This window comes from Ursus maritimus, unplaced genomic scaffold (genome assembly GCF_017311325.1).
Source record: "Ursus maritimus isolate PB19 unplaced genomic scaffold, ASM1731132v1 scaffold_3, whole genome shotgun sequence".
NCBI lineage: Eukaryota > Metazoa > Chordata > Mammalia > Carnivora > Ursidae > Ursus > Ursus maritimus.
In genome coordinates, this window is record NW_024425563.1 from 85,889,524 (window position 1) to 85,998,994 (window position 109,471).

The following is a 109,471-nucleotide window of genomic DNA, read 5'->3' on the forward strand; positions in this document are numbered from 1 at the left end:
TCCTGCTGCGGGGCTGGGCTGGGCAAGGCACGGCTGGGTATACAGATGAGAGGAAGGCAGAATTGAGGCTGCAGGTAGGAGTGGTGCTGGGTAAGGGGCTGGCTAGCTTAGAAGGAGGTTGGCAAACATTCGGTCAACAGGGCTGGGAATTAAGACTGAGGACTGGACTGAGGGTAGGTTAGGGGTCCCGGCAGCAACACAGTCGGGACGAGGGGAGAAGCATGCAAGCAAAGCTAGGCTGAAAGAGGTCTGAGATGGAGCTGAAGCTGGCTAAGTAAGTACACAGCAGGTAAGCTGAGGTGGCAGTAGGAGGCGGTGGGGTGCCATGGTCAAGAGCATGGGTTTTTCATTACATGGAAGACTTGAGCTTAATCCTGTCCTGCCAGTTACTAGCAATGTGATTTGGGTCAACTTACTTAAATCTGTCCCAGTTAAATCATCTCTAAAATTAGAATAATAATACATATCCTGCTGGTGATTTTAAGAATTAGAAATAATGCAGGGCGCCTGAGTGGCTCGGTTGTTTAAGCATCCGACTCTTGATTTTGGTTCAGGTCATGATCTCAGGGTTGTGCAATGGGGCCCCATGTCAGGCTCTGCACTGGGTGTGGAGCCTGCTTGGGATTCTCTCTCTTCTTCTCCCTCTGTCCCTCCCACCCCCTCTCCTCCTCTCTTAAAAAAAAAAATTAGAAATAATGCATATGAAGCCCCTTACACACTATTTCTTCAACTGGGTTCATGGTTGTACTTTTAGGAGTCCAAATGTTCTCTACAAAATTTTTGTTCTCTGTTCTTAGCTTATTTTTTAAACACAGACTTTATTTTTTAGGGGACTTTTCAGTTCATAGCAAAATTGAGCAGAAAACAGAGTTCCTATATACCCCTACCCCACACATGCACGGCTTCCCCCAAAATCAACACCCCCCAGCACATTTGTTACAGTCAATGAACCTACACTGACACATCAATATCATCCAAAGTCCCTAGTTTCCATAAGGGCTCACTCTTGGCGGTGGCGCGCATTCTGTGGGTTTGGACAAGCGCACCATGACGTGTATCCACCACTGAAGTATCACACATAGTCGTTACACTCCCCCAAAATCCGCTGTGCTCTTCCTATCCCCCTTCCTCCCCCCAACCCCTGGCAACCACTGATCTTTTTACTGCTCCTATAGTTTTGCCTTTTGCAGAATGTCATATAGTTGGAATCATATAGTATCTAGTCTTTTCGGATTGGCCTCTTTTTACTTAGTAACATGCATTTAACATTCCTCCATGTCTTTTTGTGTCTTGATAGCTCATTTCGTTTTCAAACTGAATACTATTCAGCAGAATACTATTCTGCTGTCTGGCTGTATTTAGCCACTCACTACCCAGTGCTTTGCAAACAAGCAATCTATGGATCTCTGTCTGGGATGAGTGTGGATTCTTGAGGCCTCAAGAGTTTAGAATTTGAGAAACACGAGCCTGGCATATAGTAGGTACTCCATAAATGTAAATAATTAACAGCAGGATTATTACTCCTATAAGAGAAGCTAAAGGTATAGTGAAGCAGGGCTGGGCCGAGACCTGCGTTCATAAGATCTAGCCTGGCAAGGAGAGTCTTGTCAACTGGGTTTGTAGGCAGACCTGCTTTTTTGTGTGCAGGGCGGGTTTGGGCTTCCCTGGACAGCTGCCTCAGGCTGCCCAGTCTTCAAGGGGCCCATCCCCGGGGCACATGCGGGACACTGCCATGACCTGACGGTTGCTGACAGCCCTTGCTTTGAAACTTGGAGCATTTTTTTCCTCCTGGGTTTTCTGGCCATGTTCCCTCAGTCCATGATTTTCAGAGATTACAGTGTGATTCCTCAATTACCCCTGCGAGGTCTTCCTGTTCCCTGGACTGTAATTCATGAGGCCTGAAAACCTGAGCTCATTTAGAGCTGCTCGGGGCTGCCTCTCCGTGTCCCCATCCATCTTCAGCTGCCGGTCCCTCTTCGCCGCCTGTGTTCTCTTTCACTGGTGCTGTACATTCTGCTTCCAGATGGCAGGGGACAGAAGGACAAGCGTGCCTGGGCAGATCCGTCATCTGTTCCTCATCTACTCCAAGCCCTCGTCTTTCTTGTTCATCTTCTTGTCCCAAACACCATGTTACAAGGTCCATTTTTTGCTCTCTGGGTGTTTCAAGGAGCTGTCAAGCCCACAGCCTCTTCCGCCCCGTCCTCCTTCTGTACCCCTCTCCCCACCCCCTCACCGAAACATCCCCTGCACTGACACAGGGGGTTTTAAGGTATCTCCTTAATGCTCATTTGGATTATGCCGTGTTATATTTCCAGAATTTCATTTTTTAGAGCCCTCTATATTTCGAGTCGTATTTCCTCTTAGTGCTGGTGTTCTCGACCTTGGCTGTACATGGGAAGGATTCAAGCAACCTTTCAAAAGCACCGATGCTTGGTCCCAATCCAGACCAATTGAACCAGATCTCTCGTGCCCGGGCATGGGTATTTTTACTTTAAGTTTGCCCAGACGATCACAAAAGAAAAAAAAAAAAGGTAAAAATGGACTTCGTCAAAATTAAAAACTTCTACTCATCAAAAAGACTGTTAAGAAGGTATAAGTCACAGACTGGTTGAAAATATTTACCACACATATATCTGAGAAACAACTTGTATCCAGCATATCGTAGCAATTCCTATAATTCAGTAACAAGACAACCAGCGGCCAAAAAGCTTGAATAGGCACTTCACAAAGGAAAATATATAAGTGGCCAATCAGCATGTGAAAATGTGTTCAGCACCACTGGGCATCAGAGAAGGGCAAAGTAAAACCAAAATCAAAAGCCCACTAACAGTTAAAGTAAAAGACAAACCTGACAACATGAGGATGGAAAGTGCTAGACCCCTCACAGGCTTCTGCTAGGGGACCAGAATGGTGTGACCATGTTGGTCTGGCAGTTCCTCACAGAGTGAAACACACACCCACCTCAGGACAGAAACACAACATCTGTTTTTATCCAAGAGAAACCAAAACACACGTACACTCAAAGACTTCACAGCCACATTAATAACAGCCCCAAATTGGAAACAATCCAGATGTCCCTCAACTGGAGACAGAAGGAGCAAACTGTGGTCTGTCCCCACTGTTACAGAGAAGAGGTCCCGATTCATGTGACAACATGGATGGACCAGGGAAACATGAGGCCGAGTGAAGAAGCCACACACAAAAGATGACCTACTCTGTGATTCCGTTTATATGAAGTTCAAGAACCATCATAACCAAGATACAGAGAAAGGAACAGAACGGACGTTGCCTGTAGGAAGGCACAGCCCATTTGTGACCAGGAAGGGAGTGAGGGATTTTTCTGGGGTGACAGACATATCCTATATCTTGATAGCAGGATGGGTGACAAGCATATGCATTCATCTAAGCTCATATGCAGTGTGGGGTCTTAAAGATTGTACATTTAGTTTATTTAAATTTTACCTCAACCAGGGAAATTCGATGAATAAATATTCCCCACATGATTTTGCTGCTCAGGAAGGGTTGAGAGTCACTGCTAGGCCTCAGTTTTCCCTACAGTGTGAAAACCTTCTTTCTCCAGGCCCCTTGTTTGCCAGCACCCTGCATTCCAATCTCTTGTGCTGGGGAACCCCGGACCACCATGAGCATCAGACAGGAGAGGTCTCTCATTTCCAACACATCAACTACACTTCGTTGTTGGTCAAAATGAAATGGAAAATGGGGTCTCCTTGCTGAGAGAGGGAACTGTCAGTAAGACAACAGGAAAGGTGACCACCTGCTCTTCATGTGGGTCACCGAGACTTTAACAGATGTCTGGGGAGTCGAGGCCCTCTGGCCTCTTTATGCAAAGTTTCGTATTATGTTTTAGGAAAACATCTTTCATTCACTTCATCAGATGAGCATTTTTTCCCTCCTAGACTTACTGATTTTTCTGAACGTGTTCTTATTTAAAGTTCTGTGTCTCTTTTTGTTAGGTGCACTTCTCTAGAATAAAACGTGCTTTTAAAAATGACCATTTCCATTCGTGATTCTTTCCCACCAAGATCCCGGGGTGTCCGAGAGGATGTTTTTACCATGGTGTGCTATATTTTCGGGCTACTTAATGCCCAGCTCCTAGGTCTTGCCATATTTTCTGATCTCTGGAAAATGCTGAGATCTGATTTAGGATCTTTTTTGATCTTTTATCAAACAGCTGTGAGCAATACAGAAGTAATACATCATCTACTCAACAGCCTTAACCGCCCAGGATTCAGCTAATAACTAAAAAGTAAACCACAACGAGGCTTTGAAGACGCAAAATAGGTGGCACAAATTCCATACACTGTACTCAGAGGTGAGCCCCTTGGATTCTCATGGCCAATTGACTCTTACCTGAGACACAGGTGTAACAATCTTCACAGCCGGGTTAGAAGCGCCAAGTCAGAAGCAGAACAGAGGTACACTGATGGCTGTAAAAAGCTACAGCTGATGGGAAAGAAGATTGTCTTCCACTTTCATCTTATCCTGTTAAAAAAGAACAATCTAGTGACCATCTGGCTTAGGAGCACACATGTAAAATAATTCCCAAATCTCTGGAGGCATGACCACATTTGAGTTCAACCCAAAATTGTCTCTAATGACCTTTAAGTCATCAGGAAAAGGCTAAATGTACCTTGCATTTCTCTCCTGAAAGAGGCAGAGGAGTGTTTCTAACAAATTGGTTGGAAATAAACGTTTTGACAGTTCTCGTGAACCAATTTCAGGATCCCAAACCTTGCCTGTACCGCGCGGCACCCTCCCTGGCAGCTCTGGCCTGATGACGTCACACCGCCCTAGTGGCGAGAGCAGAGGCCAGACGGGTTGACCCTGTTCTCCTCCATAACCAGCCCTTCCCCCACTCTGGACATCAGCTAGGGACCTCCCCTTCCTGCGACTGCAGCCCCCAAGTATGGCTCTGAGCCTCTAATCTGCCATTCTCAATGGTTACTCAACACCTGCTGCCTTTCTTCCTTGCAGCCTCCCCAACTGCCCTCCCCTGTCTCCTTGTACCTCCAAATCCGTGAGATTATCTCTTGTTGTCTCTGGGTGGACTCTTCACTCTACAAATCCATCTGAGGCTCCTGTTAATCCCCTGAATCTGAAAGAAAAATATGTGATGTACACAGAAATTTTACAAATGAAATGATGATGCATGGATTTTTTTTTATTAAGTTTTAAATTTTAACTCTAGGATAGTTAACATACAGTGGCATATCAGTTTCAGGTGTACAATATAGTGATTCAACAATTTGATACATTACTCCGTGTCCATCATGGTGAGTGTTGGAATTTGTTTTTAAATAATCCATCAGGAGTGGGGGAAGGAAAGGCATAGATAAGACAAGATAGTTATTGAAACAGCCGGAGGTGGATGTCATGGGAGCATGTCATATCATGTGCTCTCTTAGTGTATATTAGGAAAGGCCCATCAAAAAAGTTGCAAAAGAAAATATGTGATGTCATATAACCTAATTTAAAGTTCTTGTTCTCATTTTCATGTGAGGCCAGAGAGGGAGCATATATTGACTTTACCATTAGCCCAAGATCACCCAAAATTGTTTCCCCGAGGACTTCGTCCAGGAAGCAAAATATTAGAATTATTTTTATTTTAAAAAGAATCTCATCATAATTATAACAATTTTTAAAAGTTTAATTATGGACACTTTCAAACATATAAATGTCTGTCTAATATAAGGAACCCTTAGCCTCAATGGATGTTCACATGTGACCAGGCTCCCTTTATCTGTCCCCCCCAACTCCACATTACATTAAAACAAGTTTAAGGCATCATATTGTTTCATCTGTAAATAAGTCAGTAGTATCTCTAAGAGATAAGATCTGCCTTTCCTTTTTTAAACATAATCACAATACCATTATCACATCTAAAAACATAAAACATTAATTTGTTAAAATAAAATATCCAGGAAGTGCTCAAATTTCCCTGATTATCTCGTGATTTCTTTTTATTCTTAGTTTGCTTGAGTCAGGATCCAAATAAGATCCACACTTTGTATCCAGTTGAAATGTCTTGTCTTTCAAATATATAGGCTTTCTTGACCTCGTTTTCCCCCCTTTTGGTATTTATTTATTTATTTATTTATTTATAGATTTTATTTATTTATTTATTTGAGAGAGAGAGAGCACAGAAGGAGGGGCAGAAGGAGAGGGAGAGAAAGACTCCTAAGCAGACTCTGCTTTGAGTATGCAGGACTCTATCTCAGACCCTGAGATCATGACCTGAGCCGAAATCAAGAGTTGGACACCCAAGTGACTGAGCCACCCAGCTGCCCCTACTTTGGTATTTATTTATTGAAGAAACTGGGCTATTTGTCTTGTGGAATTTTCAACATTCTGGATTTTGTGACTGCATCCCCATGGTATTGTTTATCATGTTCCTCTATTACCTGTAATTCCTGTAAACTGATAGCTATACCTGGAGACTTGTCATCATTATTGGCAATATCAAAAACTTCACTTCCAAGACTGACAATTTCCATGAAATGTCAATTGTATGACATCTCACCACAGTGAGTAAGGTAGGTTCTAAACTCTCCTGAGGCAACAGAAAAGTGGGTAAGTCTCTTGCAGTAAGGTCAAGTCTAATCCCCGTTGCCTTAATGAAACACATCTGGCCAGAATCCATCATTAGCTCTAGGGCGACTGTCAACTAGAACATGTTGGGCCTCTGTTCTATGTATTTGAGTGAACACACACAGGTGGAGAGAATGTGAACTTGGGAGTCAGCCCTAGGTTTGAATTCTGGCTTTACCTTTCATTAAGTACATGCCTTTTCTAGTTACTTAATATTTCTTAGTCTCAGATTCCTTCCATATGAGGATAATGTCTATCTTACCAGGCCACTGAGATGCACTTGTTGTGTAGTATGTGTTCAATAATTGCTTGTTTCTTTTCCAATGTAGGTTAAAAATGAGAATTTGTGTTGAAAACTACAATTCTATAGAGTTTGTTTAGATCCAAATGCAAATATGGCATTTACCAGCTTCATAAATTATAGAGGCTTTCAAGTAAACCTTAAGAAAGGACATGCAGAAAGAGGAAGGGATATGAGAACAAGAAATATTGCTCTCTTCCCTCCTTCTCGTACTCAGAAAATTCAGGAAATTCTTCCCAAAGAAAGCATGACCTATTTCAGCCTAAAACTTTGCTATTCTCTGGACTGTGCTGGCTTGAGAACATATTTCTTTTACCAAAAGATGAGTTCACAGTAAATGACTCAGAAACATATGGATGAAATTTCCCTTAAGCCACTCAGGGGATTTGGAATTAAGGGAAAGAGTACTTGGCAGAATGCGTTTGGGGTTTTGCCAGACCCAAACCAACTGAGAAACAGTTAAGACACAAGGCAGATCTCGAATGCTGCCAAGTTTACCCATCTTAGCAGGACAGGGATTTATAATCAGAGCTGCTCAGAAAAGCACTGCCTCACGGGTGGCAAAGGACAGAAAAGCCTTTGTCCTCAACGTCTCAACGTGGGTGCTATTTCCCAGACAGATCCTCTGCGATGCACACACCCTCTTAATCATCAGGATCCTCAAAGCCCCCTGGAGGCCACAGGTTCCTCTTGCACACCAAGCCCCTGACTTCTCTCCAGGCCGCTTTTGTTTCCAGGACAGCCTGGATGTTTCTCACTGTGAATTCCTGAAGGAGAGAGAACAGCTCTTGAGGAGCGTTCTGTAATCACGGTGAAGGGCTGAAAGGGGAAAATGTGACAAAGCACTTTCCTTCTCTAACATATACTTTTTTGTCTTCATCTCTTACCTTTGTCACCTTTCCACATTTCTTTGCTTTCCGTGGGGTTCTTTGTCTGTAAAATGAAGGGACCGGATGAGCTGTTTTCACACTGTGCTGCCTTGAACCTTTTAAAGTCTTGCCAGGGCCCAGGGGTTGGGGTGAGGAGGTAGAGAAAGGGGCTCTCTTCATGACGGTGGAGGGTCTCCAGCTTAATTAAGATCCAGTGACCCAAGGGCTCTGGGAAAACAGTTGGAGAACCGTGACACCAGTCAGTGTTGTATGCAGTACTTCTCAGCCTCCACGCACTGCATCAAATATCACCATAGATGGGCACCAGTTTTTCTCTCCAGCATTTGTCAGAGGACTCCTGTGAGCCAGGCATGGTGCTAGGCACTGGGCATTTAGCAGTGAACAAAACAGACCGGGTCCCCACGCTCATGGAGCCAACAGACTAGTTGGGGAGATTGGCATCAAGGAAACAAATGAGTATGTACATCTAAATCAAGATATATCCACCCCGAAAGATAAGGTCATGGTTGACGTTTGAGCAGGCCTGGGGTTTGAGAGAAACTACAGAAAGCTTCCTGATCAAAGCAGCTCCCCCACCAGCCTGGCTTGCCACTTGCCCCTCGGCAGAGTCGCTAATCATTGTGAAGTCATTGAGGGTTTCTGTTAAAAATATGCCTCTTCTACCTGACAGGGGAGGTCAAGGAACACAGACTACAGTGTCGCTGATGGATGTAACTAGCTGTTACTGCAGAAAGTCAGGGGGATGAACTTGAGAGAACAGACCGGGGGCTTTCCGTGGGCGAGGCTGGGAGGGTTTACAGCTTGGTGGGCCTGGAGGGGTATGAGAGGTTCAGAAAGGAAGTGACCCAGAGTGCAAGGTTCAGGCCATGCTATGACTCCCCTTCATGCAGTTCACTGTTGTATATAGAACTCTCCTTAATTTCTTTTCCCCATTCCTCACAGAGTTCAATATGTTCTACACAGTAAATGTTAACTCTGGCCTAAATCTTAATTCTGTTACTGTTCTTGCTGTATCTAGCTCTTTCTCTTTGTGCATTTTGTAAAGAGAAAAGGGATTAAAAAACTTCTGGAGACACTTCCATAATTCCTCCTGTAGGTAAGGGGACTGTGCTCACCAGTCCTGGCCTGCGGTGTGTCTGACCTCTGGTCTGGGAGAGGGGGGATGAAGCTGGGGGAGGCTGGTTTGTTGTCTCAAAGAGTGAAGACTCCTATGGGGCACTAGATGGCAACATTTCTCCAAATCTAAACTCAGCAAAGGCGAGGACCTGTTGACAGAAGGTCAACCCTGCACAGCTGTCAATCCCAACACATTCGATGAAACCAGAACTTCTGGAGATGAGAGGACTGAAGCCAGATTTGGTGGAGGGGGAAGCCTCCACAGCGTGTCTCTCAGGGCTGGTCCATAGAGGGGTTTAGAGGTGTATGCTCTTCTTTCTACTACTACCTCTCTAACCACCACCACCTGCACCAACACTGTCATTGTCTCCACATGGAGCACCCCCAGCTTCACCTCCTCTGCCTCCACTCCCGGACCTCAAACTCCCCCTCACCACCACCTGTACCTCTTCTACCACCTCCACCCCCTCCTCCACCTCCACTACCTCCTCTACCTCTGCTACCACTTCCACCCCACCACCTCCTCTGCCTCCTCCACCATCACCACCTCCTCCACCATCATCACCACCTCTTCTGCCTCTTCCACCTCCACCACCTCCTCCACCATCATCACCACCCCCGCCACCACCTCCACCACCTCCTCTGCCTCCTCCACCTTCACCACCTCCTCCACCATCATCACCACCCCCGCCACCACCTCCTCTGCCTCCTCCACCTCCACCACCTCTTCCACCATCACCACTACTGAGTCACACAGGTTGCTATTGTTTCTGTAGGTGCTGAAAAATGAAAACTTCACATAAACCAATTCTGGGAGGAGAGATTTAATTAGAGATACATTTCTTTTTCTTTTTCTGCATATCTATGCTACAAGTATATTAGCAAAGTGCTGAATGGTTTAGAAATGGAGGAGAATTGCTTTAATGAAGAATGATTTGTACTTGACACACTCGTTTTTTGGTAAATAGGTAGTTGCTTCTTATCTAATTAAGCAATATTTGAAAACAGAGTGTCCTTCTATGTGGACTTAAAACATCCTCTGGAGTTTTGTTTGCTTTATCAATTTATTTAGCGTACTCTTTCTGCTTAGCAGTCACCCCCACTCGCCAGGCCTTGTCCTTTTAATTAGCAACCTGTCACTATATTTCAGTGTTTCTGTTGAGAAACACCAACTAACCCATGAAGAATCAAAACATACCCCTTGACATAAAACAACATCTACTGAAGTTCTCATGCAATTGGACTGGTCAGATGAACTATTTCCTGGGGCCCAGAAATTGAACCTTCTTTATGTGGAAGACCAAGGATCAAGATGCTTAAAAGGGTGAGAATGGCAAAGGTGAGGGTGGTAAAGCAGGGTTACAGACCAAAAGTTGACAGCTGACCACTTGTTTTTAAAGTATCTCTTTTGTGCCTTAAAACCCCAGTGTCCCATAGCTGCCACCTGACAGGTGTAGATCTTCTGCATAGGTCCGTTCATATATTCGATCAACACATAATGATTAACTTCTAACATAGGCCCAGTATGGCTCCATGCTCTAAGGACAAAGCTGTGAGCAAGGCATATAGCCTACTGATGCTCACATACTGACAGAGGAGGAAAACAAACCAAATAAAAAATTGCTAAATATCATTCAGGTTTGATAAGTGCCATTAAGAATAATGAAGCAGGATTTGGACATAGTGACAGATAATGGCGTATGTGTGTACTCATGTGTGCGTATGCCCAATGGCTAATGTAGTTAGATTCACCAGGGAAGGCTGCTCAGAAGGGATGACATTTGAACAGTAAGACCTGAATGAAATGAAGTGGTGAGTCATGGGAGAGTCTCTGAGCTAAAATGAAGCTACACATCACTGTCATTATGAACTGACCTACGTCAACTTGGTCATGATGCCCTTAGGTTCTTGGTAGTGATGACAGCTATTAAAGGAGATCGAGGTAAATAAAGGTGAACTGCTCCCCTATAACTTTGCTCCCAGTTTGTAAAGAGACCAAATCTTCTACCAAATTTGGTCATGCATAAGAAATGTATCAAATGCTTTTTTATTAACAGGTTCAAATAGTTTACACAAACTATTTGGTAAACTCAATGGAGACTCAACACTCGGTTCTTTTAAGAGCTCTTACCACCGCCTTGCATGAGAGGGTCATTCGAAGTGGGGGAACAATACCCCAGAGGCAGGATTCTGTTACGCTGGGACTCAGCAACAGGTGGCCAGAGCTCCCCTGAACCAATGCACAGACACTGAGCCATACTGGAGCAAGCCTCAGGGGCCATCTGTCAGGGCACACATTTGTGATGGTTAATTTTATGTGTCAACTTGGTTAGGCTATGGTGCCCAGTTGTTCAGTCAAACACCAGTCTAGATGTTACTGTGAAGACATTTTTTTTTAGATGTGATTAACACTTAGATTAGAAAACTTTGAGTAAAGTTTGAGTTAAGTAGATTACCCTCCATAATGTAGCTGGGCCTCATCCAAACAGTTGAAGGCTTTAAGAGCAAAGACTGAGATGCCCCAAAGAGGAAGAAATTCTAACTCCCGACTGCAAATAGAGATACGGCTTGAGTTTCCAGGCTTCAGACTCATCAGTTGACTCAAGAGTTGCAACAATAACTCTTACTTGAATTACCAGCCCCCAGCTTGCCCTTTGAATTTTAGATTTGCTACCCCCACAACCATGTGAGCCAATTTCTTAAAATAAATCTCAATCTCTCTATATCTAGATCTTTATCTCCTATTGGTTCTATTTCTTTGGAGAACACTGACGAATACTGGGAAGTGGGCCGCAGGTGTAACAAATCCCTTAAAATGTGAAAGTGGCTTTGGAATGGGGTAAGGGTAGGGAAATGGACAAATTTAAAGCACAGGACAGAAAAAGCCTAGATTGCCTTGAAGAGATCATTTGTGGAAATATGGGTGTGAAAGTGGTTTGGGTGAGAGCTCAGGAGGGAAAGAGCTGGAGAGCAGTTTCTATTGTCTTGGAGCATACACATACCATCATGAACAGAATGCTGCTCGGAATAGGAATGTTAATGGTGCTTCTGGTGAGATCTCAGACAGAATTTTGGACACAGACATAGACACGCATAGAAGGAAGATGTCATGGAGACACAGGGAGGAGACAGCCATCAACAAACCACGGAGAGAGGCCCGGGACAGATGCTTTCCCTACAGTCCTTGGAAGGAACCAACCCTGCCAACATCTTCATTTGGGATGAGCTGTGTGACAGTTACTATCTGTTGTTGAAGCCACCCAGTCTCTGGTGCTTTGTCATGGCAGCCTGAGCGCGCTAATACAGGGCTGTAAGCCTCAGTGGTGCCCTACACCATTTGTCACCATTCAAGCTCTCTGTGATCAGGTGCTGAGACAGAGTTTGGGGTGGAAAATATTTGTTAGGGATTAAATCCCATAAAAGAAAGGGGGGAAAGAACCATCATCAAAAACAGAATGGAACTGACATGAAATGAATTAACATACAGGGCTGGCTTGTTTGGCTTTTTAAAAAAAGCTCAAAATTGAATATCGCAGAGTATTGATTATACTTACTGCATGTGTTTTCCCCTCCTAGTTTATGAAGAATATGATGTAATCTATTTTCATATTGATGGAGCTTTATAATCCACAAGTTGAACAGCATTATTAATGTCAATAACTTAATATAGTATGAATGCTAAAAAATAATAGTTATTATTTACTAGTTAATAATAACTGCTTTATTTGAAGCTACTTCAGTTAGAAGGATTTCAATTCAATACAATTTAAGGTAAATTTTTTTAGAATGGAGGGTGAAAGAATAGAGACTGAGCAGAGGGAAAATATGAACATATGTACACCGGAGGAGGGATCAAGCAACCCAGTGTTGAGCTCTGGACTGAAGGCTGCCCATCAGGGTTGTCTTGCCTTCTGTCAAAATGGCTGGGACTTTATCCCTACCAGGGTCAATCAATCCACTGGATAAGGGCTGCCCCAGGAGGGTGGACTCCTGCAAGGAGGCTCTCTACAACTGAAGCTGACCCTGAGGGAGTGGCTGGAGATGTCTGCCGACTGCACTCCTTGCAGCAAGCCCTTCCTGGGAGGGGGACCCTGGGCACACATCTCCATGTCTACTGTGCTGCTCATGGAACAGTGAAGGATGGTACAGGACTAAAATATTTCAGCCAATCCACCTATCTTGAATACCTTAATTTCACCAACGAGAGTTCATTTCTAATATTCATCGTACCTATTAACAATGTACTAATTTAAACAATAAAACTCCATTTCTGACATTCACTATGCTAATTAACAAAGCCTCAGGTATTCAGTGAGACATTGATCACAGAAGCACTTGAAGTGGCTGCTTCTGGAGTGTGGCTTTTCTGATAAAATACTAGCTGACTGCCCTAGAGTGGAATTTTCCATTAGAGCAACTGACGGCCCTTAGAGAAAAAGCTCAAAGCTTAAATGAACCGGCACACGTGTTGTATGACTGACTCTACCTTGCCAAAATCACAGACATCCTAATGATCCCCATATAGGTACGCTTGTCTTTGTGGTCTTGGACACCTATCCTCTCATTTTGTCCAATCATACTGCTTTAGGGATTATTTTGTTGCAAGAAACAGAAACTACTCAAACTGGTTTGAGTTTAAGGGGGGCTAAAGGTTTGACACTGAGATTAGCAATGAAGGCTCTTTGGATCACTCGGAGTGGACCTGGGGTGTTGAGATCTCAAGCTTCCCCTGCCTCTCTCACAAGTCCACAGACTCTTCTCTTCTCTGCTTTCATCTGAGTGTCTGCTTCTGTCTCCTGCTTCTCTTTCCTTTTCTACTTACTTAACAGCCCACTTCCCCAATCTTTTCTTGAGATTTTATTGTTAAGGGGCGCCTGGGTGGCTCATTTGGTTGAGCACCGGACTCTTGGTTTCAGCTGTAGTCGTAGTCTCAGGGTCATAGGATCGAGCCCCGGGTAGGGCTCCATGCTCAGCAGGGAGTCTGCTTGGGGTTCTCTCTCCCTCTCCCTTCCGCTCTGCCCCTCCCCTTGCTTGTGCTCACTCGTACATGCATGCACACCCTCTCTCTCTCTCAAATACATACATACATGCATACATAAATTCCTTTAAAAATTTTTATTTTTAAGTAATCTCTATGTCCAACATGGGGCTCGAACTTGCAACCCTGAGATCAAGAGCCACATGCTCTACCAGCTGAGCCAGCCAGGTACCTCACACTTCCCCTATCTTGATTCTACATAACTACCATCGTTTGACCATGTCCATGTCTCTTAGGTCAACGTCTTGAAAGGAAAAAAACGAAAGAGCAAATATGACTGGCACAGCCCTGTCTATGGCCTGGGGTCCTTTGAGTTGGTTGAGCACTGTGCTCCAATCATCTGTGGCTATGGGTGGTATGAGCAGGGTAAATGAGGCTTCTCCTTCTGTGGATCATGGGAGGCCAAATTCCCCAAGAAGATGAAGATGGGAAGGCCGTGACCAGCATCTCTCCCATGCCCATCCCAATCCTACTGACCGGTAGTGTAGTATCTTGCCAAAAAATTCCCTTGTATGCATACTGTGTGTGTGTGTGTGTGTGTGTGTGCGCGCGCGCACACAGGTACATGCACACATACCACATATAGTTGATTAAGCCGATCCAGGAGTTACTGCCAAAGGCCATGTATTCAAATTAAGATATTCAAACATACACATACTGTGTCTTCTTGAATCAGTTCATGAAGAAATGTCTTCTTGTTATCATTTTCTGAAACCTCACCTGCTACAAATATCACCTTCTTGGAGCACCTGGGTGGCTCACCTGGTTAAGCGTCTGCCTCTTGATCTCAGCTCAGCTCTTGATCTCAGGGTTGTGAGTTCAGGCCCCTGCACTGGGCTCCACACTGGGTGGAGAGGCTACTTAAAAACAACCACCACAAGCATCACCTTCTCAGCTGCAACCCAAGGAGGTCTGAATTGGTTCCTCGTCAGTGATGGTTACTGCCACCACCTCTGGGTGCCGCCATGGCTAGAATGGCGCTGTCTCTCCCTCACAGACCACACATTGTCAAGGCTGTGAGTCATAGAACCTGGTTCTACGGTGGACTCTCCAAGGAAACTCTGGCCTCCATCTCGGCTCTAACAATTAGACCTCAGCATAAGTTAGCAACCCACGGATTTGATTCACGAAAGCAGAGCTGTCCTCCAGGCTGGGTACATAGAAACCCCAGATCGTTCTCAGTTTTCTTTCATGCTTGCTTGCATTGACTTCTTGGAGTTTCCCAGGGACACTGGTATGTCAACTAATGTATCAGCCAGGCGCCCTTAAGCAGACACAGTGATGAAGCGAAGAGAGCCCTGTGTCCAGCTTACTGCAGCTGCTCACTTCTGCCTAGGGCAGACTCTCTCATTCCCCATGCCCTTTCCCCCTCGCCTGGTACCCCTTTAACAGAGGCAGAGGAAATGCAGAGAAAGTGGGAGACATCTCAGGCAGAAAGGACCTTGCTGAATCAAAGACCTCAGAAACACTTAAAGAGAATAGGCTTACGGTTCCTTCCCAGTCCTCCCTTGTTAGGGTAGGAATAGGGGAAATCTGAGTAAAAACCTCTATTTGCCTGATACCACTTCCCCCTACTCCCCTCCAGTTCATATGCCTGGAGAACTTATTGACTCCCATGAACAATTACGTAAGTGTTTATTAGAATATTCTCTCCTGAAAGCCTGTTGGAGAAGTGTCCCAAACTGAGGGCACTGAATAAAAACTTTCTTTTCAGTTTTGCCTCAATCCAGCTGCTCTGATGAGTACTGTCAAGTGCCAAGGGTTAGGCTGGTGTACTGTCCCTTGCCACACGGCCAGGAGCCCTCCACCTGCCATGGAGCAGGGCCATGGGGCTCTCTGGCTGCTGCCTAGGTGTATGGCTGATTCCACTGCCCACTTGGCCATAGTGCCACTCACTTGTAAAGGGGTCCCATGGCTCTCAGATCAGCCATTGCCCTGAAGGGTCCCCTCAAAGCAGAGGCACTGACCTGGCTGACTCCATACCTGCTTTCACAGCCTCCTATCCAGGCCTTTGCCTCGGAGACCCCCAGGAGTTGGGGCTCTTCTTATCTCCGCAGACAAAGCCCACAAAAGGCATTCATTCATCTTGCCCCTTTTTCCCAGGGTCAACCTGGATGATTCATCGATAAGTGCCAAGTGGCCCATTCAGGAGGCCCGTGAGCTTAAAATACCAAAGAGCCTATCCCCTCAGTCTGAGAGTCAGGAAAACCCAGACCTCAGAAACCCCTTCCGTTCTTTCCTGACGACCAAACCGCTCCACACCCCACCTGCTCAGTGATTGGCAGGGGAACTTCTTGTTAGAGCAGCAAACAACAAAGAAAGAACAAACCCAACCTAAACCAGATTTAATCTTGGTTCTTTAGGCTCTTCCCCTATACCCTGCCGCCCCCCCCCCGCCCACAGACGCCCTCCGAGTTACTTTTCTTTCCAAGGGATATGGGGGCAGGATTGAGGAAGAGGTGGTAGGAGAGGGAGGCACCATTCTATTTTAGAGGACCCATGTGCTATTTACATATGTGGTGGTTCTGTGGAGTTCAATAATTGGGACACACAGGCTGTCAAAAGAGTGCTCTGAAACCCAGACGCTAGCGCCAAACTGCTCAGGTTTGAATCCTGGCTCTATCACTTCCTAGATTTGTAACCTTGGGCTGGTTACTGAACTTCCTGTGGCTTGCTTTCCCCATCTAGCAAAATGTCGGGATAGCATTTGTACAACTGTCTCACAGTGTAGAATTCATATCAATTTTTGACGCACAATAGAGGTTGTAAACAGTGAGCCTGACTTTAATTCAAACACTAAGTGATTATGTTTGACAAAGAAATGTAAACAGGGCTTTAATTGATCCTTTGCTTACAACTGGTGGTTCATTTATTACTGTCTTTGTGAGAGCGACTGTCCGTGATCTAGGGCCTGGGTGGCTACACAGTCTTGCCCCTGGCTTGAGCTCAGGTCCAAGGCTCCTCTGTGGACTGACTCATTTGGTTAACAAGTTAATGGTGCTGTGACTCACACTGGGGTACAGTCGTGAATGAAGCAGATGTGGGCCCTTCTTCATGGCGCTCACAGTCTGATGGGCTGTTGGCAAATGACCTCAGGAAGAAATACACAGTGAAGGGGCGCCTGGGTGGCTTTGTTGGTTAAATGTCAGACTCTTGGTTTTGGCTCAGGTCATGATCTCAGGGTCGTGAGATTGAGCTCTATTGTCAGGCTCTGCACTGGATGTGGAGCCTGCTTAAGATTCTCTCTCTCCCTCTCCCACTGCCCCTCTCCTGCCCCCCACCCTGGCTCCGCTCATGTGCACGCATGCACACACTCTTTCTCTCTCTAAGAAAGGATACACAGCAAAGTGTGGTAAGAACCATGAATGAAAGGACCCAGGGTGCTTGGAGGGAGAGTGATTAAGGAAGCTGTCTTTGAAGAGAGACATTTTATCAGAGATCTGCAAGTTGAAAGTGGAGGGGAAAGTTCCAAACAGAGAAAGCAGCATATGCAAAGGCCCTGGGCCAGGAAGAGCTTGTATCTTGAGCCGATACAAAGCCAGTGTGGCCGGAGGGAATGGAGGAAGGGGGCGAGCTGTTTGAGATGGGGTAGTTAACAGGAAATACAGGGATAATAGAAGCATTTTAAACAATACAATAAACAATACATTTTAAACAGTACTGAGGCTGGGTGGCTCAGTCATTAAGCGTCTGCCTTTGGCTCAGGTCATGATCCCAGGGTTCTGGGATTGAGCCCTGCATCGGGCTCCCTGCTCGGTGGGGAGCCTGTTTCTCCCTCTCTCTCTGCCTGCTGCTCCCCCTATTTGTGCTCTCTCTCTCTCTCTCTCTCAAATAAATCTTAAAAAAGAAAAAGAAAAACAAACAAACAAAAAAACCCAATACCTGTGAATATAATCATTAAAATAGAAACTGAGGGAATACCCACAGGAAAAATGACCTAGTTTGACAAATGACAAATAATTTACAAGAGGAAAAATGGTAGAAAAAGGTAGAGGGGAACCTATAGATTAAGAGAGTTAAGATGATATGCCATGGATGTGGAGAAGTTGGAACCCGCACACATTGCTGGTGGGACTGACCAAATAGCTAGTGACTGACCAAATGGTGTTGTTGATGGTGACAACAGTCCTGGAGTATGGGACGTGCATAGCGTTAGTGGAAATGCCTGCCCCCTCATTGTCACACACACCATTCACTTGTACCTTGAATGCTTATGGATTGAATTCTCCCCCCAATAAAGATATGTTGAAGTTCTTACCCCCCCAAACCCCGTACCTCAGACTATAATTATATGAATACTAGTCAGTTTCTTCAGAGAAACAGAACTGATAGATATCTGTCTTTCTATCTGTATCTCTCTCTATCTATGGAGAGAGAGAGGTGAAATTGATTGATTTTAAGGACTTGGCTCATGTGGTTGTGAAGGCTTGGCAAGTCCCAAATCTGCAAAGGAGGCTGGCAGGCTGGGGACCCAAGGAGGAGTCATGGTTTGAGTCCAAAGGCAGGTTGCTGCCATATTTCTTCTTGCCTGGGGAAGGTCAGTCTCTTCCATGAAGGCCTTCAGATGATTGGACGCACCTCCGACACACGCATCATGGAGAGTCATCTGCTTTACTCAAAGCCTACTGATGTAAACATGAATCTCCAGTTAAAAAAAAACCAAACAAACCTTCGGAGAAACATCTAGCCTAATGTTTGACCAAATATCTGGATTCCATGGTCTAGTTAAGACATAAAATGAACTGTCACAGTGACCTTATTTGCAGATGTAATTAAATTAAAAGGGTCCTAATCCATTACAATCGGTGTCCTTATAAAAGAGGAAATTTGGACACAAAGACAGACATGCACACAGGGAGGAAGCCACATGAGGATGAAGGCAGAGATGGGGGTGGTGCCAGCAAATCCCCAGAAGCTAGGAGCGGGGCAAAGAACAGATTCAACCTCACAGCCTTCGAGAGGAGCCAACCCAGCTGACAACTTTGATCTCCTAGACTTCCAGCCTCCAGAACTGGAGGATAATAAAATGCCACCCAGTCTGTGGTACGTGGTTACATCAGCCTTTGCTTCCCATAATCCAAACTGCAGAAATCGAGAACAAAGCCTCAGAAGGCCTTCTCCAGACATAGACAGAAGGAAAATCTGAAAGATGTGAGCAGAGAGCACCCATTTTTTCCCTGCCTTCTCTTTACTCACATCCTCCCTACTTCAGAGGCAATGGGTGAAACCCTTACCCTGAGTGGGGAAGGGAGAGCTGAAGGGGAAATAAGACAATTGGATGCAGTGTGGAAGTTGCGCCCCCTCCCAGTGCCCCCACGCTAGCCACCTTGTGGATGTGGGTGTGTCTGGTGGAGGCACACAGGGAGCTCCTATTGAGTTTGGACATCTGAGACTGGAGAGGACCTGTGCCCTGTCCAGAGAGATGGTAATCGGATCCATTGTTGTGGATCAGCCGTAGGGTAGAAATGGCAGCACGACATACAGGGCCAGAAGCTAGCCTGAGCTTCCTGTATTTCTGAAAGTGTGTGGATGGCTGTGGAATATGCCCAAGGCTCCTGAGTAAGACATGAAAGATATCTGGGAGGGAGCAAGCCCATGGAGCCGTGAGCCCAGAAGGAGGGAACACTATGTCAGAAAGCTGTAGCCCATGGACAGGACTGCAAAGCACCAAGAAATAGGTGCCCAGCCACCACCTCTCTCTCAAGCCCTCACCGCCATGTTGGCAAAAGTGAAAGTAGTTGGATATTAGTGTCAGCCTCAGGGATAAGGAGAAAGAGGGAGAAGAAAATCATGATTATGACTCGGTTATGAAACCAGAATGGCTAGGAAGTCACTGAAGTTGGGTAGATTTACCAGAAAATAGCTAGATAAGGTTTTCTATATGAGTTCAAATGGGAATTCAAGATGAAAAGTATCATTTCATGGCAATACCTTCACACACGAGCTCGTTCATGCATATACATTTGAAGGGACCTTTTAAATACCTGTTAGCAGAGCCTTCTCTTCCTTCTTGACCATTGTCTTCTGGGTCCAAGCTCTCCAAATCTGGGAACCTCAGGTAAGCCACCCATATGCCATGCCCTGGGGAGTTGTTGATGCTGGTGATGATAATGTCCAAACAGCTAGTGACTGACCATCCATTCTCACTCCTCAGGCCCTTCCTCAGAACCCTGTTCAGCCGTGGTTCTTTGCCTACTAGGCAGCCACTGTTCTGCAAGCCAGATTTCTGTGGCACAATATCTATATTCTCACATTATCTGTTGAGGGAGACAGCCAGTAGCTTGAAACACTTAACTGGCAAATTCAAAGCATTGGTCAATGAAGTAGTCATAGCAGAAGGCATTATCTGCCCATAAAAGTGCTTTCTATGATGTAACACACACACATCATTTACTGCTGCTGGCGTGCTCTTCCTACTATTATCAACAACATTTTTAGAATGGGAGAAAGGCAGCAGGGAGAAGAACACAGAGGCCAGGCATCCGTCCATTCCTGGACCTCTACTAGCTACTTTGTGAGTTCGGGTAAGGCATTTAAACTGTTCTCCTAACCAGAAAATGCAAAGCTTATACAGTACCCAACTAGAAGATCTATGTGGCCCTTTCAGCCTCTAAGATTCTATAGTTCTAACACAGTTTTTACATTTTCTAGTCGTTTGAGGAAACTTCATGAATATAATCAGCTAAATGTCCAGAAAACTTAACAAGGGACAGATCTTAGCAGCTCAGAGGCAAAGGGTTTTCTTGTTTTTAATATAGTCAAGGCTTTAAATGCAGGTTATGGAGGGCCCACAGAGGCACAGAGGGCTGTTTATAGCCCAGCTGCTTGAATTGGAACTTATTTTTGAATGTGGGTTTATCCACCACACAAACACAATCACTCACATGCATGACATACGTACACAAAAGAATCTCATATTAAGAAATAATATGTTTCTTAAAAGATGCATATGAAGCTAAATTTTCGTAAATTGAAATATTTAGACTGCACAAAGAAAGTATACTCATGTTTTTAAAAGGGTAGAAAATCCTAATAAGTCCTCAAAGTTAAGCAAAAACAAACCAAACTGGACCAATACAACTCTAAATTGGTCTTGTAAGAACGCTTAGTATTATTTATCTTTTTGAAAATTCAGATTTTTTTTTTCCTTTGGAGATCAGTTTTCTTCATGAGACATACCTATACATGAGTATCATGAAACAATGATTTTCATATGCTATTTGCAAATTGTGCTATTTTAAAGTTGGGTTTCATATGTAGTAAGTGAGGTTACCTGACATTAAGCAGGAGTCTTGATTTATAGCCACTTCTATCAGATCTATTTAAGTGCTTTTGAAAAGACAACATAATGAGAAACTCTTTGATAATAATACTATCTGACTCAATGAATATCTTTTTCACTTGACAGTAGACCATTTGAGCTTTCAAAACAGTTTTCAGCCTGTTAGGTTTTCAAAACCAGGAAGTGGTAATGCATCTTCGAGAGCAGCTAAGCTTGTAGTCTCACAACAAAATTAGAATTTTGTAATTGCAGGACATGGAGGGTAACATGAAAACCTTAAAAGTCACTGGAAAGAAAAGACAGATTCCTCAAAACAAAACGCAGAACACCATTAGATTAACAAAAAACTACTATGGGTAGGACCTGATGGCAGAAGACAAGGGAGAGAGATCCTCAAGGAGAGGAGGAAGAGTAACTGTGAAGCTAGACTTCTATACCCACCTAAACTATTATTTACACGTGAGGATGAAATAAACAATATTTCCAGAAATACAGAGCACTTATTGCTTACCGAGTCAGGCAGAACAAACTGCTAAAGTATTAAGTACGAAGAAAAATGAATCTAGAAAAAAAGCATTGAGATGCAAGAAGCAAAAATGTGAAAGGAATCTGCAGATTATGTGGGTAAATGTAAATACTGACAATATTGATGGTTAAAAATCATTTAGAAACAAGGAGAAACTTAACTTTAAATAACATAAAAAACAGACAAGATGGGAGAGGAAGTTTTAGAGAAGAGCTAAAAGAGCTAAAAGTAGCTAAGGTCTTTGTTCTGAGAGGAGGAAGATAAAAATAAGAATGATCTTCAGCTTTTGGGGAAAAATATAAAGTTATGTGTTCTATTAAAGTAAGCAAATCACCAAGTTAATGGGGTGGAGGAGAGGAAAAGAGATCTGTCAGGGGAAAAAAAAAAACCAGAAAAATCTTGATTAATAATAAAAGGAAGAGTAGGAATGAAAATTGTCCTAATTAATGACAATAAATGTAAATGAAATTATTTGTTAGAAGAAAGGGATTTTACGTTGAATTTTTAAAAACAAGATATAACTGGGGCGCCTGGGTGGCACAGCGGTTAAGCATCTGCCTTTGGCTCAGGGCGTGATCCCAGCGTTCTGGGATCGAGCCCCACATCAGGCTCCTCCGCTATGAGCCTGCTTCTTTCTCTCCCACTCCCCCTGCTTGTGTTCCCTCTCTCGCTGGCTGTCTCTATCTCTGTCGAATAAATAAATAAAATCTTAAAAAAAAAAAAAAACCAAGATATAACTTACTAATCAGAAATCATGTCTAGGAGCGCCTGGCTGGCTCAGTCAGTGGAACATGTAACTCTTGATCTCAGGGTTGTGGGATCGAGCCCTACATTGCGTGTAGGGATTACTTAAAAAAATAAAAATCTTTTTTTAAAAAAAGAATCATGTCTAAAATTTACACAGAAAGTTTGAGAATAAAGAGATAGGAAAAGACATACCAGGGGCACCTGGGTGGCTCAATCGGTTAAGCATCTGCCTTCAACTCGGGTCATGATCCTGGGGTCCTGGGATTGAGCCCCGCATCAGGCTCCCTGCTCAGTGGGGAGCCTGCTTCTTCTTCTCCCTCTGCCTGCTGCTCCCCCTGCTTCTACTCTCTCTGTCAAATAAATATATAAAATCTTAAAAAAAAAAAAAAAGACATACCAGAAAAACACTCATGAAAGCGTATTTGTTTCATTGCTCAAATAGCAAAATATCAGCCTTCGAGCTAGTTTGTTAGCTTCTTAAGGGCTTTTTTCATTCGTGCACTTCCCCTAATTAGCACAGGGCCTTACACATAGTAGGTATTCAATAAATGCTCACAGAGGGGTTGATAGGAAAGATTGGGAGAGTATTCGAAATGGCCTAGTCCCACCACTTAATTTTACATGTAAAGTGATTATGGGGCGGGAAGTAGTTGACTTTCCCCAAGGTCCTCGGGTATTCCTACCGCTCCCAGTAAATAAACACCCTGTGCTTTACAGTTTACAGTGCACTCTTAAAATGTTTGTTTAGGTGTATTTATGTAAAATGGACTGTGTGCATTCAAAGTGTACAACTTGATGAGTTTTGACAACTGTATCCCATGAAAGCACCACCACGGTCAAGATACAAAACATTTTTATTACCTCCAGGCGAGCGTTCCTGCCCCTTTGCAGTTTACCCCCCTCTTCACCTCCAGCCCTGTGCGATCACTGATCTGTCTTTTGACACTGTAGGTTGGTTTTCATTTTCTGGAATTTTATATAAATGAAATCAAACAGTGCATACTCTTCTGTGTTTCACTTCTTTTGCTGCACATGATTTTGAGATGTATCCATGTTGATTGTATCAGTAATTCATTCCTTTTTTTTTTTTTTTCCTGAACTGTATTCTGTTTGTGGAATTGTGATGTACCACAAATGTTTATGCATTTGCCAGCTAATGAACATTTGGGTTGTTTCTAACTTGTGGTTGCTATGAATAAAGCTGCTATGAGCATTTATGTGCAAGTCTTTGGGTGGACATACGTTCTCGTTTCCTTTGGGTAAATACTTAGAAATGGAATGGCTGCATTGTATAGTGGGTTTATTTTTTAACAGCTTTATTAAGATGTAATTCACATACCATACCATTTGTCCATTTAAAGTGTGTAATTCAGTGGCTTTTAATGTATTCACAGAGTTATGCAACCAACATCACAATCGATTTTAGAACACTTTACCACCTCAAAAAGAAGCCCTCTGAGCTGTTATCCCTCCATCCCCTCAACCCCCATATTCCCGGCCCTAAGCAACCACTGGTCTACTTTACAGCTCTAAAGATTTCCTTATTCTAGAGTTTCATACGAATGGAGTTGTATAATATGTGATCTTTTGTAACTGGCTTATTTCACTCACCACAATGTTTTCATTGCTTCATTCATGTTATAGCATGTATTTTCATTCTTTTCATTTTAAGACTTATTTTTTATTTTTCTAATTTTCATTTTTTTAAAAGTAGACTCCATGCCCAGCATGGAGCCCAACATGGGGCTCGAACTCATGACCATGAGATCAAGACCTGAGCTGAGATCAAGAGTTGGACACTTAACCGACTGAGCCCCTTAAGACTTATTTTTTAGAGCAATTTTTGGTTCACAGCAAAATTGAAAGGAAGAGATTTCCCATATGTCTCCCAGCCCCACATATTTTCACCCCCATTATCACCATTTTTCACCAGAGTAGTACATTTGTTATAATTCATGAGTCTACACTGACCCATCATGACCACCCAAAGTCCATAGTTTACCTTAGGATTCACTTTTGGTGTTTCTTTGGCCAAATAATCTTCCACTGTGTGTGCATACCACATTTGTCTATCCACTTATCAGTTGATGAACATTTGGATAGTAGGTTTATTTCTAAGAAACTGCTGAACTCTTTTCCAAAGTGGTTGTACCATTCTATATTCCCACCAGCAGTGTACGAGCTTTCCAGCTGCCCCACATCCTCGTCAACACTTGTTATTTTCAGCCATTCCTGATGTTGTGAAGGGGTTCATGGCCGGAATCCTAACTTGAGGGCCGTGGGTCCTCAGCCGGAGGTCAGGCTCTCTCTGTTCTTGCGGCCTGGGGGCAGGTAAGTGGAGGAAGGACATGACTTCCAGCTGAGGCAAAGGTAGAGAGAGGGCCAGAGAACACTGAGTACCTCAGCCCGAAGATTTAGACTCAAGGGAGAGTTATGGACACTGATGGCCCAGTTCCCTATCTATTCAGCCCAATGCTTTGCATAGGATAGGATTGCTATGTACAAAGCTGAGGTGCCCAGAGCTTCCAGTCACCCACACTCATGCAAATGAAGGGAGAGAGGCCAGGAAAAGCAAGTAATGGCTTGATTCTTTCCTGCAGGGAGAAAGTCTCAGCTCTTTCAAGATCGACCCGTTCTGGGCTGGGGGAATCTCTCCCCTTCTTTTCTTCCAGGCATAGTGCGGAGCAGACTAGAGGCACATTCCCTCAGCTAAATAGTTCTATCTTAAGCATAGCCACTCTTTGTATATGAAGAAAAAGGCATTCCAGTGTTCTTAAGTCTTTCAGCAGATCAGGAGGGTTCTGGCTAAGCTGCTTAAAGAGAACTCTGAGGCACCTGCTGGAAAGAGAAGATCCCTCTGGATCCTAACTCACACCTGAAGGAATTAGTCCAAAGAAAGCAGAGGCCTGCATTTGAAAATAAAAATGATAAAAGTATGTTTTAGTCTATTCAGGCTGCTATAACAAAAAATACCACAGACTGGGGGGCTTATAAACAACAAAAATTTACTTCTCACAGTTCTGGACACCAGAGGTCTGAGATCAGAGTGCCAGCATGCTGGGTGAAAGCCTCTTCTTGTTGTACTCTCATTTGGTGGAAAGGGGAGATAGCTCTCTGGGGCCTCTGTGGGGTGTCTTTCATGAGGGCACTAATTCCTTACATGTAGGACCCCACCCTCATGACCCAATCACTCCCCAAGGCCCTGGCTCCTAACACCATCATAAAACCTAGAAGCCACAGAACACAAGATGGTAAATTTGACTATGTAAAAACCTGAAAATTTTACATGGCAGGAATTCCTATAAACAAAGTCAAAAAATAAAATGGTTAGCTGGGACAATATTTGTAATGCACATTACAGAGTGCTAATTTCCTTAACCTACCAAGCCTTTCTAGAAGCCAGAAGGAAATATAAAAACAACCCAGTAGAAAAGTGGTAGAAGTTAACAAGTAATTCACAGAAAAGGAAACACTATTGATCCTTAAATATCAGAAAAAATGTTCAACTTCACTCATGAGAAGGGAAATGCAAATTGAAATGAGACACTGTTTTTTTACTCAACAGATTGGCAAAAAGGAAAATGTCCGATAACACTGTGTTGGCAAGGGTTTGGGGGACTCTCCCACACACTCTCCATGTTGGTAGGAGCACAAAACGAAACAACCTTTTGGAGGAATATTTTGGCAACATCTATCAAAAGGTAAAAACCACATTTTCTTCAATTCAGCAATTCTGTTTTTTTGGAATTTACTGATATAGTCTCACAGGTGTGCTATTAGGTATGTTTAAGGATATTTATTGCAGCATGATTTGTAGTAGAAAAGGATTGGAAACAAAGCAAATATCCATCAAAAGGGACTGGACAAATGATATATGCCAGATCCATGCAATGGACTACTATGCACTTATCAAAAAGAATGAGACTTCTCTACATGCATTGATATGTTAGAATTTCCCAGATACAGTAAGACAAAAAAAGTAGGCAAAGTCCAGAGTAGACAGTATGCTTTCACTTGTACTAAAACAAAGATAATGCAGATGAGTATATGTTTGTATATGCACAGACTGTCTCTAGAAGGACCACAAGACTCTGACAACAATGATTGCCTCTGAGGAGGGAAACAGTTTCTGGGGAACAGGGTGGTCAGGAAGATTTACTTTTCATTTATTATTCTTTTGAGCACTTGGAGTTTAGTACTGCATGCATGTATTACCTACCCCAAAAGAATTTGTTCTTCTTAAAAGTTGATCTCCTCCTGGGAGCTAGCACAATCTCATGGGGGGAGTCATGCTATTTCATATCTCTACACTGTTTATTCCCTTTGCCTGGAATCGCCTTTCCCCTTCATTTCTCCAGTTCACACCTGCTCTTGGAAAACTTGTAGCAGCCTCCCTCCCATTCTGAATTTGATTCCATTTCTCCCGTGCTGCCATGCCTCCAGGGCCCCATGCATGCCTCCAGCATAGTACTTGGTCCACCTGATTGTAAAGGGGACTTACCAGTTTGTCTTTGCACTAGGTTTAAGCATCTCGTTGGGAGACCCATGTCATATCAGACCTTGCAGTCCTAGCGCCCAGCACAGTGCCTGGCGCAGAGTAGGCTTCTAGAGGAGTGGTGGCTGATTGGATGGAAGGAAGGAGTGGTGCTTCTAGAGTGTCAGTTCCTTATGTACAGGGATTTGGGTCTGTTTTACTCTGTGCTATAATCTTAGCTTGCACAAAAGGCTCTGTCTCCCAGTAGCTATTCGGTATTTGCTGAATGAACACAGGAATGCCACCTAGAGGGAGGAGGGGGAAGAAGGGAGCAGCTGGAGGGATGCTCAAGCACGGTGGCAGAGAAGTTAGGTAGGAGGAGGACTACAGCTTCAGAAAGGGGCTCTAGAATTCTGCCCCCACTCAGCCCCCACACTGACCACGGCATCATGATCAACTAAGCCATCCAGGGCCCCTCTGAGATGATGGCAATGTGCCCCACATGCCAGCCACCCTAGGATCCCCCGGGGTCCAAGCTTGGAGAGGATGAAGAGACTATGAGCACCTCTGTTGACAGGAAGAGGGCCCCCTTCCCTGTCAGCGGCCCCTATAAACATGTAAAAACCAACCACAGGAAAAAAAAAAAAAGAGAGACAATGATGTGGCAGAGTTACCATATGACCCAGTAATTATACTCCTGGGTATATATTGAAGAGCAATGAGGACATATGTCCCTGCAAAAATTTAGACAGGAATGTTCATAGCATTTTTCATAAGAGCCAAAAAGTAGAAAAAAACCCCAAATGTCCATCGCTGATGAATGGACAAATTACATGTGGGATATCCGAACCATGGAATATGATTCAGCAATCATAAGAAGTAAAGATTCCTGCTACAACAGGGATGAATCTTGAAAACATTTTGCAAAGTGAAAGAAGTCTGTCAGAAAGGCTACATATCATATCATCCCATTGATATGAAATGTCCAGAATAAGAAAGTCTATAGAGGCAGAACGTGGATGAGTGGTTGCTGGAGTGGTGGAAGGGAGCTGGTGAAACATGGAGAGTGAGAGCTAAGGGGTGTGGGGTGATGGAAGTGTCCTCAAATTCATGATGGCGATGGTCGCACAACTCTGTGAATATACTTAAAAACAACTGAATTGTACATATTAAGTGGGTGCACCATATGGCATGTGAATTATATCTCAGTAACGCTGTTATAGAAAACAAGAATGATCTGGAGTATCTTGCGGGTGAGAGCTGAGCCCAGGCCCATGTTGAGCTCCCTTGGAGCCAGGTAGGGCTAAGCTAAGGGAAGTCAAGCTCATTCACTCCTCCAGCCCTGGAGCCAGGCCTGCAGGGTGACAGACTATGTCACCCCAAAATATGACTGTAGAAGTTCAGGACCCGCGACCCCAAGAAATGCAGCTTTGGCATATTGATCATTTTGAGCTGAGCTTGAAAAACAGCAAATACGGGGAGAGGCTTTCTTTGAATTCTCCTCATCTGCCTGAAGACAGATTCTCCAAAGAAACTCAATTGTCATAAATCCTCTCCCTGGGAGTTCCACCAACCATGGAAGATTGCTCATATCACAGGAGAGGAGTCTGAAGTCAACCCCACACCAGAAAAAGTAGGTCACATACCTCTCATCTGTTCTTTTAAGGGCCCATTCATCTTGCTGAAAAATCAATTTCCTTCCCCTAAGATCATGAACATCCCCCTTCCCCTTTTCCTATTAAAATGGTATTTAATCCTGAATTCTGAGCCCCCTTGGGGAATTATCCATTGTTCCCCAGAAATCTCCCGTGTATCCAAGAAGTATATACATTAATAAACTTCTATTTGTTTTTCTCTTGTCAATCTGTCTTTTATTACTGGGGTCTCAGCCAAGGGCTCAGAAGGGTAGAGGGAAATTCTTTCTCCCCTTCTGCAGGGCCTCCGCCTCAGAGGAGCCCCTCCCATGCCGTTCACGGCCAGGAGTGAGTGCTGCTGGGGTTCTAGAAGTGAGAAGGGCTGCGGCACTGTTTTCCTTCTTTCCTCTGAAAGGCTTTCCCTGGATAGATGTTTGGGGGGGGGGGGAGGATGGCACAGGGCAAGGGAGTATAAAGCAATTTGGGGAATTTCACAACTTCTTTGGCACGTGCACCTGGCACGGGGTGACATGCAAACCAATTGGGAAGCAATGAAGTAGAAGAGCTTCTCTGGCCTGGAAAAGCTTGTGGGGACTGGCTGGACACTGCCAGTGAGAGAATTGAGGGAGTGTGGTCAGAAAGAGGGTGTGCCTGCTGGTACGCTGACCTGCACGGAAGACCTGGGAAGGTGGGTGTCCACTCCTACAAGGAGCTGCAGGCCATCAGCATGGCTACCGTCGCTGGGAGTGTGGGGTTGGCCTCGAGGATTCTCTTCCTAAGGGGGATCCACCATGCAGAGGTGCTGGAACAGTGAAGCCTGGGTGCCGTGTCCCTAAGTTTGGATCCCAGAAGCCCAGAGTTCCAGGACTGGATAAATGAGAGTTGTGGACAGAACTTGCCCAGTGATATAAAGGTGACCGGGGTCCCTGACTGGCCCCCAGTGCCCACGGAAGTGCTGAGGGGGCTCAACGTTTAAAAATCACAGCAGTGCTTCTCTGCTGCCTCTCAAGTCTATCATGTTTCCAGTGCATCATAGCTTACGCAAGGGTTTCTGGGCTGTGAACAATTAATCTGTAGGAAAGCATGTTCCAAATTCTAAGTCAACAAATCTTTGGAGCACAACTTCCTTGCTGGCAAATCAGACATTTGCAGTAGCTGGATCCCAGAAAAGTTGCTTTAAATACTCGAAGGACCTGAACCACTGCTGGGCCAGGCACAATGTAGGAGAAGGCTCCCAGGTCTTTCATGGGAAGCTGGACGGGTGCCTGCCCCAAAGGTTCCAGCCCCCTTCAAGTTCCTCTCGTTTATCTCAACTGGCTACGACCCTGGTGGGACTGGGAGGACTCAGCATGGCCACAGTCAGGAGCAGGAGAGCCAGGGGACTCAGGGTCCCGCCTCCACGTGACTCTGGTCCAGCTGGGTCCCTGGTGCCAGGACCACGTGCTTAGAGAAGAAGACAGGAGCTGACGCACGGACCACAGAACATCATAATGGCAGAAACAACCTCAGCGCTAAAAACAGAAGCTGTAATTACAGGAGAACAAACCCACAACAAATTCTGAAATGTGACCCTTACGATCCCCGGACCAGAAAGGGGGAAGTTAAGTGGAGGTTCTCTGTATCCTGGTGAAAACAGCAGCATGAAGAATGCTGTGCAGTCAGGCTGAAAATTAAACAGATGTGAGTTCCTTTAATTCAAAGGCTTAATTATTCCGACGTTTTCCATAACTTAATCTGAGCCATCACTTCAACTTTAATTATGCATAATGAAATGGATTATTTACAGTAACTAATATGACAGGAAAAACTGAGAGGTGAGAATTGGTAACTTGGCAACTATTTATTCTTATGTTTTCAGCCTGTGTTTATGGAGTACCTACTAGGTTTTCCCCTTTGCCGTGGTCCTAGAGATGTCCTATTAGGAAAAAACAGTATTGTCGAGCATATCCAAGGGCCAGTTTCTACCTCTTCACTATCTTATGTGCCACTTGCAAGAATACTGCAAGACAGGCATAATCCTCCCTGATTTATAGAAGTCAAACTGAGATTCTGGAAGGTTAGGTAATTTGCTTAAGGTCACACAGCAAAACCAAGGGTTTTGTTTGTTTGTTTGTTTGTTGCCATCTACCTATTTCAGACAGAAACTTACAGGCTGACATTCGAATCTTCCTGCCTTACCCAGGAAAAGTCATCTTTTCCTAAGAGAAAGTTTGCTTGCTATTTTAAGCGGGAGAGTGAGTGACCAAAATTGTACTTCTGGGAAATGAACCTGAGGGTTTCCTCTAGGGTGCACCGGATGCTAGTGAGACAGTCCAGGTCAGAGGCCGGGACCTTAAGCCAGACTGGTGGCGGCAAAATTGGGAAAAGGGGCTGCAGGCAGACGGTGCTGGAGGGGGCTTGATGAAGGTTTGGATGCAGTGGCGAGGAAGGAGGCCGGCCTTGGTGCCCTAGGTTTGGGACATAGGAGACTCGAGTGCCAGCTTGGCCACGGACTGGCAGCTTGACCAGGGGCAGGCCACTCAGCCCTCTGAGTCCTTGCCCCCTTGTGCCTGGAAAGGGCTGTACCAGCTTAGTTAGCGGTCTCAGGTCGGGGGCAGATGAACTGAGATGGCCTACTGGCCTCCATGAAATCTCCCTTAAGATCTTACTTCCCAGTGGCTTCTAACTATTTATAGTCCATCATACTTCTATTTCCATCTCAGACTGGACCGAAGTCTCATTTCAAGGCAGGTGCAGCGTGAGCTGGGACTCCGAAGAGACTGGGGCCTGGACGTGGGGTATGGTCAGGCTTCCTGCGTTTGCTTGGGGGCAGAAGGACGGGGAGGAGGCAGAGGGGAAGCCCTCATTGCTCTCTCTCTCGACTGGCCTTCCTCTGGCTCAGACTGACTAACTGGACAGTGGGGACCTCTGAGTGGCCAAATGCTGGTTCACTGGTGGGGCGCCCCCACTCCTGCCACCAGCCTTGGGCTCCTGGGCCCCCATCCAGCAGTGGGCAGTTCTTGCGGGTGAGGAGCAGGAGGGAGGGTCCAAGTCTGGCTTCCTTCCCATGTCAGCTTCTATTCTTACGGCACCACGTTGAGGGGTTGGGCCTCTTCACCCCCACCCTCCCTCTGCGCTGCCATTGCTTCTTCTCTGAGTGGAGGCTGGACTCCAGCCCAGTTGTGTTTCGCTCACAAGGACTTGCGGCCCCGTCTGGGGCCACATCACTCCCCAGTGGGCAGAAGCCTCACAACCCCAATCATCTTCCTCCACAGACTTCACTGGAGGCTAGAGGGCCGGTGGTGATGGGTGGGGGTCTATCACAGCCAGTTGGCCTTGAGGAGGGTTCTGGTCCCAATTCTGAGCCCTGCTCCTCAATTCAGGGCAGCAGAAAAATTTCCACTCCCCACCCCTGCCTCTGGGAGTGACGAGATACCTGGGTCCAGGTCCGTGGAGACCATCATGGATGTTGATGTCCTGCTTTTACCACCATCTCCAGGCCTCTGTTTTCTTTGCTCTTGTGGACTGTTAAGATAGACTCTGTGAGCCCACCAGGGCTGGCTGGTTGGACTCTTGGGCACCATGAGGTCACAGAAGCAGGTAATCAAAGAACAAACAGTCCTGTGGTGTTTGGAATCTCCCTGAGTTACCAGCAAAGCCTCTGTTTGATTTCTCACATGGCAACAAAACCAGGAGCTGAAGATGAGTGGCATCTGGAATAAACTTTGGGTGTGGGGCGGGACTCAGCTACTGGGTAGTATGCTGGAGGTGCGTACAGAGGTGAACTCTCCAAGATGCAGGGAGCAGTTTTTCTCCTGGTTCTCCTGGGTGCCATGTCAGGTAGGGAATCCATGTTGCCACCTTGTGATAACGTCCCCAAAGAGGAAATCGCCTTTGGGAGGTCTTCTTCAACTGTGAGCTAGTAGGCACTGGTGAATGAGATGATGCGGCAACTGGGAGCCCTTGGAGGCTGGGCGGGGGTGCTCTGGAGAAGAGGAGTGCCAAAGGAAGCCACAGTCTAGTCTCTGGTCTCTGTACAGACTTCACTTTCTCTCCTTGCTAACTGGGGGTCTAGGTTGGGAAAATGAGTTTCACAGCAGAGTTTGTGTGAATATCAAGTCAGTCTTTGTGGAGTTCTGGCTTTTCTCTGGAGCCTTCTGAGGGCAACGGGAAGTTGGCAAGTCATCCTAAGGGAAAACCGAGGTATCAAGGGGCTATTGTCTTAGTCTTGAACAAAGAAAACACCTTTTGATTGAAGAACCGGATTCAACCTAGTGCATCTTATACTTGCTCTTCCTTACCCAAGAGCTTGGAGAATCTTGGGTGAACCTTTTAATGTCGTCAGCTTGGATTATGGAAATTGTGCTTTTTAAATTCAATCTTATTTTTGAATAGGTAGTATATGCATAATGTATGGAATTGAATCATGTGAAATTTGCAGATTAATTTAGGGATAATTTACATATTTGATGAGTTATATAGTAACATACTTGGAAGAATATCTGGTACATGGTAAATGCTTAGCAAATGTTAGTGATTATTACGTAGGACGTTGAGCCTTTCTGTTCAACAGTTCTAGATACTTGTTCAAGTCTCTGTTTTCTTCCGGAGTATTTTAAGATTTCCTTCACAGAGATCTTGCACATTGTGATTATGTTTATTTCTAGTTCTTTCTTTTCCTTTTTCTTTTTCCATATTTGTGAATAGCATCTTTTCTTCCCTTGTCTGTTTTAATTGATTGTCATACAATGGATGGAAGTCTACTAATGACTTATCTTATTATTTGTCATGGTTTTCCAGGTGACTCTCACACATTTTCCAAGTTTCCAAATGTTGAAAATAACCAACATTTACACTTTTCCTTGACTGTTTCTCTTTTTTCTTTTTCTTTTTTTTAATAATAATTTTTGTATTATGTCATGTTAGTCACCATACAGTACATCCTTAGTTTTTGATGTAGTGTTCCATGATTCATTATTTGTGTATAACACCCAGTGCACCACGCAATATGTGCCCTCCTTAATACCCATCACCAGCCTATCCCAGTCTTCCCCCCCCCCCGAAGCCCTCAGTTTGTTTGCCAGAGTCCATAGTCTCTCGTGGTTCATTCCCCTCTCTGTAAACTTGGCTCAAAAAAATCCAATCTCAAGAATGTAGATTACAGGAGATTACTGACTCAATGAAACATTACAAAGTCAGAATCATCGGCAATCCCGGAGGGGGTGGAGAAAGAGAGAGGTCTACAAGAGATATTTGAACAAATTGTAGCTGAGAACTTCCCTAATCTGGCAAAGGAAACAAGCATTCGTGTCCAAGAGGCAGAGAGGACCCCTCCCAAGATCGATGAGAACAGGCCTACACCACGTCACGTCATAGTGCAATTCGCAAATATCAGATCCAAGGATACAATATTGAAAGCAGCCAGGGGGAAGAAAATCCTTACCTACAGAGGGAAAAAATATTAGAATAACGTCAGACCTGTCTACAGAGACCTGGCAGGCTAGGAAGGGTTCGCAGGGTATTTTTAAAGCTCTATCTGAGAAGAACAGGCAGCCAAGGATCCTTTATCCAACAAGGCTGTCATTCAGAATTGATGGAGAGATAAGGACCTTCCAAGATAGGCAGAAACTGAAGGAATTTGTAACCACCAACCCAGCCCTACGTGAGATATTAAGGGGGGTTCTATAAAAGTAAAAAGGCCCCAAGAGTGATATAGAACAGAAAGTTACAATCTATAGAAACAAAGACTTTACAGGCAACATGACATCATTAAAATCATATTTCTCAATAATCACTCTCAATGTGAATGGCCTAAATGCTCCCATAAATGCCACAGGGTGGCAGATTGGATAAAAAGACATGACCCATCCATTTGCTGTCTACAAGAGACTCATTTTGAACCTGAAGATACATCCAGACTGAAAGTGAAGGGGTGGAAAACCATTTTTCATGCCAATGGACCTCAAAAGAAAGCTGGGGTAGCAATTCTCATAACAGACAGATTAGATTTTAAACTAAAGACTGTAGTTAGAGATACAGAAGGACACTATATTATTCTTAAAGGATGTATCCAACAAGTGGATATGACAATTATATCTATGCCCCCAACAGGGGAGCAGCTAGATACATAAGCCAACTCTTAACCAGAATAAAGAGACATATAGATAATAATACGTTAATAGTAGGGGACCTCAACACTCTGCTCTCAGCAATAGACAGATCACCTAAGCAGAAAATCAACAAAGAAACAAGAGCTTTGAATGACATACTGAACCAGATGGACCTCATAGAACACTACACCCCAGAACAACAGTATACTCATTCTTTTCAAATGCACATGGAACTTTCTCCAGAATAGACCATATACTGGGTCACAAAACAGGTCTCAACCGATACCAAAAGACTGAGATTATTCCTTGCCTGTTTTTCTATCTTGTATTTCCTTCTCTTATCTAATTACCAGGCCCGTACCTTCAGGCTGTTGTTGAACAATGATAAGAATGTACACTCTTGTCTTATTCCCCGTTAAGCACGATGTTAACTTTTGGTGTGAAACAGAAATGTTTTATATGTTAAGGAGATAACTTTTATTTTTTTTCAGGTATTTCTTTCTGAATCACAGTGGATTTTTAAATCAAATGTTTTTTTCAGATTTATGGAAATGACCACTTAATTTTCCCCTTTGATCTGTTAAGAACATAAATAAATGACTGGGTTTCCTAATACTGAACCCTCTTTAATCTTGGGGTCTTCTACCTGGCAGAGGGTGAGAGGAGCTGGTAATGTGAGGCCGGTCTTGAGCAGCTCAGACTCTCCCTTGAAGTAAACATTTCAGATTTTCCCAGAATTATAGGCTTTTTGGACCACAATCATTTAAGAGGTGATATTTGTTGCCACTGGAGGAAGAGTGAAGTTAGGAAGAACCCAGTGTCTCATGCTGAACATTATCATTTGGAACTTTATCATCAGATGTGTGTGTGTGTAAGGGACAGATCACAATGGTTTGCAAGAAATATTTGAAATTCTCTGTCAAATCCACACTCATATCCCTCCATCTCCAAAAGACCATGCACTGTACCCTGCTTTTGCTTCCATGGGGCAAATCCTGGTTTCCTGAAGGTCTGCTGTGATGCAGACTGTTTCCCTCTCACCTTCTCTTGGAGTCTGAGAACCTGATTCTTATCCTGGCTCTCCAACACCAGAGTCACAGGGCATGAAGGGCAGGGGTGGGCAATGACACTAGTAGCTGCCTTCAGGCTGTTGGAAGCAGGCATCACCGTAATAATTTCAAACAAAGTAACATGCTCCAGTATCCTCTTTCCTCTCATCTGGTCTAAGTCCTCTCCATCCTTTAACACCCAAGTCAAGTGCCACCTCCCCCACGGAGCCTGCCTGGATTGCCCCAACTCCTGGTGGGTGTTCTACCCACTGCACCCTGGAGCTCCTCTTGTCCACATGCGGAATGTATGCCCAGGTTTGATTACAGTGCCCTACACAAAATAAGCGCTTAACAACAGGTAGCATCAGTTATTCTGTAATTCAACTGCTACGTGTCTGTCATGTTTCCTCAAGGGGAATGTCAGCCCTGCAGTCACGGGTTTGGTTTCTCTTCCTGCTCTGTGGTCCCTGCATGCCACACATATATATATGGGAGCTGATAAATATTTGTTGTTTTCATTGATCATCATCCCTTTTGGGATCTTTTTTTTCATATTTACTGATACCCCTCCAAATGCAGAAATTGAGATCTCATGTCTGCTTAGATTGGCATTTAAATGAGCTTCTGTCCTTCCCACCACCTAGTAAGAGGAGAGAAATGAAACCATTTCTCTTCGGGATGCTCCGGATGCCACAGTGTCCCATTCCCACAACGGCTTACCCAGGAAGACCCCAGCAGAACACAAACTAGACAGACTGCCCAAGCTCACTGGTGGAGGAGTGGAGATAAAACAGTCTTCTGGTTTCCTCCGTACTGAAGGACCACGCATCGTTCCTGAACCTGGAGGACTTAGCAAGGACCCCTGGGTATATTTAAATCCACTACATACTGGAGTCGTCTACATTTTGAGAAAGTTCCTCCAGGGAACTAACTTTGGTATTACTCTCTTAGAAATGAGAAATGCCAAGGAGTTTAATGCAAGAAGGGTTCCTTGATAGCTGGAAGATCCACATGAGCCTGAAAAAGGTACCAGCCCCACTGGCCTGAGTTTTCTCTGCCAAGCACCAGACAGGAGGCTAACTCATGTCTCTGTAGGAAGATAGCCCTCCCCCAAGCCTGCCATCGCACCTGACCCTCTGCAAGGCAATGTCAGGAAATCAAAAAGAGGCCCAAGGCTCAGTGTCTCAGGCTCCTCGAGGAACTAGGTACAACCCTTCCTTATCCAGGCTCTCATCATTTGAAAAGGCAGGAAGACAGAGTCCATCTCCAGAAAGTCTTTCAGTTGGCTGATTAATCCTATATAGGGAGTCCAACACACATTGCAAAAGGTTTCTACTTTTCCTATAACGTCAATTTCCTGTTCAGAGTCGACGTCAGAAAAGCAAAAGGTGTCCCTCCTCTCAGTTCTCTTCCCACCCCCTTTCCCGTGGCAATCTGGCTGTCTTCCTCTCTCCAGCACCACTCTCCAAGCACCCAGTCTCTGGAGCCCATCTGTGTTTCCACAGAAGAAGTGGAAGAGGTTTGCAAGAAACCATCCCTTTTCAGGCCAACACCAGGATGCTGCTCCAAGACAAACACATCTTTCTCCTGCTACCTATGACCTAGTGTAATGTACAGAATTGCAAGTCGAGTCACCTTTTCTTCTGTGTCCTCCTAAGGGCTCCCTCCCATTAGCCTTCCCTGGCATGGATCGCCCCCCCGCCCCGTCCCAGACTGTGGGTGAGCATCCCATCCAGGGAAGTATACATCATGTAAATTAAAGGTATAGGAAGACACTGCAAGTAATGAAACCGCATTCTATAATGTTTTATGGTTTATTGAGTATATGCAGGTTTAGTATATGGTATCCATCCTGTGAGAGTGAATTCTAGTAAGCCCGGAATTACCCTGAGTTGCTTCGCTGAAGTTTCTGCACAGAACTGACTTCTGGTCAAGGCAAGAAGCACGCCAATGAACAGTGGTGCTTTGGAGCCAGGGGTCCGGGGAGTTTCGGAATGGTTTGTGTGGGCCTGTAAGCATTGTTCGTGGATGACAGTGACATTGATGATTTGCACCTGGCTTGGAAGGCTCTGCTGCTGAGGCTGGTTACATAACAAGGTGGTGCCGACATGACCAGCAAAATATAAAAACGTCCAGCAGAGACTCTATTCTGGGTTCCCAGTTGTGAGGCTACATCGGTGGTTTCTGATCTGAGCGAGTGCATTCTGATATGGCCCCTAGAGAAAAGAGGATGATGGAAACTGACCCCCAGCCCCTCTGGCCCTCAAGCTAGGAGGCAGTCTTCAGCTGTGGTGCAATCTGTAATATTGCTGTCAACCTGTCCCCTTTTTCTGTAATAAATCATAGATTTTTAAGCTTTCCCTTCGGGTCCTAGGCACCTTCTTTAGCAATTGAATTCTGTTCAACGGCCACTGGTAGTGTGGCACCACAGCCCTGAATGGCAGGGCCCCAGAGAGGCTAAGGGACCAGCCCAAGGTCACACAGTCAAGTGGTGGCAGAGCTCAAACCTAAAGCAAAAGCTCTGATTGCAAATCCTGTGCTCTTTTCACAATACTCCCCGATCTCTCTCACTACCATTTTTATTAGTTACTGGAGAGAATGAAAAGGTATTTATTGTGGGACAGTCTTGGGCGAGGACTGCCCTGTGTATTGAAGTCACACTTTACAGCATGAGAGCAACTGCATCCCTAGAGGGAGAAGGTCGCATCCCCCACACTTTCTGAAGCACATCACCACTTTGGTGTGGGAGGCTTAGGCTGGCCAGCTTCTTCCCCCCCAGCTGAGGCCGCAGAGGCCTTAATTATGCCAACACAGGCTCCCAGGAGGAGGCCTTGTTGGTCCATATCTGGCAAGGCGGTGATTTTGCCCGTTTTGAAACAAGCGAGCCCATCATGCATCCAGATCTCCACCGCAAGCAAGATGTTTCAGTGGGCTCGGTGACTGATAATAAATCTTCTGCATGCTTTCTTTTTCAAAGCGTACGCTTCAAGCAATTCTAATCTGATTCTTAATTAAGATGCATGTGTAAGTCAAACGCCATTAAAGCCTCCTTCTTGGTCTCCAGCACTCGGACCACTGGAGAAAGTTCGGAAGACCAGCATCGGAAGGCAAGTGTGTAGGGTCTTAGAGCCATTCCCTGGCTTCTAACCTTCCCTCTGCCACTGACTAGCTGAGTACCTTTGGGCACATCCCTTAAACTGATCTGTATAATGAATTTTGTGTCTTATTAAATGCTCTATTTTTAGGGTATGGACCCTAGCCATCAGTTATTATTATTACTATGGCTATTAATATTGCTATTACTACTTTTTTAATAGCAAAAGAGCTGGAAGAACTGGTTGTTGAACTGAGTTGGGAGATCCCAGCTTGACTACCTTTCTTACCAGTGTCCCTGGAGTATCTGCCACAGAGTTTTTAGGATTCAGTGGCACACCCCTGGTGCACGTGACCTTGCCTTGGGAACAGAGGCCACTGAATAAAGCACAAAACATCCCCAGCAAGAATGTCAGCAGAGGGCTGCTCGGTGGCTCAGTCGGTTATGCGTCTCTCGATCTCAGCACAGGCCTTGACCTCAGGGTTGTAAGTTCAAGCCCCCAAGTGTACTTAAAAAAGAGAGAGAGAGAGAATAATGCTGGCAGGAAGGACCTATCCAAGGACACAGCCTGGCCTTAGCCATACACAAAACAGGCAGTTCCTAGCACAAATTGCTTGAGAAGCACTAAATATATCCACTTCTGTCTCCAACATATCTCCCTCACTGCCATGCAAAATATGACCATTCAAGGAGGACTATGAAAAGGTCTATAAATACAAGGAGGAAAAAGTCTATAAATGTCTGGAGTGGTGCAAGGAGCCCTGGCCTTGGAGTCAGATGCCTTGGATTGGAAGGCTGGTTCTTTCATGGAATCAGTTTCTGGAACCCAGGGCTTACCAAAGTTAAAATGAGCACAACAAGATCAAAGGACACACTCCCTGCAGAGCAAACTAGGAGCTATTAGCGGGGGTGTTTGAAGAGCACGGCTTGGCTAGCCTGCTCGGTTCCTCGAAGGAGACACACCCAGGTTGGTGGCCCTGGGAAGATGCCTGTTCAGGGCGAGGCTGCAGAAAGCCTCTCACACCCGAGCCCACATCAAGCTAATACTGAGGTGTGATTCCTTATCTTGTTCCCCCAAACAGCCTCTCACAGATTGTATCACCATGACCTAACACCTGGGTGGAGGGGCCGATGTCTTACCAGACCCCAGCACCATCTGGCTACCATCTTAGAATAACCATGAGGCATTACGTGTGCGTGGTCACCTGAGAGGCACGCGACACACTGTCTGTAGTAGGTACATACACCTGTTAGCTAGGTCTAACAGGCCTACCACGGCATCTCGCTGAGTGTGCAGCCTCGGGTGTGTGACATGGTGACGGGGACAGCTCTACCACAGGGCTGTGTTCAGAAGGGCTGAGAGCAGGCAGGAGAGCCGCACAACGCCTGGTGAGTAGGAGCTCAGTCAATGCAAGTGGTGACTCGTTTGGGTCTGTTCGTTTGGGCTGGGCACGTACCTAACCGCAGGCGATTGAGAAAAACCGAGTAAGTTCTGTCTTTGCTTAAATATGAGCAGAGGCTTCCTTGCTTCCTTCCTCCTTGACTGGGGGTGGGGGACGAGTCACGGGGGTGAGTGGGAGAGGGCAAGAGAAGGTGAGGGTTTCCTTGAAATTGCTGAACAGAGAGGAAGCCGTCTGGTGAACAGCTCAGGGGGGCCCTGATGACTTCCGGTTGTGGGAAAAGAGGGCGTGAGGGAATGATGCCTAAAAAAAACCCAAGCACCAAAGCAACTGATTGATTTGCTCATTTTAAAAAACTATTTTGGGGGACTTTTTTTTTTTTTTTTTTGCCTCTAAATAGCTTACTATTTGGCTCCTAATTTTTATCAAGAGGATGCTATAATATTAAAGTCAATTTTACTAGATTAAAAAAAATCTATTCATATCCATGTCACCCTAAACCTCCGCTGTTTTGTTATTTCTGAGCCCTTGCTCCGTCTGTGTCCACAAAACTGGAAAATTCTGGGAGCAAAAATAACTTATGCATAATGAACTTTAGTCTCTAAACTAAATAAGATGATTTTAGATTTATGAAAGCTTGTACAAATGTGTTTGTATTTCAGTTTTTTCTACATTTGCACCCGCTTCTCTGCATCCCCTCCCCCAAATCTGAAATAAAAACATTCTCTTACAAAAGCCAGCACTTCCCCATGGCTTGTTTGTTTCCAGAAGTTCTACACCTTTTGGTAGGACACATCCTTTTCCTGTCCCCTGTACCTCCCTCCCATTCCAAGTGGCTTGTCCCCAGGAAGCTGGCTGAGAAGTAGGACTTCAGTGTAAATTTTGGTTTTGTTACTTACTATTATTCAGGTCTGTTGCCTCATCTGTAAAATGGTGCCACTAATACCTATCTGAGAGGATCGTTTTGGGGGAGTAAATGAGAGAAAGGATTTTACATTGTGCACTTACTTGGAACATGGTATAAATGGTCATTGCATTGACTTCCCAGAGCTCCCATAATAAACTCCCACAAACTGGATGGCTGTAAGCAACAGAAATGTATTCTCTCATAGTTCAGGAGATCCGAGGTATGAAGTCAAGGTGTTGACAGGGTTGGTTCCTTCTAGAAACTCTGAGGGAGATCTGTTCTCCATGGACTTCCTAGCTTTTGGAGGTTGCTTGCTGTTCCTTGGCTCTAGCTGCACCAGTTCAACTTCTGTCTCTATCGTAACACAGCTTTCTTCCTCCTCTGTGTCTCTGTGTCCAGTCCTCCTCTTAGAAGGACACCATTTGGTGGATTAGGGTCCACCCCAATCCAGAATGACCTCCTCTTAACCAATTAATCTGCAAAGACTCTATTTCCAAATAAGGTACATTCTGAGGTTCTGAGTGAACATGGATTTTATTTTGCAGGGGAACACTTTTCACCCCCCTAGAGTAACCATCACTATGGAAGCGTGAAAGAACATGACCTGCTGCTCTCCTCTGTACCGGCAAAATCTTGCAGAGAATCAAGGAGACCGTAGAATGTCCCAAGGCTTTCTTGGAAGAAACACCCTTTCTCTTAAATTGTAAAACACCCCGTCTGAGATGCAGCCCAAGGCAATGGGCATGCCCTCCCTGAGTCTCTTGTTTCCTTCCCTGTGAAATGGGAGTTAATCTATCAATGAAGATGTACTGATGGACCCTCTACATGACACCCCCCCCCCGCATCCCATAATGACAAACAACTGTCCTTGAGATCACTTACAGATGCGGGGAGATCTACCATGATTTTGGAGCGTGGAGATCATGCACACTCATTTTTTGGTGAATCGCTGAATCAAACGCTGACACAGACAAGGAAAATAAACTCCTGTAAATTCCTCAGTCTTGTGAGACAGGATGTCATCGCCGGACTTGGTCCTTCAAGTGGATGTCTGTCCCCTGAGGCATCACGTTCATCTTTCCCTAGCTCTTCACAAAGGCTTCGAGAAAAGAGAAGGGGTGCAGGGAGACAGGAGAAAAGCAGCAGCTTTATTTACAGAATGACAGAAGCAGATTTCATGGTTGTTGGGTGGTGGTTGTTTTCTTGGCTCCCAGATGATCTATTTCCATTTCCAGTCCTTGGCAAGGGTATTTGTTCTTGGGGAGTGACCAGGTTCCATCAGCACTCCAAGCTACGGGTTGAAGCCACAGACCAAGCTGTTAAGTCCTTGTTCCCAGCACAAGGCTTTATGTTCATGGCATTTTGCATCCTTCTTAAACCCACAGGGAGAGAAGCGCTACGCCTAATCCACTTGCCTGCTACCAGCACCGTGGCCGAGAATTCTCCACCTGAGACTCCAGTGCACAAGTTTTCCGTGAACTTATCAGCCTCGCTGTCGCCTGTGATCCCAGGGTTGCCCCTGATTATCAACACAAGCCCCCTCACTGACGGCTTCAGGGTGAACTGGCTGTCAGGCATCGACTTCGAGGCAAGCCCATCTCCTTGCGAGTTGTTCACCGAGGGGGTTCCTGAAGATGAGGGTGGATGGGATTCTAGATCGGTGACCATTTCCTCCCCTTTCCCTGGTCCACTCACCCCTCTAGTAAGACCCAGAAGGCCCGTCTGGGGCATCCGAGAGCCCTCTGTGCGAGAGGCTCCTAAACACTTTGGACCTTCTTTCTCCACTTAATCCAGTGCGATGAGTAATATGCTCCAATTGTTACAAATCAAAGTCCTGTTTCTTATTGCCACCCGTGGTCACGTGACGTCAGGTGTCAGGTGTGCACTGACAGTATCGAAACCCTTTGGGTGGCATAGTATGGGTATTCATCTCCTCAAAAGCCAGGCCCTGATGAATTTGTGTCTGGTGATTCTGCTTTTCTCGAATTCTGTGATTTTCCAGACGGAAATCTGAGGAGACTTCTTTCATATGGAAGAACACACCCTTCATAAAAATGCAAGCCTGAATGTCCAGCCACGCTGCGTGAATGTTTCTTCTTGGATAATTCAGACCCAGTCATTCACATTGAGGAGCCCTGCCACCTCCGCTCTTTTTTCTAGTTTGTCACTTGAGTCTTTTCCAAAGCGGGCATTCCTCCTTGGGTAGGACAGACTTACCTGCGTGTTTTCCACTGTACCTTCGAGGCCGTTCCAGGGATGTCTTTAGGATCCAGGTGTTTGAACCACCTCCCCCCCACCCCTGCCCTTCCCTCGATCGGCTTAGGAACCTCTGGTGGTTATCATTAGCCCTGACTCGGGTCCTCCCTGCCATTGCCCTAGGGATCTGATGGGACCCCACGGGCTCAGCCTGCTTGGTCGAGGCTCGGTTGCCTCCTTGAGGTACACACTAGGTGTTCCTAAACACAGCTGATCATGAGAGTCCCAAGGGGAGCTCTTAAAAAGTGTGCATGTCTGGGCCCCAGAGCAGACCTGGAGAACCCAGGAGGTGCAGGCAGAGCTCAGGAAGGCAGTATTCTCAGCACCACTGGGGGCAGGTTTTTCGGTGCATACGGAGCACACATTAGGACAGGCTTCACCTCAGCATCCAGTGTAGAGTCCCCGGCCCCTGGGGCCGGGTCTGCGACTCATCTGCCCTATCTCCCTGGCCCCAGACATCTGGCTTGTCTTCCACAGCTGCTGCTCATCTGGTCCTAGAAGCCCTGCCAACGGCTTGCACGTGTACAGCATGGAGTATATGCTGGATGCCGTGGAACACGCGTCATGTGTGTCTCCTCTTGTAATATTTAAACAATCTGATGATTCTATTTCTATTTCTATCCCCTTTTTACAGGTGGAGCAAACTGAAGCAAAATTTGTTAAATATCTTGCCCTGGGTTGCGCAGCTCTTTGGGGGCTGAGCTGAACCTGGAACCCAGGCAGTCTGACTTCAGACCTCTGCCTATTTTTGGAAACAATGTAATTCATACAGCACACAATTCACACCTTGAAAATGTACAATTCAATGGTTTTTACTGCATTCACAGACCATCACCACCATCTAATTTTAGAACACTGTCCCTATTTTCCCCCAGTGCCTGGCACCCACTGATCTCCTTTCTGCCTTAATAGATTTGCCTATCCTGGGCATCGTCTATGAATGGATTCACATTGGACGTGGTCTTTAGTGACTGGCTAGTTTCCTTTAAGCCTGGATCAACACTTCCTTCCTTTTCATGGCTGAGTCATATTCCACTGTATGGACAGACCACGTTTGTCTATCGTTCAGCAATTATCAGACATCAGGGTTGCTCCCCATTGAGAGCTCTCACCCTCAGCCTCTAGGGTCTACTGCCTTTGATGAGGAGGATGGTGACCATGTGGCATCTGGTGTGTGGAGGTCCCATTGCACATTCACATCCTGACCTCTGGATTGTCACTACCGACACTGACACTACCATCACTGAAAGGCTTTATTCCTATTTTCGAACTAAGATCACAGAGAGACAGCAAGGTTAGCTGGTGTGTCCGAGATCACGTAGCCATAGCAGATGAAATAAGAACTTAACTCAGGTCTTCTGATGGCCAGTCCTAGGCTCTTTCTCCCACATTGCCCTGTGCATCTGTTGCTGGTTTGGTGAGTCCCCAAATCAGGTGGAAGAAGCTAGCCTTTCCACATTTGATGTGATTCAAACAGGGCTGACAGTCAAGGATGAATTCCATCCTGTGTCTGACCTCTAGGAACGGTGACTTTCTTAGCACCTCAGCTGACATAGGCTCCAGTGTTCGGTGTACTGTCCCAGGCCTGGTGCCCTCCTGGACGCTGTGTCGCTACTAGGATGGGCCACACGTTCATGGGTCCTGAAGCATTGGTTACTTCTCCCCAGAAACCACCGAATACCATCAACTATCCCCTCCAAAAAGATCCTATTCTCCAACCCAAAATGCTCGCAAGAGCTGCTTCTGCTGCCTACAGAACAGGTCAGTGCCATACCCGTGGCAGAACCTGACTCCTCCTTGGGCTGACTTGACAATCTGCAGGATAAAGCTAGCGATGAGGTTTTTGGGTCTCTGGCCCAGCGGTCTGGTCACTGTTGGCCTTGGGACTCAGTTGTACAAGGCTTTCTGAGGGTAACCTCTGAATCATGCCAGGGACCAGGCCTCTCTGGTTTCAAACACAGCTTCTGGGACTTCTGGGGGCCCTGGGAAGGTAAGGATGGTGAACAATAATGATGCTAATGATAACAACTCCTATTTATGGTGCATTGATCATATACCAGGAATCCCCCTAAATATGTTGTGAATTCATTTATTTAATCCCCATAACAGCGCCACGAAGTGGTGTACTACTATTAAATACATGTTAGAAGTGGGGAACCGAGGCATGGAGAGGTCTCACCTGCCACATGCCAAGCATGGAGACAGGTCATCTCCACATATGTGGGTGCCAGGCTGACCCTGCCCACAGGTAGAGACGAGACTACCTCATTTCCTCTCTCAACCCTCCTCCACACTTTCTCCGTCCACTGCATGCACTCATTCCCATCTGTGGCTGTCTTCTCGCAACTGGTGGAGAGCTTGCAAAGCCTCCTCCATGAAGCCTTCCCTGACTACACACAGCTCACAATGAACTTTGTCCCTGATTCCACAGTACCCTGATCTACTGTTTTGTTATAGTACCCTGTATTATGCTTCATCTGTTTAACTAGGTCAAGGAGTATTTACCTAATTATAATCATGTGGAAACAAAATCAGGGAAAGGTAAAGGACTTTCCCAAGGTCACACCAAAGTTCAGCTATGACAGTGTGACTGGAGCTAAGCACTCTCACCATGAGAGACTGAATGCCGCCTGGCCCCAGTCATATTTATAAACAAAAAGTTCCATTAGCATAATTAAGACACTTATGAAATTTAGTCCTTGAGGTCCCAAAGGGCTCTGGGCGCTCCGTGGTCTAAGCTGGTGGCAGGAGTTGCATGTAGGCATGCGAGGTCACAGGTTGGCCTCCAGTTAGCCTCAGCAGGACCCTCCCATCGTGGACCAGCCAGGTTCCCACTGATTCCGGTGATGTTTCTCTGGCCCTGGTTCTTGATGTCTCTCCCACATCTCCAAAACACTTATAGTGCAGGGGACAAGTTTCCACCAGTGGGAGAATGTGTGGAAATGCACAAAAACACTGAACCGGCTGTTGATGTAAGTATATATTGTTCCTTATTTCTGCAGATGTATCCTTCCCTTGTTTATTCACAGACGTGGCCTTGGGAAAATTACCATGGAGCACCAAGTCAAGACAGCAATCCCAGGAAAGTGCAGTGGCTTCTTCTTAAAGCCCAGAAAGTCCAACTATCTTCAGGGTTGCTAAGGAACTTGTCTAGGTGCCTCCCCCAAGTAGCGATAGGGTTTTAATTCCCGGCTTTCCATCTCCGGTCGTTGGAAACAGAATGTTGCCTAAATATTTTTCTTTCCTCTGAAAAGCAGCATCACGTGCAGGAGTCCCTTTGGTGAAATGTCATGGGGCTTATGTTGGAAGAACTAAGGCAAAACAACCGGTTCCTCTGACGGTGAGGGAAAGATGGTTTCCAGGATTCTGGCTGCTTCCTTCCTAGTAACATCCCTTTGCAAAATGCACGCATACAAAACAGATCTCCTTTCACATGGTTACTAAGAATTCTGCCTTTGCTCTTAGGTTGTCACCACTGGCAAGGAACAACTAGACTTTGAAACTGGACCAAACATATTTGATTTGCAGATTTATGTTAAGGATGACGTCGGTGTCACTGACCTACAGATCCTGACTGTCCAGGTAACAGATGTGAACGAGCCGCCTCAGTTTCAAGGCAACTTGGCAAAAGGTAAGATGCACTGGACTGTGCAGTGCAGCCCAGACAGTGGCATGAGGGGGGGTACACTGGGGGACAGAGGAAACCAGCAGCTGTTTGCCTGGAAAAGGCAGCTGCTTAATGAGCAGGGAATAAACGAAATGTCCTCCAGCACAGGACTCCCCAAAATGATGCCCAACAATTTACAAAGCCCCTCACCTCCGTGGTTTCTCTTGGACCCCTCTCGGTCCTGGGGAGGAAAATGAGGTTCAGGGACCTTGAGTGGGTCATTCTGGAGGAAGCCAAGCCGAGCCCATCAGAGGTTCATCCCTGTGTGCTGTGGTCATTGACTGACCTGTTCATTCTCACCATGGACCCCTGGAGGGCAGTGTGTGACTGGGGTCTACTGCAGAGCAGGGACAGTATAAAGGACTGGAGCATAGGGTGACTTCCTGCATGATCTCTCCCGGGCTCCTGACTTTGACCGCTATCCATACTGACAACGTCCAACTCTGTCATTTTAGTCCACCTTCTCCTCTGAGCTCCTGATTCAAATATCCAGCCGTCTTATCCCACAACTCTGTCTGCTATGTCTAATAGGCATCTGGGATGTGGTGAGGTGACTTTTGGAATGCCCTCAGGTCGCCTAAGTGTGAGGGTTGGTTGCCAGTGGAGCCAACCATGTAAATAGAAGGTTGGAACTTTCAGTCCCCCACTCAGCCTCACCCCCACCTCTGTGGAGGGGAAGAGGGTAGAGATGGAGCTCAATTGCTGATGGCCAATGATGTAATCAATCGTGCCTATGTAATCAAGCCTCCATGAAAACACCAAAGGATGGGGTTTGGAGAGCTTCCAGGCTGGTGAACCACCTCGCCCTTCCAGGAGAGTAGTGTGCCCAGAGAGCATGGAAGCTCTGTGTTCCTTTCCCTTCATATCATGCCCTATGCCTCCCTTACATCTCTCTGCTCCTGAGTTATCCTTTTGCAATAAACCTGTAATCTAGTAAGCAAAGTATTTCCCTGAGTTTTGAGATCCCCTCTAGCAAATTCATTGAACCCAAAGAGGGGATGGTGGGAAACTCGGATTTATAGCTCATGGGTCAGAAGCATGGGTGACAACCTGAACTTGAAATTGGTATTTGAAGTGGGGGTTGGGGGTGTCTCGTGGCAGTGAGTCCTTGGTCTGTGGAATTTGAAGGCTGTCTCTGGGTAGATAGTATCAGAATTGAGTTGAATTGCAGAACCCCCAGCTGGTGTCGGAGGATTGCTTGATGGTGTAGGAAAATCCCCCACACATTGGAATTGGTGTCAGAACATGACATCTCAAACTTAACATGCATGTTAAGATCAAACTCTTGACTTCCACTCCACCCCCAGCCCCCACCATCGCCCCCCCAATCTGCATCTCTCGCCTTTCCCATTTTAGCTAACGGCAACCTCACCCTTCCAGTGGCTTGGGCCAAAACTTCGAAGTCAGCCTTGACTCCTCTGCCTTTTACACCCAACATCAAATCAAATCCATGAGGAAATCTTGCCACTTCCAAATCTATGCAGTCTGACTGCTCCCTGGCATCTCCATCGCGACCCCCACGGTGCAAGCCACTAGTCATGTGTCACCTGGATTACTGTGATGGCGGGCTCACTGGCCTCCCTGCTCTGCTCTTGCCTCCGTCAGTCTATTCTCCACATAGCAGCCAGAGGAGCCTGTTGACTGTCAGTCAAATCAAGGCACTCTTCTGCTTCAAACCCCACAAGAACTTCCCATCTCCCTCAAGAGGATAGCCAGAGTCTCCTTAAGGCACCATCAAATCTGGCCCCCTCCCACCTACACTGTGTCCTCTTCCACACACTCCCCCCCCCCATATGGCAGTCCTGGCCTCCTCACCGGGCTCTGAACGTCCCCTGTACAACCCTCACTGGCATCTTCACAGTTGCTCTTTGCCCCATCCCCCTTATCTCTACAATCCTCATTTCTTTAAGAATGTAGACTCAAGTGTCGCGAATCTTCCACGACCACTCCATTTCACACTGTAACCTAACCCACAACATTCCATTCCCTGATTTTCTCCAGGACATTGCTCAGTAACGTGCACATATTTTGCTCATTTATTTTATTATCTGTATCTTCCCTCTACCGTGCAAACTCCACAAGAGTGGGGTTTCCTGTTCGGTGAACTGCTGTGTTCCCAGGGCGTGGATAGACCAGTGTCTGGTACGGAGTGAGAACTCAGTAAATGTCGTTTTGAGTGCAAGCACGAACAGTGATAAAGGTGAATGAGAGCTGGAGCTCAGATCTAACATAGGCTGGACTTGAATTTTTATACTCTCACCTCCTTCCTCGCTGAGACAGTCTCCTAACTTCCCCGAGGCCGTTTCCTCATTTGTGAAGTGGAGAGCATTACAATACCTGCGTGCAGGGGGTTATGGTCATAAAGGAGAAAACATAAGCCCTCAGCGCAGTGGTCCCAAAGAGTGAGCTGACGTGCACATTCTCAGTCCTCACGCAGAAGGACCAGCGCTTGGAGAGAGAGGCCAGAGCGGAGGGTGACGGCCCCTCAGACCGGGCTGGTGGTGCCGGGTGCCCCCTGGCTGCCCAGAACTCCGAAGGAGATGAAGGCAATTTCTGGTCCCCTTCGTGAGCCTCTGTAGCCCTCTCCCTTATTCCTGCATAAGTCCTTTCGGCTGACATGCTAAGTGCACTTCAATAGGTGACCTGGGCTCGGTTTTGGAGGAATTTGCACGTGAAAGTGAATCAGGAACACGGAGCAGCCTCACGCGGAGATTCCTCCCCTAGATCATCTCTCAGCAGAGGAAATGTGGCAAGATGTGATGCCAGCTTGGCCACCCGAGTACTTTATAAATTCCCATAAGCCATCAGCTCACGCCAGGCAGCCTGCGGGCTGACGCCCGGCCTGTATTCCCGCAGCCGTCCTTCCCATGATGCCCATGCACTTGGTTCTCCTTGGCTGGGTACGGCTGTCCTGGTTCTGTAATTCCTCATTTGCTTGATCTAATAAAATTCCTCTTCTTCCACTTTGGACGCTGATCTAAGGTCTCGACCTCTACATACTGGAAGGAGCAAACCCGGGATTCATTTACCAGGTGGAGGCCTTTGATCCAGAAGACACAAACCGAAATATACCCCTCAGTGTAAGTCTCCTTGATACATGGGCTGGGCTTCTCCGTGCTGCCTTTGACACGGTGGCCTGGAGCCTCAGCCAGGGGCTTGGGCAGTGGTGAGGGGAGGATTAGGTGGTCCCCCGCCATAGCATAGAGTATGGGGGATGTTGGAATGGGCGAGGGAGCTCCGGACATAGACACCCCAGATCAGACCCGTGGCTCTGTGTGATCTTGGACATGTTCTTAACCTCTCTGAGCTTCCATTTCTTCATCTATAAAATGGAAGAAGGGCACCTACAGCTGGGGGATTGTAAGTATGAGATAATGCACGTAAAGCCACTTAGCACAGTGCCTGGCATAGTAAAATTGCTCAGTATTTTTAATTCTAAGGTGATAAAAACCCAGCTGTATTCTTTTAAAAGTAAGCAAAAAATGTGTACTCCAAAGGCCGGCATTACCACTTCCTTTTCAAGAGACGACGTCAAGCTGCCTGGAGCCAAGGTAAAGAATAAAAAAGTTAAAAAGTTAAAAGAGAATCCCAGAAATTCCAAAGAAGGGGGGGGGGAATCCCACAGAGAAAAACAGGAGACTAGGTCTGGAGCCTTCCTTCACAGTTCGGTCTTTTTTTTTCTTCTCTTCCTTCTAACTCCATTTCCTTCATGCAGTAATCAGTGGAGCTCTTGTAACCACGAACCCTCAGGCGAAGGAGCCTCTTGGCTTGTCTGGGCCAGGACGCCGTGGCTCCTAGCTCTGTTTCCCCAAGCAGCCCATGCACCCTGCAGCTGGGCAGCCCAGGCTGGAGAAAAAAACCAAAGCTCACACCAGCCAAGACCACTAACCTTGGAGCAGGCATCCCTCCTGCAAAGCCCGCCTTACAGAGAAGCGGGTACTTGATATACGACACTCAGGGAATTGGTAACACCGGGAGGCTGTTTCTGCTGTTGGGGGCTTGATTTGCAGCTTTAACAGGGCAACTTTTTCTAACAGGAGGAAGTAAGCCTTGGAAATAACATCCATGACCCATATAATACGGTCTGCAGTGTTTGAAACAAAACTGTTTTCAAATTAGCAGACACATCTTGAGTTAGGGTATAGTCTGTTCTTATCAGAAGATGACCCTTCTGTCCCCAAAATCATTTATTCAAGGTTCTACTTGCATGAATAAATGGAAAAGGCAAACACTTAATGGGTCCCTACTATGTGCTAAGAACAATACGAGGTGCTTTAAATGCATACTTATGAATAACATCCTTGTTATATCACTTATAAGTATGTTTGACTGAAAATAACAGAAACCCACAGTGGCGGATGTGGGATTTTTCTTTTTTCTCTCCCATGACAAGAAGTGCAGAGGTTGACAGGTGGTCCAGGGCTGGCACATCTGCTGCTGTCAGAAACATGGGCTCTAGCTTTCTGCTCTTCCACCCACAGTATGTTGGTTTTGTCCTTTTTGTTCACCTTATGATTACAATATGGCTGCTGCACCTCCAGACTTTACCTTTAAAGTTCCAGGCACGAAGAAGGAAAAAAAAAAAGCAGGAAGGGAGCAGGCCAGTGCAGTCAGTATCTCAAAGATCCTCCTGGAGGCCCTATCCAGAGGACTTCTGTTTACTACTCACCGGCCAGAATGGTTGGCCACTGTTGTTTGATGGTGACCAGGTGAAAAGAGATTCTGGATGGGCCAGCAACACAAAATACAGTACCTCGTTTATACATTTAGTTCTTTTCAACATTCACCAAGAATCCACTATGTTCCAGGCTTTTTATTAGATACTTTGGGCACAAAGATGAGTAAGACACATCTTTGTACCTCAAGAAGTTTATAGTCTGGGTGGGAGATGATCATGCATACACCAAATTATTATAATTCAATAAGATAATTACTATAAAGTTCATACAAGATGCAGTGGGGGCCAAGTGGAAGGACACTCAAGTGTCAAGAAAAATGTTTTTAAATCTCCATCTTTAAATTATGCAGAAGGAATAATGTCAAGGCAGCCCCTTTAAAAACACCTTGTAGATCAGGTTGTTACACTTTCTGATGAAGGGAAGCGGCGGCAGGTGGGGAGCAAAAGCAGCAGCAGGCCTTGTTCCCTTAAAAGAAAATGTACTGCCATCCAAAGAGGTCTGAGAACAGCTGCAGGGCGTGGGACCTGGAACCAGGGGGCTGCGCCTGTGGTTTCTGCCATGTGTTTAGGAGTTATTTGGGGAGGGGGCGCTTCCCCATGCAGCAGAGAGTGTTAATGAAGTCTCTCACACCTGCGCTAGAACATACAGCTGCACAGAAAGTTAACAGCCAGCCTGCAGGGGCAGTGAGCACAATCTAGAAAGAACCTTTCTCAGACTAGAAAAACGTACTAACAGTTTAGGAAGTGAGGCCTCTGTACTTAGACATTTTATTCTGGGTGCTCAGGAGGCACGAAAGGACATATTTTGCTCTATATAAGGAGAAAGGAGATAGGTTGATTTACTATGACCAAACCCGTGCTTCTCACTGAAGTCTGTGGCTGTAAATTGAAACCAGCAGATGAACTTTAAAAAACAACAGATATCTGGGTCCCCCCCGCCCAGGAGTCTGATGTGATTGTCCTGGGGTGTGACCCAGGCCTCAGGCTTTTTGAGCCCCGAGCTGAATCTCTCGCACAGCGGGCACTGAGAACCACCACTTGAAGACATGGTTTCCCAAAATTCCCAAGTCCCTCTCAGACTTTCCAGTCCTGGGGGCCTGGGAGGGGCCTGGGAGTCTGCATATTTGCCGAATATCCTAGGGCCGGTCTTTTGGTCTGAATGGTTGGGAGGGCTTCTCAGAAGGTGTTCAGGCCCCTGCATGAGAATATATTTAGGCTGCTTTTTAAAAAAACACAGATTCTGACGGTTCAAGCAGCCAACTCTGATCTCAGCTCAGGTTCTGACCTCAGGTTCTGAGTTCAGACCTCAAACTGGGCTCCCTGCTAGGCGCGGAGCCTACTTAAAAAATATATTAATTAATGTAATTAAATAAATGAAAAAACACGTATTCCTGGAGCACAAACTTCCCAGGTGATTCTGATGTTCTATACCCTTCGAGAACCACTGAACAGAAGAAACAAGTAGAGGCTTTAAGGAAACACCAGAGCAGGGCCAGGAGCCATGGCATGGACCCACTGCTGCTTCTGCTGCTATTCTGGCTGGGGCTGAGCTGCCACTGGCCCTGCGGGGACCAGCTGTCCAAGCTGGGGCTCAGGACAGACTCCAGGCCTTATGAGTACCTGTCCTCATCGCATCTGCCCAAGAGCTGAGACTGGTGCAAGGTAAATGGGGTCACTCTGCCAGTGTCCCCGGAACCACCCCATCCCCAGGACTGTGGCTCCTGCTGGGTCCACGGCAGCACCAGCCCCACAGCAGAGAGGGTCAACATCAAGAGGAAGGGGGCGTGGCCCCCACCCTGCTGGCTGTGCTCATGGGCTCCCACAAGCATGGTGGGCACCGACCTGCCCATGTGGGGGTCAGCCCACAAGCTGGGGGCGACATGACCTGCAACAACCAACAGGCCAAGGACCAAGAGTAGGACAAGTTTAACCAATGTGGAACATGCACTGACCTCACAGTGCCATGCCGTCCAGAGCTACACCCTCTGGAAAGCTATGGCTCCCTTTCGGAGGGGGAGAAGAGGATGGCAGAAACCCACTCCAACGGCCCCATCAGCTGCTGTTAGCGGCTCACTACACAGGGGGCGTCTACGGGGAGCACCGTGGCATAAACCATGTCATTTCTGTGGCTGGCTGGGTTGTCAGCCATGGCACCGAGTACTGCATTGTCCGGAATTCGTGGGGAGAACCGTGGGCTGAGAGCAAGGCTGGGTGAGGATAGTGACCAGCCCCTATAAAGATGGGAACGGTGCCCACGACAACCTTGCTGTTGAGCAGTCCTCTCTGTTTGAGGGCCCCATCCTTTAAGACACAAGAAACGGTATTATGAGCCATCATCAGAGGGGATCCTACTGTTAGGGGCGCTGGGTTGGTACTGCCACGGTCTGAAGGATCCGGCGGCTGGTCTGGTCATGGCACTTCGCAGCTAGTGGGTGCTGCTGCGGTGCTGGCTGCAAGGGGAGTCCTGAGGGAAGAGTCTGAAAGGGGAGACTGAAGAGTCTCAAGGCAGAGACTCCTGGCTCCCCTGCCACTGCGATGGCAGCCAACCCTCTACCCGGCCAGGGTGTGATCCGCAAGGCAATTATGTGACCTCTGTTCTGACCTACCACCAGTTCCTATATCACCTCGGAATCACTGGTGGGGGTGGAGAGAGAAGATGGCCATTTCCGATTGCCCAAAAGGGGTGAATACAATACGCGACTTCCCACAGGAAGAGCACAAAACCAAACCAGAACAAGAACAAAGCACCACAGCATGCGCGGGAAGCCACCTTGGCTTGGTTGGCACCTAACCGTCTCTCCGGCGCCTTCCAAGGAGTTGCCTTGCCGGCGGGAACCACAACAGAGGGAGGATGGATTAAACAATAGCTCCAGGACGTCTCCAGAAACCCCTTAAACAACAAACCCTACAAGCCCTATCCAGCTTAACAAATGGAAACCGTGTCGCAGATAAGGTAAAAGTGGGGCTAATGCAGAAACCACTGGTATTCGCTCCCTCCTTTCCAAAGACGTTTTAAAAGCGTGTAGTTGTATGTTGTTTGGACCGGCAGGGCCCGACAGAGCTGGCGCGCGAGCCAGGAACGACGGCTGTGTCTGTCACTTAAATGTCCCAGTAGCCGCGGGAAAAAGTACACTGGAACAGGGGAAACTAGTTTGAATATACTTTTTAAATTGTAAATACTCTTACCCAAACTACTATCCTTTCAACACGTCATCACATAAAAACGATTCACGAGCTAGTTTACCTCCTCTTTTAGTCCCACGTCTCCGGCCTCACTGGGTCCGCTACAGTAACTTAGAGCTCACCTCCTTTCAGACCCGCCACGCTGCGAGCGCTCGGTCGTCGCAGGGGCCCGTGGCTGGTGGCTCGTGGTGCAGGGCGCAGGCCTGGCTCCGGCAGCAGCGCCCCTCCCCGGGCGCCTTCCGTGTTGTGAGGGGGGCGGGGGGCGGGGGTCCTCAGAGGTGCGCAGTAATACTGCGCTCAGATGGGTTTGTCTGCGAATAACCCTATCGACTGGCATTTCTTTGCTGGGCCCCCTCCCCCAGCGCTCTCCCTACCTCTTGAAGGGGGTTCAGTGAGATCCAACCCCTCCCACCCAACTCCCACACTGCACCTCCCCCGGCTCGGAAATGGCCGCCGCGACCGCCGCGAAGCCTCCGTGGAGACTCTCGGGACGTTAATCAGTTTCGCAGCTGGAGGCAAAGTGATCCAGTGCAGCGATTCCTCCATTAAGGAGCTTTCTCCCGGCCTTTCCATTAGGGAAGGACTTTTGCATAAAGTGAAACGTACTTTGTCTCCACCAGGGCAGACAAAGGATTAAATTAAAAGAGCAATAACCTTGCTACTAGCTGGGCTAGCAGGAGGGCAACAGGGGAAGTCATGGTCTCCCAGCCTCTGTCGTGCACGTGGCTCTGAGACTGGGGCGAGCTGTTGTCTTTCTCTCTTCTTGGGTATAAAGTGGTTTAACCCCGGTGCTGGCTGGTTGGGCCTTTTCAGGTGCATTGAGCAGCCCCTTGTTTCCAGATGAGGGAAGGAGCTGAGGCCTTTGCCTGGGTCCTGGAACTCTAGTGAGAACCGAGGTCCCCTGGCCCAACCCCTGCTCCTTCCCTTCTACCTTGTTCTGGCAAATTCCTATCCTTGGTGTCCCATCCCTTGATTTCCCGAGTCACAGCACCCTTCCTGCTCTCCACATGTCTCTACCCCCACCACACACACACACACACACACACACACACGCACACCACTTGTTCAATGCCCCCTAGCATCTGCCTGCTAACTCAGGAGTCTTTGCAAAATGCGTTCTACTCCAGGTTCTTCTTGTTAAAATGCTCCAGAAAGGAAAAAGGCGTGGTATTGGACAATTCCCATTCCAAATACATCACCACTGATGAGTGTTCATATGTTGGGGGAGACACTTCCTCAAATAGCTGGAGATTGTTGTCCTTAAGATCAGTGAAGCCTGAATCAGAGACTAGGACCCAGGCTGATTATGGAAAAGGAATGACAACATGAGAGGGTAGAATCCTTGGCAGCTTTACCAGTAAAGGATTACATACCTATAGCATTTTCATTTGTAAATGTGGCTCTTCTTAAAAACATTCAAATACTTCCCTATCATCCACTTACCTCACCCTCATAACAATACCTCACAAGCCAAGCCAAGCCTTTGCTTGCAGCAGGATTTTTTGTTTTTTGTTTTTTTCTTTTTTTCTCCTAGGCACCATTCCCTCCTTCTTCTGTCCCCCACTTCCTATTTCTGAGCTGGGATAGGGGTGGAACAGGGGAAGAAAAAGGAATTAAGGCTTTTATAAAATAGTCACCTTACACTGAAAAAATGCAGTGGGAATGTGGCCCCGTATTTATAACCTGCCACAGCAGTTAGAAGATGATGTCATGGGCTGTGGGTCCTCTGGGTGGGTTTGGGGGCATGGTCTCTGGGGCTTGCTGAGCCATTGGCACTCCTGGCCTTCGGAGGCATAAGGGTCCTTCCTCCCCCCTGGACACTTGGCCCCTGGAAGCTGAAGGCTCTGTTCTCGGGAGACTGGAGGCTGAATTCTTATCACTTGATTCCACGGCAGGCCCAAAAGCCACGGATGGCCGCCACCCAGCACAGGTTGGATCACGATTTGCCTGTGGCTCTGGCTGCCGTGAGCGAGCCCCACCGAGGTGGCATGCTCTCCCCAGGGAGCTTGACATTTCAGGAAACTGGGCCAGCTTCCTCTCACCCTCCTTTCTCCTGACACTAGCGACGCAATAAAGGGGGAATGGGGCCGGAAGCTCGGGCTCTGTTGTCTTGCACACTGAAGCCTTTGTGTCCCTGAGCAAACTGTAGCTGGCAAGGGGCTGCAAATAGAGAGACCTGGGGAGGCCGTAAAGGAATATTCCCAGCGGGGACACTCCAGCGCTTGTCTGGCAAGCATTTGTTCACTGAATTGATCTGATTACTCAGGACTTTTTCTTAGCCGGTGGTGGAGCAGAGAGGGGCTGCAGTGGCTTCTCATTCTATTTAATTTCTGTTTTCCAAGAATGAATATCAAGGGAGCAGCTTTGATTAAACAAGCCTTTAAAAAGGGGAGAGAACGCCAGGTTTTACAGAAAGCTTTACCGAGTTGCTGGCAAATGGCCACATGACACAATATTTTTAGTCTATGGATATTATCTCCTTTCTAAGTACAAAACTGCTATTCCCATTAACACAGGCTCGAAGGTTCAGGGATAAGGAAATTAGCCTGGTGTTAAAAGAAAAAAAAAATCAGGATTCCAGGAAATCAGCCTCTTAATAAAAATGAAAAAGAAATTCCCCAGGTTCCCGATTCTATAGTGGTCCGCCCTTTCTGTCTGCTGCTGTTTCGTTTTTCTTCCTTGCTGAGATGTAGGCAGAACTGGGGGAGCTGTCAGAATCTAGCCTCGCCTTACCAAAGTAAAACAGATTTTTTTTAATTCGACAAGATTTTCATTGTTGCCATTTTGTTTTGTTTTAAGATTCTTAAAGGTGGGAACACTGGAATCTGATGGGAAATAGGCAAGAAGAAAACCCTGATACTTAACATTTAACAAACATATATTGATTGAGAAAAACATTTATTGAGCACCTATTATGTGTTAGGCACTACAGATGTAGTAACGAATAAAATGAAGCCCTTTACCTCATGGATCTTACACTCTAACCGACAGTGGCAGTTAACCTCAACTGAGGGCTTGCCATGTTCCAGGCACTGTTCTAGAACTTTATGTGATAACCCCTTGGACATGCCCTATTATTATTACTCTTTGTTGCACAAGCTCTTACAGATGGAAAGTAGTAGAACCAGGGTTCAGACTCAGCAGTCTGGCTCCAGAGGCACCACATTTAACTCAACCACCCCCATTCGTGACCCTTCTATTCTAGATGGGGTTAAGTCCCCCTTCTCTGTTCCCATCATATCCTATGTTTGTCTCTCTCTGAGCACGTCTCCCACATTTCCTTTGTATGTTCCATCAGTTGCCCATCAGCTTCTGGAGAACAGGGTTTGTCTGTCTGTCACCTCTGTATCCCAAGACTTTCTCCTGTTTGAGACTAACCAGAACTGGAGACCTATCTCCTAGAGCATTAAACACATTGGAAAGGCATCCCTATCCAGGTGCATATAGTAAATGCCCCCCATGGGTCTATAAACCGTGCCATTCCATCACATCCAGCTTGAGCCTCTGATCTACGGCTACGCGAGGATTCTCTGCAGGGAAGTTTCAGCTCAAAGGCACAGGACGGCGCTGCGCGTCTAGGCAGCTGCTGCCCAGGCTGTGAGCTGGAGAGACAGTGGGGGGCCTTGGGATTTAAACATCGTAACTTTGAGTGCTGCCAAGCTCTTTATACAATTTGGGGGGCTGGAAGAAGGGTGTTCCTTGGTGTTGCCCAAATATTCCCCCTTAAAAATGGGTAAGAACCACTTAAGTGACCAGCAGGAAAGACTCAGTAAAGTAAGCCCTACAGTAGAAGGCTGTGCCATCATTAAACAGCCAGGCAGTAAGATAAGAGTTAAGAATATGGGGATGTGCTCAGGCTACAAAGGAAAAGAACAAGAGAATGGAATTTTGACTGGAGCATCGTCTCAATTTGTCTGGAGGGTATCCATTTGCATAGAAAAGAACAGAGGGCTATTCGTGAAAATCATAAGATTTTATAGGTAACTAATCTTGAGGGTTTTTTTTTTTACATTTTTCTGTCTTTCCTAATTTGTATGTAAAAAGTATGTTTTATTACAATTAGGAAAATGGTTAAAAACCTTATAGTGGCCCCAAATGAGATCTTTAATCTATTTTCTGTGCATTCTGTCTTCTCCTATGGGGGGCTTAGCTGCGATCACACAACATAGGAAATCGCTGGGTTGGAAGCCTTGGCTGGCGTTTCCTTTGATTCTAGACTTCAGGGGCTGTGGCTCTGATTGCAAAATTTCCACTGATTATCTGATCCAGAGATCTAAGGCCTTGAGGATAGATCATCTCTCATCCTAGTAGGAAATAACGAAACCTTCGAAACTTAAAGCCCTTTGGAACAAATGGCTATAAACATATAAGCCTTGTGTGTTGCTGTGGTGCTTCGCATTTTCCGGTGTGCCTTCTGATTTAATCCTCACAAAAACATGGAGGAGCAGTTGGTGGTATCGTCCCTATATTACAGGCAAGGAAGGGACTTGTCCCAGATCCTGTGGTGAGGACAAGAACTTGGACTCAGCTCTTCTGATCCAGGTCCTTCGCCTGCTTCGTTGATGCCATCATGGCAGCAAGGAAGCAATCTTGATGAGCACCCATGGATAGCACAGGGGTGGTCCTCCCATGGGCTGCCCTTAGTGGGCTGTGTAAATAAGCCTGTGATCCCATCAGAGCAAGTGGGGCTAGGCAGGGGGTCACCAAGAGAGCCGGGATGGGCACTGGGAGCCATAAAGGATTAGATTCTTAACACCCCCAAGATATGGAAAGACTTGACCAGTGGCCATAAACCTGAGATCAGATTCTAAAACAGCCCTTCTGTAGCTCCAAACCAGCCCAACTCGGACTTGAGGCCCTGCTAAGTTTCTTCTCTCTCACGCCTGTCCCTTTCCTTTTCTCTCTCATCATGTCAGTGAATGATGTTTGTGAACATTTTTGCACCCTCCTATATCATAAGTTCTTTCAACGGTAGAGACCAGGTCTTATTTATGGTAGTATTGACCTGTTGCTTCATGCATGGTAGCCATGTTTAAATAGCGTTGGTCAAGGCCAAGACCTGGACTTAACCCCAGAAGTCATCCTGAGAAGCATAAGTGAGAACATGGTGACAGGGAGAAGGAGACTGGACTCAGAAGCAGGGTGCCTCGACAGGGGGCCTTTACACTCACTCTGTCATTGAAGCAGGACCCAGTGACCAGCTCCTCAGGGTGTGGCTTCTCAGATCAGAGGCTCAGGCCAGCAGATCCAGAACTTTCTTGCTTCAAGAACCATCAAGTCTGAGAACTGTGCATTGGGCCTCATCTTGATGCATCGAGGATGTTCCATGGGCCAAGAATATAAAATGGGAATGAAACAAACAAGTCGCCTGGCGAAAGATGAATAGGTACTCACAGTTACATTCTTTTTTTTCCTTGTTTTTTAGTATTTCCTGATCGTCCCCTCAGTGAACTTCAGACTGTCTGCTAATGGGACCCTCTTCTCCACAACAGAATTTGACTTTGAAGCAGGACACAAAAGGTAGCCTTTGCCAATGACCTTGGTTGAAGTACCGTCTATCTGAGGGTTGAGGAGCAGGCTTGGTGCAGCCCGTGGGCAGCGAGGGAGGCCCCGAGTGTTTTGCTGCCCTCCTACTGAGTTCAGAGGGCAGTAAGCCCCCCCACCAAAGGAAGAGGGACTAAGGCAATTATCTGGAAGGCCTCCTTCTCCGTCCCAAATCTTCATCTCCACATAATAAGAATGGAGGGATGGGAGAAGTCTCCCCAGGAATCTGGAGAATTGCCTCGGAGCCTTTCTGGCTTGGGAGAGGCAGCTGTCAGAGCTGCTTGCTAACATCAGAGCAGCAGGGTGGAGGCGAGCAGGTGGCTGAGGAAAGAGGTGAGGAGAGACCAGGGTTTGAGGATGAAAACACACAGGGTGACCTTGGCTCCTCACCTCACCAGGCCGGTTCCTTGATCCCTGGCAGCCTTGGTCTCCTCACATGGGCGTAACACACGCTCACAGGGATATTGTGAGGAAGGACACAGAGACATGGTGTATAACATGGCGGATGTGAGCAGCCATGGGGGAGATGATGGCCAGGAATAACAACTATAGGGTGAGAGAAAAGTGGAGGGGTGGGTTTGCAGAGACAAGGAAGGAAGGGCTGACATGGCAGTCCTGACTCTGCATGTTTGTCTGAAGGAGGGTGGCCAGAAAAGGGCAGACCCTTCCCTCTCTCCTCCCACCCCCCCCATTTTTCCCCACTCCATTTTGAGGTAGTGTCAGCAAAGCCTGAGTCCCTCACTTGGGGGGGTTCCCTGACAGTTTCCATCTGGCTGCGGGAGTGAGAGATAGCCAAGGGCTCGGAGCCGCCACGACGATTCAGGTGAACATTGTGAACATCAACGACGAAATCCCTCGCTTTACCAGGTAGGCCTGAGGGAGTGCTGGGCTCCATGGGGTGCAGCCGCCGTCTCTCCTGGGGGGCCCGGCTTTCTCAGATGCATTTAACACAACACAGAGGGATGCCCTTTGCCCTGGTCCAGAGGAGAGACAGGAGGCCTGAGCTCTTCAGCGTCCTTTCTCTGAGCCTCCGGATGTCCCCCTGCCAGCTTCGCTCCCCTTTCCTCTGCACCATGGGATTGTGGGTATGGTGGGCAGTGGGGAGAGGGGCTGGACATGACAGCCCTGGGGCGGGGTGGCTGCTGGGCCTGTGTAGAAGGTAAATATAAGGCAGGTACTGTTATAATAGAGTGTTCAGCATGAATAATAGCAAAATCCTAGGGCACGCGCCACCGGTCAAGGCTCTATAAAGCCCACTCTCAGAATGGTGTCCTCTCTGACGGAGGAGAGGTCTCTTTTGACGGTGCCTAAGAAGCGTGCCCACTGCGGGGTATTCTAGATTTCTTCCTGCCGTGGTGGGTCCAGGAAAGAGGTCTGGCTGTGTCTGGCAGCTCCTACATCCAGCAGGGGTGAGGAGGGTGAGTGAGTCTGGTGCAGGCAGCCTCTGGGAATGGGCCTGGCAGCAGCCCAGGCACAAAGGGGAGACCCAAGCCCGTTCCAGGTCGGGCTACCGGAGGGGAAGATGGGATTCTGAGCCAGCGTGCGACCCTGCAAACTGCCCAGCTTCCTGGGTACCAGACTTTCCCTGCCCCGGTTGCTGAGGCAGGCTCAGGAGCCAGCCCGAGCAAACCGGCAAAATCACCTGCCTGGTAAGTGATAGTAACTATTTCGTGAATAAATCCAGCTCCGGAGACTCCACCAACAGAAAGCCCCTGGGCCCAGAACTACATAGAATGCTTGCAAAAGTATTCTGAGAGTGGGAGTATTAAGGCCACCCTATTCACAGGCTACGCTGCTGCCGTTTGGCCAAACACACCACAGTTGTGCAATTCTGGATGTGCACAGTCTCCAGCCCGGTGGCTGGATGTCCACGTGGAGGAGAGAGCAGCAGACACACTCCCCCATCACGCTTCCCAACGATGCCCGTTACCACGTGAAGCTCGCAAGGATGAGGCAACGCGTTCCTGCCCACGGGTTCCTCCAGGAGCACAGCACGGGCAGTTTACAAATAGCTGTGACACCCCAGCCTGGGTTCAGACTCCAGCATTTGCCGGCCCAGCGATGCAGACTCATCAGTAACCCCCGGGGGCAGGCGACGGCTGCGGGGCCGGAGCCCACGCCGTCTGCCATGTTGCCCCCATGTTCCAGTCTGTGAGGTGGGGACGCAGGCTAACGGGGTCGCAAAGGGGAAAGTAAGTTCTCCCAAGGGGCAGACTATCTGGTTTGGACGACATCTTCCAAAAACAAGCAATTAGCCTCAGCACAAAGAGAACATGGCCTTGGCTGGTTGCTGGGGCCCCCAGAGATGGATCTGGAACTCTGGTTCTCCTTTCTGGTTTGAGAAATAATCCCGTTAGGCCCCATGCCAGACAGAGGGTCTGAGTGACCTTTTAACCATTTCGTACCAAATCATGAGGCTCTACGTCTAACAGCGATCCGTGGGTGTTGACAGGGATGAGTCTGCAAGAGCCTGACCCTGGAAGCACTGGGGCAGGGGGGCGGCCCTGACTTCACCCACGTGCTCAGTTAAAGTCGACCGCGTCCCTCAGTCACCCGTGGTTTGCAAGCGTCCTCTCGGTTTCAAAGCAGGTACTGATTTTGAGGGCTTTCATGGTTCCCTTGAGCCATGATCCTTCTTTTCCTTCCAAATCAGTGCCAGGACGAGCCTTAAGTTCTTCAATTCAGAATTAACACAATTAAACCCTTGAACTGATTCAGCTACACTGAGCTCGAGGGTAAAGCGGAACTGCAGAATGTGGAAACAACTCTTCTGTCTTTACTAGTTGGTAAAGTCCTACAATTAATACAGCCAACGCGAGCGCTATTTCTGTCGTTGAGAGCTCACCATTTTATCCCTGGGTGGTGGCAAACATCTGAATGCTTTGTGGCCTCCCGATGTGTACTCGAGGATTCTGCTATTATGACAGTCGAGCACCTCATTATAGAAGTACTTGACTTATATTTACTCTCTACCTAGCAAGCACAATGCTTGCTGCTTTGACAGAGCACTTTACCTCACTCTCTCCCCCAGCTCGTTTCTTCTGCATTTACCTGCCATCGTTTTCAACCGGGTGCCTCGCACTGCATACACACTTTTATGCTCCTACTGCATACTCCTTCATAACACTGAAGCCATCCTCCGGGATTCATGCCCTTCCCCATGAGTGTGGCCACTGGCCCTTGTCTCCCTCTTGCCCGGGGCCCTGGTAATCCGGTGTTATGTGTGCGATGGGTGGGGGGGGGATGTAATTGATATCAGACCTTGACCCTATCTGGTGGCTGCAGGGCCCCTGACGGAATAGATCATAACCGTGGGCCATGGGTCACACCTTTATGTTAAATGATATTTTACACACACTTGGGTTTTGGGTCCCCAGGCCAAATAAACCGAAGATTTGTTGCCTTCTGCCAGGCTCACTATCAGGTGAGCCAAGGAGAGAATGGTACACTCGAGGAGCCATGTACTCACCAGTAGCCTGACTGGTTCCCGTCACAGTGCCCTGATTTCCTGGAGCACCCGGCTGGGCCCGAAGAACCTGCAGAATGGGGTGCTGTAAACAGTTGCACTGAGGATGTTCCCTGTGGGGGGCGCTGACCTGTGCGCTGTGGGGGGTAGAGGGAGCTGCCTCCCTGGGCTTTACCCCCTGGAGGCCAGAAGCAGCCCCTGCCTCCACTTGTGACAAACAACACATTCACCCCCAGCTGAGAACTGCTGTTTTAGAGGAAGGGGATTCTCCTCCCAAGGGGTCCTCTGACCTATGACAGCCTGGGTATCTGTGGTTGTCACCTCTGGTGAATCCTTATAGGAGCTCTTCTCACACTTTTAAAGTGCAGACAGATCCCCTGGTCATCTTGTGAAAACACCGATCTCGATGTGGTAGTCTGGAGCTGGCCTAAGCTCTGCGTTCAGATCCAGAATCCCCGGGGAGCCTGTGAAACATGCGGGGACCACACTCGGAATAGCAGGGCCAAGGGGTAAAGGTAGCACAGAAGCCTTAGCAACCTCTTTGTTCCAAGTCGACGGAAGCCACTCAAAGTAACCAAACAAAAATAGAAAGTGTTGGAAACAGAGGCTCTCCCATAACGGACACAAGGGCTTAGTCTAGCTCTGGGAGCTGGTGCTACCTTCCTCTCTCCTCCGGCTCTGGGTTTGGTGCCTGCCACCCCTGCCTCCTTGGCCCCACCCTGCTTTGCCTATTCCTGTCCCACGATGGGCCGCAGACCACAGTCCCCTAGAAAGGGTCAGGCAAGTAAGTGCATCAGTGAGGAGCCCCAGTGAGGCTGCATGGGGAAAGGAACAGAGCCCCGGGGTAGCCTCTTGGCCTGAGCGAGATTACTGTCCCCCACACTGGGGCACACCGACAGGACGTCACCTCAAGAACAGAGGGCAGACCCAGAACCCAGGCAGGAGCCCCGGTGAGCAAGGGCCTGGTCGCAGTCTCTGTCTGCCTGCCTGTCTGACGTTAGCTGGACGTTCCCCCTCCTTTCTCTCCCCTCTGGTCCCATCTACCCTACGAGGAGGACGACACAGAACTGCAGAAAAATTCTGAGCTCACAAAATGCATGCGATCATTTAGACCTGAGATATGCTTCCCTTAAGGAAGGGAAAATCCAAACTTAGGAACCTAGTAAATCAGAGGGTGATGATTTGCCCCACTGAAATGATTTTCCCTCAGCAGAAGGATCTCCTGCAGGGTCATTCTAAACAATAAGCCTCATTTGGTGCATTCAAAATTCCTCAGTTGACCCAAGTTGTGTGGTTAAAACTTTGAACCTATCTGCCTTGTTTTCAGCCTGTTCCCAAAGCACTGGAGGCTGAAGGAAGATGGCTAAGTTGGCGATTCGGGGTTACCTTGTAAGAAGTCACCCTTGGAGGGCAGTGACCTTGGCTTCTCCGTGCAGAGAGCTGACCTTAATGATAAATGCAGCTCAGGAAGGTGTACAAGTTCTGCTCCCGCAGGCAAAAACAGAGCAAAACAAAAAGACAAAGAAGAAATAAAAAGTATTTATAGTTTACTACCATAGCTTCTGGTGGCCGCCAGGGGATGGGAGTCAGGAACCTGCGTCCAGATGGATTTTTAAAATCACTCAGGGAGCTTTTGCACAAGAATTGGAGAGGGAAGGGAGATGGCTGGATGGGCCAAGTACCCTGATTATAAGAGATGTGAAAGCCCCGGCCGATCTGAATCAGAGTCAGAGGCCCAGGCCCCTGCACACGGTGGCATCCGCGGGGACGTGATCTTTGGAAATACAAAAGCCGGTCCCCCCTCCTTTCAGCTGCTGGGCTTTCTTGGAGCATGTGGATGCAACTTCAGAAGCTCAGTGCTATATTTAGCACTAACCAAAATATCCGCCTTGCAGGCTCCACCCTCCCGTGCCCCTGAAAATGAGCTGTGTCTGCTGTATTTCTGCTCCAGCCCAGCGCGCGTGTACACGATTCCCGAGGAGCTGTCTTCGGGCACCATTGTGGCCAACATCACAGCGGAGGACCCGGATGATAAAGGTTTTACCGGCTTCCTTCTCTACAGCATCACGACCGCTAACCGCTATTTCGTGATCAACCAGCGTAAGTCACACACACACACACGCGCACACACACACACACCCTTCTGTGCATCCTTTAATCCAGCCATTTGGATTCTTTCACAAATATGTGATCTGTCTTCTGTTCTGGGGCGTGCCTTTCTGTCTAGAATATCATGACTTACCGGGTAATAGATGCGTTAAAAGCAGCTGATGTTAGGGGTCTGGGAAACTGAACAGGGTCCCAAGGTCACCAGCCAAATCACTCCTTCATCCCTAAAGCAGGTGGCTCTCTAGCAACGGATGAGTTCACTATCCTGGGGGTACCTGGAAGTCTTCTGAAAAGAGGATCCAGACCAGTACTGTCCAAAAAATAAACAGAGCGGAAGCCACATCTGTAATTTTAAAGTCTAGTAGTCTAGTATTTTTAAAAAGCAACAAGAAACAGGTGAAATTAACTTCGATAAGGCATTTGAGTGACCCCAACATGTCCAAAATATTGTCATGAACATTAAAGTTATTAGAGACATATTTGATGTTATCATTTATTGTACCAAGTCTTTGAAGTTCGCTGTGTGTTTTATATTTACCACACATCTCAGTTTGGACTGGCCACATTTCAAGTGCTGAATGGCCACATGTGGCTAGTGGTTACCATACCGGACTGCATCAATCTGGAGCCATCTGCTGGGCTGCTGGGGGTTATCTTCCCATCTAAGTATGTCAGGGCAGAGAAGGAGAGTTCCCCCTCCTAGAACAGCCATCTTTTATGGGGGTCTTAGCATATAGCAGGTGCTATCTAAGTGACCCACTTGTATTCCATTTCACGTACTCAGCACAACCCAATGAACTATTTTAATCCACACTTTATAGATGAGGGAACTGAGGCTTAGAGAGAGACTTGGACAAGGCAAATGACTTGTCCAAGGCCTCGCAGCTTGTGGGTGTGAAGCAGATTCAAACCAAAGACCATGACCCCAGGGACCACTCCTAGGCAATACCACCTCATAAGTTCCTATCGCATCCTTCCAAAGGGCTTTGCTTTACATGACTTTGTGGAGGCGAGCATTGGACAATCCCAGAAAGACAATGTGTTATTTGCCCCATTGGCTTTACGGCAAAGGACGCCTGGAGGGCTAAGGTCATAATTGTGCTCTATCTCTGAGCACTTTCTAGTGTCCTGTCATCAAAGACCTCACTGAGCTAACGGTGGAAGGATGGACAGCCATGGTTTAGAATTCTGTTCACTCTACTATTGCAAATGTAACTTCTAAGAAATGCAGTGGTTTTTGGAGCATATTTATTAAGACTCTGGTCTTAAGTAACAGAAATGAAGGCACGCCAAAGCAGGCACAGAGAAAAAAAAAAAAAGATAGGGGATACCTACCAGCAGGGTCCTGGGGATCCCATGAGAACCAGTGGGCGGGTCACAGGAAGGGTGGGATCCGGGCCTCAGCCAGCGTCACGGCGGAGGTGCCCTCCCACCCCCATGATCCGGGCCTCCGGGCAGCGAGAATTCGGGCCTCTGATCTGTAACTCCACTGATAACCTGACTTGTGTCTCTCGGTGACACACTCTCCAGTGAGACAACTCAGAGGGTCAAGCTGGAGTCAGCTGTCTACCAGTCTCGTCACTCTGGGCAAGGCCTGCTGCCAGGGGCCCAACCCTGAAGTTTGAGGTGAGAGTTCTGGAAGGGTCAGCCCGGGCATCCCAATCAATGTCTAACACAGGAACTTACACGAGTTTTTTAAAAATGTGTTTGTATAGAAGGTATTCTCCTGGCAAGCCAGTCCTCACACCAGAACAATCTTTCCAATTGCCTCCAAGTCTCCAAGAGTCGTGTTCTCCCTTTGCCTTCTCAGTGACCGGTACGCTCCAAGTGGCCCACAGGCTAGACCGAGATGCAGGTGAATTAAGACAAAATCCCACCATTTCTCTGGAAGTTCTGGTGAAGGACAGACCCTCGGGGGGTCAAGAGAACCGCATGCAGATCACCTTCATTGTGGAGGACATTAATGACAACCCTGCCGCGTGCACCAAGACCACCTTCAGGTATATTCACGTGCCGGGTGCCCCCCCCTCGGTGCTCGGTGGGCCTACACTCTTTGGCTTCTTTGGCAGGAACCGAAGAATCACGGGCAGCCGGGACATGCCTCAATAACAGAAACCCACCTGAGCTGTCCGATTTCAGAGATAGGTTTTCCTTTCTTGATCCTTTTCTCTTCCCTGTCTTCATTTTCTTTCTTTTTCCTTGTTTCCCTTTTGTGCTTTTGCACTCTGGCAAAAAAAAAAAAAAATATATATATATATATATATTGCTCTCTCCTATCGCATGTCCATCTTTGTTGGTGAAACGTACCATGGAGACTTGTTAGGCCCTCTCTGGACTTTGCCTTTTCTTTCTTTGTTGCCACCGGTGGCAAGACGGTGCTGCTAGTTAGCAGCTATAATAGATACTCGAGACTTAGGATTAGCAGCCGGGAGCTCCCCGAGAAACACGCCACCCGTAATAGGAATAAATCACACCACGTATTTACTTAAAATAAAACAAAGCCTCGAATTCACCTTACACAACTTAATTGCCAGTAAATCAAAGGCAACAAAAAGGGAGAAGATGCAGAAACAAGTTATTTTGTCCATTTTGACTTATTCTTCGTGTCACAACCTCTTTGGTGTTATTTAAAAATAAAGTCCATCGTGGTTCTGCGTTAATATGCCTTTTGGCAAACAGCACTGTGTCTCTACTAGCAATTCTGTCTAAATGCCACACGAGTCGCTGCCAGGGTTGGTTTCATCTCTGTGGCTTCCCGCTTGCCAGTCTCCTGCTTCTCGGGACCGTGACGCTGGCTGAGCGCATGCCTGCTCTGGAGCGAAGTTCAAGACCAGAGCATGTTCCCCTTTCAGATGTCCCCACGGAGAGAGTCATCCTCGGAGGTCACCTTTGACAGGTTCTGCAAGGTCACTTTTTAAGCTCTAGGTGACTTTGGACACAGATGTAATCCATGGTGTGGCCATGCAAGGGACCCTAGGACAAAGGACAAAGACTGTCGAGGGTTGGCAATAGAACTATTGCTTATACTTATGAATGTCTCCCTGTTTTCTCAATTGGCGTGCCCAGCATGATGCTAAAACTCAGTGTGGCCTGGAGTCTGATATCGAAACAGTTAAACCCAGTTTTGGATGGACCCTATTTGCCCCCTTCGGATCCAGCTTCCAGACGTCCCCGCCCTGCTCTGTGCCCCAGGGGTATGGATATGACCTATAAGGTTATCCACTGGCTCCCTTGCCCTGCACCTTCTGGGTGGCCAATGGGAAGACCTAGAATGAAGGGGAGAGTCAAGTCAGGGTATTTACCCTCCTGGCTCCCTGCCTGTCAGCTGGAGAAATCCCTCCACCTCCTGCAGTTCCCAGATCGCACACAGCAATCTCTGTTCCAGCTTCAGGAACTGCTCCCTGCACCGGCCCCTCTGGGGCTAGAGGAGGTAAGGGAGCTCCACTCTTACTTGCCCTGAAACACTGCACCATCCCTTGAGATTTCCATATACCCTGTGTGCACCTCTGTAATAGTCCCTTTACTAAACCCTTCCTAGAGTCTTCCTAACTGTTCATCTGCTTCCCGCTGAGGCCCTGATCAAGTCAGTACGAGCCTTGACCGTGTGATAGGTTTCTATCCCGTAACCATAACCTCAGAGTCCGTTTGATGGGTGGGGCTGATTGCTGCGGGTAGTTCGGGTTCTGACTTCTACACTATTACACGCTTAAATGGAACCCACCTCTGTCAACTGAGCCTGGGCGGTGGGGATGGAGTCAAGATGCCATGTGCAGTCCCACTTCGATTTTCTTTGACAATCTAAATCTAGCATTCTTGGGTGGCTCTAGTGGCTGGGGGCGATGTCCTGTCCTCATGCCCTGCCCTTCCAGGCCCGCCTGCTCTTCTTTGTTCCTCCACCCTGAGAGGTGGAGGGCATGGGTTGAGGAGTAAGAACTCTGGGAATCAATGACTGGCGAGGACCGTGCTGTCTCCAAGTTTCCTTGTCCGTTTCCTCACCTCCCGGTCACTTCTGCTGAGTGCATACTGTGGCTTGCTGTGGTCTAGGCTCCCCCAATGTGTGGCATGACAGCTTGCAGACTGCATTCCATATTGGCTGGGAAAACCACAGTTTGATGATCTGAGACTGTCCAGGCAAGGCCACACAGAGTCCCACTCTTGATAATCTCTCCAAATTAGCCCTGAAGGTCAACGCCAGGCAGTAACTAGACTAATTGTACTGATTACTGTAGGTAACTCTAAACAGCGTTCAAGTCCCGCTTCTGGCTTTTCCATCTTGCAGGCATCCTGTGAAAGCCAGGATCTGAGGAGGGGAAACAAAAGGGCTCCTTCCTCTGCAGCTGCGGGAGGTGGAAATCTTTATTCCAGAAACCCAGCCTCATTTGCAAACTCCAGGGGCTGGGAAACCTGACCCAGTATCGCCTGCCACCGATCCTTACCACCTTCCCCGTTCCCACCATGCCAGAGCACACGGGTGCGTCCAAACCAAACAGAACAGGACTGGTGCTGCTCCCAGCTCAGACAACACGCATCCCTGAATATTTATTCCTTCTTCAGGGCTTTTGGCATGGTCCCTGCCAGGGAGTTTGGGAGAGCAGGTGCAAGAGAGGGGGAGGGCGCCAGCACCCAGTGGGTTGGAGGCAGGTGGCTGCGTGCCCGGCCCCCTGCTGCCCCCGTGGGTCGCATGGGTCCTGTAGGCTCTCAGGCCAGCCTGGTGATGGAAGCAGCCCTTAGCACTGAGGCCCCTGCGGCTTTCCCAGGCTGGTGATGAATGAGCCCAGTGCCTGATGGAGGCATCAAAGGCACCGTGACAGCCCCCACTCTGGTTGTAAATTGTCCTGCGCTTGGCTGAAAGCGCTCGGCAAGCTGTTTGTGAGCCAGAGGCGGAGAAGGTCAGCCGGCTCAGACTGTGGCTGGGCCAGTCACCTTTGCGCGGGGAGGGAGCATGGTCAGATGGCTGGGAGCAAGGGCAGCCAGCCTTTGAGGCTGGGCCTTGATGAATGAGGGGGAGTGGTTCTCCAACTCATGCGTTTGGGGGAAAAATAGCAAGCGTCGGGGAGGGAAGAATGGCAAGACCAGGCTAGGCAGCCCCGGGATGCTGAAACGAGCCCCTGGCTGCAGGAAGCAGGGTTCTTTGGATGATGCAACACTCTGGCTTCCAGAGTCGGAATCAAGGTCTGGATCCCCAAACTGTCTGTAGGCCTGGAGATTCATTGCCGGAACTTACAGCCAGATTTACTAACACAGACAAGAGAGAAGCGTGCCTGCCTGCGCCAGCTTTCTTGGACAGGTCTTGAAACCACTCTGAACCACTCTTTCTTCGCCTGTGAAATGGGGACAACAATCCAGAGCGCTTGAGGATGAGGGAATTAGAGGTAGATTTTCAAGTGTTTCTTTTGTTACCACACGTAGTGGTGTTTAATAAGTGATGTCTGTTCTAAGTATTTAGGAATGAAACCACGACATGGTAGCCAAGGCAGGAACGGGACCCCAATCCCGCTGAAACAGAGGCTGTCTCTGCCGAAGAGGCACCTGTCAGAAAAACCGCTTTCCAGGAAGCAAGCCCAGTTATCCTCAGCAGCCCAACCCCCTCCTTGCTGTCAGACGTTGGTCTACCTTCGCAGAGCCCAGAGCCCACTTTAGCTGCCCTGAAGAGATGACGTGGGATATAGAAGGGACCGTAGTTTAGTGCAGAGAGAGGTGATCGTGCGGAAGATTAGGCAACATAACACATGCTAGTCTGGTGTTCTGAGAACAGGACACCAAGACAGGATAAATGTGTGAGGCTTTCATTAGGGGACACGCCTGGGGAGAAAATGGGGAGAGGCAGACAAGGCTGAGCAAGTCATCAGACCACAACACAAGTCTGACCTCAGTGAAGGGAAGAGGGATGGAGGGTGGGCAGAAATGTTCTAGCCTGCTGTGTAGTCTCTGGAAGGTTTGGCTAGGGCATCAAGGAGTCCTAGCGCCAGCGTCAGCCGTCATGGGACGGGAATGAGCCTGCCTTAGTATGTCTGCGACACCAAGTCGCAGGCACGCGGCCTCACAGCATACGAAGCAATGGATTTCAGAGCACAGCAGCACAGGGTCTGTGATCAGTCACGTTCCTCGGCTGAGGGTCTTCCAGACACGTTCTCACGGCAGCCACGATGTATTTTTGTAAGACAGAAATGATTGAGGTAGACAGCAAAAACCAAACCAAACACCAGCCACAAATTCCTCTCTGTCTGCACCCACACCCCTTTGCAATGCGATTCTGCCGTTGCTCCCATCAAGAGATGGGTTTCTCTTTCTACTCCTTGGATCTGGACCTACCACGTCAATTGCTTTGGCCGCTGGAACACTCACAAATGGGATGCAGCAGAGGATCAAACGGGGTGCATGCATTGGGACTTGCCGTCTTTTGCTACTTTTGGGAACCTGAGATGTCCATGCAAAGAACCTGGACCTGTCTCGTGGAGGGTTATCGACAACATGAAGCAGACACCTGCTGCCCTCCCGCCAGCAGGCATGTGATCGCGGCCATCCCAGACCAGCCAGCCCCAGCTGAACGGCCAGATAACAGGGATCAGCCAAGCCAGACTAGAACCCAGAGAACGCATGGATAGCCCTTAGTATTGCAAGAAATAATAAGTGCCTTGTTTTAAGCCACTGCATTTTTGGGCCAGTTTGTTATAAAGCAAAAGCTAACTGACATGATTTATGTCTAGATTATAGATGGAAAACCTGACACCTGGAGACACAATAAAGTTCCTGAATGAACTGAAGCCTAAAAGTGTTAATCACGCTTCCTCAGGGCCTCCCACACCGAGCTCAGCTGGACCAGATGGCTCCGAGTGTGGCGGCAGCTTTCCTCGTTTGTGCTGCTGGAGTCAACTGAGATCGGGACTCCCAAATTCAACCCTTAATAAAGCTCTGTTGGGTGAATGACACTAACGTGTCAGGGGGCCCTTTTATGACGTCAAAGTCCATTAGAACACAAGTGGTGGAAATCCTGAGTTTCAAAGCGTGGGAGGTGAGGAGCTTAGGTGCCCAGTGATTTTCCCTAACCAGGTCATAAGCGCCTGGCAGGCAGGGCAAGATTTCTGTTTCTCTTATATTCTTCTTCACGGCTGTGCTAGTCTCATAAGTCACCATTCACTCATTCGACAGGCATTAGCGAGCGTGCCAAGAACAGAGCAAAGATTTCTGTCCTCTTGGAGCTTACATTGCAGGAGGGAAGCAGTGCTAAGAATTTAAAATAAAGCAGGGAGCTGGAGATGGGCACCTGGGTGGGCTCCCGAGGAGGCGACCTTGACTGGAGACTCAAGAAAGTGAATGAGCAAGCCGGGTGGGCATTTGTGGGGAGAGCGTTTGCACAGCTAGTGGGATGGCCTGAGGCCTGACTTCCAGGAGCATCGGGAGAGTTCCAGGAGCACCGGGAGGCCCGATGGCGGGAGCCGACAGGGAGCTTTGCAGCAGGACCTGAGTTCAGACAGGTAAGGCGAGGCAGGGCACACACCTCCTGAAGACCCCCTAGATCAAAGGGAAATAGAAGCCATTTGGGATTTAGGAGCAGAGGAGTGGCGTGACCCGACAACGTTTTAACGGGATCCCTCTGGCTGCTGTGTTAAGAAGAGTCTGAAAGGAGGCAAGGGCAGAGCAGGGAACCCATTAGGCAGTGACTGTAGTCACCGTGGACTAGCTTTGAACTGAAATTAAAGCAGAGGTGTCTAGCCTAGGGCCTATGTCAGGAGGAACACTCAATCACCATTTGTTGGGGAAAATACTGAATCGTGTCTTTTCGCCAGCATTATGGTGCCTGAAAGAGCAGCCAAGGGGACGTTGCTTCTGGACCTGAACAAGTTCTGCTTTGATGATGACAGCGAAGCCCCAAACAACCGATTCAACTTCACCACGCCATCTGGAGTAGGGAGCAGCGGCAGATTTTCACAGGATCCAGCTGGCTCTGGGAAAATCGTGGTCAGTTAATGGTCATTGCATCATTGAAAGGGCATTGGGGAAGCTGGTGTAACATGCATAGTGCTTTTGCTGCCCCGTAGAGAGACATTTCCAAGGTAACTCCCTCTCAAAGCGACTGTAACTGACAAACTTAATAGTGACTCTGTTTTCCCCGTTCGCTCTTTATTTTACCCAAGTTCCGGGAATCATTTGTTCTGCATAGTTGTGCCTGGGGCGCTAAGGACTGGATTCTTTCCTGCAAAGCTCGCAGTTGGCCTGCCTGTTCTGTGTGCCCCTCAAGTCCCGTTAGTACCCTCTGGGCTCAAGCACTTCTGTGTACTTGAGTGCTCATCTCTGGCCCAGAGAGGTGTGAGGTGAGAGAGAGGCAGCCCAGCGCCCTGACTGTGGAAGCCCTGGAGACCCAGCAGAGAATACGGGAGTGGGGGTGTGTAGGTGTCCCCCTCCCCAGCAGCTTCACAGGGGCATAAAAGCAGGATTGGTAGGTGGGTGGGTCTAAAAGGCAGGTCCCAATGAGCTGTGTGAGACCTTTACCTACAGGGTTCCCCCGGAGGGTGATGAGGAAGGAGGAGAAGGAAGTGGAAGGGCAGAAGGGTCTGGGAGTGGGGGGAGGTCTTTGCATTATGGATAGAGAGTGGCCCACCGGGCATTCTCTCTCCACCTCCCATGCCAAGCCCTTCTTCTACCCCCAAGAAAGTCTTGCCAATTTTATGCACATGTATCAACTAAAACATAATTTCTATTTTTTCTGTTTAGGAAATGAATACATCTTCACTGTAGAACGTAGAAAACACAGAACAGCATTACCATTCAGTGATAACCACTATTAACGTTTTGATATGTTATGGATTTTTATGTATATTCCATACATAGATGCATAGATATTTTAAATGATGGACATATCCCTGCCTATAGGATTCTATAGCATGCTTCTCTTCAGCTAACCTGAAGTCTTAAGCCTATGCTGTTGGGCAATAGTGCTTACTGAACATCTTTAAACACAGATTCTCTCTCCTGGTCATGTCCTTTGAATAAATTCTCTAGCAGTGAGCAAAGGTATGGATGTAACTTGTTTAAAGCTCCTCTTATGGGCAAAATGCTTTGCAAAAAAGGTTTTGCAATTTACGTATCCCTTAACAGTACATGAAAATGTCTCTGTCGGTTTAATTAAAAGGATTGTTTATTCTGTGTAATATGATATCTCTGTTTTAATCTAGCTGATTGGTGACCTAGATTATGAAAATTCAAGTAATCTAGCCGCCGGCAATAAGTACACTGTGATAGTCCAGGTGCAGGACGTTGCCCTTCCTTACTATAAAAGCAAGTATTATTTTGATTCATTTCATGACGTATCTCCCTTGAGTAGCAACAGCTAAACTGTACTGGGCAGCCTCAGTATTGGCCTAGGCATTTGTGTTCAAAAGGAGACTTCAAAAACCCTAACACTTGGGAATCAGCCCAGCATCCTCCGGTCATTTGCCAGGGACTTTTGACCTGTCTCTGAGTCCTTTCTTCAACTAAAATCTCAAGGATCTGCGGCCCCTCTTGCCCCACCCCCCTCTAGCAGTAGGGCTCGAACACAGGACCTCCCCTTTCTTGGCTCAATGACAACACTCAGAGTCTTCTAAGGATCTTTCTGTCTGGCTTTTGTCTTGCCATTTTCCGGTGCACCCTCCACATTCTGACAGTGATTTTCAGGAAATGCAAATACCATTATATTACTTCTTCGCTGAAAGCCCTCCGCGTGTCTCCCCGTAGCCGTCAAGTTTAAGTTCAAACTCGGACCTGGCACACAAGGACTTTCATCTCTGGCCCCTGCTTAACTCTCTGCCATCTGCTCTGGTTGCCCACCTCTAAGTTCCCCTTTTTCCAAACTGCAGTTTCGCTGAGACGGTCATGCCGTTCTCTACCTCGGTATCTTCACACGTGCCCACAACTCCCTCCCACTCCACCCTGGCCCGTTTGTGTAACTCTAAATATCCCTACAAGCCAGCTTCTCCCGGCGTCCGCAGTGACCTGCACACGTGTTCAGCCGAAGGCAGCTAACTAAGCATCGTGAAGGCAGGACCCACCAGGTCTTCTTCACCTTGTATCCCCTCCGTTCTGCACAGAGCCTGGGACACAGCAGGTGCTTTAAAAATGGTGAATAAACAAATGTGTCCCAAGTGGGGTGTTGCAATTTAATTTTTTTTCTATCTCTGCTTTCAGACAACATCTACATTTATATCTTCACAAAGCCTGAAAATGAGTTTCCTCTTACCTTTGACAGGCCATCCTACGTATTCGAGGTGTCAGAATTAAGGCCAGGTAAGGAGCCGACAGGGCACAGATCCCAGGGCTCTTGTGGACTCCTTCATCCACACGCGTGGTCCACGGAGCAGAAGCCGCCTTCAGCTCAGGGGGTCCCGAGTGGCGTTGTGCAGGGCAATTCACAGCTCATTCGTGTTTACTGCATCTCTCATTTCTTTTGAAATTGTCCTCCCTGCTGAGGAGCTCTTCAGGTGAAACCTAAATTTTGAAAACTGTTGTTTAAGCTGCGTTTCTCCGAACCCCTGATTGCTTCCTTGTCTGCGTGCCTGATTCTGCTCATCTTCCCTTTCTGTGGCCTAAGTTTTCCCTCGGTCTCCACTGTGATTTTTATCCCACTTGCGCAGAGAATTGAAATTTAAAAATAGAGAACAGATTTCCCATTTGTAGATCTCCTTCATTTAAAAACAAAGTAAGGACATTTTCTCGCCCGTAATGGGAGTCCCTGGAGGCCTCTTGTGCCCTCTGCTGACAACTCGATTTCTGTAGGTTCTTCCCCTCTTTCAGCTTCTCCCCATCTCCCCTGACTTCAAGGTGGGACCGTTAACTCTAGGATCATCACACTTCAGCCCCGCTTTTGATCCTTTACTCATGGCTACGTCCTCTTCTCTGTTCAACCAGGCAACCAACCCAAACACTCCCTCTAAAAGGATCTTCTCTCCATATTACTTTCTGTCTTGAGGATGGTCTCCATTTCCTGGCCTGAAGTTTTAAACAAAGCACAAGAAGAGGCTCTGAGGAGAATGCTTTTAATTCCTTATACCTTATCCAGTGAATAACACATGCCGCGGAGATTGGGTTCATTATTCTTCACAGATCTTTTCACGATTAGCGATCACCTACTTTGGGTCAAGCACTTAGTGCTGGGGCTGTACAGCGAAATAAGAGGTTCCTGCCCTACAGGAGTGCGATGTGTGAGAAAGACCCACGGAAGAAGCCAGCCAGAACTCCAGCAGCCCCACCAACAAGCTTTGTAAAATGAGCAAAATGCAACAGTCCTTAAAACCCTTTTAAAAACTGTTTATTTTTCATCTTGTTTATAAGAGCAATTCACGCTCATTACAGAAAATTTGAAAGAGACAAAAAGACAAAATTTGAAATAGACAAAGCTGTGGCAAACCAAGTATGTGTGAGGATGTTCTTTGCAGTGTTGCTTACAATCACGTAACATGAGCACGTAATTGGCGTGCTCGGAGTCCATATAAAGGTATGAATTGTCTTTCACGCCTTACAATTCACGCCTTACTCTATGGCTTGGATCATAGGGCCAGTTACCCGGTACGTGCTCATTAGCATAATTTGATTTTAATAGACTTGAAGACATACACCATACAGAGTTTGAACAGCAAAGACACCTCCAAAAGCCCTTCTGCCGGTGACGGTGGGAATGTCTGCTGGTGTGGTGGGCATGGCTGCCCCCTGGGGCCCCCCCCCCCCCCCCCCAAGTAGGACTAATCGCAGGTACTTGATTCTTCCAGCTCAAACCCGAGTTGGCCTAGTGCACGCCGCTGATCAGGACCACCCCCAGAAAAGGGTCGTGTACTCCATTTCCACCGGAGGAGCCAGCCCGCAGTACCCAAACATATTTTGGATCAATCCCCAGACGGGAGAACTCCAGCTGGTGACGAGAGCAGACTACGAAACAACCCCCATCTATATTCTCAGAATCCAGGCCACCAACGGCGAGGACAGCAGCTCAGTCACTGTGAGTGGGGCTGTGGGTGTGTTCACACCAGCCCAACTGTTGACTTAGGATCTCTCTGGCATTTTCCAGGTGTGGCTGTAGCGATAAGGAATCTTAACAGGACATATCCCACAGATGGAAATGACTAGTGGTGTCCAGGACAGCACATTTGGACACACCTAGAGCCTAGGAAGTAAAGATGGGCATCTGTAGGCCCAAGTTTGTGGGTGTCTGGGGGGCGTGCCAAGACTGATGACCGCTCTGCGCGGCCAGCTTCCTCCCGTTACCCTTTAGATCTCTCTTCGCTTTGGCAGTGGCTAGGGGTGAGATGCATGCCTCCAGAAGTGGGGTGTAGTTTCGTAGCTATGCATTTCCCCCTCCCCAGTAGTTCTGCCATGTTCCTACCCCACCCGCATCACATCAGGTAGGGTAGACTTTCACACGATGTGGCTTGAACCAGGGCTCTGCTGCTTCTCAACCTTGGTGTTGCTCACCTGGTTAAATGCAGACACTGAGTCGGGAGGTCTGAGTGGGCCTCGGAATCTGCATTTCTAACACGTTTCCACACTTCCACTGGTGCAGCTGGTCCGTGGCCACACTTTGAGTAACAAGGGTTTAACAGGTCTGTGCTGTCCATGGTTAAGATGATCTGAAGGTAATATGATGGCCACAAAGATGGAATTATTTCTTGGTCTTTCCCATTAGTAAAGTGAAGAAGCATAAGGCAAATGAACTCCTGGCTAGCGGTAGGCAGCCCCGTGTGATACAGAGAACGACTGGTTCAGTCAGGAGACGGAGTTCATTTCTCAACTTTGATCCCAATTTTCCAAGGGGGTCTGAGCAATGCTCATCTTTGTGTCCCCATTTCTCTCTCTCTTAAATGGAGAGTCACCTGATAACCCATCGCCTGAACAGTCCAGTTCCTCTGATGACTGGCTTTGAATTAATGGGACATTTTTTTAATGAGGTGTGAGGCTCGACATTGCTGGCTGAGCAAAAGACGTGCTAAGTTGAAGATAATTGTCGTGTTTGTTAGGCTGGGTTTTTGAGAAAAATGAATGGACTCCACTTTGGGAGCTAACTGGAGTGAACATTTCAATTTATTCCTGGGCTCAGAAATAGCTGAAATCCCCAAATTTCAAAGGTAGAATGAATACGACTCAAAATTCATAAGCCTTTAAAAAGGGTGATGATCACATAAGTCCCTTTCAGGGCTGACGTTCTGTGATTCCATGCTGGCAGGCGTCCCAGTCCATATTCCAATTCACCACGCATAAAAGACAACGATGAAACAGAAGAGGCCGGCTCCTGCTTGTGGCAGTTTAGGGCACTGGCTTCGTGCGGTGCTAATAGCCCAGGTCACAGATGAGATCCCGGCTTAGCCAGGTCGACTCCTTCTCTCCCAGTGGTTCTCAACCCTGGCTGCATATTAGAATCAGCTGGAGAACATTTACAGAAGTGCCTGGACCCCACCCTCCCGAGAGTCCAAGTCATCTGGTCTGGAGTGGGCCTACCAAAGTGGAACCAGAGCCAAGAACCATTGTTCTATATTCCAAAGTTCAAGACAGAACTTCCAATTCACAAGGGCAATGGGCAAGGAACTATAGGGGGTCACCATAAATTCATCATCATCCCTGGGAAAACAACTCCGCATCCTGTGGGGATGAGCCCATGTGTCTAGATGCATGTGGGTGCGTGGGGGGGATGTGAATGTGTATATTTATTCACACTAGCACGCGCGTGCACACACACACACACACACACACACACACAGAACAGAGGTTAATAGCCCAGGACTTGGAGTAGGACAGACTTGAGTTCAGATTGCCTGAACTGTGCCTCTCACCAAATGGAATGACCTGAGGTCTACTACCTAATCTCCCTAAGCCTCTGTTTCCTCGTCTGGAGAATGGGAATAATCATATCGTCTAGCTCAGAGGAGGTTCCATGAGCTGGTCCACCAAAAGCACCTAGCCCAGGGCCTGGCACACAGTAAATTCTCCGTGAGCTCTAGCTGTTATTCCTGGCTGCCTTCTTGCTGTTCTAGGTAACTGTGAACATCCTTGAAGAAAATGATGAAAAGCCGATTTGTACCCCAAACTCTTATTTCTTGGCCATCCCAGTGGATCTGAAAGTTGGCACAAACATTCAGAATTTCAAGCTGACGTGTACTGACCTTGATTCCAGCCCCAGGTCGTTCCGTTATTCCATGGGCCCAGGTACACAGTTTCCAAGGGCTCTTGGTGTTGGAGGCCTTAGCAACTGTTTAGGGGGAAAGGGGTCTCTTTTCACACACTGATTGGAACACAGTGTAGGGGGGGTGGGGGTGAGGGGGTATTTTGAATGAGGGAAGCAAGGTTGAGGAGTGTAATGGTCCTGTGCCTCCAAGCCCTCTGGCTTCCCCGTCTCACCTAATGCTTCCCAGACTCCCATCCGTGGTTGCCCAAAGACCCAAGGAAGAGTGAACCCCACGGATGGCACCCCCACCCTCCACAATTCCCACCATCATGGTGCATGAACCATATTAGTGTAGTTTAAATTTTTTTAGTCCCCCTCCTCAACCACCTCTTTTCCTGCCAGCTTGTAATGGGGGCGGGGAATCCCAATCCTCTCTCTGGATAATAATAGATTAAATAGATTAAATGCATTCTGAAACGTGTCCTCAGGAATTCTCTTTTACTCCACTCACTTTCTCTCTTTAAAAATATACCACTGTGGGGGGGAGGAGAGCACCCCTCAATGGAAATGAGACCAAAATAGCTCATCTAATGAAGTGCTGGGGCCAGAGATTGAAACCCAAACAAGCAGAGCAATTCCATGTGAAAGAGTGAAAATCTATCCGGGCTGCCCGCTGAGCCCTGGCGGAGCGGGAACTCCAGCGCTAGGGAGCCTCGCGAGCAGGCTGTGTCACAAACCCAGGGGCAGAGACTGCCTCCAAACAGCAGTTGCCGAGATGGAAATAATCCATACTGAGAACCCTCAGGCCTTTACGGAGCTCTTCGCTGCTAAGGGAGTAGAAATTACATCATCTCCTGCTCCATTTACTGGTTTGCCGTTGGTAATGAGTTTGGAGCCACCAGAGAACTGAGCAAGGGCTGCTTGGGTGGCAGCCTTTCTGCCCCGGGCACTCTAAGCTGTGAGCCTTGAGCCCCAACCAAGCCGTGGGGGAGGCGGGTACAGGGTGGATGCAGGAGGACCTGGGACTGCGATCCCGGCCAAGCCAGGAGGTACCACCGGGGTGGCCACCAGGGGGGCCAGCCAGGTTCCACCAAAGGCAACGGAGTGCATTTGGCCTTTGGCTGGAGAGGCGGCCTTTCTATCCTCTTCCAGCCCACCCGCTGGTCTGAGTGTGAGTTACCCTCTGTTTTCAAACAAATGCTGTCCAGGAGGGTGGGCTGGAGAGGCTGCCCCGGGGATTATTAAATCTCTGGCTGATGCCCAGAAAGATGGCAGCCATTCTCCTGGGACGGGCGCTGCTGTTCTTTTCTACCTCATTCTTGTTACAGCCACACTGTTTGTGAGCAAGAGTTCTTCTTATTTTCTTTTTGAAGATTTTATTTATGTATTTGAGAGACAGCATGAGCAGGGGGAGAGGCAGAGGGAGAGGGAGAAGCAGACTCCCCATGGAGCAGGGAGCCTGACGCGGGGCTCCATCCCAGGAGCCCAGGATCATGACCTGAGCTGAAGGCAGACGCTTGACCGACTGAGCCACCCAGGTGTCCCACAAGAGTTCTTCTGTGCCCATGAGATCTCTGGTGTAGTTATGGCCCATATCATATCACTGACCTGGCTCTGGTGTGTCAGAAACACAGCTGATACCTGAGGCATGGATGTTGGAGGAAATGATGGAATACAGTTTTCTTCTAAACCCTTATCTCATTCTCTTTTCTTTCTTTTCCCCCAATCCTTGTATCAAATCACATTTAGGCAACATCAACAGTCATTTCACCTTCTCTCCCAACGCTGGGTCCAACATTACAAGCCTGCTCCTCGCGACACGCTTCGACTATGCCGGTGGGCTTGACAAGATCTGGGACTACAAACTACTTGTCTACATAACTGATGACAACTTGCTGTCTGGCAGGAAGAAAGCTCAGGCTCACGTTGAAACAGGGACGGTGACACTGAGTATTAGAGTCATTCCTCACCCCACCACAATTGTCACCACAACCCCCAGGGTAAGGGCTTTGGGACCTGGTCTCCCCAGATACCTCCCTTGTGATGTACATCGATGGAGCCCCTTAACCCAGGAGAAATATGGGATGGGCTGAAAAGAGTTGAGGGGTTAGGATGTTGCCAGGAAAGCTGACTAGGGGCTGGACTGAAGTAGTCACTGGGTGGTAGACAAAGGTCTGAGTGAGACCTTGGATTTGGGGAACCACGAACTTTTCCTATGCTGCTAAAGAAGAATGTGCATTTCTGCACCGACTTGTGACAGGTCAGGTACTGAGCACATATGGTGCTCGTGGCACAGGAGCCAACCTGGACATGGGGCCAGCAGCTACCTTTACAACCCCCTTAGGAGCCTTTGCAAGTCAATGTCCATAAAGGCAGGTAGCTGCTTTTATGCTCTTCTCCACTTCTTTTGAAGAATCCCTATGCATCACTCTGTACCCTACTTCCTACCCCCAATCCAAAAAATTCACTGGTTCCATCTACAAATATTGATTGAATACCTATAATATGCCAAGCTCTTTGGTGAACAAGCCAAAAATGATCTCTGCTGTCGTGGAGCTTCTAGCAGGTCAGTGGTCCCCAGACCATCAGCAACCACATCACCTGGAAACCTGTTAGAAATGCAAATTCATAGGCTCACCCCAGAATATTGAAGTTGTGATGACCATGACCTCTAGGGAAAGATATTGGAACCCGGAGTCCCCAGCCATATCCCCAGAACTACTGGCTCAGAAGCTCTGGGAGTGGGACCCAGCAATCTGTGTTTTTAATAAGCCAGCAAGGGGATTCTGATGTGCTCTAAAGTTGGAGAGCTGCTGATCTAGAGAGCGAGACAGATGACAGGTATCTAAATTCACGCATTAACTGCAGATCGTAGTAGATAGTAAGAAGCAAACAAGCAAGTGCCCTAATCAGACCAGGGTGATGAAGGAAGGACGAGGCTTGGAGTCTGTCAATGGGATTATCTTCCCTTGGAGGGACTGGCTTATATTTGTGCTCTTTTGTCCCCTTCCTTCCTGCTCCTAAGGAAAGTTGTGCCCTTAGTAGGCAGCCCCACACGTGCAGTGAGCTGGAGGAGAAGTCACCAGAACCTTAGCTACCTGTGACAGGTGGTCAAATTTTGCTTGTCAGAGTCCTACCACGCGCTGGTGGGTGCTCATCTCCCGTGTGCTGGAGTCAATATTACCCCAATGAACAGAGGCACAAGATAATCTTAAGAGGCTTTCTGTTGTGGTAGGAGCCAGTAGGCTCCCTTGAGTAAGGAGCTGCCACCCTTCTAGGGCTTACATGACCCGACGGTGACATCTCCGGCCCCTGAATCTCCATACCTTGTTTGGTATCTGTCTCCCTCTCTAGGAAGCAAACGCCAAGCTTGAGGTTCCACGGCGCTATCAGCCCTGTGTGATCTGGCAGAGTCGCTTGTAGCCAGGGAGCACTGCACAGCCTACAAAGTGTTAAAAAGAACAACTTTCGTGGCACATGCCTTCCCAGTGAGAGACAATGGCTATATTCGTCCCAGGGTTATGCCATGATTTGGCAGGGAAAAAAGCCAATGGGATTTTTAGTGTTTGGGAAGGGGAAGAAAGAGAGTAAAAATAGGCCTGGAGTTGCTTTTCAGTTCCCTAAATTTTCTGGGTTTTGATCTCCTGGGTGCTTGGAAAGACTATAAATAAGGTGATGGGTTGAAGCAGCAAGAAATGTGAGCACATGGCTGCCCCGGTGTACAAAGCAAGAACAAAGAGCAGAACCAACACTTGACCTGAGAGAGTGCTGATGTCAAAAATGGCTCCCAAACCACCCTCCACTCACCTGCCCCCCTCTGTCATTCAAGCCCAGGGTCATCTACCAGGTCCTAAGAAAGAACATTTACTCTCCATCAGCGTGGTATGTGCCTTTTGTCATCACTTTGGGCTCCATATTGCTTCTGGGCCTCCTGGTGTCCCTGTTTGTCCTGTTGGCCAAAGCCATCCACAGACACTGTCTCCACAAGACTGGGAAGCACCAGAAACTTCCGTAAGTTGTCAGTGGGCTGGGCCCTTTCCATCACTTCCTTTAGGACATCGTTTCCAGTGATGTCAGGAGAGGGAATGAAAGGAATTAGGATTTCTCTCCAGTGTAGAGAGGGAGCCTGGAGTGAAGGAAGGAGAAGTGGGTGGGGGGAAGGAATCCCAGCTCCCCTCAGTCCTGGTACCCTCTTCATCACCTGCTGGGCCAGGAAATGGCTCCTTTGGTTTTCCCGGGCACCTGCCCTGTCCTTGATACATTCCCTATGAAACTGGGGCTTCATCCTCCGGTGACCCTGCCCTAGATAAAAGCTTCAGGAAAAAAAAGCCTGGTTGTGAGCAGTGATAGAATATGCTGTGCTGGTATTTGTAGAATATTTAAAGGATGGGGTGGAATTAGAGGAAGCACAGAAAACTGATAAGGGAATTAAGCTTTTGGCTCCAGTGACTCACTGGGCTTTTGTGTGACTAAATCATCATTGTTCTTTTGCATGTGACCCCAATCTCTCACTCTCCAGGGCTGGAAGCAGAAGCCTGTTTCCCCTCCCTCCAGTTCCCTCCTGCTCACTCACGTGCCTCTCACCATGTACTCCGTGGAGTGTCTTTTACTGGCTGAAGTGAGACACCAGAGTGAAATGGAGAGAGCGCTTCATTGTTCCAAGCTTCCCCAAGACCCAGTTTCTTGAGTCTCAGAGGCTCCCACCATGACAGCATGATGGTTCTGAGCCTGGGCTTTGGAGAGAGACAAGGCCTGGTTCGGATCTGGGCTCACCGTGTTCTATACGGCCTTAGACAGGTGGCGACCTCTGGGAATGTCAATTCCTTATTTGAAAAGTAAACAATCAAATGAGCAAAGGCAAAGCAAGCACTTAGCACTGTTCCCCATGTTGAGTCAACCCTTCATATAGGGCTTGTTGAGTCTTGTTGCATTATTTTTTGTGGCTGAGTCCTAGTGAGCTCAGAATTCTAGATTCCAAGCTTAGCTCTATGCTCAAGTATCTTGGGATGTTGGAACCTGAGTTTTGGCACCACGAGGGAGTGACGAGACTTCATATACCTTTTAAAGGTATTCTGAAGATGAACTAGTACTGTCAAATAATTTAAAATCGATGGATGAAGAAAGCCTGTACAAAAGTAGAAGGCATTAGCATAAGGATGTGCATTGCATTTTGCCATATTTATCGGGGAAGTTTGTTGCTATTGGCAACCTTGACTTCAAGGTAAGAAATCCTCGAGCATCTGCTGAAATTAAAAGAGGCATTTTTGTTTGGGCTCTACTCACAAATGGATTTGGAAGAAAAAATTGGCTCCAATAGAGTGACGCTTAAGCTTGTAGGGATGGTGGTGCTCCGTAATGGGGTTTAGAAGTCCGTAAAGGAAGGCATCCACTAGACACTGCAGCCGCCTAGCCCTTTATGGTTCAGTGCACCTTGAACCCGACTGCCTTAACTTACAGCCTAAATATTAACCATTTCCAACATGGTTGACTTAAAAAAGAAAAACTAGCCATTAATACAGACTCAGGCCTGGCCTCTCTGGAAATTAGGTGTACCATATGGCAGCCAACGTTTGCCCAACCGCAAAGAATAAAATTAGAGTCACAGAATTACGGAACCCAAGGTTATCATGGGAAGGGGCTTGGCCTCCAAGTCCAGGTCTTCCTGTTAAAGGAAAACTGGGTTTCACTGCCAGCCCTTGAAGCTTCCTGCTCTGAGCCAAGCCTTCTGCTCAAGCTGACTACTGGGGAGAAAGAGGAGGCAGGAAGAATTGCCAGGCCCGCTGGTCATGCCCTCACCTGTGCTGTCAGAGAAAATACATTCCCTCAAGTTCTCTAAGGCAACAGTTTCAAACTTAGCACACTCCCAGAACCTCTTTAGTCCCACACCAACAGTGATGGAGCTGCTCCGTTTGGAGCAGGGGTGGGAGCCCAGCCTTCATTTTAGTCCCCATGCGTGGCCCCTCTTTTAATCAATCCCTGAATCCCAAGGAACACAGTTGACCAAAGGCCCTAAGTTATCGTGTGTGAACCAGAGCAGAACACTCTCAGGTTAATTCCTGTCCTTCTCTTGTTTTTCCCCATAGGGTGAAGAAAGGAGGTATGTACCATGCCTGTCCCCTTTGTTTGTGGCTGTTGTGGTTGGGTTTTGCTTGCTCTCTTGTACTAAATAAAAGGGTTCCAACTCAGCAGAGAATCAGGGTGCAGTTCTGTCTCGGTGTGTTTCCAGTCGCGGCTTCTGCGGCTAAAATGACGCAGAGGTCAGCTGTAGCCGGAGAAAGAGAAGGGCAGCGCAGGGCACATGGCGCCATTAGGGCGCTCGGATCTCTCCTCTGAGTCCTGCCTGTTCCCTACCCAGACTTGCCTCCAGCTGGCTGAACTGAGGCACCTAGAGGTCTGCTCCCCGCCAAGGGCGCCAGGAGGGAAGAACTCCCCATGAGAGAAACACAGACAGTATCTACTTTCTGTGGCACGTGGAGGGGTGGGACTGCTCCCGAGGACAGCTGAGGCTCTGTATTGGACAGATGCCTCTTTTGCAAGAACAAATGACACTTTATTCTCAGATTGTAATGGATTTGATCATTTTCACAAGTTATTTGGGTCAGGCGAGTCGGAAAGGGGGGCGGGGTGCAGTCAGATGGGTGGGGAGAGCTGGGGCACTGGTGAGTTGAGCAAGTTTCCATCTGAATAACAATGCCAAGCCCAAGGGGACGTCAGCACCCACCCTGAAAGTTGCTGCCTCGAGGGGAAGACAGGCTATGGGGAGAGACAGGACAGAGAATTGGAAAGTGTGTTTAAGATTTTATTTATTTATTTGAGAGAGAGACAGCATGAGAGGGGGTAGGGTCAGAGGGAGAAGCAGACTCCGCACTGAGCAGGGAGCCTGATGTGGGACTCAATCCTAGGACTCCAGGATCATGACCTGAGCAAAAGGCAGTTGCTTAACTGACTGAGCTACCCAGCACCCAAAAAAGATTGCTTTAATCACTCAATCCATAGCCATGTGAGTCTGACATGCACAAGGCACTAAGCGGGGTTAGAAATTTGATTATAATGGTTATTGATCATATCAAGTGAAATGATTCTAATGAGGTCTTCACAGACGGTCACCCACCCTAGTTACTTTTTAAAAAGGGCATAGGGAATGGATGCAAAGAAAATGGCACATTACAAACAAAGGTATCAACTGGATCTTTCTTATCTTTCAGTAAAAAGCTAATTTCCCAGGTCCAGTAATAGCAATAAATTGGGAAAAGAGTAACACTTAAAAAAACTTCTGTATATTATTATTATGTGTGTGCATGTACGTGTGTGTGTGTGTGTGTATTTTTCTGAGAAGGTAGAAAACTGTCAATAAACATTTCTACAGAGAGAGAATTCTTGTTGTGTCAGCAATACTAAGTTCAAAGCCTGTTTAAGAGAAATCCCATCGCGGAGGTAGGATTTTAAGGTCAATTTGGTGTCCAAGGAGCTTCACTTCTATCTGTTCTGTTCCCTGCAGAAATGAAGACTACAAAGACAGAGGTTTTGGTGGTAAGTGTGGTGGCCGCGGGGCATGTGGCTTGGGTGGCGTGTGGTGGGCCTATCCCGTCCCCTCTCAGGCAGACCCTGCCACAGCCTCATGGGAGTGTTTATCATTCAGGGAGATGCTTGCATTTGGCCACTGGAACAGATTGCTGTGTGACGAGCTCCTGATAGAATTTGTTCCCTCCACTGAACATGTCTGCTGATATATTTGCAGAAGAAGTGGATTTCATAAATATTGAATAGTGGCGTTTATTATCTACACTAGGTCTCTAGGAGAGTGGGTTGGAGGGAGAAGGGCTTAAAGACCAGAACTCGAGCCTCAGCTTTCGGTGGGACTTATTTTTTCTTTGCTGTTTCACAACCTTGCAGAGAAGCGAGGAAGACAGGTCACCTCTTGGGCCAGGGGTGGGCTCTGCACACTTGGCAGACTCCCTCAGCCTCTTTGAGCCTTAGATTCCTCATCTGTAAAATGGGAGTAAGAACACCTGCCCTGGGGTCGCAGGTGGGGAACTACCTTGAGAACTGTTAAGAGTCACACAGATGCCAAGTGTAACAAGATAGCTGGAGAGTCTCCCCGCCGCCCCCCTTATCTCCTTTTTTTTCTTTACTGCACCTGATCTGCCTCCTGGGAAGTGACAGAACTTGAAGGTGACCCCTCCCCATCTCCCTCACCCCCTGATAGTAAGAGTCTGTGATGATCCAAGACCCACCAATCGGGGGAATGATATGCACAATGACGAACACAAGGCCGGGCTCCAGAACTTCTGCTTCAGGTCCGTCACCTAAGTGCTTATCCAGACGGGCCTGTCTACACTCAGGAGGAAGAGGGGATCTCTTATCTCCTTAGTCGTAGTGTCTAAGGCAAGAACCCCCCGTGATGCCACTCAGAGAGCACCTCAGAAGTATGTACTATTAAATTAATCAATTAAATAAGTAAATCCCCATGACCATGAAAAGCGCAGCTGCTGAGCTGTTGGAATGGATAAAACCCATCTGGTCTCCATTTCCTCTGTCGTGGGAGTTGGGGAGCCGTGGGCCAGTGCGTAGACGATGGCTGGTGTGATGTGAACCGGTGCCGGAGGGACCCCCTAGACTCCAAACACTATCCTCATCAGCGAGCTAAAGAAGGGCACCTCTGGAGGGCACCTTGTGAGACAGGGGGTGTTCCTTGGGGACAGAGCTCAGGTCCCGGAGGGTGGCACAGAGAGCAGGGGAAGGAGGGGAGGCGGAGCACAGGACGTAGGGAAGGCAGGCCAGGCCCAGATGCGACCCTGTGTTGGCCTAGGCGAGGGGACACAGCCAGAGCCCATGGGTGGGAACACGTGAGTGCCACTCTCTGCCTGCCTTGCCCACCGGCCTGACAGGGGGTCTCAGCCAAGGTCGTGTGGCATTTCTGCTCTTCTTTCTGTGCGGCTTACACAGCATTCACTCGGGATGCTTTCCTGCCTCCCAAGCTGGGTTAGCTGTCCTCCTGGCCCTCCTGCGGCCCCCGAGCACGCCAGCATCGCTCGGTCCACCTTACCACTCTATGCCGTGCACCTGTTGGCGGGGCTCTCACTGCCTGCAGGCTTTGTGCAGGCAGCCCCCGTGCCTGCCGTGCTCCCTGCCATGCCCCCAGCATCTAGCACGGTGCCTAGCGAGTAGACAAGGGTCAAGAAGGCCCTGGGTAAGGAACGCAGCCCGTTGTGAGGAGGAGAAGCCTGGCCCGTGGCAGGTGTGTCAGGATTGTGCCTGAAGCTGTCTCTTTCCCCCCCTCAGGAAACGATTCACATGAACTCTGTCTTTGACGGAGAAGCCATCGACCCAGGTAATTAAGGGGCAATGCCATCCATCCAAAGGTGTTTTTCCTTTTCCAGGCGGGTAGACTCATAGAGGACCCTATGCCAGGTCCTGCCCTTAACTCAGTTTGTGCCTTCATCTGAATATGTGGCCTGGCCTTTCCTGCCGCTGTCCCGCGGGACGGCACCCCGAGCGGGCAGACGCTCAAGCCTCGGGCCACACGTGAGGCCCCGGCGCGTTTCCACCGAAGGCCTCGGCCCTCGCTAGGCGCCCTTCCTAAATCCCAAGCCGGCTCAGGGGATTGGTGAATCCTGCCTGCTCTTTGGAGCGCAACCTCCCCCCCCGCCGTCCTTTCCGAATGCTGCTCACACCGTCCTGTGGGTAGTGAGCGCGGTGGAGAAATGGCAGGCTTGGCTCCCTTCTTCCCCTCGATCGGGGCCAAGAATTTCTTCTTGGTCGGCGAGATGAACATAAGGTAAAGCTGGCCTCCAGAGCTCCCCTCACCCCCATGAAATCAGCTCCAAATTTAGCTCCTTTACACACATCCCTCCACTTACAAAGGCTCAATTATAGATGTGAATAAAGGGAAGGAAACCAAACTCGGGAGGCAAGTGTGCTGGCTGCCTGCCACCCTCACATGCAATCGACTCGGTCCTTCTCGGAAGGATGGCTCCTCTCCAGGAGAGGCTGCTGCTGCTGCTGGAATTAAATTTCCCTCTATTATTAGGTACTTGTTACCATAATGTGCCCACATTAGCATAAGTGCTGGTGGGATCTTCTGCCGAGAGCCACTCATGCCGCAGGGAAACGGCAGGAGCGGGGCATCGCCTGGGACTCCATCTTCTGGGGCAAAAGCCAGGGAGGACCAAGGCTGTGATCCACATTTATGTGCTTGAGAGAAGGAAACAAGGAAGAAATGAGCCAACTGCGCTAACGGGAACAAACACACCAATTAGTGCTGGCCGCTGACACAGTCAAGATGGCTCCCTCGCGCCGTCTCCACAGAGGCCCGACTCCCTGTCCGCGTCTCCGAATCTCCGCTAACCTAACCGAAATTAAAGTCAGAGTCCTTTCCTCCTTCCTCGGTGACTTTCTTCTTGTGTCTGGGATGCAGGGGGTTTTTAAAACAAGCCCATCAGGGATGCCTGGGTGGCTCCGTCAGTTAAGCGTCTGCCTTCGGCTCAGGTCCTGATCTCAGGGTCGTGGGATCAAATCCCACTTTGGGTTCCCTGCTCAGCGGGAAGTCTGCTTCTCCCCCCACACCACCCCCCAGCTTGGGCTCTCTTGCTCGCTCTCTCTCTCTCAAAAAAATAAATAAAATCTTTAAAAAAAAATCAGAACATAATGGGTAACCCCATTAGAAACTGAACCAAATTTATCCAAAGCCAATATGTAATTCAAGACTTCTGTAGCTTTTTAATCTTGCAACCGAGAGCCTGTCCTAAGCCTTTCTATCCAGGGGGGCATGATATTTGCATGTGATTTGCATGATACCTGTGTGGCCGGAGCCCTGTAGCTCAGAGAAAGGGCAGGCTGGGGAAGATGGTGCCATTCACCAGCCTGCTTCCTCTCTCCATGACTCACCCCTCCTAGGGCCTTTCCTCTTTCCCTGGGGGTAAGAACGGAGCGGGGTGGAGATGGGAGAGGCGAGCATTTGAATTCCCTCATTTATATGGCGATTGTGTATTTTTTCCCCTAGTTACTGGGGCAGTATATGAATTCAACTCAAACACAGGAGCCAGAAAATGGAAAGATCCCTCAACCCAAATGCCAAGATGGAAAGAGCCCGGCCCCCAGAGAGCTGCTCCGAGTAGAGCTGTCACTGGGGAAGGGACCAGGCCACCAAGGAGCACCGGTGAGCAAGACGGGCTGAGCAGCAAAGCGCTGGCTGAGGACACAAGCCCTGGTTCCAGAAACCAGGATGGCAAGCTGGGCACCCCAAAGAGCAGAAACCCAGCCCTCACGAGCTGGGCTCCCCCCAAACCGCACCCAGGAAAGTAACAGGTATCTGGGTGCGGGCCCCACAGTGCAGCACGTGGGAGGGGCCTTGAGTATCCCTGGGACACTGCCTCGCCCTATTCCCTTGAGGGCAGGGGTGGAAGCACCAGGGTGAAAACACGGGCTGAAGGACTTGGAGAGCCAGGGCCCCAAATGGGAGAAGTTTCTCTTGGGTCTCTGTCCTCCGATCAGATGAACCGTTAACTTTTGGATGTGGAATCATGTTTCTTCCTCATGCTGACTGCTGGGAAGCTCCGTAGGAAGTGCTCAGGACTTCCTGATATAAATACTGAGGGCTCCCCTCATAGCGGGTTTCATCCAGATCCCCTGCCCTTAGTGTAGCACCGCTCTGATTTCTTCCCTGATGAACACACTCAAAGCCACACACCTTTGTAAGTCCCCTCAAATCTTTCAAAAGAAGCAGAGCAGTGAAAAAAAAATGGATGAATACATAATGAGTTATTCATCTGGGAAGAAGAAAACACAACGGACACCTTCTTGTATTCTTTTTTCAGGGAGGTATAACTTACATTCTATCAAGTGCACAGATCTAAGCTATTCCACTCATCATAGGCTCCCCTCCGAGGCAGCCACTATTCTGATCTTTATCATCACAGATTAGTTTTTGCCTTTTCTGAATTTCATATAAACACAATCACACAGAAATGTTCTTTTGTGTCTGGCTTTTTTTTTTTAAGATGTAGTTATTCTAGAGAGAGAGAAAGAGGTGGGGAGGGGCAGAGAGAGAGAGAGAATCTCAAGCAGACTCCCCACGGAGCTCAGATCTGGACTCGGGGCTCGATCCCACAACCTTGAGATCATGATGGGCCGAAACCAAGAGTTGATGCTTATCCGACTGAGCCACCTAGGCCCCTCTATGTGTGGCTTCTTTTTCTCAGCAATATGCCTCAGTGTATTTGTCCATTTGCACTTGGGTGGCTGCTTCGGTATTTTACTATTATAAATCCCATCGCTATGAACTTTCTCGTGCAGGTTTTTTGCTGAGCACAAACCCCTGTTTCTTCTGAGCATATTCTTAAGAGTAGAACTGTCAGAGCCATTGGTGGGATCGGCCAAGAATCCCAAAGTTGGTGGCTCTGATGTACAACTCCACCAGCAGTGACGGACAGTTCCAGTTGCTTTACTTCCTTGCCCACACTTGGTGTTGTCAGTCCTTTCCATCTTAGCCATCCTGGTTAAAATTTCTCTTGAAATGAAGTCACTCTTTCTCAAAGCTCAAACAGCACCCACCTTACCACCTCCCTGCCTGTTCCTCCCCTGCCTCCTGCCGCTGGAGGGAACCACAGGACCCAGAGCGGAGATACAGTAGAAAGCGCTAACCAACCAAACAATTGGGACTTTCCCCAGTGGGCGTGAACAGTACGGAAAATAAACGGTAGCATGACGGAGCAGAAAATGGAACTTTCTAGTGTGTGCCTAGCGGAGGCTGAGCGGGTCTTGCTCTAGCTCTATGTCCTGCCCGCCCCCACGCCCCGCCCCCAGCTGCTATGTTCCTAGTCCAGTAACCACAAGAAAGGCCCAGGCGAGAGTCTATTAGAGCAGCAAACCCCCTTCTCGGTTGGGGAGCCAGCTGAGAACTCCCCAGGCCCACAATTCTGCAAATGCAGAACTTTGAGGGAGCAGCTGTGTGTTTATTGTGTGCCTGTGCGCCAGTGTGACTTCTCAAGAGAAAGAAACGTTTAAAAAATGCCCTGTCCTGGCCTAGAGCAGGCGTGATTTATTAATAAGGGTTGGTTGCCAGGGAACTCCCTTGAATGGATTTAAATTTTGCAAAAGGAGGCAGAGCTGTTCATTTGTGGAGGTTAAAGTGGGTGAAGTGGCTGATTACCCATTTAAGACTCCACAAGTCTGTGGAGCCCTGAGTAAGACGCCTTCCTCAGAAGCTCTCAGCCTCAATGCAAGTAAAATGAGGCTCAGGGAAGGCTGAAGGGGGACCTAATAACTGTTTATGAGCCCATTAAGGATGATTAAAAGGAGAGCAGCGAGCAGCTGTTCCCCCTTCTCCAGTGATGACAGGGCAAGGGGGAATTGGACTTCTCGGCCAGAAGAGATTTAAGTCAGACACAGGGAGGGACTTCCTGAAGGCTGGGGTCTGTTCAAGGGGCTCAGTTTCTTCCCACGATGGGAGCCCGGAGGAAGCCAAGACAGGGGGGCAGGAGCGGCATGAGGTGAGACGTTCTTTGGCCAAGAGAAAATCTGCTTTTTCCTTTGCATATTTAGCTCCCGGGTGAGAGGAAAGCAGAACTCTGAGGTCCAGGGCTGAGGCCATTTGTTTTCTAACATTTACCAGGTTTGGGGGAAAAAAACTTATCTGAATAAAAGAAAGCCAGGGAGTGCTATGGATCTTGTGAAAATTTTCTCACATTTCCCTTTCAAGGCCTTAAACACATATGGACTTCTGCAGCTAATGTTGAGTTGCCTGCCTCTGAGTCATAAAATTGGGACAGAGACGTTCAGGGATTAGACCACAGAGGGACCCATAATTGTTGAGGGATTTGAAACCACGTGGTGAATTCCAGAGTTCAAGCTCTCCGTGGTGCTCCGTGGGAAGCGTGAACAGAAACCGGGCAGGGACACTCACTCCTCAGAGCCCTCTTTCGCATCTGTACTTCTATCATTTGCCTTTTTTTATGTAATGTGCGTTGTGATGGCTGAGAAAACCAAAGCGACAAAATGAGTGAATATTGAAAACAATCCCTATTGAAACGTGGCGTTTCTCATTTCAAACTTAATGTGCGTGTTTGTAACTCCCATTCGTTCAATAAATATTTATGGAGCATCTACTGTATGCCAGGTGCTGATTCAGGAGTAAACACAGCTGCCCCACATCCCTGCCCTTGAGGGGCTTACGTTCCATCTGCCACGGCTGACCTTAGCCTGCTGATAAGCGCCCCCCAAAGATTCTGCTCCCTGTACCATCCTGGACTATTCATTTCTTGGTTCCTCGAGTGTGTGTGTTTAAGATTTATTTATTTGAGCGACAGACAGAGAGAGCGAGAGTGTGGGAGCAGGAGGACGGGCAGAGGGAGAGCGAAAGAGAGAATCCCAAGCAGACTCCATGGTGAGCACCGAGCCTGACTCGGGGCTCGATCTCACGACCCTGAGATCATGCCCTGAGCTGAAACCAAGGGTCAGGATGCTTAACTGACTGAGCCACCCAGGTGCCCCCGGCCTTGAGGGTTCTGTCTGAAAGATAAATTAACTCAAACCTTTCTGGAAGAACAGGTAACTCAGAACTATTTAAATATTTCTGTAAAAGACTTCAAGGGGAGCCCTTGTCAGAAAATAATTAAGATGTGTGAGTAGGGGGCCCCAGCCATGGGCTGTCAGGCCAGCATACATGTCCGAATGGCAGCGCTGAGCCAGGGGGGATTTCGTTTGTGGAAAATGGAAGTATCCTGGGGCCAGTTAGACACCTGATCCGGACCTCAGGGGAAAAAAAGGTCAAACATAGGAGGGGTGGGGGGATGGGCAGAGACTCAGACCCCCAAGACTTTCCTGTGTGTCACCTGTTTTGGGGGTGAGAGGCAGCTTCTGCTCTAAAAGGGAATAAATAATCCAACTGAGAAGATCACCATCTCCTTAAAAAGACAAGCAGCTACCACACGGGCACGTTGTGGGGACTGAATGAGTCTCACCGGCGGTCCGTGCTGGAGAAAGCAGGGGTGGCCCCAGCAGTCTCCGAGGATAATGCAGGACCTAGAACCCGTGGGACCTTAAAGGTAGAGAGGAGTTCAAACTGGGAGAGAAGAGAAGCTCCGAGCAAAGGCGAAAGCACTGGGAATCCCGGTCTTCGATCCACGCTCAGTCGCCGCGTGTGCTGTGTAAGCTGAGTAACCACAGCCCCACCAGAGCCTCCGTTGTGCAGCGAGCGCTCAGCGAACATTCGCACACTGGGACTGAACTCTGCACGCTTGCTCTGGGCTTGCTCCCCAGGCCACGCGGCAGAGCCACGGCGTTTCCGACGAGATCCGGACCCGGACGAACACTAGGACAGTCAACAGCAAACAGCCACCGCGTGCCTGCGAGGCACCAGATGCTATTTCAGGCTCTGGGGATAGAGCAGTAAATAAAACAGTGTTCTTACCGTGTATATCCTCGTGAAGGACGAGAGACTGAATGTACACACGAACAACGCTCGGACCGTGGATAAAAACAGAACTCTGACCCACCACCTGCAGGAAACCAAGGCCTGATCCACAAGGAGCGGCCCAGGAGGCTGGCCTTTTGTAAGTCAGGCTCGCCGGAAGCCAAGTCGCTCTCTTTAGTCTCAGTCTAGGACGGTGAGCGATAACTTCTGTAACAGGCTGCCCGGAATGGCCAGGGCCTGATGAATTACTGAAGCTTCCCTAACTTGATGTCCACTTCCAACTGAGGACCGACCACAGAAAGCCAGGTATCACTCCCCACCAATCGCAGAAGATGCGTCCCCTCCAGTGAGCCTGCTTACGGCCTCCCCACGCCGGCAGCCTCCCCACGCCCGCAGCCTCGGGTCAGACCATACCTGAAGCCCTCCCTTTGTTCCACCTACAGCTTTCCCGCTCCTCTGCCTGCCTTTGAGTCTCTGCTAGAATTCGAGTGGCCTGGCGGACTACCTTGCTGGAGTGAGCTATGAACAAGTCGTAGCTTTTGCTCTTCTCATAGGGTTGGTCTTCGTTTATTTCCACAGGAATGATAGACAAATGGATTCTACACATTACATATGTGTATCTGTAGACACATAATCCACATGTATATGCATGAAGTGTTGATGGTGGCAAATGCCACTGAGAAGAATGAACAGGGTCAGGGTTACGGAGGGAGGGGACGGCCACGTGAACGAGGGTGCTCAAGGAGCGCCCCCACGGTAAGTGAGGTGAGAAGCAGTGGCTGCAAGTGGGGAAAGAGCCACGCAGGGAGCTGGGAAGAGCCTCCAGGCTGGAAATACAAAGGCAGGGGCAAGTCTAGGATCGGTAAGAAGAACAGGGTGATGAGCATAAAGACTGCAGGTGACTGCAGAGGGGTGTTTGTGGGGGAGGGAGCATGTATCTGTGGGGACAGGCTGGGAGTGTGTGTCTGTGGGCGTGTATGGGGAGGGGTCGGGGGATCATATAATCATCACGTAGGGTTTTGGGGACGCTAGTAAGGACTTTGGTTCTTACTCCAAGTATGATGGGAGCCCTTGCAGGGCTTTCAGGGGTGATACCATTTATGTTTTAAAAGCATCTCTCTTGGGGGTGCCTGCGTGGCATAGTTTGTTAAGCGGCGGACTCTTGGTTTCGGCTCAGGTGGTGATCTCTGGGCCGTGGGATTGAGCCCCGATGTGGGCTCTGGGGGCGTATCTGCTTGTCCCTCTCCCTCCCCCTCCCAGCTAAAATAAATAAATAAATAAATAAATAAATAAATAAATAAATAAATCTTGAAAAAAAAGGCATCTCTGCTGATTTGAGAATAGACATATGGGGGGCAGGGAACAGGGCTGGAAGTAGACCAATGAAGTGGCTATTGGATTAATCCAGATATGAATGTCGGTAGCTTGGTCCAGGGTGGCAGAGGTGGGGGATGGTGGGTATAAGGAAACTTCTTGAACGAGTGTCTCAGATAGGAAGGAAGTTCTGAGTTCTCTCAGGCCCTATTCCATATTATAGAAAAGGGCCACAGCAGGGGTTAGTGGAAACTACCAGCCATTTCAGAGAACACTGAACAGTTCCTCCCAAATGTAACTGCCCCCATGCCTCATCTGTGACATCTGTCACTACCAGGGGATGGTGGTCATGTGTGTGTTGGGGAAGTAAAGAGAACCCCTCAGCATTTCTGCTGCACTGAACTTCCTGTCAATATTCCAAACAGGCTTGGAGGAAACAGGAAACATGCATAGATTTTCTAGGTCTGGAGTCAGTGCCCTGCCACGGGAGAGGTTACAGGCACCTCATTCAGCCCAAGCACTGCATTACATTTGCTCCCAGTCTAAAAAGTACAGTAGTCCCCTCATCCATGGGGGGTACATTCCAAGACACCCCACCCCGTGGATGACTGAAATGGCAGATAGTACCAAACGTTATTTGTACTATATTTTTCCTATACATCCATAAAGTTTATGATGAAGTTTAATTTATAAAAGAGGCATAGTAAGAGATTACTAACGATAAGTAATAATAAAACAGGACAATTATATCAATATGCACATCAATAAAAATTAGGTGAATGTGGTCTCTCTCTCTCAAAATATCGTATTGTCCTGTACTCACCCTTCTCCTTGTGATGATGAGAGATGATGAGGTGAATGGCATGGGCACTGTGACACTGAGGTACCACCGACCTTCTGGCAACATGCCAGAAGGAGGATCATTGCTTCTGGACCGTAGTCAACCGCAGGTAATGAAAATCTCTGAAAGCGAAATCACAGATAAGGGTTGACCACTGTCCAGTTCTGATTAAACACCTTTCCCCAGGAGACCTGAGTTGTAGGAAAAAAATGTTCCCTGGGACTCCCCAAAGGGTCTAAGCTCTTAGGAAACCTGTCTGCTTAGAGGGGAAAAAGGCAGATGAGTGTGTCCAGGAAAACTGAAGCCTTATGATCAGGTCTGGGGAGACGGTCCTACCTTAAAATGGTATTTCCTACTGTCCCCATGAGCACAAACTGTAATTATCAGTCCTGATTTGGAGTTTGGAAAACATGATCCTTGTAAATCTTAAGACCAAAGCAAAGCACGCTTAGGAGCTTTTTTCTTCCTATGTGTTTCCTGCTGGGTGGGGCTGGCCCAGTGCTTGGAGGCGAGCCTCCTGCTGCCCCCACGCTGAGCCCCAGCATCCCCGCAGCTCTTTGATTTCTGTGGTGTTGAGAAAACGCGGAGGCAGCCCTAGCCCCTTCAGAGCCAGGCAGGGCTGAGGGAGGGAACCTGGTTAATCTGATTTATAGGCAAGGCTCTCTAGCCCTCCCCGCACTGCCCATCTCGTTTCTCCTTCCACAGTAAGAGCACACTCCAGCTGGCATGCGAAACTGTCCCTTTTTTTTTCGGTAACCATTTTATTATCCATATTGTGATTTAATTCACATCCCATAAAATTCAGTGGGTTTTTAGTATATTCACAAAGTGGTATGACCACCAGCACTACCTAATTCTAAAATAGTTTCATCTTCCTCCAAATAAATCCCAGTCCCATACGCGGTCATTCCCCGTCCCCAGGCCCTGGTACCTACGAATCCATCTGTCTCTATGGATTTGCCTATTCTGGACGTTCCACGGAAATAGAATCCTAGAGTATTTGTCCTTTTGTGTCTTGGCTTATTTCATTGGACATAACGTTACCAAGATCCGTTTCGGCTGCAGCAGGCACCGCACTTCTTTCCCAGCCATGGCCGAGGGACGTTCTCCCGGGGGAGCACATGGCGCTGTGCTTATCCATTCATCAGCTGCTGGATCGAGCTGTGTGCGCCTCGCGGCTATTATGAATGATGCTGCAATGAATGTTCGCGTGCAAGTACTTTTGCAGGCCTAGGTTCTAATTTCTCTTGGACTGTCTCTAAGAGTGGACTTGCTGGGTCATGTGGTAATTCTGTATCTTTCTGAGAAACTGCCGGAGTGTTCCAAAGGGGCTGTACCATTTTGCCTTCTCAGCACCAAGGCATGAGGGTTTTCCAAATTTGTCAAAGAAAGCGAGGCACCCTCAGTCTAGGCCGTGGTGTGGGGCATTCGGCCCTTCCCAGATCCTGGGCAGGAGGAGTCTAAGCGTGCTCTGGAATGTGGGTTGACCTCACCGAGCTTCTCCGTGGCGGCTTCCTCTGCACCCCCGGGGGGTCTGCAGCTATCTCTCTACCAACCTCAGGATGGGACCGTGTGTCTAAGATGTGCTGGGCACTGCTTTGCGGCTGGTCCCGTCCCCTGCATTTTACAGAGGAGAAAGCTGAGGGCTGGAGAGATGAGGGGACTTGCCCAGAGGTCACAGAACCAGGACAGGAACCTGAGGGTTCCTGGGGGTGCCTGCTCCGAGCCTGAGTGGGAAGAGTTCAGTGATGCCCCTTGATTTGCATTCCGGTGGGAAAAGGTGTCAGATGACTGAACACTCTGGTGGATCCTCTGACCGAATAACTCTTTTCCTTGAAAGTCCAAGGCTTCTTTTGGCTGCAGAAATCAAGCTGTCACAGGTACAGTGTCAACACCAGCTTCTGGACCAGGACATACACCCCCAGAGTGTCTGTCCTCTTCTGCCTGCCTTGGGTTGGGATCTGAAATGGCCACTGGCCTCCCAGAGTCCTGCCAAGCTCAGAGCACTCAGCGTTGGGCGGCATAAAAGGCAGTCTACTCTTTCCTCCGTTCTGTACACATTCCCGACCTGTCTGCGGCTCAATGAGACAGGCTCATCTTGGCTCTGAGTATTCCAGGGCCTTCCAAAGACGGTCAATCAAGATCTGGGTCACTCAGAATGAGCCCCCTCTTCCAAAGGCGGATGGATGGGGCTGCAGTTACTAATCTGGACCAGCAGGGGCTCTTTTTACCATTTAGCTTCTTCCTCCAGTAGTCTAGAAACGCCTCCGGTAAAAGACCCGGCTCTGCCTTCTTTCCACCTTTCCCCCAAGCTCTCCAGGGTGTGTAGCCTCAGGGCCTGCAGAGCTGCCACAGGGCACCCACAGTCGGGATTCTGCCGTGTGGTCACCCACAAAACCCCACAGCAGCAGTGTGGTAGCTGGAAGCCAGGGAGTGGTGTACCAAACCTTCGGGAGGGGGGAGGGAGGGGCGGCTCCGCCCACAAGTGGCCTTTTCCCAGAAGGCCCCAGGACCTCCATCAGGGCATTTTGCCAAGCAAGCTACTGCTATTGACCAAGACAGCTCCCAGCTGGGCTCAGAACAACTTCATCACTGTTGACATGAGTAGAGAGGGTTAGAATCAGCCGCGGTGCTTGGCATCTCTGACCAAGTGCCCCCAGATTTTGTTTCCTTAACACACCATCTTACCACAGGTTCAGGGGAACGAGGGCCTAAGTTCTGTACCTTTGGCTGAGTGTGTGCTAACGCGTCTGCATAAGTGTCCATGCAATAATAATTAAAATCACTTTGCATTTATAGAATGCTTGCAGTGTGCAAGATCTCACGGGGCCCTTTGTACTTATAATTTTATTTAATGGATGCATCAGGAGGTACTATCTAATTTACCTCTGAAGAATGGAAACTCAGAAAGCTCTCACAGCTAAGGAAGGCCAGAGGTCTCACGGTTTAGCAAGTGGCAGAGGGAGGTGGGGGGGTCTGAAAGCAGGGGTGGCTTCCAACCCCTTTACGCCAGGACTAGGGTCCGAAACTCACAGTAAGATATCTTTGCGTCTTGTTGCTCCCATTCCAACACTGCCTTAATTTTGTGGCTGCTTTGGAGAAAAGGGGCAAGGCCAGGGGTAAAATCAAAAGGGGAAGGGGAAGGTGGAATGTGAGCATGGAATTTGCAAGCTAGTTGATGTGGGAGCTGGTGTGCGTGCCTTGAAATTCACCAGGACAAGGCTTCTAGCATGAGGCCCTTTGCACAGAGCCCCTGAGGGCTCATTAGTGTCACTGGGCACCGGGAGAGAAAGATAAAAAGAGGAGTGAAGAGGCAGAAAGGGAGGGGGAGAGCAAGGCTGAGGCCAGGGTTGTTCACAGGAGGAACCGGGAAGGAGTGGCACTGTAGCTGGTGGTCCAAAGACCCTTGCCAGGGGGGCCCCAGCCTGGGGGGCTGGGAGAGCAAGCACAGTCTTCATGTTCTCAAGCAGGGCCAACAAAGGGCAGCTGAATCGCAGGATTTCTCAAGAAATAAAAATTCCTAGCACACCCCTGGGGCCTCGCGGAGGAAAACTGACAACGTGTTGATTGAAAACAGACCAAGCTCAACTGTTCCCGCGGCGTGAGGCCCGGCTCTCGCGGGTTCACAGCGACACCTAGCGGTCCTCGTGGGCACCTGCCGCCTCCGTGGGACCGGCCAGGCCTCTGGTCAGAGGAGAGTATTTGGGGTCTAGAGCAAACATTTCCCCTTTTCACTTGCTCTCAAAGCCCGTATTTTGCTTTGTGGAACATTTCAATACTCTGAGGGGAGTTCCACACACCGCCAGGGTGGAGGGCCAGTTATGTGTATCCAGGTGACTGCACTGGCTGGGTTTTCTCAGGTGGTCATTATTTGCTCCAAGTTTACACTTTTCATTTATTATAAAATTAAATATATTTAATGGTGAGAACTTTGAAAGACTTTTACACAAAGGAATGATCTGATCAGAGACATTTCTTTGTTAGACTCTGTGTTTGGAAAGCATAATGACTATACTCCTATATTATTATTATTATTATTATTATTATTATTATTATTATTATTTTCTTTTTAAATTTTAGACGGGGAGAGAGAAGGGTCCAGGGGCAGAAGGAGAGGGAGGGAGAGAGAGAATCTTAAGCAAACTCCACGCCCAGGGCAGACCCCGACTCAGGGCTTGATCTCAGAACCCTGAGATCGTGACCTGAGCCGAAATCAAGAGTCAGACGCTCAGCTGACAGAGCCACCCAGGTGCCCCTATGTGCCTGTATTATTAAGTCAAAGACCTCAGCTTCTGAAGTGACCCTGATCAATAAGTCTGTAAAAATGAAAACCATGTCTCTCTTTCTGGATAATGGTGCTTGAACATTTTCATTCTCATCCTTGCCTCACGTTGCTGCAGTTAAGCTTTGGCTGAGATACTTGTCTGAAGTGTCCCTGGAGGCCGCGTACATCCAGGGTCAGTACAATAGTACAATGCCTGGCACATAGTTGATACTCAAAATCTATATATATTTTTAAGTTTAATTAAGTAATCTCCACGCCTGTTGTGGGGCTCGAACTCACAACCCTGAGATCAAGAGTCGCTCGCTCCACCAACTGAGCCAGTCAGGCGCCCCTCAAAAATCTTCTTAATTTAATCACTTGAGCTCCTAAGAGCAGTGGGGAGCCACAGGAAGGAGGTCAGATAACCCAGTCCCCTGGGAAGTGCTGCTGTAGGATTCCAAACTTTGAAGGACATTTATCACATGGGGAAGGCCTTGCCAGGGAGCCCCCTCCTGGCAACCCTTTTCTTACCAATGGCTGGGGATGGTCTGTGGTGAAACAGTGGCCCAGTGTGGCATTCGTAGAGTTCTGGAACAAGGCCTGTTAAATGTCTGTGGGCTGGCACTCCTGGGAAGGCTCCGCGTGGCCATGCTTTGCAGGCACCTTCAGAAGCCCCACTGAAGACTCTCCTCTTGAAGAAGAAATCTCAGCATTAGTGATGCAATCTGGCTGGGAAGGAAACACTCCCCCAAGCTAAATTTTCTCCAAATTGCATTGGCCAAACTGCTTGCGTTAACGGCCTTCCATTGGTTGCAAAGATCAGAGACTCACAGATTTATTGGCAGGACACATGCGGAAATAAAGAGTCTTGACCCCGTGACTTGATCTCTCCGGAACCCAGAAGACATATAAGCCCCGACTGTTTGAAGTGTGGCCTCGTGGATGTGGGTCATATTGGTGCCAGTCCGGCATCATTTGAACAGCCTTTCTAACTTAGGAAAGTAGGCCGTGTTTCAGGCATTACTTCACCGGGGTGGAGATCAGAACTCAGTTTCCCAGACTCACTCTGCAGCTAGGACACGGGCTCTGCCAACTGGCCGTAGCAACACGAAACTTCAATCAGGAAGAATGAAGAGCGAGGAAGCCGCTGCGGCAGGGGCTTGCGTCTTGGCGACAGAGCGGAGCGCGGCAGTGGACGTGCAGCCCCTGGAGGCAGCGGGGACAGAGACGCTCCCAGGAGCCTGCGACAGGGGTGGTGGGCTCGAGCCTGTGCCCGGACGAGTGGGCAGTGGGGTATTGTTCGTGGCAGAGCCTCAAGCCCCATTCTCTGACTCTGCTGGAGATTCTGGGAACTAATATCCTTTAACATATTTTTTTCTGTTTAAACAAACCAGAGTGGATTCTTTTTGTAGGTAAGAACCTAATAAACCCGTTATTAATAAACCCAAAATATTGTTTATCCTCCCTCACGGAACTGGGAACAGAAAGTCATTGAGCATTGGCTATAGGAGGTTAACGTCAGGAGTTCAAGGCTCATGACTCTGGAGAGATTGAGCTCAGCCATTTTGTTTGGGGCTAAGGTGGCATCTGTTGTCACTGCCTGTTCAACATCCATCCCTCCAGTAACAACCATTTTCTGTAGTAGGCTCTGTGCGCCGGTAGGATGACGTCATTCCCTAGCGCGGAGCTGGACACGTGATCCAACCCAGGCCAATCAGAGCGCTGCTTTTCCCTGGTCCCAGTGATTGGTTCAGAAATCAATCCGTGTCCCAAGGTGGACCACTGAGAGCTGTCCGTGGGACGTGGGTAATACTTGTAGGCATTACTCTTTGCCTACTGAGGCTGCTCAGCGGGAAGGAGGGAAGCATGAAGTATGAAGTCAATGTTGGCTACCTTTTTTTTTTTAATTTTTTTTATTACATTATGTTAGTCACCATACAGTACAATGTTGACCACCTTGTCAAGTGTGGGAAGAGCCTACCAACCAAAGCAGAGAGCCAACTGGAGGAAAGCGGAGTAAGAGAGAAGGGGTAACTCCTAATTTTGCACATGTGGATCCAGGACTAAAGTCAGTTCTGTCTTTACGTTTTTCAATTATATGAGCCATCTAGTTCCTTCAAAAGTTCATTTGAGTTGAATTTCTGTCACTTGAAACCAAAAGAGCCCTAATACAGTGGTGCACGTTCAAATACTAGAATTTTTGGCAAGTCTTTAAAGGAATTAAATCCCATCCCCACTTGTCATCCCATTCACTTGGTTACTCTTCAAGCCTTCAGATGTATTTTATTTGAGGATAAGTATTATGGCCCCAACTGCTGTCTTCTATACTCAACAGGACCAAACTTGCACACCTGTGCAAAACACAACTCCATTGCACACTTTGTCATTATGCTCCAGCTCTTCCCTCCAAAGCACCCACTTGGGGTTCTCCATTCTGCCTGAAGCACTCCTCTCAACATCCTGTCTGACAAACACTGTTTAACAATATACATCTTCAGTTGCAACAAAAGGTACATCCTCCACCTTGTGCACAATGTGGTCGCCACCTGTGAGGGTACATTGCCAGCCCGCGCGGGGAGACATCTGTGTTAGAACTGGTCCTGGTGCTCCCCGGCATCAGGGTGACTTGGTGACTGCACTCCTCACTCACCTCTTCTAAGTGTTCCTTCATGATTCGTGTCCTGCTACCAGCCAGCTCATTTTCTCTTTATTTCCAAAATCAATTCCCTAAGAGAGAAAGATATAATTTGGTTGATCTACTTGCTAATTCTCTCATTTGGGTAGGGTCAGTTGACATGGGCTTCATCAAACAATACCAGCCAGTTCCCCATGGGTGGCACGTCCTGGGCAAGGCATCCACTCCTGTTCAATCACATTTGGCAAAGAGACGGTCACGTGGTAAAAACAATCAAACATTGGATCAGGAACAGCTGGGGACAATTCCCTCCTTGGGCGCTACGACTGGGGCAGTTTTTCTTAGCCAGGAATCATGGGTATGATAGCTTCCATGATCGATGTGTCTGGTACCTTCTCCTATCCTAAAATCGTGATGGTGATTGGAGTGATGTTCCTAATAATTGTCAAGGGTTGGCTGCACCTTGAACACCTCTGTTCTCCCTGCATCACGCTTACTGGCTATCTCTGTGAATGTTATCCATTTTTATTTTCCTATAAGCCAAAGGCTGCCTGGGCTCATGCTCTTTGAGGGACTCTGCGGAGAGAAGGATTACTGAGCATCATTTTAATACTCCTTTTCCCTGACACAGAGCACCCAGCTGCCACCTGGTTTATTCTGGAGTGTTGTGTCAACTCTCTAAATGCCAACTCCGGAGCCTCCAGCTACAAGCCTAAGTGCTTTCAAAAAACCAGGAGGGAGGTGCCTGGCTGGTTCAGTTGGTGGAGCAGTGGAACGTGTGATTGTTGATCTCAGGGCTGTAAGTTCAAGCCCCACGTTGGGTGTAGAGAGTCCTTAAAAATAAAATATTTTTAAAAAATAACAACAACAACAACAAAGACACACAGAAAACTATAAAATAGGAGGTTCATACCTGGGAAGCCCCAGACCAGCCATGCATATGGTGTATTGGAAGCTCTGCCATTATCCCGCCGTGATTTTGTCAATCACCAGAATGCCTCCCTTCTTGATAGAATGACATAACCACCACGGTTGGCAGTGGCAGACAATCTGGTGAGGAGGTCCCTATTTCACCTAGCACAGTTCAGCTGGAGCGTTAAACTGGGAAAGCCACCTCTCTGCCTGGACTGACTTCTTCCCAGGCCTAAAAAGCTGTCCCTAAGGTCTAATTCCTCCTCAAAGGCTCCTAGAATCCTAGAGATAAATGACTTCTCAAACCTCAGTAGCTCATTTCTCCAAAGCTGCCAGGTCTTTGTTCGAGTTTTATTTATTTAACCCACCAAGTTCTGGTGACTCTTTTGACTTTGCTGCCAAACAGTGTCTCAAGACAGAACAAGATCTCTGGTCACATGAAGGCACCAAGCTGACCTGTCCCTACTCTGGGGAAGGCATAGTAGAGTGTCGACTCTGATAGTAGATACACAAATACTGGTGCTTTGTGACCTTGAGTAAAGTTATTTAACATCTTTGTGCTTCCATTTCAATGACGGTGATGATGATGATGGTGGTGATGATGATGATGATGTGATGACCATAGCGGCACCAGCCTGCCCCGTCGTGGGGTGTGTATATTAAACAAGATCATGTACATAATAAGCAGCCAAAATTCAGTTTTTTCTAGCTAGGTGGGGTTTCCTTGGGGAGCATCAGCCCTTTTTCCTAGAGACCTTGCTGGGGCTTGTGCACTTGGGGGCCCCTTTAGGTGAAGGTGACAGAAACATCATAGCTGGGTGCTATGGGATCCTCCTCCTGGCTCAGTTCCTCCTGCCTCTCCAAGGACCTCAGGCCAAACATCACTGGTTCCGGAGAAGATGACCAAGACAATGGCCGACTTGGAACATGCAAGTCTGGACTTGGGCCATTCACCGAGTGGAAAGTGTGCTAAGCACTGAGTGACCCACCACTCTTCAGTTGGGGGTTTTCTTTTAGTGCATAGTGCTTGCTGCTGGATGTCACTGGGCATTCAGTACAGGATGGACTGGGGGAGGAGCCCCCACCACCTGGTCTGTGACTGTCACCGGGCTCCGAGAAAGTGTTTCAACAGAACAGGCCCCAAGTCCAGTCTCTGAGAAACCAAATCCAGGCTCAGCCAGGCTTTTGTTAACTCTCTGATCTAAGAAGCTGGAAAATCCATTAAGAACAGTATCTGCGAGGTGACGGCCCAGGCAGATCCAGAGCTCACAGACTCACCATCATCAGAAGAGCTAATGTGCGTGGTACCTTTCCGTTTGCAGGGGGCTTTCACACACCCAGTGCCAATCTCCGAATGATCCCATGCACTGGACAGAGTTTAGAGAAGACACAACTGTCCATGGAGTTTTATTTATTTAACTTTATTTTTTAAGATTTATTGATTTATTTGAGAGACAGTGAAAGCAAGACAGATCACAGAGGGAGAGGGAGAAGCAGACTCACCAGTAAGCGGAGAGCCCAATTCGGGGCTTGATCCCAGGACCCTGAGATCATGATCCAAGCTGAAGGTGGACGCTTAACCCACAGAGCCACCCAGGCGCCCCTGTCCGTGGAGTTTTAAATCTACAAAAAGCTTTGAGGTCATCTGCGCCGACCCCCCTTTGTTATGCAAATAAACAGAGGGAAGCGCAGAGAGGGCAAGATGACTGAGCCAATTAGGAGCAGTGCTAGACCCAGCACTGGGGCCTCTGTCCTTCCATCACATCACGTCATACCTGAGCCGGGGAGGCCTGTGCTCCGCTGGGAAGACAACTGCCCCAAAAGCCCATGTGAACATTTGGGCTGCTTCGTACCTTAGCCCACACCCCTGTCCTTGCTGGAGCGGTGGGGGTGGGGCTACAGCTGTCCTGCTCCAGCTTCCAGCTCCCCTAAGGAACATCTCTGGGTCTAGGCAAATCCCAAACTGGGAATGTGTCAGGCAAGCATTCTTCAACCCTGAGGATGAGTCAACCCAGGCTTCGAGAGCACTCCTTGGCCTATCCGGCTCTTCCCAGAATCCCCAAAAGTGCTGGAACTACGTTTGGCTGGAACTTGAAAGATTCATCCCTGGTTTTAATCCATCAGAATTGTTAAGCAAAGAGTATTTTCCCAGCACTGGACTGGTGCGTGCCACTCGAGCTCAGGGGCTGTCCTTGGCGCCACGTGGAGGGGACGGAGACAGGTGGTGTTTTCACATTCAGTTCCCCCGAGAGCTTCTTCCAGGGCACAACTTACAAGGTTGGCTGTGCCTGTGGTTTGTCTTGGGGTCCCGCCGGGTGGCAAGGCACGGACTGGAGGTGCCTTTCGGGCGATGTCGCCTGTATAAGCACGTTTCCTCAGACACACATCTGCTCCACTGCATAAAAACAGCATCTTTGCTGACTTACTTAGTGTCCATTAAGTTCACATTCAAATGAGCCGGCAGGCTAGGAGAGGGGCGGGGTTACAACACCCACAGGAGGTGGCGGAGACATTTAAAATGTGTGAAGATCTGTGTACCAGATGTTTGTTTCACCCAAAGAAAATAAAATAATAAAACAAGCCAGAACACAGCACCACAACCAAACACTGAGAGCTGGAAGGGAAAGTTTGGGTCTCTGCAACCTGCCTCCTTGGGGTCCACTGCAAGTCCACACTGGGGGCCACCACCTGTCTGTCCACTGGTGGGCAGTACACAGTCAGGAGTCCCAGCTCTTACTAGGATGTGTCAGGTCTGAGGCCATCAGTACACACAATGGATTTTCCAAAATCTTGAAAGACTCAGGAGGTCCTTGCACATGGAGGGTCTCAAAGAATTGGCGGGCTATTCAGAAGGCTGGGCGGGAGGCGGACGGAAATACTGAGGAGCACGAGGTCTCCCCTGGGTTGGGCAGAGCAGGTGGAGGGGATCAGAGGGAGCCCCTGGGAGCTCTCTGCAATGCTTGGATGGGAGCTAGCTGGGACCCCGCCCTGCCCGAGGGGCTGGCCCCAAGCTCGCCAGACCGGGGGCTTCCTGTCTGCCCTTCATCGGTGCCTAGGGAGCACTGAGCACCCACGACAATGCCTGTGTACCTCCTCCCTGAAGCCAAGTAGCCTGTGTACTGCCCCAGCCAGCCCTGGGGGGCCGGCCCTCCTCTGGGAGGACACCTCGCCTGGAGGCCCAGCTCACCCTGCCCCACGAAGGATGGCAGAAGGGTGCCTGCTTGTTTCTTCCTGCTCTCCTTTGGCCTTGTGACTTTCCCCTCTCTCTTCCCAAAGCCTATTCCCTAGTCCCTGCTGTGTGGTGTTATGCCATTGTCTCAAATCTGGTTCATGAAGGGAGGAGACCCAGAGAGTGGCAGTCACCCTCTGGGGCTGCCTCCAGCCACCGCACTTAGAACCACCAGTGCCTGTGAATGTCAATGCCACCACTGTGCCTGGAGGCCCAAAGCCAGAGGAAGGCTAGAGATCTGGAAGGAGCTTGCGGGGAGGACCTCTGCAAGCAGCAAGGGCAAGGGTTGTAGCTGCTTCTGCCAGCACCCCTGGGACAGTCCTCCTTGGTCTCCCTTCTAAGAGCCCCCTGCCCCACCCGGCCCAGCCCTGCCTGTGAAGGCACCACTCAGCCCACCTCAGCCTGCTTTGCCATTCTCAGTCTCCCGGAAATGGGGAATTCTGCTGGGTTGCTGGGACGCACTTCTACATCTTTCTGAAGCCTTCGTGATAACTAGCATTTCTCACTGAGTAATGCAGATGGCCCTCTCTTCATGCCAAGGTGAGCTCTTCCAAATGTTTGCACGGACCTCATGTCCCTTGGAGAATAAGCCCCTTTGCTCCCTGACAAAAGGGAGGAGGCATGTGCTCTGCCTCAGACCCCCTACTAGGCCCTAATGCGCAGTGTGTGTAAGCTGAGGC

At 48.2% G+C, this 109,471-nt stretch overlaps 1 protein-coding gene, 2 long non-coding RNA genes and 1 pseudogene across 6 annotated transcripts in view; 3 read left to right on the top strand and 1 right to left on the bottom strand.

The window, feature by feature from the left end:
* LOC103674637 overlaps positions 1-4,012 on the top strand; it is a 44,261-nt gene extending 40,249 nt beyond the window's left edge. For all 4 annotated transcript variants that reach the window (XR_005838628.1, XR_005838626.1, XR_005838627.1 and 1 more), the window contains one exon: positions 3,559-4,012. This is a non-coding gene — a long non-coding RNA (uncharacterized LOC103674637). The remainder of the gene's footprint in view (positions 1-3,558) is intronic.
* Positions 4,013-42,510: 38,498 nt separating this feature from the next.
* On the top strand, positions 42,511-92,148 carry CDHR3 (cadherin related family member 3). Its single transcript, XM_008703544.2, has 18 exons — positions 42,511-42,744; positions 46,878-47,043; positions 50,062-50,159; positions 60,366-60,460; positions 61,247-61,351; positions 65,902-66,050; positions 67,870-68,059; positions 73,847-74,018; positions 75,233-75,335; positions 76,224-76,322; positions 77,801-78,027; positions 80,054-80,225; positions 81,934-82,184; positions 84,014-84,195; positions 86,268-86,281; positions 87,683-87,714; positions 89,467-89,515; positions 91,187-92,148. The coding sequence occupies exons 1-18, from the start codon at positions 42,511-42,513 to the stop codon at positions 91,486-91,488; spliced, it is 2,640 nt and encodes an 879-aa protein (XP_008701766.2). The 3' UTR covers positions 91,489-92,148.
* LOC121105880 lies at positions 53,264-54,064 on the top strand (annotated as a pseudogene).
* A 2,458-nt stretch (positions 92,149-94,606) lies between the features above and the next one.
* On the bottom strand, positions 94,607-106,048 carry LOC103674636. Its single transcript, XR_571686.2, has 4 exons — positions 104,666-106,048; positions 102,547-102,706; positions 97,734-97,873; positions 94,607-95,557 (listed from the first exon to the last, which is right to left on the bottom strand). It is a non-coding gene; the product is annotated as an uncharacterized LOC103674636 (long non-coding RNA).
* Positions 106,049-109,471: the final 3,423 nt, after the last annotated feature.

Excerpts from the sequence above, each read along its gene's own strand:
- CDHR3 (XM_008703544.2), top strand. The coding sequence starts at position 42,511 with ATGGCATTTTGCATCCTTCTTAAACCCACAGGGAGAGAAGCGCTACGC. Across the intron at positions 47,044-50,061 it reads TCAAGGCAACTTGGCAAAAG|GTCTCGACCTCTACATACTG; the intron begins GTAAGATGCACT and ends CGCTGATCTAAG. Across the intron at positions 80,226-81,933 it reads CCGTTATTCCATGGGCCCAG|GCAACATCAACAGTCATTTC; the intron begins GTACACAGTTTC and ends AATCACATTTAG.